The sequence below is a fragment of the Elephas maximus genome, chromosome 13 (genome assembly GCF_024166365.1).
Source record: "Elephas maximus indicus isolate mEleMax1 chromosome 13, mEleMax1 primary haplotype, whole genome shotgun sequence".
In the NCBI taxonomy this organism is placed as follows: domain Eukaryota; kingdom Metazoa; phylum Chordata; class Mammalia; order Proboscidea; family Elephantidae; genus Elephas; species Elephas maximus.
In genome coordinates, this window is record NC_064831.1 from 75,411,932 (window position 1) to 75,549,091 (window position 137,160).

At 47.6% G+C, this 137,160-nt stretch overlaps 5 protein-coding genes and 1 long non-coding RNA gene across 13 annotated transcripts; 1 reads left to right on the forward strand and 5 right to left on the reverse strand.

Annotated features, from left to right (window-relative positions):
* Positions 1-2,548: 2,548 nt before the first annotated feature.
* NGRN (neugrin, neurite outgrowth associated) lies at positions 2,549-6,340 on the reverse strand. Its single transcript, XM_049905899.1, has 3 exons — positions 6,120-6,340; positions 5,626-5,736; positions 2,549-3,657 (listed from the first exon to the last, which is right to left on the reverse strand). The coding sequence occupies exons 1-3, from the start codon at positions 6,281-6,283 to the stop codon at positions 3,033-3,035; spliced, it is 900 nt and encodes a 299-aa protein (XP_049761856.1). The 5' UTR covers positions 6,284-6,340; the 3' UTR covers positions 2,549-3,032.
* Positions 6,341-6,508: 168 nt separating this feature from the next.
* Positions 6,509-17,980, reverse strand: TTLL13 (tubulin tyrosine ligase like 13). Its single transcript, XM_049905890.1, has 14 exons — positions 17,721-17,980; positions 17,323-17,363; positions 16,476-16,594; positions 14,116-14,246; positions 13,698-13,854; positions 13,156-13,299; positions 12,705-12,790; positions 11,803-12,034; positions 11,139-11,323; positions 9,536-9,721; positions 9,054-9,234; positions 8,552-8,731; positions 7,637-7,955; positions 6,509-7,274 (listed from the first exon to the last, which is right to left on the reverse strand). The coding sequence occupies exons 1-14, from the start codon at positions 17,978-17,980 to the stop codon at positions 7,018-7,020; spliced, it is 2,478 nt and encodes an 825-aa protein (XP_049761847.1). The 3' UTR covers positions 6,509-7,017.
* GDPGP1 (GDP-D-glucose phosphorylase 1) lies at positions 9,641-33,172 on the reverse strand. 7 transcript variants are annotated; one of them, XM_049905892.1, is made up of 4 exons: positions 32,811-33,172; positions 25,095-25,440; positions 23,369-24,546; positions 9,641-9,721 (listed from the first exon to the last, which is right to left on the reverse strand). In XM_049905892.1, the coding sequence occupies exons 2-3, from the start codon at positions 25,299-25,301 to the stop codon at positions 23,380-23,382; spliced, it is 1,374 nt and encodes a 457-aa protein (XP_049761849.1). In that variant the 5' UTR covers positions 25,302-25,440; positions 32,811-33,172; the 3' UTR covers positions 9,641-9,721; positions 23,369-23,379. The 7 variants fall into 7 exon arrangements, with proteins under 7 accessions (XP_049761849.1, XP_049761850.1, XP_049761851.1 ...); XM_049905893.1 differs by lacking the exon at positions 9,641-9,721 and adding an exon at positions 13,237-13,299; XM_049905894.1 differs by lacking the exon at positions 9,641-9,721 and adding an exon at positions 19,943-23,156.
* Positions 33,173-33,364: 192 nt separating this feature from the next.
* On the forward strand, positions 33,365-39,051 carry CIB1 (calcium and integrin binding 1). The gene is made up of 7 exons (XM_049852563.1): positions 33,365-33,522; positions 33,652-33,686; positions 35,151-35,259; positions 37,951-38,101; positions 38,239-38,357; positions 38,437-38,525; positions 38,797-39,051. Exons 1-7 carry the CDS (start codon positions 33,472-33,474, stop codon positions 38,816-38,818), a joined length of 576 nt encoding a protein of 191 aa, XP_049708520.1. The 5' UTR covers positions 33,365-33,471; the 3' UTR covers positions 38,819-39,051.
* Positions 39,052-40,452: 1,401 nt separating this feature from the next.
* SEMA4B (semaphorin 4B) lies at positions 40,453-79,396 on the reverse strand. Of its 2 annotated transcripts, XM_049905798.1 has the most exons (15): positions 79,223-79,396; positions 66,507-66,784; positions 51,680-51,843; positions 51,446-51,508; positions 49,885-49,983; positions 49,078-49,189; positions 48,687-48,800; positions 48,386-48,537; positions 47,133-47,314; positions 46,799-46,949; positions 45,317-45,527; positions 45,101-45,216; positions 44,658-44,824; positions 42,455-42,540; positions 40,453-42,200 (listed from the first exon to the last, which is right to left on the reverse strand). In XM_049905798.1, the coding sequence occupies exons 2-15, from the start codon at positions 66,646-66,648 to the stop codon at positions 41,458-41,460; spliced, it is 2,502 nt and encodes an 833-aa protein (XP_049761755.1). In that variant the 5' UTR covers positions 66,649-66,784; positions 79,223-79,396; the 3' UTR covers positions 40,453-41,457. The 2 variants fall into 2 exon arrangements, with proteins under 2 accessions (XP_049761755.1, XP_049761754.1); XM_049905797.1 differs by lacking the exon at positions 79,223-79,396 and having other exon boundaries at positions 66,507-73,244.
* A 44,603-nt stretch (positions 79,397-123,999) lies between these two features.
* On the reverse strand, positions 124,000-135,048 carry LOC126087980 (uncharacterized). The gene is made up of 3 exons (XR_007519915.1): positions 134,839-135,048; positions 126,488-126,627; positions 124,000-124,533 (listed from the first exon to the last, which is right to left on the reverse strand). It is a non-coding gene; the product is annotated as an uncharacterized LOC126087980 (long non-coding RNA).
* Between the last annotated feature and the right edge of the window lie 2,112 nt (positions 135,049-137,160).

Below are 137,160 nucleotides of genomic sequence, written 5' to 3' on the forward strand. Positions count from 1 at the left end.
AGACACACCGACATGATAAAGCAGGAACAGGTCAGCCTGGAGGGCACTTAGGTGCCTACCTCCTTGGCTGAGGTCTGGATGGGCAGGTTTGTAAGGTGAAAGGCAGGATTTTCTGCTATCAGATGGGCTGCTTGGAATGAAGTTCTCCAACCATTTCTTCATTCAACCAATACAGAGATGTTAGGACCTGAGACTACAGCATGGCATTGAACAGACAGGTCTCCTGCCCTCATGGGTCTACTACGGAGGCAAGGTAGGTGATGATAAACAATGCAGTAATAATGTAATTTCAGACACTTGAATTAAACAGGGTGTGGTAATGATGAAAACATGAAGGGAGCACCTTGAATGGGTGATCAGGAAGGTCTAAGAAAGTGACATCTGATCTGAGACCTGCTGGACAAGGAGCCAGCCATGTCAAAATCTGGGGACAGAGCCAGTAAGTACAGAAGCCTTAGACTGGCACATTGGAAAAAAGGTACAAGCTTAATAATAATAAAAAAAAAAGGGCGTAGTGAATGAAATTTCTAAGAACGGCTTCTAATTTCCCTAACCCACTGGTGAAAGGTCCTGGTCAGATGACTTGCAGGAATTAGAAATGCAAACCTAAGATAGGTAAACAGCATCTTTCACCTCTTAAACAAAAAGTCCTAATGGAAAATGACCATAAATATAAAATAGAAAAATCATAAAACAAAGCTTTGAATATAAACTACACGATACAGAGACAAGGCAGTGAGAGCAATGTCTTATTGCCCTGCTGCCATTATCACCAGCATCTAGATTCTAGAATTTTGGTTAGCATGCCATCAGGCCTTGTCATTCATACTGAATGAAAAAATGCTCAAGTTAACAGTAACTAATTGTAATTGCTATTAATGACATAATAGCAAGAAGGTTCTATTAATGGGGGCAATGACAAGGTTGAACTGTCGTGTTTTCATTATTTTTGTTGTTAGCTACCATTGAGAAAACAAAAACCCTCACAACTGGACCAATGAGCAACATCATGATAAACAGAGAAAAGACTGAAGTTGTCAAGGATTTCATTTTACTTGGATCCACAATCAGCCATGGAAGCAGCAGTCAAGAAATCAAAAGACGCATCACATTGGGCAAATCTGCAAAGGGCCTCTTTAAAGTGTTGAAGAGCAAAGATGTCACCTTGGAGACTAAGGTGTGCCTGACCCAAGCCATGGTATTTTCAATTGCATCATATGCATGTGAAACCTGGACAATGAACGAAGAAGGAAGACCAAAGAATTGACGCCCTTGAATTGTGGTGTTGGCGAAGAATATTGAACATACCATAGACTGCCAAAAAGAGCGAAAAAATCTTAGAAGTACAACCAGAGCGCTCCTTAGAAGCAAGAATGGCAAGACTGCATGTTACGTACTTTGGACATGTTGTCAAGAGGGATCAGTCCCTGGAGAAGGACATCACGCTTGGCAGAGTACCAGGTCAGCGGAAAAGAGGAAGACCCTCAACAAGGTGGGTTGACACAGTGGCTGCAGCAATGAGCTCACGCATAACGATTATAAGGATGGCTCAGGACCAGGCAGTGTTTCGTTCTGTTGGGCATAGTGTCCGTGAGCCGGAATCACCTCCACAGCACCTAACAACCATCAAGTCGCTTCCGACTCACAGGGACCCCACGTACAACAGAATGAAACACTGCCTGGTCCTGAGCCATCCTTATAATCATGCTTGAGCTTGCTGCTGCAGCCACTGTGTCAATCCATCTCCTTGAGGGCCTTCCTCTTTGACCATCTCCCTTACCAAGCATGTCCTTTTCCAGGGACTGATCCTTCCTGGTAACATGTCCAAAGTACATGAGATGAAGTCTCACCATCCTCACTTCTAACCTCTTGCATATATTTAAATTCTGAGTATCTAATTCTTGCTGGTAAATTGTTAAAATGAGACATGGTTGAAAACTGTCATTGGATTATGTTGCTTGCGTATGTCCTATTTATAACCAGATTTTCTGGTTATGATAAAGTATCTCTAAAAAATCAGTAGATTAACAAAAATTATGTCAGGGAGTCTTAGATTCCAGGAATCTTAGAAGCCTTAGATCAGACTTGGTTCAAGTCCCAGCCCTGCTAGAGTTCCATTAACAGCCTTGTGGCCTTGGGCATATCCAAAAATCTTTGAGCCTTTTAACTGTAAAAGAGGCTTATTATCTGTTCTTGCCTACATTGCAGCATCCTTGTAAAAATCTGGTGAAAACTGTAAAATTAGACAAAAGTTAAGTCTTAGAAAGTGGCTGAAGATTATGCAGCAAGCCCTAAAGCCTGTCTTCCTTGCATTTTTTGACAACCCCCTGCTCCCCGACCCCATTCAGAGCCCCAACGACTAGAAGAAAAATACCCAGTTTTTAGTTGGCAAAATTCATCACTGAGCAGGGTGATCTGCACAGAGCACTTTGTTGGGAATTCCTCTGGTTACTCTGTCAACCAATGTTTAATGACAAGGAACCCTACCCTTCCCTCACTCTCCAGATTCACAGGTAAACCCTTCCACCCCAGAGAGGACCAAACAGACTGCTGTATTTTACTTTATTTTGCACGTAAGGAAAACAACTAATTGATTAAGCAGTTCCAGAACTACTAGTATTCATTAATCAAGAAGGAAATGAGGTCAGAAAGCAAATTTTTCATTTCCTCCCAAAAACATACTGCAAGTATCACAGAAACTCACAACACATGCAACATGGGCTGCTTTTCAATATACAGAGAGTCCGAGCAAGAAGGGTGCAGTTGCGTGGTGATGATCCGCAGGGGTCAGACCTGAAGCACTGCTCCAGGAAGCCTGAATCTATCCAGCCCAACTCACCCTGGCCCTTTACATGCTGGCCCTGAAGTTCACTGTCCTTTGTCAGATTCAAATCCAAGCAGCTCCTCCTGCTTATATTCCAGGCCCATCACTTCCTCCTACTCTAAGGTGGCTAACCCATAAGCCGAAATCCAGGCAGCTCCCAATACATTTCCCCAGCTGTTTCACACATCTCCACAAGATAGGCCCCAACTCAAATTCTATATAGGAAGTTCCCATTGCTATCGAAGAACTCCCGCCCCCTCTGCACTACTTTGCTGCTGAAGTTCAAGTTCTGGTCACTTGGCTCCCCTGTCTTCAACTCCTCCAGCTTCTCATCATTTGGCAATCCATAACTGACAGTTCCTTCAGTGCCCTCACGATCACTGGTGTAGTACTTCTGCAAGTCCCTCTGACGACCCAGGGCTGCAGTGACGGGCACAATGCTCTCCTTTATTCCTTCCAGGCTCTGGATTCCTTCATTCCTTCCTTTCTGTCTCCTTGGTGTATTTGTACTACGAGTGTTCGACTCTATCACTTTCAAAGCCGTGCTGCGACGCTGGCCTTTGGATAAGGCTTCACCCCCTGGCATCGGCAAACAGCCTGGTACAGGGTGGCCAGCAGAGAGTGGCTTTGTGGTATTCCCAGAGGCCTGAGTCTGCCGGAACGAGTGGGCAAGCCCAGCTTTCTTAAGAACTTTTTCATCCTGCTTCAGTTTCTGCTCCAATGTGGGTTCAAATTTGCTTTTTAAAACCCTTCGGATCACATCGGTGCTGACATCAAAGCCTTCAGCCAATCTGGGAACTGACCAGGACTCTGCAAATTCCTTATGTAAATACCTATGAGAAAAGGAACAGGTTGTCAAGTTGTGAAAAACTCTCCTATCAGAATAGCTAACTAATTATACTAGTGATAAATAGCTGTAACGATGGGGGCTTGTAAAAACTGCCATCGCAGTTCCCATCTTGTACAAGCTAAATGGCTGTGTTCCATTTCTGTGTGCCAGCCACTCTCTGCCAGGTCATTTTATTTCGCATTAACTGAATTCTTTCTACTGGTCCCTCATCAAATCCTGAGGATGCTGATATGACTGTCCTTTCCTTCAAAGAGCATATAACTTGGTAGTGGAGACAGATACATATTAAGATACGATGACACTAGGTAAATGTTACAGCAGAGGATGCTGTGAGAACACTCAGAAGGGAGACCCAGAGATAGGCAATCATAGCACTTGCAGCCTGGCCCGGGATCTGCTTCATCAAGTCCAAGCTACAGCTGGTCTGGAAGGATGAAAAGGAGGAACAAGCTTGCAGAAGGGAGGAGAGAAAGAGAAGAGTACTGATGGTAGAGGGACCAGAATGTGAAATGCAAAGGAGCACATCGCCTTTTTTCAGAGTAGCTCACCTTAACTGATGGGAACGGTAGGAGTCTGGAGTTTATCCCAAGCTATAGGGAGCCAAGGAACGACATCAGGCAGTTTTATTGTAGTAAGAAAAGAAAAAAAAAAAAAGAGGCAGTCCGGGAACCAGCAGGGAACAAGAGATGGAGGGAGGGCCTCAAGTTAACAAATGTGAGTCTCTGAGAAACTACATGGGGATAGGATTTAAAACACACAAGAGCACTGGTTCTAGACAAGTGAAGGGCTACCACTTCCCCTGAGATTTGAGTATATAAACTGGTTAAGTTTGAGAACAGGAGGTGAGGAAGAAGACCAGGAAGCTGAAAGGATTATTATCTAATGGGTTGTTTTTCTTTGAAGTAAAGGAACATTTATTGACCACAAAAGGGGGAAAGGATGACAGGTATGAAGTTGGAAGGTCTGAAAAAGCTGTAGTTGAAAACAGGAGAGGGAGGTGACTCAGGGCCTAAGAGAGTTGTTACAGGCTCACAAAGTCTTGGTCAGCTCTACATACCAAAACTCGAAACCCAAACCCACTGCTGTTGAGTCGATTCCAATTCATAGTGACCCTATAGCACACAGTAAAACTGCCACACAGGGTTTCCAAGGAGCAGCTGGTGGATTCGAACTACCAATCTTTTGGTTAGCAGCCAAGCTCTTAACCACTGTAGCTCATAATCCCCTTTATTCTAAGTCTCAATTCCACAATTACTCTGATGAGAACGCAAAATAGCATATAATCTATGGAGGGCTATTCAGCCAAATTTTATCAAAGTCTATTTGCCCTCTGATCCAGAAGCCCTACTTCTGAGAATGTACACAACCAACAAACCTGGCTGATATGCAGAATGATGTATGTCGAAGTTATTTACTGGAACACTGTGACAACAAGAGTGGAAATGAATCAAATACCCATCATAAAACACTAGTTCAACAAACTATGGTTACTATGCATCTATAAAAAAGTATGAGCTCTCTCTTCTGAAATGGAAAGATCTATAGGATATATTAAGAAAAAAAAGCCAGGTGTAGAAAGCTTTTCTAAGTTACAGATCCTCTCTCCAGAAAAATACACATGTCCATGGAAGCCCCATGCATGGATCTTTGATTAAGAACGTTATGATCTATTTAGGAGTTAAATGTTGAAATGTCTGGAATTTACTACTTAAAAACTGAAGGAAAAAATATATATATAAATTTCAGCAAAAAATGAGCCAAATGTGTCAAGATGTTAAAAACTGTTAAATCTACATGACACATTCGTGGAGGTTCGTTATATTATTCTATTTTTTCTTAGAAATTTTTCATGATAGTAAGTAAAAGAAAATATAAAGACAAAACCCTTCCAGGTCCCGGTATGCTACACTTTCCATCACAGCAGATCCTAACAGGACACCATGAGTCTTACCGGATTTGCTCCATGGCTTCCCGCGTCAGGGTCCTGGGCGGGGCACCTGGCGCCTCCATTTGCCTTCGAATTTTCTGGAATCGGATTGCTTTTTTTTGTCGTTTCAGGGCGCTGAGGGAGAGAACCAATAGCAGAGGCCATGCGTGGAAGCAACATAGGGGGTTGGAGAGCCTCAGGCTAAATCACGAAGCGGCCAGCCCTTTTCTCTTTGTAAGCAAGGGTGACCGAATCCTGTCTGCCGGCTTAGACCTGCTCTGTATAAAGCCCCAGAAATCTAACACCTAGAACAATAGCAGCCCCGGAAGCATGCCGAACTCTAAACGGGTGATGAAATACGTCACTAGTAAAGGAAAACGTGGTTCCAAAGTAGCTGACCACCTGCCGCTGCGCCCCAAACAACGAGTGAGAAGAAACAAGGGCCGCTGCGGATGCGGCGGCAGGGCGCCCGGGGCTAGGCCCTGCTTCAGGCTGAGGGCCCGGGAAGGAGCCGGTACCTCTCCACCTCCTGCAGCTCCCGCTCCTCCGGCTCCCAGTCGGAATCAGGGTCCGGCTCGCGGCCGACAGGGCTCGGGCCCGTCACCCCCCGGGTCGCCAACCCACAGCGAGCAACGACGGCGCGGACACGCCCGCCCAGAAAGACGCTCAGAGCAACCGCCATGACGACGAAATCAGCTTCTGCTCCGCGAAACGCAGCAGCACCGGAAGCGAGAGGCGGGACCGGAAGTGGGAGGAGCGGGCGTGGCGCGCGGCTTCCCCGCCTCTTCACGAGGAAGGCGGAGGTATCTGGGCTCGAACCGTTCAATGGCCCACCCCTCCCGCTGGAGAACTGTGGAGTGGGCTTCCCTGAAACAGGAGGGCCGGAATGAAGTACTGGATGCGCCTGGAAAACGGCATAGAACTTTAATAAAAAGACGGGTTCAATTGCCAAGAGCCGCCCCTGCCCAGGCCGGCCTGTGTGCCTCCGCCACAGGAGCGGGCAGGGGCATCCCCCCGGCTGTCCCCTCCTGACGGCGACAGCCTCTTGCTTTGGGCACCTGGTTCCTCTGGAAGAGAGGCTTCTTGTGGGCTGGGATGACCTCCAGCCCCAGGCCGCACCCAGGGTTCGGCCCATCACCTAGCGATAAACCCGGGCTAAGGCTTGAAGGGCTGAGATGAGTACATGGCCGGCCCTGGCTCCTCTTCATCTTTTAGTCTTTACCGATCCCAAAATAATCTTAGCGTGTAGAAGGAGTCTTGGCATCTTTGTGTTTTGCCGTATGCAAACAGGGTTCCTGGCCAGGGCTTCTCAAACTGGAGTTTGGCAGTCTTTCATGTAGCAAAGGTCCTTTGCCCCTTTGGAAATCTGAGTGGGTTCTCCAGGAGACGTTGAGTCCTGGGCTTGCTTCCTGCTTTTTACCTGTGGTGGCTGATGTTGAGGAGTGCACTGGAACGCTGAAGCAGCGGTGCAGAGGCAGGGCAGAGGGTGAGCTCTCGGGCCTTGACTGCTCTGTGCTCAGAGTCCCCCATGGAGGGCATGGTGCAGCCAGTCCATGAGTCACTTGTCACTCTTTCCGGGTGCAGAAGATAGCCCTGCTTTGGGGTTAAAGAGGGTGGCACTGATCCTGCCAGGGCGCGGTTTATGGCTTCTAGCCTTCTGCTGGCTTGTCCTTCTGCAGTGGAAACATGAGTCCCCCTGAGTTGGTACTCACAGAAGAGGTTTGCCTCACCTCTTCCCCAACTGTGGCCCAACACAGAGGAATGGCATGTCATGCTTCCCTCCAGCTTCTTTACCACTCTGTATTGCAATTGGTGGGGTTACTTGTCCATTTCCCTGTTACATTGGTTGAGTACTGGGATTGTATTTCTGCCATTTCTATTACCAGAGTCTAGTAGGAAGTAAATCAATGGGTCTGCTACCTTCCCCATTCCCATACTCCTGGAAGTGCTATATTTTGGGACCATCCCAGCTGCGATATTAGCTAGTGGGGATTTATACAAGTGAAAGTGACTAAAGCTAATTTTGTATACTTACGGCTAGTGAGCCCGACTCTGGCGCTGGGAAAATAGCGCCTCCCAAATTTCTTCATTGACAGTGAACAGGGCCCTTTCGCTGCTGGATCTCCTATCCAGTTGAAGTTCCTGGGCTGTAGATGGCACTGGGAATGATGTGGAATTGCAGCATTCATGCTTGGCAGTGGCCCTAAGATCCTGGGGATCAATTCCTGGGGCCGAACTGGACGCAGGAAATGAGGAAGGCCCTGCTCTGTGGCAGCCCCGCTCAAGAGCACCAATGGGACCAGGCTCACAGATTGCAATTCTTGACTGCCCAGCCTGTCCTGATGAAATCTAGGCTAGAGGAGAAGAGCAGCCCCTTACCACATTTCTTGTGAGGTTGGACGGAGGTTGTAAGAAATAGGGAACTAAAAAAAAAATTTCTTCTAGGCAGTAGCCACTATTTAACCAGTTACTCCTTTGGGGCTCTACAAGAACAGAGAACCCAGACGGATTTGCTACTATCCCAGGGAATAGTGAATGCAGCAGCTGTTTTGTTGGCCCAAGATTGTTTACTTATCTCCCATTGGAACCAGGGCACTGGCAGTGCTAGGGAGAGAATTACACAGAAGCCACTGAGGAGGGTGGTGGCCTTGTTATTTGTCAGTCATGAGTTTTGGGTTATTGTGAGACACGAATATACAGAGCAAATCTCTTGTAAGTGAGAAGGTTGGGAGCTGCACTTTGCTGTAAGTCATCACCAAAAACAAGGGAGCTTGGGAGCAGATGCAAAAAGAACCAACAGACCCCTCTCCCAAGGCCCAGCATACACTGCTTTCCCAAGTTCCACTGCCAGATACTATCACATTAGCTTCCTGTGATGTGACCACCACCATGTGCCAGTACCACTGCCCTTGTTCCCTTGTTCTGTGGGAAGCTGCGTAGGGACCCTCACCCGATACTCATGAAGTTTTTTCTGGCCCCGATGGCTGGGATGCAGCATGCGGTTGAGCTGCTCCACAATACCCAGGTTTCGAATGAGATTCTCCCTTTGTAGCAGGGCCTTCATCCGCTCTAGCTCCTCCTCTTCCACAATTTCCTGAGGCTGCATGGTGTCCAGGTGTACTGGTACCTGCTACAAGGAACATGAGAGATAAATGCAGGATCTCCAAGGATGAGTCCCAAGTTATCAGCAAGGATGGCTACAGGCCCCTTGCCCACTCTACCTCTGCCCCTTCCTTGACCTTAATGTATGGTTCTCACATCACTCATCCTCTGCTATTCTTGACCCTTTGCTATCCATTCTCTCACCTCCTGTTCCAAAAAGTCATATTCATTTTATTGATTGGGAACTCATCTCTCTCTTGTGCAAGGGGAGGAGGGGACAGCAGATTCCCTTCTCTAGTAGTGCCAACCCATTTTCCTGCAAAAAGCAAGAGCCACAAAATCCCCGACACCTCTTTCTCCTGGATCCGGTTCCTGTAAACCAAGTGAGTAGAAAGGCCTCGGGGCCCTGCCCTGGATCGGCTCTTCTCTCCTGCTGATTCCCCCTGGTTCTGGTCCTTGTTTTCCTTTCTCTTTTTATTACTTGAGGTCTCCTGCTGTTCCTGCTTGAGGCGGATCTCTTCCAGTTGCTGCCTGGCAAGACACAGAAACTTCAGATGCTGGAGCATTGTGTTGGGGAGAAGGGAGTGAGGAAAAACAGGGATGGGGAAAGGGTAGGAAATTATGATGTTTTGGGGACTGATGGAAGAGGAATAAGGGGAAGATGGGAAACCTACTAAACTGAAAAAGTCATTAGGCGTCTGATAGGATGTATAGTTCCACTCCTTTCTTCAAGTGTCTGGTTCTGGCTCCACCCTGCTGTGGATTTGCCCCCACCCAAGTGTACAGAGAAGAGAATGCAGGGATTACAGGCCTATGTCCTTCGGCAGAGTACCTGGCACACTCCTCTCTGGCCTTGGAAGCAGCAGTCTCCTGGAAGAGGGAGCCATTGTGCTTGAAGAAGGGTGCATACTTCTCCGTGTCAGGCCCAGGGTAGATCCGCCGGTATCCCCCCAGGTGGGAATCCTCATATCGTTCCTGGTCCAGCATTGCTGCATGGGAGGACTGAATTTGTTCTCGCCTGTGGAAACCAAGCTGAGGGTGAGTCAGGAAAGGACTGTGAGAATGTTCAATAAGGAAAGACACACTGGCTAAGGCTTTGAAAACCTCCTGATAGCTTCATGGCCTTCTGGGCCCCTGGTTGCCCATGTTTTGAAAGCTGCCAAGCCTATCTTTGGTCAGCCTCACCTGTATACAGTCATGAAAATAGATTTGACTTCCAAAAATCTGCTTTTCATCTTAAATACAGAGGAGTCCACTCATAAACTAGCACTCTAAGTTATCATCATCGTTTAGGTTTCTGGTTACAGGAATAATACATGTTCATTGCAGAATATTTAGAGGAGCATAAAAAAAGAAAAAAAACTCCCATAACATTACTATGCTATTAGCTCATTGGTTATGAGTATGGCCTCTAGGGCAGAATCTCCCAAGTTTGAATCCTGGTCTTGCCACTCACTAGCTCATTCTTTTTTCCCCTCATCTTTTTCATAATGAAAATGTAATCACATAAAACATTTTTAAATGACTACCTAGTATTTTAGTGTATGATTGTACTTTTATTTAGCCCAGTTATCAACCCTTTTTCCCCATTGAAAAACATGATTCATGACACCGACATGCGCAGCCCAATGTCGTGGAAATACCCAGGATGTTTATTGCTACACTTCACCCCCATTCATTCCACAAACATTTGAGCTGACTGTGCCAGGCCTGAAGGATATCATGGCGAATCAGATACACTCTCTCCCTGCATATTGGCATGCAAGTCGGGGGGAGAATGATGTTGTCATAGGAATAACCCTAAATCTACTCCAGTTCATTTTTGTATATCATTAACAAATTACGAGTTTAGTATTGGTAACAAACGACCATATTTGAAACCTATTTCACAATTAAAACAATGGGTGATCAGCACTGATGTAAACAGTCCCCCATTTTTTAACAACTAAAGTGTTTCCTTTGTTTCATTATTATGAGCTTTCTTAGAAACCAGTTTGTAGAAGACATTTGTTATTATAAAAACAAAAACAAGCTAATCAAACTAAAGTTCCTTATGTGCTAATATGAAAATAGTTCTAAAATATATTGCTAAGCAGAGTGCTGAGGAGTATGGTTTATGCTATTGTCTGGTAGACAAAGGGAGAAAATAATTTTTTTACAAATATGTGTATGTGTCCACTAAATGTTTCTGAAAATACATACATGACCCTAGGAACGATGATTGGCTCCAGGGAGGAAAACTGTAGCTGGAGGAAAGGGGTGGGAGAGAGACTATTCACTGTATCTTTTGAATTCTGAACCATGTGAATGTATAATCTGTGCAAAAAAAAAAAAAAAATAGCTAGTCAGCCCCAGGCCTTGTCTTCCATCTGGACCAGGACTTCTTTCAGGAGTGAAAGAAGACAAGGTTACACAACTAAACACATTTCAGACACCTGGCTTCTCGTGGCTGTTGGTGGTACTGGAAAAGCCGCGCCTTGACTCGCCGCTTGTCCTCCTCTAGCACCTTCCTTTTGTCACAGCCCCGGAGGTTGACAAGGATCATGGCATCACAGAGAAGTGCATCCTTCACTTCTCGATCAAGACGTGAGTCGGTGGTGAAGCTTGGAGAGTGGTTTACCTGCCAGGAGGAGTCGTTACCCACCCCCTTCCTAGACCACCTGAGCAGGTGGTGGTCTCTCGCAAGCCTAACTGGAGGGTCTAGGAGAGACATCCCCTTCCAGTGCCCTCAGCCAAGGAGACCGGATGCTCTGGTTTCCAAGGCCATAGGACTCTGCCATAGAGATCCCACCAGTTCACAGGCTGATCAGAGAAAATTAGACAGCCTGACTCTACAGATACAACATCCTTAAAGGCAAGGCTTACATTGGGAACACGTGGGATCAAAAACTGGATCCCTTGGTGTAGGCCAAAGACTCCCAAGATTTGACTCAGCAAGTCAAAAGTGTAGAGGTCTTATGCCTTCTGCTAGTAAACCACCAAGTGTTCCCACCCACCCCAGGGCTACTATTCTACCACCTGAGTGCATGCCTATCCCAGGTGTCCTGTTCAGGGAGGCCTCTGAACCTGGTTTTACAAAGCCTAGGAGATAATCCTCACCTCCAGCAGCCAGGGCTTCAGCTTGTGGTCCAGCAAGATGTCAAAACCAAGGATCTCAAAGCAGGCACATGTACCTCCACTCAGATATTGGGGAAAACAGGTTCGGTAGTTGTGGCGAAGAACAGAATGGGCTGAGATGATGGTTTTGATGATGATGTCTTCAATGTCCCCCCACAGCTCTCGGGGGTCGTAGCTATGCTCTCGCAGCCAGACATTCAGTGTTGACAGCTTCCTGTGAGGCCCAGTACTCAGAGGAAGGCCAGTTTCTATGCCAGCGAAGCCTGGCTAAAGCAGGGGGCTCCCTAATACTACCCTGAATCCCATGCCTAGGACCTTGTGCTTTAAACGGCTGTAGCATAGGGGTTAAGAGCTCATCTGCTAACCAAAAGGCCGGCAGTTCGAATCCACCAGCCACTCCTTGGAAACCCTATCAGAGCAGTTCTACTCTGTCTTATAGGGTTGCTATGAGTTGGAATCTACTCAACGGCAACAGGTAACAGCTTGGAGGAGTCTCTGGGTGGCACACATGGTTAAGTGCTCAACTAGTAGCGGAAAGGTTAGCAGTTTGAACCTACCCATAGACAACTTGGAAGACAGGCCTGGCCATCTGCTTCCAAAAGGCCACAGCCTTGAAAACCCTATGGAGCAGTTCTACTCTGCACACATGGGGTTGCCATGAGTTGGAATTGACTGGATGGGAACAACAACAAAGCAGCTTGGAGCAGGCCTTAGTTATCAGGATGAGATTTGAGGGATGAACTTGGAGGACAGGCACAGGACAAGGGTCTGTAAAGGCTGAGTTTTCCCAGGCAATCAGCCTCCCAAGAGACAGTTCAGTTTCATGGGCTGTTGAGACTGTGGGCTCAGGGGCACAGGAAGCAATAGGAAACAGTAGGGAGTACCTCTTACTGCCCACAGCATCATCCCGGACAAAATTCTCATTGTGTTTGTTGATAGCATAGTTGGTCAGGTGCATGCAAACATCATCCTGTGAAGAGAGTGGCCCTATGCTCTCAGACTGCTATGCCTCTCCAGCCCTTTGGGCCTTTTTATTGCCCATCCCTCACCAGGATTGCTTCTCTCCTGTCCCTCTAGGCTCTGAAATAACTTTCAAATGTCACCCAAGGACTATCCTCTAAGCTCTTGGGGAAGAAGATGTCCTGGGCTCCTCCAGGTGATGACGTTTCTTCAGTCACCACCCACTAAATGCTCTTTCCAGCCAGGTGCTGAAACTCTCTCATTGGCGTCATTCCTTGTTCATGGGTGACAATGACAAGCCTCTTTTGGTTTCTCCATAGAACCTTAGCACTCATGGCCGTGGTTGAGGAGAGGGTGCCACCCTGGCCCCCTTACCAGGTTGTTAATGTTGGGCTCCACATAGGGCATGGTGGCAAAGCGGGCCAGGCCTTCCTCATACATGAAGATCCGAAGAGGGTCACAGGACGTGATCAGGACGTAGATTCGCATGTCAAACTTGAAACCATCAATAAGGAGCGGCTGAGAGTGCACAAACCCACAAGGAAGAACAACAACACATTTTGAAGTGCTTACTATGTACCACAGACTGTTTCAAATGCTACAAATACATAATAACTCATTCCATTTCCACATTAACCATAATGACATAGTTACTATTATTATTCCCGTTTAACAAATGAGGAAACTGAGGCATAGAAAGAATAAGAAACTTGCGCAGGGTCACATATCTAGGAAGTAAAAAGCAAGGGTTCAAACCCAGGGAGGCTGGCTCTGAACCATGGCTCCATTCTGCCTCCAGGATACCGGGGATAACAGAAAGGGTAGGGGCCTAAAACCAGCTCCCCACTGGCTTTGGGAGAGGCGAGGCACCCCGGTGCTGAGGGTGGGGGACCTGGTGGTCCTGAGGCACCCTTCACCTTGGAGATGTATTGCTGACAGATCATATGCTCTCCTGGCTTGATCTCCCGGGGATTTCGGGTGATGAAGATGCCGCGTCCCTGACAGCCACTGTCCGGCTTGCAGATATAAGTGCGGGTTTTCCGCTGACGACCATAAGACTGGAAGTCCCCATAGCTATGTGCAGAAAGGTGCTGGTCAAAAGGTTTCTGTGCACCATGGCTATCCCTGGCCCCCACGGGGCTCTTCCTGCTATCCCGTGCTCTTCGCGGAGCACACGGTCTCAGACCCACTCTTCTTTGACCAGCTGAAGCTCTCTCATTCCACTTCCATCCCTCCGAGATATTCCTAGGTCTCAAGGCCAGAGTCTGGATGGAACTCAAAGGGCGAGCCCTTTCCTCCCCCAGTATCTCAGCCTGTGAAGCCAGCCTCACTCACTCTGCGGGGAGGCACCAGGTGCGGGGGAAGATGTTGTACTCAGTAGGATAGAGCTTCTGCATGCGGTTGAGGTTCCGAGCCAGCAGATCTTTGCGGCAGATTTCTGTCATGCCAGGGAAGTGGTTGATTTTCTGGAACAGAGCCAGTGGTTATACTACCCCCAGAGTAAATGACAGTTCCTGGGAGCTGGGCATCCCAAAAAGCAGTAAGGAGGATTGAGGCTAAGGTAGAAATTACAGGGAGGTAAGCACTCTACCTGTCACCAAGGGTGAAAACGGAAGATTCCCTAAGGCAGGTGAGAAGCACCTCCTTGACCTCTGCCTGACATACACACCCACACAGGTTAGGAAATGAAGGGCAGTGAGAAAGGGTGTACGCTAGCTGCGACTTTGGGCCTTCTTGCCACTTTATAACATCCCTCAGACCAGCAGAGAGTCCCTGGGTGATACAGATAGTTAAGCACTCGACTACTAGCCGAAAGGTTGCTGATTCAAACCCACCCAGAGCTGCCTCAGAAGACAGGCCTGGCAATGAGCTTCTAAAAGGTCAGCCTTGAAAACCCTATGGAGCAGTTCTACTCTGCACACATGGGGTCACCACGAGTTGGAATTCATTCCATGGCAACTAACAACAACAGACCACCAGAGACTAGTCCTATAAAGACAATCAGTGCATGATAGCACGAAGCAAAATATACAAAGAACATTTCCCAAAAGAGAAAAGGAAACTCAGAACTAGCCCTAGGGAATGTACTGCTGGGCTACCCACAGGGCATGGCTTTCTGCGGTAGTCTGGAAATCCCTGGCTATTTGGTGCTGTCCAGTGTTTGGAGGCAGCATCATGTGATGGGTAGGCACTCCCTCACTGGCTTTCCCACTCACTAGCTGTGTGAACTTAGTACTTCTCAGACTCGGTGTCCTCCTTTGTAACAAGGGCTATCTGCTCCTCAGGGTTATTTTTGAGCATTTGATGAGGTAAGAATGTAAAAGCATTTAACATAGCGTCTGACTTACAGTAACCAGTTGCTGACACACCCCATGTGTGTCAGAGTAGATATGTGCTCCATAGGGTTTTCAATGGCCAGGCCTTTCTTCTGAGGTACCTCAGGGTAGGCTCGAGCCTCCAATCTTTTGCACAGCCTAGCATGTTAACTGTTTGCACCACCCAAGCACTCTGATATACAATAACCTAAAACCCAGATCCACTGCCATCGAGTTGATTCCGACTCATAGCGACCCTATAGGGTTTCCCTGGCTGTAAATCTGTATGGAAGCAGACTGCCACATCTTTCTCCTGCTGGTGGTTTCGAACCGCCAACCTCTCAGCAGTCAATTGCTTTAACCACTGTGCTGCCAGGGGTCCCTGATGTATAATAAACTCTCAATAAATGTTAACTATTGTTATCCTCATCTACACCTGCTCCCTGCATGCCCCTTTGAAGCTTCCTGAAAGCTTCTAGCACCTGTTCTTTCCTGGGCTCCTCTCCCAAGACTGGTTGTGGAACAGATTATAGTCTTCTCAACTCCCTTCCTGGCTCCCCCCACCCCGAATAAACCTGTGGGCCCTTTTCAATGATTTTATTGCTAATCACCACAAAGACCCAATTAGAGGATAATAAAAAAATACCATGAAGAGGTTATAGCCTTATGGGCCCTGGTCCATATTTCCTGACTTTCTTGCTGCCAAGCAGGACCCCACACTGTCTCTTAGTGGATGTGGGGTGCTAGGCTAAGCTCCTTAGGAGCAGGGCTTTGACCTGATTCCTTCTGGTTGGAACCCCTGCTAAGAATCTGGATTTCTAACAAGTTTCCAGGAAATGCTAATGCTACTGGTTAGGGAACAATTCTGAGACCCACTAGTACAGCAGTGGTTCTCAAACTTTATTATACATAAGAATCACCTGGGGATCGGGTTAAAAAGTAGATTCTGAATCAGTATATCTGGGGGGTGGAAAGGCAAATTCTCAGCAGGGGTTCCAACTGGAACGAACAAGTTCAAAGCCCTGCTTAGGAGGCTAGGTCATTCAGCTGGCTGTGCTGATAGCCCTGAAGCTGTTTCCCAGTCTTTGCCCTAAAATGGGCTCAACTGCCCTGAAGGAGGCCCGTTGGGCACAGATGTCTCCAGGCAGAGAGCAAATAATGAGGTAGGGTATGCCCACCAGACCCTTTCTTCAGATAATAGAAGCTCCAGAGACCTAAGAGGAGACTATTTCCACTGGAGCAGAATGTCCTGGGTGTGGCCTTTCCTGCCCTGCACAGAGATACAGCTACAAAGAGTGGCAGACTTGGGTGCCTGGGTGGGAGGAGTGATAGTCAGCCTGAGGCCTTAGCCTTTAGGATCTTGGACCAGCAGGTTGGTACCTGAAACCTCTTCATGTCCATGACTCGTTCCAGTGAGACAGAGCAGTCTGTCCAGTACACAGTCCACTCCTCATCCTCGCCTACCTCCTTCAGGCCACACATTTGGGCTGCCCGACGCACTGTAGAGATGGAGAGGTCAGTAATGCCAACCTGGGCACCAGCAACAAGCCCTGGAACTAGCTCGGTCGGGACAGACCTGACAGGAGGGGGCAGGTTGAAGAGGGAGGTAGTTCTTACCTCAGCTCTGGAGTTTAGTGACCATGTGACAATTCCAAGTTCATGAGGCTGTCAGGGCCCTTCCAAAAATCTGTGGCAGAGAAAACTAGAGCCTGGCTCTATGCTCCTGTCAGCCTCGGTTTTCTCCCTATCTCTCAGTCAAGACTATTTTCTGGCCTGCAGAACTGCCTCTGGGAGGGCTCACACTGGCACCTCATGCTCCAAAATGCCAGTGGGATAGGAGGGGACGAAGAAGATGGCAGACCTAGCTGGTGATTTAAAAAAAAAAAAAAATTGCTGAGACCCCTCAAAGCTTCCTCAATAAAACTCTTTTAATCTGGTCTTGTCTCGTCTCCGGTAAATCTGGGAAGGGTTGGGCAGTGGTGACTTGCAGCCATTTTTTTTCTTGTTAGCTCACTACCACTGAGATTAACTGGAACAGTGATCTCTCAGCTGCTAGTAGCTGAGCCAGGGGGCACCCAGGAAGTTCAGCACAGACTATGGGCCAGACCTTGTTCGCCTGACAAGATCCAGGGGCTGGGAGCATGATTAGGGGATCACCCCCTGAGTAAGAGCGCACAATGAGGTGGGTGACAAGCTCAGTGGTGTGGGTGATGGGCTGGCCGCTTACCACTCTCATACTTGCAGTTGGTCAGGTTGATGGCTAGGGGTCTGGAATAGAGGAATAACAGAAATCAGGCAGATTGGGAGGCTCCAAACCCTGGGCTGCCAGGCACCCAGATGAAGAGACACTCAATAAATACACAACACAATTGTGCTGAATTTTCTCTAGAAGTCACTTGAAGACCAGTTTATACACGCCGAAAAAAAAATTTCCAAACTAAGCCAACCCAAATGTATTTGAATTTTGTTTCTGCTATACCAAAATGTTAGTGATGTTCCCATATTCCCTGTTCTCTTTCACAGGCTAAAGAGAGGACCTTAGATCCCAGCCCCCTCACCTGCGAGGGGAGGCCAGGAGGTGACTCTCTAGAACCCAGCGGGTAGGGGGGTCCAGGGAATGGTTACCTGCGTTTCCGTTTTCTCTTTCTTCTCCCAACTTCTAGGTCCTCTGGGTCAGGTGGGACTATGGTTTTCTTTGGAATTTTCTTGGCTATAATGGATAAGGGAGCCGCGTTCCCAAATACATTATAGTCAGCCTTTGAGAGTGCCTCATTAGAAGGGTTAGAAGGGATGGTGTCTTCCCCCTTAACACATTCCTCCTCAGATTCCTCTTCCTCAACATACTCTTCCTCCGATTCACTGGATTTACAGGTGCTCGACTCCATCCTCTTAGATTCTGTGGGAGGGTGGGTGGGAGTGAATTAATAGCAGAGCTCCCCTCCAGGCCCTGGGAAGGCCTGCAGGAATCCTCCCAAAGGACCTTCATGGTGTTACAAGGGAATGTTGCTGCCCCTTCAAAACAATCCCACTACTGAATAGATGTTTCCAAGTAGGTAGATGAGGCCGTGGGATACCTATCTCAGATATAGATTCCTTGATCACAAGCCCCAATCCTTCAGGTTCACTCCATACAACACACTGGGTACATGCAGGGCAGAGTTGGCAGGGATAATGACTTTTTTTTGGTTGCTAAACAGTGAGAGGGATGGCTGGGAGCGCTGAGGGGGAGGGGGATTTTGCTTTTAAAATAGAGCTGAAGACCAAAGTTCTCCTAAGCCGACCCTTTCCCTATCACAGGACTCAGTTTCTCCACGTGTACACATAAGGGCCGGGCAACCAATGGCTACGACCCCTTGGGCTCTGTCTGCGGAGGGGGAGCCCATGGCGGACACTGCCCACCAAAGATTTCAAGGAGAGCGGAGGGGCTGCTGGGTCCGCCCCTAGGGGCCCAAGGCCGGGTTCAGCTGATGGTTCATGTCCGCTCTTCGCCCGGCTCCCGCTCCTTCCCGGGCGTCGCTGAGCGTCCGGGACCGCCTCCTCGTTCCACAGGACAGGCTGCCCCAGTCGATCGCGAGAGGGAGCCCGCTCCCCCGCGGGGCTCGCTCCTAACTCCGAGATCCCGGCGGCGGCGGCGGCGCCTCCAAGAGCAAGCCGGCAGCCGCCGCCGCCGTCGCCATGGACACGAAGGCGGCCCCCATTGGAGAATCGTTCTGGGGGCGGGGCCTCCCCATGAACCACACCCACTTCGGCACCGCCCGTGGCCATCTTCGGCAAGAGAAGCAAGCGTTTGCCTTCTGGGACTGGTGGTGGAGCTCCTTCGAGCTCGCGACCCAATTACCCCTGCGGCTGACATGATGCGTCGTGGGACTTGTTGACGCCAAATCCAACCTCTCCACCCTCCTTCCTTGAGCCCGTGGGCTAGTCTGGTATTTGGCCACGTCTGTGTTCGGGACAAATACCTGCCTGCCTTTCTTCAATTTTTCAATAACCAAGCCTTGAGCAGCCTCTGCACTAGGGAGAGACAGCTGTGATTAGCACACATGGCCACTCGTTTCTACCCTGCGGGGGTGCTCATCCTGGCTAAGACAGATCACTTAACTAAGCAATAACAAAACAGCTTTATCAGAGTGCTCCTCCACTGCCACCTAGTCTTCCTGACATCCATCCACTTACCTGACTGCTGCTCCCCACCTTCACCATACTCACCCCAACTTGTCACTTTAAGATTATCCTGTGTGGACACTTCACTAAAGAAGACATTCAGGTACATAACAGATACCTGAGGAAATGCTCACAATCATTAGCCGTTAGAGAAATGCAAATCAAAACTACAATGAGGTTCCCTCTCCAACAAGGCTAGCATTAATCCAAAAAACACAAAATAATAGATGTCAGAGAGGTTGTGGCAAGACTGGGACACTTATACACTGCTGGTGGGAATGTGAAATGGTACAACCACTTTGGAAATCGGTTTGGCACTTCCTTAAAAAGCTAGAAATAGAACTACCATAGGATCCAGCAAACCCACTCCTTGGAATATATCCTAGAGAAATAAGAGCCTTTACATGAACAGATATATGCATGCCCATGTTCACTGCAGCACTGTTTACAATAAAAAGATGGAAGCAACCAACATGCCCATCAATGAATGGATAAATTATGGTATATTCACACAATGGAATATTATGCATTGATAAAGAACAATGATAAATCCATGAAACACTTCATAACATGGAGGAATCTGGAAGGCATTATGCTGAATGAAATTAGTCAGCTGCAAAAGGACAAATATTGTATAAGACTACAGTTATAAGAACTAGAGAAACAGTTTAAACAGAGAAGAGAATATTCTTTGATGGTTATGAGGAGGGGAGGGAGGGAGGGAGGAAGAGGGGTTTTCACTAATCACATAGTAGATAAGAGCTATTTTAGGTGAAGGGGAAGACAGCACACAATACAGGCGAGGTCAGCACAACTGGACTAAACCAAAAGTAAAGGAGTTTCCTGAATAAACTGAAAGCTTCGAAGGCCAGCGTAGCAAGGGTGGGGATTTGGGGACCATGGTTTCAGGGGCATCTAAGTCAACTGGCATAATAAAATCTATTAAGAAAACATTCTGCATCCCACTTTGGAGAGTGGTGTCTGGGGTCTTAAACATTAGCAAGCGGCCATCTAAGATGCATCAATTGATCTCAACCCACCTGGAGCAAAGGAGAAAGAAGAACACCAAAGACACAAGGTAATTACAAGCCCAAGAGGCAGAAAGGGCAACATAAAGCAGAGACTACATCAGCCTGAGACCAGAAGAACTAGATAGTGCCCGGCTACAGCCGATGACTGTCCTGACAGGGAACACAACAAAGAACCCCTGAGGGAGCAGGAGAGCAGTGGGATGCAGACCCCAAATTCTCATAAAAAGACCAAACTTAATGGTCTGAGACTAGAATGACCCTGGAGGTCATGGTTCCCAGACATTCTAAGACAGGAAGTATTCCTCAAGCTAACTCTTCAAACAGGGATTGGACTTGACTATGCGATAGACAATGATACTGGTGAAGAATGAGCTTCTTGGATCAAGTAGACACATGAGACTATGTTGGCATCTCCTGTCTGAAAGGGAGAGGAGAGGGTAGAGGGGGTCAGAAGCTGGCTGAATGGACACGAAAAGAGAGAGTGGAGGGAAGGAGTGTGCTGTCTCATTAGGGGGAGAGCAATTAGGAGTATATAGTAAGGTGTTTATAAATTTTTGTATGAGAGTCTGATTTGATTTGTAAATTTTCACTTAAAGCACACACACACACAAAATATCCTGCGTGGCTAAATCCAGAGGACACTTTAAAAATATCCCTCCTTTAAAAAAAAATGGACATTTCTAATTCATAGCTTTCATAATCTTTATTTAGTGTATGATCTCTCAATTACTGCTTCCTTGAAATGCCTTTGACTTTTACAAGTCATGTTTCTCATTCTTTCAACAAATATTTAGTGTTCCAGGAACTGGACCACCATTATTTCTTGCCCAAATTGCCACCTTTCGGAGACTCTATTCTTCCCTTCTTGATCCACCCATCCATCTTCCCCTTTGCAGCTTGGGTTTTCTTCCTAAAATGTAAACCTGTTACTCTCTACTTCAAAACTCTTCAAGTTTTCCCGTTAGATTAAGCCCTAAAACCCCATGGATATGAGGCCCTCCATCAAGAGGCTAACCCTCCACAGGCAAAGGAGTAGAGTAGTCCTCGTCTGGATCAGCACTTCCCACCCTGCCTGAAGCCCTGCTTCTTTAACTAGAACTTGGAATACAAAGGGTTCCCTAGGTGTTCTATATTTAAGCTCTGAAAAAGCTTCAGTCCAAACCCCCTTCTTCAAGATTCACAAGTCATATAAATGGCTGAGAAGTACCTACCTTAAAGAAAACCCACTTGACTTTTTTCCTTTTTTTATGGAAAAACTTATTTGGGCCAAGGAAGGATTTCCTCTGAACGCCAGCCCTAGGGAGAAACTGGGAAATGGGCTCATCACCTTGAACACAAAATCCACTTTGCTGCAGTGATCATCTGTACTGTCTTCAGAGAGCAAGCAGGTAAAATAAAGTGATTTTTTGGAGTATGTATATGCAAAGGCTTGCAGAAAGTGACAGTAAACTAAAGTTATTGCAACTTCCCCAAAATTTGAGTGACCAAAAAATTCTGATAGACTGTTGAACTGTTTTTCTTATTAAATGAGTTATGGGTATGTATTCTGCCTTATCCCTGCCCAGAATTCTGCCTTTGTAACATCTTTTGGGATATAAAACCTCTAAATTTTTACATAAATGCTTCATACAGGGCCAGGGGCCCCCTTGTTGGGAAAGAAAGGAGCCAAAACCTCTACTGGGAGGCTAGGCTGGCCAGGGGGAAGCCCTTTCAGCTGACAGCTAGTACCTACCTCTGTGAGCCTCTTCTGATCTCCCACCTTGTCAGCAGAGATTCTTGTTCCCCAAGGTGTTTGGGGCAGCAGTGGTGGCAGTAAAGATCATCTCTGTTGAGATCCGGACCCACAGTTTCTTTTGGTTTTGTTATGTAACAACAATCAAGGGAAATCCAAGGAGAATGGGATTTTTACACACAAATCTGCTACCATAGGTCCCCAGGTAGCGTAAATGGTTTGCGCTCAGCTACTAACTGAAAGTTTGGCGGTTCGAACCCACCCAGTGGTGCTGTGGAAGAAAGACTATAGCCAAGAAAACCCAATGGAGCTCAGTTCTACTCTGTTAACTCATGGGGTCGCCATGAGTCAGAATTGACTCAACAGCAAAAGGTTTAGTTTCTTGTTTTAGTCTCTTACAATACCACCTACTGACATCTCCTCTGGAACCAATATGAAAAGCTCTGGAATAATAGGACAGAACAAAGCAATGAGATGAAAATTTCCCAGACTGACTCAGATGGAAGTGGAGGAGCAAGGACTTAGCTGTAGATTTTATGAAGGGCCTACATTGTGAGGAGCTTGCGAGGTACCTGGGAAAGACCCCAGAGGGACTGGCTGAGGCTCACCACCCATGAACTGTTAAGGACAGCACCACCCACCATGGGAGCCACTGACTGGAAGGGCAGTCACAAGTACAAACTGTCCCAGCTCAGCTCCTGTAGCCTAACTACCTATGCCCCCATCCCAGCTCCATCCCTCATGAGCTGTCTGACCTTGGGTAAGTTACTAAATATCTGTTAGCCTCCATCTTTTCATTTGTTAAACGGGGCATTAGGAAGGCCAGTAAAGTTGTTGCCTTGTTTTCAGTGTTGGGGCTAGGCAGGTGAAGGATGTGATATAAATCAGGCATGTGGGAATGGAGCAGGGCAGACTGTAAGGAAGGGACAAAGAAGTAAGAGCGGTGGGTAATGAGAGAACAAGCAGAGAAGTGAGAACAGAGCAAGGGGGCACGCATGCTGGAGGCACATAAACTATCACTTGCCAAAGACCTGATGTTAAAGGACGAGAAAAGTCCACTCATCACCATATTCTTCTTTAAAATCAGGAATGTGTAACTTTCATACACACACTCCCTTAACAATCGGTTTGACATCTCTGTAGTAAAAGGAGAAAGGAGAGAAGCAGCAGATACAACCACGAGGGCTCATTCGTTAGATTTATTCCAAGGCTTCTCTCTTTTAAAGACCACTTATCAGTCTTTATGCCTTCCTTTCGGCTGAGACAGGTGAGAAGGCAGTCATGACAATGCCCAATGGCCATATGGACAGGCCTCTGGAAAAGGACTAAGATCAGTAGAAAATAAATACCTTGGTAAGGATTACTGCTCCTCCTGGGCCACCAGGGCCACAAGTGCTGCCCGGACCTCTTCTGCCTGGGCAGGAGGCAGCAGACAGTCCTGGATAAGGGTCAGCGCAGCTGCCTCTGTCAGGCTGGTGAAGTCCTGGGAGGTTTTGACAGGGAGATGCCCGGCCAGCTCACAGAGGGCAACATTGAAAGCCTCGCCTTCCTTTATTCCAAAGCTGGACTTCCGGGCCCAGAGAATGACGCGGACCCCTGTGAGGGCTGAGGAAGGTGATGTCTTTCCAGGCGGGGCCCCCCGGGTCACAAACAAGTTATGTGCAATCTCGTGGTCAGTCAGGTAGTCAGTGGCCCGACATACCCTGCTTACCAAGGCTTCCAAGTCAGGTCCTGGGCTGCTAGTGTAAAAGAGGAAGCCAGGAGCTGGGAGGGCCTGGAGCAGATACAGATGGCCCCCTGGGTCTAGAGGCTTGCTCGGCGCCCCCTCCACGGGCAGTCTGTGGGCCAGGTAATAGCCATGCAAGTGTAGGTGGTTCACTGAGGCCAAGCCACCCAGGCTGTTGAAGCCAACACGGAAGCCTGGGTGTAGGCTCAGCAGCACAGCCTCAACCCCGGCCCGCAGTGCACCTGGCAGCAGGCGCTGGGGGAGCCCCAGGGCAGGCTTGGGCACCAGCAGCACGTGGCCCCACTCTAGAGGGCTGACATTGATCATCACGAGGATGTCCTCTTGCTGGAGAGCACTGGGCAAATCAGGTTCTCGGTGCAAACGAAAGAGGATTTCTCCTGGTCGAACCTTGTTGAAGTTAAACTGTTCCGGGTCAAATGCCTGCCTCACGCTCTTGATGCTCTGGGGGCGCCTTCTCTGCACCCCTCGCTCCACATTCAGCTGAGCCACAAAACCCACAGCACCAGGGAGGGTTTGGGTCTGCAATTCCCCCAGGTGGTAACGAAATAGGCCCAGCTCCATCCGCTGCCTCCAGGCAGAACAGACTGCAGAGTCGAAGCGAGACAGCGGCAGAACCCCTGGAACGGCAGATGTATTCCTGGGCCACTGAATCCCTCCCGCCAGGAGTTCCTCCTGCCCATAGACAAAGTCAGGAATGCCTTGTCCTGCCCAGTCCTCCTTGTTTGGAGGCAGCAAATACAAAGCTTCATTTGAGTCGTGTGGAATAGCCATGGAACTGACCTGAAACAATCAAAGAGGTGAAAAATGCATGATGCCTTCTCATCTCCAAATAATTTTTACAGAAATCATATATGCCTTTGGTAACATCCATATGGGGCAGTTCTACTTTCTCCTACAGGATCACCATGAGTTGGAATTGATGGCAATGGGTTTTGGTTTTTGGTAAACTATTTAGAAAATAGAGAAATCACTAATAATTCTATGACTCGCAAATAAGCATATATTTTTGCTGGCTTAAAATTATCAACTTTTTTTTGCTTTGTAAAAGTTACAGATACAGATACAACCCTTATTCCAACACCCAGGGGGAAAACGTCACAATTTACATTTTGGCATCTACAGCTTCATTTTTACGTACAATGGATCTTGATTTTTTAACCAATCTTCAGTTGTTACACACAGAGGTTGTTATCAATTTCATACTATTACACACAACATTGCAAAGAACATCCACGTACATTCACCTTTGCACACTTTTTCCTTTAAAATAAATTCCCAGTAGAGCACTGGGTCAGAGCAGACCCATGGCTAAGGCTTTGGATACACACTCTGTCAAAGTGCCCAGCAGAGAACTGTGCCAGTGTATGAGTGCCCAGGGCATCAAAGCTGACCGCTCCTTTGTGGGAAGAGCTTTTCCACTGCTCTGTAGTGATTCCACGTGGCTGTGCATAGAACCATTTGAGTGAGGACAGCCCAATTCCTGTGTAATTGCCTAGGGCCAGTCCTTCAAGGGGGAAGTTGGTGCCTGTCTTCATCTCTCATTGGCCTTCTGGAGCCCTGTGGATGCAGAGATGTCAGGGAGAGAGGCCCAGGTGGAGCTTCAGAAGGAGGCATTACCTTGTTGGAGTTGCTTCAGTTCAAGTTTGGGTTCTCACAGCTTTCCTGGTCCAAAAGCTTCACAATAACAAAACAGAAAGGCAACATAAAAAGCATATGAAATGACCTACCAAAAGTGAAGCATAATTTTGAAAATAAAATGTGAAGTCTTATTCTATTAAAAGTGAGCCTCAAAATGGATTTAAGAAATCCAGCCATTTGCTATATATCTGTGCTATATCTGAGACAGCATTTGGTTACTCACTCTCTCATTCACTCATTCAGAGTCAAACGCCCACCTCATGCCTCCTCCAATGTTCTGGGGGGTGCCTCTTCTATACACCTTGCTTCACATTCAGTTGAGCCACAAAATCCAAGTGTTTGTGAAGTGCCTACAATGTATGAGGCACTGAGGGCAGTAACATGTACCATGGACAAGGTCCCTGTCATCATGGACCTTACATTTTTGTGGTGGAATCAGACAATAAGCAAGAATAAACAAGTTAACGTCCCAGGGTGATAAGCACTTTGTGGAACATAAACAAGTGATACAACAGAATGTAACTAGGTGGTAGGGATCAGGGTCCCTGTTAAATAAGAGGGCAGGACAGGGTTCTCTGAGATGACAGCTGAGACATGAAGGATGAGAAGAAGTCATCAAGGAAGAAGGAAAGCAAATTCTGGGCAGAGGGAACTGCAAGTCCAAGGCCCTGAGTCAGGCAGGAGCCTGGCCTGTTAAAGGACCAGAGAGGAGGCCAATGTCAATGGAGCATGGCAGACAAAGGGGAGAGGGTCCAGGATGAGGCTGTAGAAGGTGGGGGACATATGCGGCATGGTCAGAAGCTTGGAGTTTATTCTAAATATAATAAGAAATTACCGGCAGGTTCTAAGCAGGAGAATGATCTTTTATGTTATAAACGTTTTCTGTTATGTGGAAAATGAATTGTTGGGGAGCAGGAGGGGATGCAGAGAGAGACTATTGAAGAGGCCATTCCAGTGGCCAGGAAAGAGATGTGGGAGCATTGGACTGCAGTGATGGCAATGGAGAGGAACAGGGGATTTAAGTCAAGTTTTGGAGGCTGAACCAACAAGATCTGCTGATGTGTTAGCTATAGAAACTGAAGAGAATTAGGGGTGACTTGGCTTCAGACACTAGGTTGATTGTTGAGGTGTTTACAGAGATGGGGAAACTAGGGAGACGGATGGGATTAGGTTGGCTAGAGGAGGAGGGAAATCAAGAACTCAATTTTGATTATTCAGTTTGAGATGTTCCCTGGGCATACAAGAAGAGAGGTTGTATAAGCAGCTGGATAGTCAAGCCTGGAGCTCAGGGTAGGGTCCAGACTAGTGAGTGGATCATAAATAATCAAGTATAATCAAGTATCTCCCCTACGTGTCTGTCAGTTGGTTGTACTGTGGGGGCTTGTGTGTTGCTGGGATGCTGGAAGCTATGCCACAGGTATTCAGATATCAGCAGGGTCACCCATGGAGGACAGGTTTCAGCTGAGTTTCCAGACTAAGACAGACTAGGAAGAAGGACCCGGCAGTCTACTTCTGAAAAGCATTAGCCAGTGAAAACCTTATGAATACCAGCAGAACACTGTCTGATATACTGCTGGAAGATGAGCCCCCCAAGTTGGAAGGCACTCAAAAGATGACTGGGGAAGAGCTGCCTCCTCAAAGTAGAGTCGACCTTAAGGACGTGGATGGAGTAAAGCTTTCGGGACCTTCATTCGCTGATGTGGCACGACTCAAAATGAGAAGAAACAGCTGCAAACATCCATTAGTAATCGGAACCTTGAATGTATGAAGTGTGAATCTAGGAAAATGGGAAACTGTCAAAAATGAAATGGAACGCATAAACATCGATATCCTAGGCATTAGTGAGCTGGAATGGATGGATACTGGCCATTTTGAATTGGACAATCATATAGTCTACTATGCTGGGAATGACAACTTGAAGAGGAATGGTGTTGCGTTCATCGTCAAAAAGAATGTTTCAAGATCTATCCTGAAGTGCAACGCTATCAGTGACAGAATAATATCCATATGCCTACAAAGAAGACCAGTTAATACAACTATTATTCAAATTTATGCACCAACCACTAGGGCCAAAGATGAAGAAACTGAAGATTTTTACCAGCTGCTGCACTCTGAGATTGATCGAACATGCAATCAAGAGTCATTGATAATTACTGGTGATTGGAATGTGAAAGTTGGAAACAAAGAACAAGGATCAGTAGTTGGAAAATATGGCCTTGGTGATAAAAAAACAATGCTGGAGACCGAATGATAGAATTTTGCAAGACCAATGACTTCTTCATTGCACATACCTTCTTTCACCAACATAAATGGCGACTATACACATGGACCTTGTGAGATGGAACACACAGAAATCAAACTGACTACATCTGTGGAAAGGAACAATGGAAAAGCTCAATATCATCAGTCAGAACAAGGCCAGGGGCCGACAGTGGAACAGACCATCAACTGCTCCTTTGCAAGTTCAAGCTGAAACTGAAGAAAATCAGAGCAAGTCCATGAGAGCCAAAATATGACCTTGAGTACTTCCCACCTGAATTTAAAGACCATCTGAAGAACAGATTTGATGCATTGAACACTAGTGACCAAAGACCAGACGAATTGTGGAATGACATCAAGGACATCATCCATGAAGAAATCAAGAGGTCATTGAAAAGACAGGAAAGAAAGAAAAGACCAAGATGGATGTCAGAGGAGACTCTGAAACTTGCTCTCGAACGTCAAGCAGCTAAAGCAAAAGGAAGAATTGATGAAGTAAAATAACTGAACAGAAGATTTCAAAGGGCATCTCGAGAAAACAAAGTAAAGTATTATAATGACATGTGCAAAGAGCTGGAGATGGAAAACCAAAGGGGAAGAACACGCTCAGTGTTTCTCAAGCTGAAAGAACTGAAGAAAAAAATTCAAGCCTTGAGTTGCAATAGTGAAGGATTCTATGGGGAAAATATTAAGTGACGCAGGAAGCATCAAAAGAAGATGGAAGGAATACACACAGTCATTACACCGAAAAGAATTAGTCAATGTTCAACCATTTCAAGAGGTGGCATATGGTCAGGAACCGATGGTACTGAGGGAAGAAGTCCAAGCCGCTCTGAAGGCACTGGCGAAAAACAAGGGTCCAGGAACTGATGGAATATCAACTGAGATGTTTCAACAAACAGATGCAGTGCTGGGGGTGCTCACTCGTCTATGCCAAGAAATATGGAAGACAGCTTCCTGGCCAATTGACTGGAAGAGATCCATAATTATGCCTATTCCCAAGAAAGGTGATCCAACCGAATGTGGAAATTATCGAACAATATCATTAATGTCACACGCAAGCAAAATTTTGCTGAAGATCATTCAAAAACAGCTGCAGCAGGGAACTGCCAGAAATTCAGGCCAGTTTCAGAAGAGGATACGGAACCAGGGATATCACTGATGATGTCAGATGGATCCTGGCTGAAAGCAGAGAATACCAGAAGGATGTTTATCTGTGTTTTACTGACTATGCAAAGGCATTCTACTGTGTGGAACATAACAAACTATGGATAACACTGCGAAGAATAGGAATTCCAGAACACTTAATTGTGCTCATAGAGGAGCCTTTACATAGATCAAGAGGCAGTTGTTCAGACAGAACAAGGGGATACTGATTGGTTTAAAGTCAAGAAAGGTGTGTGTCAGGGTTGTATTCTTTCACCATACCTATTCAATCTGTATGCTGAGCAAATAATCTGAGAAGCTGGACTATATGAAGAAGAATGGGGCATCAGGATTGGAGGAAGACTCATTAACAACCTGCGTTATGCAGATGACACAACCTTGCTTGCTGAAAGTGAAGAGGACTTGAGGCACTTACTAATGAAGATCAAAGACCACAGCCTTCAGTATGGATTACACCTCAACATAAAGAAAACAAAAATCCTCACAACTGGACCAATGAGCAACATCATGATAAACAGAGAAAAGACTGAAGTTGTCAAGGATTTCATTTTACTTGGATCCACAATCAACAGCCCTGGAAGCAGCAGTTGAGAAATCACAAGATGCATTGCATTGGGTAAATCTGCTGCAAAGGACCTCTTCAAAGTGTTGAAGAGCAAAGATGTCACCTTGAAGACTAAGGTGTGCCTGACCCAAGCCATGATATTTTCAATTGCATCATATGCATGTGAAAGCTGGACAACGAATAAGGAAGACCGAAGAAGAATTGACGCCTTTGAATTGTGGTGCTGGAGAAGAATATTGAATATACCATGGGGTGCCAAAAGAACGAACAAATCTGTCTTGGAAGAAGTACAGCCAGAATGCTCCTTAGAAGCAAGGATGGCAAGACTGCGTCTTACATACTTTGGACATGTTGTCAGGAGGGATCAGTCCCTGGAGAAGGACATCATGCTTGGCAGAGTACAGGGTCAGCGGAAAAGAGGAAGACCCTCAACGAGGTGGACTGACACAGTGGCTGCAACAATGAGCTCAAGCATGACAACGATTGTAAGGATGGCTCAGGACCAGGCAGTGTTTCGTTCTGTTGTGCATGGGGTCGCTATGAGTCAGAACCAACTCGTCGGCACCTAACAACAAGAACAATCAAGTATCTAATTTTTTGACTTCTCTGTTCAGTTCTGACACCAGCTGCCTATGCAGCACTTCTTCCTCTGATCCTGACCACCTAAAGTTGTGTCAGAGCTCACAAGTTAAAGGACACAGTCCTCCAGATGGACAAGTAGTCCTAAGACTTTAGCTGCCAGCTGCAAGCTTGAGAGTCCATACAACACCCTCATTTCTGACCCCTTGGCCGCAGTTTGAGGTTTTTCCACTACCCCTTCAGGATGCCAGCCTCAAGCTTGGACGGGGGCTGGTCTCCCCTCACTTTTGACCTGCTAGTTACAAGTCTGGGGTTCCCTCTACCCACTCAGGATACCTGCTATAAGCTCAGAGGGCCCCAACCCCTCTCATTTCTGACCTGCTGGCCCTCACTACTCTCTCAGGTTCGTAATTCATTGGAATGACTCACAGAACTCAAGGAAAGGGCTCTACTTAATGATTACATCTTTATTGTAGTAAGAAAGGACACAAAGGAAGAGATGCACATGGCCATGGGGCAAGGTTTGGGAGGGTTTCCAGCTAACAACATTCACTAGCTTTGTGAACTTTTCAAAAAATCCCTTGCTGTAAAGTCAATTCCAACTCACAGTGACCCTACAGGTCAGAGTAGAACTGTCCCATAGGGTTTCCAGAAGCAGACTACCACATCTTTCTTCTGTGAAGTGGCCGTGGGTTCGAACATGAAAATCATGCCAAACGGCACAAAATGTTCTTGTTGGCTGGTCAGTATATTCCCTCCTTCGTAAAAAAAAAAAAAAAAAATCTACCAGAAAGCACAATTATAATCAGAAGGATGTTCAGTGAAAAAGGTTTCAGAGCCAAGTGAGGTGACCAGAAAATCTAGATCTCACTGGTCACCATGATATAAAGTCAATTCCAACATCTTCACTATGAACAAATATAGACTCACCACAAGGTCAGCTACTGGCTGGCCAGTGCTCCCTCTGTCTAGTGTAGGCAGTGACAGCTTCTTGTTTTTTGCCTCCACTTTTTACTAACCAAGGCACCCTGGTGGTACAAGTGGTTAAGGGCTTGGCTGCTAATCAAAAGGTCAGCAGTTCAAATCCACTAGCTGCTCCTTAGAAACCCTATGGGGCAGTTCTACTCTGTCCTAGAGAATTGCTGAGTCGGAACTGAATCGACAGCAACGGGTTTGGTTTTTTTGGTTAACTAACTGAAGACCAAACCTTTTCTACAGGAAGAGCTGTTGTTAGAGACAAATGATCAGGTTATAGCTTCCTAGGACTAGGCCAGTCACTTGGCCTTGGTGTTCCCACAGCTTCCCGGCCTCCCATTTCTTGGAGTGGACTATTTCTACAATGGTGGAACTCGTTATATGTAGATACTGTGAGTCTTACTAGAGTCACTCTCAGATGACTGCCTGATTATCGAGTACTGGGAACACTTCAGACACTCAGCAAACATTTACTAAACAACTGCCACAAATCAGGTCCTGGGGATAATGGTTCTCCATAGCTGTTCAATCTTACAGTCTAGTGCAGGAAACAGATATTAAACCAATTATCATCCAATATAAAATTTGCATGCTGTCAAGGAGATGGACTGGGTACTCTGTGGGTGTAAAATAGATTTCTTATCTAGTTTAGGGTGTCAGGAAAGGCTTCCCTGAGGATAAGATGTTTGAACTGAAGGATGACTACAAGTGGCTAAGAGTTACTGAGCAATGGAAAGGGCTTGAGGAGAAGACTTTGTAGGTAAAGGAGAACACAGCGTGCAAAGACCCTGAGACTGGGTGGATCACAGCTAGGAAAAAGAACTGAGAGCCCAAAGTGGCTGAAACACAAGAGAGCCACAGGAAAAGGGCAGAAAGAGAGTTGGAAGTCAGGTAACAGAGGGTCAGGACTTGGGTTTTTTAAACCATTTAATGGTTTTAAGGAGCCGTGGTGTGGGTGGCACTGTGGTTAGGAGCTAAGGGGAGCTACAGCTGCTAACCAAAAGGCTGGCACTTCGAATCCACTAGCTGCTCTTTGGAAACCCTATGGGGCAGTTCTGCTCTGTCCTATAGAGTCACTATAGGTCAGAACTGACTTCACAGCAAAGGTTTTTTTTTGTTTTTTTTTTTTAATGGTTTTAAACTGAGTCTGATATGCTCAGGTTTAGAGTTTACAAAGATCAGCAAGGAGAATGAAGTGGAAGAATCAATAATTAATACCACCTGCGCCACGCACCTGGGAATCATCTTTGTAATAGTGCAATTTCCTTCATTCATTCATTCATTCATCCAATAAATACTTACTGAACCCTACTAAAATGTACCAAGATGTACCAAGAATTGTTCTAGGGCCCATAAAATAAACAACAACGTCAGAGAGGAACATGTTCCTTAGAACAATCAACTATACAAGATCAAAAGGACAACATTTGCCAAAAAGCAAAGATAAGAAGACAAGAAAGTATAGAAAAAGCGGAAGGAAGGAGCCGGGGAACCCACAACGGAAATGGGGAGAGTGCTGACACATTGTGGAGAACGCAACCACTGTCATGGAACACTTCATGTACAAACTATCGAATGGGAAATTGATTTGCTCTGCAAATTTTCACCTAAAGCACTATATATTTTTTAAAACTGTCCTAGGGGCTGAGAGGGGGCAACAACAAACAGGTCAGCCTCGGACCCTACGGACAGGGTGCACGCGGTCTAGGGGTGTGGGTGGGGTGGGGTGAGAGGAGAGCGTCTCAGCTGGAATGACGACAGCAGTAGAGAGCAACGGAGCGAGCCTTGGATTGCAGCGACCACTTTCTAATTGCCCGAACGTGGACCTCTGTATTTCCACATTTGTAAAACCAGAACCTACCTTGCAGGGTTCCTAAGAATCAAAGAAAACTACGCAAAGTGCTTGGCATTCAGTGGGCCCTCAGCGGCAGCAAGGTTGTGGATACTCCTGGAGGAGGTGGCATGGGGGCTGCAAAACATGGGGCGAATGCCGAGAGATCAAGTCCGGAAAAGCCTTCGCTGGGCAGGTGCGTAGCCGCCCGGTTTCGGCCACTCAGCGAGTCTCGAGATTTCCCAGGTACCCTGGCTCCAGGACTTCCCAGATGTCCCTTACTCGACCCCGCCCAGGACCGCCGCTGCCACCACCAGCAGTAGGTGAGGAAGGCGCACCGCGCGACTTCGCCCTCAGCGGCCACAGTACCCATAGCTAGGGCGCAACTCTCTTCACGCATGCGCATCCTGCGCTCACGCGCGCAGCACCGCCCGGCCCGCCCACCCTGGAGGCGGGGCCGTGTGGCCTGGGCTCCGCCCCGGAGCGTCCGGCCCCGCCCCGGGCCCCGCCTCCAGCTCGCTTAAGGACCGCCCGGAGCCGGGAGCTCGCCGGCTAAACCCCTCTGGGAGGACTCGGGCGCTTTAAGGAGCGGTTGCTGCGGGGACGGGGCGGTGACGCGACCAGAGGGCGGAAGTGAGAAAGTTGTCGGAGTCCGGAGCCGAGTTGGCGGAGCAGTGCGCGCGACGCGGCGATGGGGGGCTCGGGCAGTCGCCTGTCTAAGGAGCTGCTGGCCGAGTACCAGGTGCACGGGACGCCGGTCCCCTGGGAGCTCGCGCGTGGCCTTGTCCCGGGAGCGGGGCTCAGAGCGGGCGGCAGGGCGAGTGAGGCCTCGGGGCGGCCGGCTGACCCATTCTCTGGCTTTGCCTTCCAGGACTTGACGTTCCTGACCAAGCAGGAGATCCTCCTGTAAGTGCTCCCTGGAACCCCCGCCTCCGACTTCGGGGCCCTCTAGGGACAGTTTCGGGTGGTGCTGTTTTACGGATACGCTAGGCCCCCCGAGGGAGGGGCAGGGGCTTGCCTGAGTTAGGCAGCGGAGCCGGAACTGGACTCCGAGCCCCGGCCCAGAATGCGCCCTCCTTCCGGGACATTCCACTGGGGCCCCCCGCTTTGCACCGCGAAGCCGCCTCACAGTCCCCAGGAAAAGTTGGGCGTTCTTTGACCCTGCTTCTACACAGGACTCCCGAACTTCCTGCCCCAGGCCGGCAGGGGCTGCTGTAGCTCTTGGCTGACTGTCCTCTGGCAAAACCAGAGATGCCTGACTCCTTCCCCCAGCTTTACGTGAATAATATAGTAACCGTTAACGCTTACCATGCGCCAGGAACTGTGCTAAATGGTTGCCTACATATCCTATTTCCATGCTCACGAGAGAGGAACCGGGACAATGAAACAGGTTCAGAGAGATTTGGTGACTTGCTTAAGACTACACTCACAGTTAAAGGATTTGACCACAGGCTGGAACCCCGTTTTCTAGCCTTGTGACAGCTTCAGCGTGGGCTAGGGCACTTGAGTGAGGAGATTCCTGGACTTCCCTTGACAAAGATAATCCCAGTGAGAAGCAGGTGAGTGGTGAGGAACAGATGGTTCAGGGAAGCTGATAAAGAGAGGGAGGCTTTGAGGAACCAGAGATCCTTGGGGCGAGAATGAGATTTCGATTCTGTTCATATTCCCCTGTTCTTCAGGGCTAACATCTGGCTCTTTCCCCCAACTTCATCCCTCTGAGATCTCCAGAACCATTGCCCGTCACAGTGCCTGGCTCACAGCAGGCCCTCCATAAATACTCGTCGTGAGAATGGATTTCCAGCCTGTACATCTTGTGATATATCTCCTTTCTGCTTATGTCACGTGATGACTTTCCTAAGTCTTATGTGCAGAGCCCTGGTGGTGCAGTGGTTAAACTCTCGACCGCTAACCAAAAGGTCCAAAGTTCGAACTTACCGACGCCTCCCGGAGAAAGATGTGGCAGTCTGCTTCCGTAAAGATTTACAGCCTTGGAAACCCTATGGGACTATTCTACTCTGTCCTACAGGGTTGCTATAAGTTGGAATCCATTTGAGGGCAGTGGGATTTTTTTAATTCCTTGCATTGCTACCCATTATACGCCAGGTGAGCCTCTGTGGCTCTGCCACATACATACAAAAAAACAAAACAAAAACAAAAAAATCTTTATGGAAGCAGATTGCCGTATCTTTCTCCTGCAGAGTGGCTAGTAGGTTCGAAACCGCTCCCCGCCCCCCCGGCCCCATCTTTCAGTTACTAGCCAAACACTTTAACCACTGTACCACCGGGGCTCCTACACGAGGAATGGGAACATAATATACCCAGGAAGGCTGTAATTGGTTGAGTGAGACAACAAGTTCCCCTTTTTGGCAGAGCCCACAAGCGGTTTTGTGAGCTGCTTCCTCAGGGTCATCGGAGCATGGAGGAGTCACTGCAGGCACGAGTGTCCTTCCAGCAGATCCTAAGCCTTCCAGAGCTCAAGGTACCAGTCCCCTACGCCCTGCACACACATTCCCTCTGCTAGACTCCCTCTCATCTACCACTGCCTTTCAGATCATGAGGTTACTGGTCCGTTCTCTGTTTAGCCTAATTTCCTGGGGTGAAGGGCTTTACCAGATCACCCAGTGGAATTATCTAGAAAAGGGTTTCTCACACGAGGTTCTAGGACATATTCTCAGAGGTTCAAAGAATTTTTGTCCTTTAAGAGTAATCAAGTTCTCTTATTAAAGTTTGAGAGTCCCTGTTCCCGAGAGTGATTGCCATTCTGTAGGACTGCTGTGACAATTACTGTGCAAAGGGCCTGGCCCAGTGCCTCTAACAGCCTCTAACAGAGTAGGTGTTTAATTAAATGTTTGTGTTTTAAAATAACCAGCTGTTGCAGACTGAATTTTATCTCCCAAAAATGTGTTGTGAATCCTAACCTCTATGCCTGTGGTTATAATCCCATTTGGGAATGGATTGTCTTTATGTTAATGAGACAGGATAAGTATAGGGTGTGTTTTAAGCCAGTCTCTTTTGAGATATAAAAGAGATTAAATAAGCAAGCAACAGTAGCAGAGATGAGGGAAGAGAGATGTCAAGCCCCATGAAGCTTGCCCAAGAGCAGAAGCTCAAAGCAAACACATGGACCTTCCTCTAGAGCCAACAGATAAAGACTTCCCCTAGAGGTGGTACCCTAAATTTGGACTTCTAGCTTCCTAAATTGTGAGAAAATAAATGTTTGTTAAAGCCATTCACTTGGGATATTTCTGTTACAGCAGCACTAGATAACTAAGACAGAATTTGGTACCGAGAAGTGGGAGTGCTGCTGTAACAAATACCTACAATATGGAAATGGTTTGGGAATTGGGTAATGGGTGGAGGCTGGAAGAGTTTTAAGGCACCTAATAGTAGTAAAAGCTTAGATTGCCTTGAAGAGACTGTTGGTAGAATTATAGATGACAAAGGCAATTCTGGGGAGAGCTCCGAAAGAAAGTGAAGAGAGCTATAGGGAAAGTATCATCTTAGGGAATGTATATGGCACCAGCAACAGAATGTTGCTAGAAATGTGGGTGTTAAATGTGCTTCTGGTGAGGCTTTGAAAGAAAAAGATGAATATGTGACTGGACGACGGAGGAAAGGCTATGTGTTTTATGCAGTGGCAAAGAACTTGTGAAAATTATGTTCATATGTTTGGTGGAAGGTAGAACTTATAAGTGATAAACTTAGATATCTGGCTGAGGAGATTTCTAACCAAGATCTTAAATGGGCCTCATGGTTTCTCCTTGCCCTTTATAGTAAAATGCAAGAGGAAAGAGGACTTAAAAATGATAACAAAACTTAAAAGATTTAGGAAGTTCTTTTGTACAAACTAAGGACATATGTCCTAGAATTTTCACCAAGGATGTGGCTACACAATCTTCTGTTAAAGAGATTAAGCCCATGACTGATGGATCTCACCAGCTACCACAGCAGAAGACCCATCAGCTTAGACTGAATGGGACAGAGAGCAAAAGAGAAGAATGCTGTCTGCCTCTTGGGATTCTACAGGCAGGAAACAGGCCAAAGGAGCTACATCTGTTGTCCTCCAAGAAAAGGACCATCCCTGGAGCAGTTCAGAGATCAGCAGGACTGTTGGAAAGAGCATGAGAAACACAGCCTTCTCAGTTTCAAAGGGTGGGGGCCACGGTCTCATAGATCTCAAAGGGCGGTGCCACAGCTTCCTAGGATTCAAAGAATCAGATCTTCACCAACTTGGTTCCAGAGTATGGGGCTGTTGTTAAGGTGTGCCAGGGGACACAGGGCCACTGCCCAAAGCTGAGGGGGTGGGGCTGCCATGGCCAAGAGACAGAAGAACAGGGACTGCAGGGACCAAGTGGGTGGGGCTGCCACTCTGATGGGCTAGGAGGATGGGACAGCCCAAAGCCAAGGTAGCAGAGTTGCTGTCCCGGTGGCCTGGAAGGTAGAGCTGAAGGCCAGGGCTGAGGAGCCTCCACCCAGAATCTAGAGGGTGTGGCCAAACCAAGAACCTAGAGGGCAGGGCCATTGCCTAAGTGGTCTCAGAGAAGGGAGGATTATTTTCAAGCCTCGAGAGCTAATGTACATTGTTCTGCTGGATTTAGACTTGCTTAAACAAACAAACAAAAAAACCCATTGCCACTGAGTTAATTCTCATTGCAACCCTATAGGATAGAGTAGAGCTGCCCCCATAGGGTTTCCAAGGCTGTAATTCTTTGTGGAAGCAGACTGCCAGATCTTTCTCCCTTGGAGTAGCTGGTGGGTTCAAACTGCTGGCCATTTCATCAGTAGCTGAGCGCTTTAACCACTGTGCCACTAGAGCTCCTCAACCACTTGTGGTATTTCTGCTATAGCAGCACTAGATGACTAAGACACCAGCCCATCTTGTTCTCTTTGCTTAGGATGCTTTCCTCTTCTCTCTCTGCACTCACTGAAGTTGTATATGACCAGTCTTTGGGTTAAACACTGATTCCCAGGCAGTCCTTTCCTTTCCCCAGCTGGGTCAGCTGGCCCTCCTGTGTTCCCACAGCTTTCCATGTGCTGGTCATCCTCCCTTTAAACCTGAGCCATGTGGGGCGGAGCCTATGGCCTGCTCCCCAGGTTCCCAGTAGGGTGTGATGAGCTGCCCTGGGCTGCATCCTGGGCTGCAGTGTTCATGGGAGGCTTTCCTGCCTAGGCCAACCCCTTCAAAGAGCGGATCTGTGGGGTCTTCTCCACGTCCCCAACCAGAGACAGCCTGAGTTTTGAGGACTTCCTGGATCTCCTCAGTGTGTTCAGTGACACAGCAACCCCAGACATCAAGTCCCACTATGCCTTCCGCATCTTTGGTAAGGACCAGAGCCTGGTGAATGCTTCCCCTGCCCACTTGGTCTTTGTGGGGGTATGGCTTAGAAAATAGGGGACATTTGAGGAGGCTTGGAGCTCATCCTGCCCCCGTTTCTGGCTTCCTATGTCTGCTCTCCAGACTTTGATGACGATGGAACCTTGAACAGAGAGGACCTGTGCCAGCTTGTGAACTGCCTCACAGGAGAGGGCGAGGACACACGGCTCAGTGCCTCAGAGATGAAGCAGCTCATTGACAACGTGAGCACTGCTTCAGGTCAGGCTGGGAGCGGGAGAGAGGGTCAGGGCTTTGGCCTGAAGCTCTCCCTTTCCCAAATAGATCCTGGAAGAGTCCGATATTGATAGGGATGGGACCATCAATCTCTCTGAGTTCCAGCATGTCATTTCCCGTTCACCGGACTTTGTCAGGTACGATGGTGATCCCCTGCATTCTGGTTACCTATAGGTCCCATCTGCTGCACCTGGGTCTGGGACATTATTATGGGAGGTGGTTCCTGGGGAAAGAGAAAGCTCCCTGTTGCCTGAATGTCTCAGGGTAGCTTTTCTCCCAAGGGGGACTGACAGACATGGGACACAGCCCATTTCAAATAAGGATCTTAGGGGAGAGGTGGCTAAGTGTGGTTTTAGTCCCTACCCCCCTTTTCCAGCAGAAAACCCAACCTACTTTTCTCTTGTTCAGCTCCTTTAAGATTGTCCTGTGACAGGAGCTACAGCCTGTGGTCCCAGTACCCTGTCCAAGAACCTTTCCGCTGCTGAACTGTGGCTAAGACTATACCTGGCGTTGTCAGGGCCGGCCAAGCTGGCCTAGCCCGGAGCTGGCACTGTGCAGTCTCGCCCCTGGGTAGGGGAGGGCCCACTGTGTCAAGGCCTCTCCCCTTCTACTACTGTCATTGCTCTGTTTTACCAATCAGTAATAAAGATTTAGATGGTTTGATCCTGTGTGTGACACTAGAAACACTGGGATGAGGGAACACTGGATTTCTGGAGCCTTCAGTCATACTGGGAGTAAGTAGGGTCTAAAGAAGGGGCCTGGGTGGCACAAACTGTTAAGCATTCAACTACTAACTGTAAGGTCGGTGTTTTGAGTCTACCCAGAGGTACCTCAGAATAAAGGCCTAGTGATCTACTTCCAAAAAAAATCAGCCATTGAAAACACTACGGAGAGAAGAGAAAGAAGGAAACCAAAGGCTCAAAGAAGAAACAGTCTACAGGACTAACAGTTTACACAAACCACTGCCTCATCTACCCGGAGACCAGAAGAACCACATGAAGCCCGGCTACCACTACCAACCGTTCTGACTAGGGACACAATAGATGGTCCTGGGTAGAATGGGAGAAAAACGTAGCACTCAAATTCTTTAAAAAAGGCCAGATTTACAGGACCATTTGAGACTAGAGAAACCCCCGAGACTATTGCCCTGAGATACCCTTTAAACTTGGAACTGAAACTATTCCTGGAGGTCCCCTTTCAGCTCAATAAACAGATTGGCTCATGAAAAAAACGGTATCACTTGTGAGTACTGTGCCAATTTAAAAAGAAAAAAATCATCTATGTGACACCAAATGGTCAACAGTTATCCTAAAACAAAGATGAGAAGGTTGGGGGGAAGGGGTGCAGGGAAACTAGATGAACGGAAACAGAACAACCAGAATGGAAATGAGACTGTGGACACTGTGAAAAACGTAACCAATGTCACAGAACGATACGTATAGAAATTGTTAAAAGGAGAACCTAATTTGCTGTGTAAACGTTCATCAAAAACACAATATTAAAAAGGCAAACAAAGCTCATGAAGTACACTTCTACTCTGACACTAGGGGTGTGCCAATACTACAGCAATTGTTTTTTTTTTTAAGAGGCCAGCAAAACGTCAAACCGCCCCCACCCCAGCACAGGGGTGTGACTGTAAAGGGGTAGCATGAGGGATAGAACTCTCCTGTATCCTCACTGTGGAGGTAGCTACATGAATGTCTCCATGCGTTAAGGTTCACAGACCTGTACTCCAAAAGAAAAAAGTCAATTTAAAATATTTTTTAAAAAGTAAAAAAGTTTAAGAGTTTACCAAAAGAAAACCCACCCCTGCTGAGCTGAACTGGGGGTGAAGATTAAAGGAACTAAGGTAAACCAAATGAGTCCCCCGGGCCCCAGCCTTGCCAAGGCCACCTGACCCCATCCCACCAGAGGTTAAACTCCCCACCTTAAGAACCAGGCTCCACTGGGAGATATAGTTGGCTCAGCTTAAGCTGGCTCTGACTCAAAGTGCCTGGAGAGAGGAGGCTTGGAACCTCCCAGAACTCAGAGAACTAGACTAACCTCAAAAAGCAATACTCCTTTATAAGGAACGGCCACAATTTCCATCATTCAGATTTTATTAAAAAAAAAAAAAAAGGTAAAGTGCATCTTATTAAAAAAAATATAAAACCCACGTAAATTCAGGGCCTCTGTGTTAGGCAGTGTCAATATCCCTTAGAGTGGTGGCAGTGCCCAGGTGAGTGGGGTGAATTAGAGACTGAGGGGATCTGAAGATCGGGCTAGGGTGGATGTGGGGAAAAGGACACATGGGGTCCCTCAGGCTGGGATGGAGGAAGGCAGGCAACAGTATCTCCTTGAACTCTGAGGGAAATGGGAACATGGTATCATAAATCCGCTCCTGGACCCACACTGCCCTCTCAAGTGGCCACAGCCTGATGCAGGCCGGAAGGGTCCAGGAGATGGGTCGGAGCCCAGGGCCTGGGGTGGTGCTAGCCTAGCACTGTGGTCCCTGAGGTGGAGCGGTGACAGCAACAACAACTATACCCCTGGCTGGCTGGAATGGCCAGGAGCTCGAGAGGCCCGAGTCGGCCCCTGGCTCTCAGTGAGGAGGGGACAGCCTGTTGCAGCAGGATAAGGTGGGAGGCGGAAGAGGCAAGTCGGTGAGGGACTTCCCACTCTGTCTCCAACAACCATTGTGGACAAGTCCCTAATACCCTTGGGAGGCATGAGAGGCTGGGAAGCCTGTGAACTGGAGTGGTGGCAGGAGTGGCACTCTGTGTGTCTCTCACCCCTCTCACTCTTGTTTCACATTTTCAATTGTTTTTTTAAACAGAGGGCTCAGTTTGCCTGAGGAGCACAGTTCTGCCCACCTGGGCAGGCCCCCATCTTTAGCCAGGACCTTCGGTGCCTTGGCTGTCTGGGCTGTAGGTGGCCCCGCTATTGGCTGAAGAACAGCAAGGCAGCTGGCTCCATCGTTCCCAAGGTCTGGGCACCGTGGCTGTGGCTGACAAGGAGCAGAGATCAAGCCAGCACCCTCTGGGCACTCCAGGCCCTTGAAGCCAGGTGGCCTCCTCTGGAAGTTTGTTCTCACACCACGGAGTCCCGGATGTCAGAGCCCAGGCGTACTCGGGGCCGGGGGCACATGGGCGATACCTCCACAAAGCTGTCCTGGATGCTGAGTGGCCTCTTCTCTGACTCGGTGAAGACCCGGGGCCCGGAGGAGATATCCGACAGGGCCTGGTAGCCTCGGTAGTCAAGTGGAGTGCTAGGGGGGCCAACGCCGTTGAGTGGCCGGGTCTCAGGCAGCCGCCCCACAGGGCGGGTCTTGGGGTGCACGCTGGCACACTCACCCTGCTTCAGGAAGACTTTCATGCCATCCCGGTGCCGGTAGAGGAAGAACAGAGTTAGAAGAACCACGGCAAGCACAAACAGCACACACATCACCAGGAACTCGTTCCAGTAGGACTTGTCGGCACCCCAGCTGGTCTTGCCACTGGCTGGTGCGCTCACACGCGATGTGTTGATAATGACAGGCACGCTGTCACCCTGGTCTGCTCCATCTGCCACCTTGCCCTCCACCACCTCTGGGCAGTAGCTGGCCACCAGCTGCTGGAAGCCATTCTCCAGGGACCAGCACTGGAACAACCCCAGCCCCTGCTGGCTGCCCACCAGCAGCAGGTCCCCAGTGGGCAGCACACGGCAGGAGGCCGAGGCATTGACAGGGGCCTCGTTGTGCAGCCAGAGCCGGGTGGCCAGGTTGGAGAGCAGCGGGCAGGCCAAGGTGTTCACCGTGTTGGGCTGGAACTGGACTTGCTCACACGGCTTCTTGCCTATAGGCAGAAGCAGCACAGGGTGAAGATGGGTGGTATTCCAGTACCATAAGTCTACCCACCTCCCTCTGAGCTGGGCTCCTGGTGCTAGGCACAGATAGCCCAGGGGACTCCAGGCAATGTCTGAGTCTCATTGCTCTGGGCCGTACTTGTAGGCCAGAGGGATGTGCAAGTGAGGAAAGACATTTACACCCGTTAGTGTAATTAGACTTGGCCCCCACCTGTCTCCTCCACCCTTTGATGGGGCACCTTACCTGTTGACATAATAGTCCGGGATCTGGGCCAGGACGTGTTGCACAGGTCCTTGGCATTGGCCCCCTCAATGTCCTGGATCCACAACCTGAGGAGCACAGGGAGTCTAAGCTAGGCCAGGGAACCCCTGTGAGTCCCCATTCCCTCAGCCCTCAGTGCAGGCACAGGCACGTACGCAGCCCTATACACAGGCTGGGCAAGGAGCCCAGGACTCGGGGACCACTAGGTCCACAGCAGAGGGGAAAAGGTAGGAGGCTTCCCTGGGCACCGCCCCCACACCCTGCAGGGGATGAATCAGCATCTCCTTTGTCTACAAATTTATTGCAAACAAAAGTTACTACAACATGTTCCTTAATTACAAGAGTAGTATGTGCCCTGAGGAAAAGTCTGGAAGACACCTGGGTCTATATGTATCCATCTCTCTTTTTTAGCAATGCAGAGGCATTGATTTGTTTTAAATAAATAAATAAGAAACGTAATTCTTGCCACATGTTGAAAACTCAGCCAAGCACAATGGACAAAAACACTACAAAAATCACACATAACCCTACCACCCAGAGATCACAACAGTTAACACTTTTGATGTGTCTCTCCAGGTACACACATATACTTATGTGTGGTTTTACGACATACAAGACTGGCACCAGATATATCCGTATATGAAACCAGGAACACTACAAATGGGACAGGTCCCATCCGTTACAGAGTAAATTGTGTCCCCCCAAAAGATATGTTGAAGCCCTAACCCCCGTACCTGTGAATGTGGCTGTCTGAGTTAACCTAGTGCTACTGTAATACAAATATCATAGGTAGGGGGCTTTAAAGAACAGAACTTGTATTTTCTCACAGTCCTAGAGGCTAAAAGTCCCTCCCAATCAGGATCTCAATCATGTCAATTTCTTCCTTGTCAGTAGCCCAGGGCATTTCTTGGTTCCCTGGCTTGTAGACAATCCTCACAGATCCTCATATGGTGTCTGTCCTCCTCTGAGTGTCTGTGTCTGTTCTGGGCTTTTTATAACTCAGAAGTGATCGGGCTTAGGATCCACCCTATACTGGTACAGCCTCATCAACGTAACAAAAGAAAACCCGTTTTGAAACCAGCTATGCCTACAGGTACGTGGGCCAGGAATTCAACACGTAGGTTTTGGGAACACAATTCAATTCCCAACAGTGACCTTGCTTGGAGATAGGGTCTTTGATGGTATTATTTAACATGAGGCCACTCTGGAGTTGAGTGAATCCTAATCCAATCTGAGTGGTGTCCTTATAAAACAAAAAAGACAGAGGAAGGACATCATGTGAAGATGCATCTACTAGTCAAGGAACACCAGGGCTACCAGACACTAGGATGAACAAGAAAGGATCCTCCCCTAGAGCCTTCGGAGGGAGCACGGTCCAGCCGCCATGTTGGTTAGGATTCCTAGCCTCCAAAACTGTGAGACAATAAATTCCTGTTCTTAGAAGCCACTCAGTTTGTGGTATTTTGTTACAGCAGTCTTAGAAAACGAATACTCCATTTTTACTTAAAATCCACATATTTTTATGTATTTTACTCAGATGTAGAAAAATTTGGGAGAATAGATAGCAAAATATCACCGTGATTCTCTCTAGGTGATGGTGTTAGAGGTAATTTTCATTTTGTTTAAGGTTACCTCTATTTTTTAAGTTTTCTACGTGAACGTTTTATAATCCAAATATGTTATTCTGAGAACAATTTCTAATGGGATCAGTGATGGGCTGTTGTATATCCCTTATTTTTTGTTACTTAAACGTGTTCATATATTAATCCACAGTCTTCAGCAAGGCGCTGCATGGCTGGGACATTTCATATTTTACCTGATCATGTCCTCACCTTACAGTTGGTGGTGCAGTGGTTAAGAGCTACGCCTGCTAACCAAAAGGCAGGCAATTTGAATCCACCAGCCGCTCTGTGGAAACTCTGTGGGGCAGTTCTACCCTGTCCTATAGGGTTGCTATGAGCCTGAGTTGAGTCAATGGCAACAGGTTTGGCTTTTTTCAAGGTAAACATAAGATTTATCACCTGAACTACAACAATTTTGAGAGTAATTTGGGGAGCTAAAGATTATGCTGAGACAATGGATGTAAATGAGGCCATGTACTGAACCTATAGAAGACCTAGGTAATGTGCTCTGAGGCCAGTGCGCAGGGATGGACGGTGGGAAGGGGGCCTCTGGGAGCTCTCACCTGGAGGCCAGCTCAGGCTGTTGGAGGCTGATGTGCCTGCAGCTGGAGCCACTCCAAGCGCAGTAGGGGTCCCGGGCGAGGAGGCAGTCCCCGCAGCTCTGGTACAGGCTGCAGTTGGCCACAGGCACCTGGACTACGCCCGAGTATGAGGCAGCATACAGCAGCCCCTGCACAGCAGACGCAAGGGGATAAGAGGCAGCCATGGAGAGCCAGGGTGCCACCCACAGCCACAACTGGCTCAGGTGCCCACCAGAGCCACTGGTCACAGGGCCCCTCCAATGCTCCTGGGCAGCCCTGCTTTCTGAGTCCATGCTCTTACTGAGACAGAAAAACATGTGGCGCCCATGTTTTTCTGTCTGTTGGGGCAAGGGAGGAAGAGCTGGGTGGGGGCTGCTTGGCAATAATGGAGGCGCACTCCCCAGACTCTGCCTTTACCAGCTCACCCTGTTGGTGTCCAGCAGCAGGTTCTGCACGGGCTGTCCTGGGGGGAAGAGCTGGAGCTCCTCGATGATGTGCACCCTGGAGGCCACATTCACGGCCTTGTGCAGCCGGCCATCACCTGCAGCACAGACAGAACTCAGGCCCTGGGTGGAGCCATGGCCCAGGACCCACTAGCCGTGCCCCTGTTGCCCTGAGCCTGCCCTGCCGCAGGCACTCACCGGTGCCCAGGAAAAGGACATCATAGGTGTGGTGCAGGCCAACAACGCGGTGTACAGCCACACGCTGGTAGCGGGCCCGGGGCTGCAGCAGGAGCATGTGGCTGCGGACCTGCCCATCCATCAGGAAGTGGTCCTTGAGGAAGTTCAGCACCCGGTCTGGGAGCTGCAGGGACGAGTTGATCCTCCTTTCCCGGGCACTGTTGGTGATGCACTAAAGGGGAAGGTAGAGGTGTGAGGCGAGCAGTGCTTGGAGGAGGCCAGCAGATCCTACCGGGACCCCTGGCCGGGCCTTCCCAGCAGACAGCAAGGGCATTTGCCTGACCCTCGGGAGCCATGGCACATCAATTCATTTTCTAGAGAACTGACTTGCTGACCTGGAGGCCCAAGGCCCAAGTTCAGGGTGTGAGAAAACCAAGAGTGGCAGGGTTTCCTTGCTGTGCCTCCTCCCTATCCACCCCTCACCCACACATACACAGACCGCAAAACCCATAATCATACTTTCAGTTCCTTTAGCATCTTCCCACTGGTGCTCCCAAGAAGCCCTGGGCGACCAGTTTCCTACCAGTGCAGCAGACACTGTCCTGCCCACATCCCCATGAGGCTGTGTGCAGGTAGCTCCTCCGCCTGCCTGGGGCTTCCTGATTCTCTCTGTGAGAGCTCTGAGACTTAACACCCCAGACTGATCCTCAACCAAGGAGTCATGACAGTTGATAAAATACCCTAACGGGACAATTCTGAATGTCCCTCGGGGCCCTAGCAGGCCTGAGCGCCAGCTGCCCATAGCGGTAACCAACTGCTCATTGATATACCCTTTCTTGGCTTTCCTTCCTCTCTCTCATGTTCGTTCCTGTTCCCTTGCACTACACTTCCTGAAATCACCCCTCAGATAAAGTGCTTGCAATCATAATATATCCTTGTCTCAAGGTCTGCTTTTGGGGGAACCCCTTAGGTTGGAAGGGAGGAAGAGAACTTTTTCCCCACAACCGGGTTAATAATTAGACACAACCCTCCCTCAAGGTCTCACAGTTGAATGGGGAAAAGGAACAAGTGAACGGATAATTCAACAGTGTCCAGCAAGCACCCCAGCGGGGACCCATCTGCCCAGCCCTGTACTGCAACATTCATGGTCACATCTGACCCAGTGAGACAAGCAGACCTGGACTTATGTTCCCATTTTAAAGATAAGGAAACAGATTCAGAGAAACCAGTGATCTGTCTGAGTCTAGGCAGACCTGGGAAACCCTAGTGGTGTAGTGGTTAAGAGCTACAGCTGCTAACCAAAAGGTTGGCCGCTCAAATCCACTAGGCACTCCTTGGAAACCCTATGGGACAGTTCTACTCTGTCCTACAGGGTCACTATGAGTTGGGGTCAACTTGACGGCAACAGGTTTTTTTTTTTTTCAGGCAGCCCTGGTCCCAGCCTGCTGCGGCGATCCAAGTCTCCCTAGGACCCCACCCTGGGTGCAGGGGGTAAGTACCCACCGCTCCAGGCCGGGGCGTGGGTACTGAGTGAGTCACAGTGTACCACTGCTGTGTCTCCCGGTTCACCTCCTTGTAGAGGCCGTTGAAGGCCTTCTGCACGTCCTTCATGGTGAAGACGCAGATGGCAGAGCCCTCTGTGGTCCCCCTGTGCCTGTGGAAAAAAAGGCAGGATTAACCTGGGATCCCTGGGGTCTCAGATGAGGCAGCTGGACCCCCAACCCCAGCCACCCTTTTCTCACCCCCAGCTAGGCAGCTGGACCCAACGACAGCTCCTGGGCCCCCAGCCCTAGTCACCCTTTTCCCCCCACCTCCAACTGGGTCCTGAGGGCCCTACCACTGGGACGTGAAGACCCCATAGAAGAGGGTATCGAGCCAGTCCTGGGGGCTGGGGCTCAGTGTAAAGACATCCTGCAGCACGTTGAACGGGAAGCCGTCATCGGGCCGGGAGCACAGTAGCTGGGCCTTCAAGAAGGACGTCCAGCGCTGCTGCAGGACCCGCTCACCACCCTCGTCACCCTGGGAGAAGAAGAAAAAGGCTGGGCTTAGGCAAAATGTGTGTGTGGGGGGCCGGAGGTATGGTGTCCCCTCCCCAGAGGAAGCTGAGACAGACAGCAGGAATGATGGCAAACTAAAGCAGGAATGAGTCCCATTTAAAATCAAGAAATCTTGAAGGCAGCATAAATGCGCTATCACCAGGAGGCTGGTTAAATAAATGAGAGTGCATTCCCTACCGTGGAATACTAGGAAAAAAGGGCGTAGGGAAGTCTGTTACAGATAGGGAGAGCTGTCCTCAGTTTACTGCTGTGCAAAAATGGCAGCTAAAGAACCCTAATAAAAGTATAGTAACTCATGTCTGTAAATAACATAAATACATGCACAGTCACATATATGCAAAAAAACAGATTAGCAAGGAATATTCTACAGCGTTAACGGTGGTCACCTTGTGGGGGTAGGATTATAACACTAATGGTTGACATTCAGATAATGCCTACTACTTTTCTATTTTTCTAAGAGCTTTACATGGATTAACTAATTTAATCCATATGACAACTCTGAGAGGTGGTGGTATACAGAGGGTGAGTGACTTGCTCAAGATCACATGACCAGCAGGGGTTAAACCCAGGTAGTCTGGCTCCAGGGTCTGTGCTGGTAATCACGATACTAACCAGTTTACCAGGTGCCTTTGACTCGATTCCAACTCATGGCGACCCGACGTGTGTCAGGGCAGAACTGTGCTCCATTGGGTTTTAGTGGCTGATTTTCAGAAGTAGATTGCCACACCTTTCTTCCAAGGTGCCTCTAGGTGGATTCAAACCTCCAACCTTTCACTTAGTGGCTAAGCACATTAACCACCCAGGGACCCCTATCACGATGCTTCACTGCCTCTTTCTAAGTGATTTTTGTGCATGCTCTTCTGTCTTGTCACAATTTTGAAAGATGAAAAACAATAATAAGAGATGTTTTAAATTAATAGAAAAAAGCCATTAGCCAAGCTGTTCCTCCCTAGAGGACAGAGAGGCCACACATCTGAGGCCCCCTGCAGGCTCCCAGGTCTTAGGCAGCCACTCTGACGGTCCACCCTCTCACCTTGCAGATGCGGGCAATGCGGGACACGATGGTGTTCTCAAAGAACTCAAACTCCTGGCCTGTTTCACTGAAGAAGAAGTAGATCTTATCGTCGTCCCCCTGCAAGCTGCCCAGGCTCTCGGGAATGTAGGCTGAGGCCACAAAGGCTGGGTCTGTGGGGCCGATTGGGAGTGTGGAGTCAGCAGGCATGGCTCTGTCTTGGGCCCTGCCAGGGGGACAGTGCCCCTCCCTCAGGACTCCCATGCTGGCCTAAGCCCACGAGCCAGGCACTGCACACTGGGTGGTGGTGGGCGGACTTCACCTTGTAGCCAGTTGAGGGAGCTCTCGGTCTTGGTGGGCCGGAGGCTCTGGCTCCGGCAGATGGCTGGGTCATTCCCCTGGAAGCTGCTGACCGTTCCAGTGTAGAGCTCACCATCTGCCAAAAGAATGTTCCCATGGGAACAGCCCCCTCGGCATGGCCCCTACTCCCCCGCTCAGGACCTAGAGTGACCCCAGAGCTGCTCATCTTGCCCAGGGTGGGCAGGAGGGGAACAGGAACTGGGAAAAGCCAATCCAGGGACCTGGGGCAGCCCTGCCGTCAGTCCTGACTTTGGTTTGGTGTGGCATGGATCCACCAACTCAGCCCTCTTGCCTGCCCACCCACCTGCCTCCACATGGAGCCTCAATGAGCCCACCCTGCCCACAACACTTACCGACCACCAGGGCTGTAGACTTGAAATTTGGGTCAAAGGGACAACGACCTTTGCCATCTTCCAAGAGGACATTCCCTGCCTTGTCCTGTACCAGAGTAAAGTTCTCCATGTTCTGCAGGGGAGCAGACAGACAGTGAGGGGTAGGCTTGTACAGGCAAGTGGGGAGGTGTGCCAGAGAAGGCAGCCCTGTGGGCAGGTGAGATGGGAAGGACAGGCGCATGTGCCGGTGGCTAAGCCCCTCAGCCCAGCACCAGGGCGCACCCCCAGCACCACCTACAGGGACCCTATGTGGTGGGCAAAATTAGCCCTACTGCCAGGGAGGAGACAAGGCTCAGAAAGGTGATGTGAGCCAGGGGGAGCAGAGACGTAACTCAGACTCAGTACGTCTGACTCCAAAGCTGGTGCTCTAATCCACTGCCTCAAATGTCACTCTCCGCAGGGGTGTGCGTAGGATAGAAAAAATGTGTGTGTGTGTGTGTGAGGAGGGGGTGTACAAGGTGAGACAGGGAATCCAGTGATAGCAGGGTAGAGACGCTAGAGGAAGTCAGAGGCATTGAGTCGTGGATCTGACAGGATCTCTGTGCCTGGTCATCACATGCCCCCTTTGTCCCTGTGACTGACCCCAGCTGGCGGGGCTGGGGGTCAGGGTGACAGGGCCTCAGGGCTCTCAGAGCCCAGTGCTGCCTACAAGCCTCCCTTTGGGCCCTTCACCAGGGGTTGAAGCTAGAAAACAGCTCCCTGGGGCAGAAGGAGGGCAGTTCCCAGGCTAGCCACAGGCTCACCCCAGGGTTGAGGAGAGGCACTTACAATATAGGTGCACACGGGGCTGAAGGCCGCTGTGCCGCAGGTGAACAGGTGGCTGCTGTTGAGTGGCAGGAGGATCTTGATGTAGTTTTGACAATCGCGCTGGGGGAACACGGAAAGGCTATCAGGGTCCAGGCCCAAATATGCCACCAGGGGGCACCACCGAGCCCTCCCAGCTAGACTCAAGGCCAGTCTTGCGGCTGGTGATTGCCTCACTGCTCCAAGGACCTGGGGGTGGGGCACTCAAGTCTGGGAACAAATGAGAATCCAGGAGCTTCTGGGCTGGCAGGGTAGACAGAGGACCACAGAACTCAGCTAGTTCTATGGTTTGCAGTGGTTCTCTGGGATATCACGGGCACAGAACCCCACCCTTTTAGACTGTCTTGGCCCGGTCCACCCGAGAGCCCTCTTCAGAACCTCAGTGACCACTGGTCCTTCTCACCCACCTTGGGTAAGGAAGCCTCAGCCCTGAACCCTAACCCCAGACTCCAGCAGCATCTCCAGCTACGCCTGACTTCATCCGGAGAGCTCTCCACTCTAATGACAACTCCGCCTTTTCTTTCAGCTGCTGAGGCTGTCGGCCTTGTCTCTTTTCTCTCACCTCCCACATTAATTCCATTAGGAAATCCTGGTGGTTCCATCTTTAAAATATATTCAGAGTCTGACCATTTCTCACGCCCTTTATTGGCACTACCCTGGTCCACACCATCATCATGGCCCCTCAACGGTCTCTCTGCCTCAGCCCCACAGAGCCTATTCTGTGTCACAGTGACCAGGGACAGGTCAGGCCATACCATGCCTCTGCTCAGCCTCCCATTTACCTTATCCTGGCTCCTTCTTCAGGTGCCCCATGGCCAACTCCCTCTGCTCCTCCTAATCTTTGCTCAAATGTCACTTTTGTTTTATGAAGTGTAACCTCATCCTTCAAATTGACTGATTTTTGTCTGTTCTTTTCCCCCTTCCCTCCAGTGCCTAAAAGTGCTGGGCACAGAGTAAGTGCTTAATAAACACTACTGAATAAAGTCAGGAGCAGTCAGGGCTCAAATCTCTGTCTTGACCCCAAGTCTAGTATAGTTTTAGCAGCCACCTGCTGTAGTCAGGACGAGGAGTCTTCCGGAAATGGTGGAGAATCCGGGCTAACTCAGACCTCCCCAGTGGTTTGGCTAAAACCAAACCAGATCACGTCAGACCTGCTACATCAGGTACCATATGCAGAAGGACGTAACTCCCAAACACTGCCCGTGCAGGCAGCTGATGTTTATTTAGCACTTATTACGTGCAGGTACTCAGTGAATCCTCCGAGTAAGTTCAGTGAGACAGGTATTATTATCCCCATTTTACAGGTAGGGACACTAAGGCTCAGAGAGGTGAATCTACTTGACCAAGGTCACAGAGGTAATAATTATAGGGCTGGAATTCAAACCTGGTCCTGGCCATTTTGGAAGCCTATGCCCTTTTCCACCACACCTGACTGTATCTGCTCCCACCTCCTGCCTTCATCCTGGGCCCAGGTCCACTGTTCCACCCCTCCCCCAGCCAGAATTACTGCCAGGCGCTGGCTCACCTGTGGGTCCTTGCCCTTGAAGCTGCACTGCTGTTTCCTCTCCGCATCTGCGCGCCATAGCAGCTGGGAGATGAGAAAGGGAAAGGTGAGTGTACATGGGGGACTGGAGGGTTCACTGAGCTGCTCTGCTCTCCTCCTGTCAGCATCATCCTCGAACCCAGGTCAAGCTTCCTGCCCATCTTCCCTTCTGCCGTCCTCTGCCCAGCCTAGGCAGCCCTGGGCATCATGACTCACCTCCTGGTACTCCCCGCCTGGCAGGAAGCTGTTGCTGCTGTTAAGTGCAAAGAGGGTCTCTTGGGCACCCACGTAGAGAGTCTTGCCATCCCTGCTCAGCAGAAGGGCTGTATAGTTGGAGATGTTGTCGGCTTCAAATCTGAGGAACGGCCGCTCTTCGGAGCCTGGAGAGAGGAAGATGGACATTACCCTGGGGGGAATGCCTCCCATGAGAAGCCTCTTAGACCAACCTCTAGAATGGACCAGTTGTCTGAAGTAGGTCAGCAAGTGGTGGGTGGCAAGCAGCTGGGGGCAGGGGAACAGGTTTAAAGGGGGAGCAGCATTCCTGGTCTCTCAATCATTATGTAAGAAACAAATGCACAAAGATGTAAGTGAAAAAACATTCATTACAACACCATTCATATTAATGAAAAATTGGGAACAACCTAAGTGTCCAACCATAGAAGACTGGGTGAAAAGAAATGATACTCCGTTCAATGGAATACTAAGCAGCTGGTAAAAACGTTGAAGGCATGGCCAAAATATGAAGCAAACCAAAACATAATGTTATAGTTTTTGAGCATGTGATAGCAGGTAAGGAAGGAAAATACATTTAACATCCTCCTTTGAGTGGCATTAGAACCAAAGAGAAGAAAAGGTAAGCGTAGCCCACTCTCTGGTCCTGCCGTAGACACGATTTACATGGGCGGGGTAATGTAAACACTGGTCACTGGTCTTCAACTTTGAGCTCCACCCCACAGTCATTCATGGAAGACCTATGGTTATTAGACTGTAAATGTTATCAACTTTGACCTTGGAAACTTTAAAGTACAACCGACAGACATCATGATGTTGAGGCGGAGGGAGGGAAAGTGGAGGCTCCAATGTTCTCATCTAAGAGCAAAAAGGGTCACAAGACACTGTCTATAGTTCATGAAACATGAAATAGAGATTTAAGTATATATTTTAAATTATAAAGACAACTCATAAAAGAAGTAAACAGTGGCAGATTACGTTGGGAGGGGTCGGGGAAGGGTGATGTAAGTGATGAGAAGCCTTATTTTTCTCAGTAGCAAGCCAATAAGTCATGTCTAAAGGTGATAAGAGGAGCACTGATGGTGCAGTGGTTAAGTGCTTAGCTGCTAACCAAAAGGGTGGCAGTTAGAACCCAACAGTGACTCCTTGGGAGAAAAGACCTGGCTATTTGCACCCGTAAAGATTACAGCCTAGGAAACTCTATGGGACAGTTCTGTTCTGTCATATGGGGCCACCATGAGTTGGAATGGACTCAATGGCATGCCACAACAACAGAACTGATAAGTCAATTAAGAGTGACTTAATAAATTAAGAAATTATATACACATTTCATTGAAATATATGGAGGAAGCCACTGTCGAACAAGCAGCCCAAATGATTAAAAGCTGTTTGTTTTAGCCAGGCGTGGGGCCGGGGGAAGACTGGGGCAGTTGCTGCTTTTCACAATAAGCCCTTCTATACTTTAAAAAACAAACAAACCTCAAACTATGTTATATAACCTTAACATAAATTTTAAATATCTTTTACTGTTGTAGCATACCTAATATCAAAGACAGATATTCATTATCTACCAGTAAGTAAAAATAAGGTTATAAAATAATATGAAGAGTCAGATTCTGTTTTTTGTGGAGAAAAAGATAAAGGTAGAAAAAAATATCCAGAAGGCTGTATCACAAAAAGTTGAAAAGTGGTTTTCCCTGGTGAGATTACAGGTAATTAATTTTTGTTTTTCCTTTTCACTTTTTCTATAATAGCATGTCACGCTTGTATAATGTGAAAGAAATAAGTCAGAGAGAAAGAAAGAAGGACGAAGAAGAAGTAAACAAACATACCCACCTATCCACTACAGCATTGTTTATGCTTTGGGTAACTAATGGGGTTGGAGAAAAATTATTTTAAAAATTCTAGCCACTCTGACTGGGATCACAATAGACGATCCCAGACAAAACAGGAGAAAATACAGAACGAAAAATCAAATTGATAAAAAAAAAAAAAAAGACCAGACTTACTGGTCTGATAGAGACTGGAGGAACCCACAAGACTATGGACCCTAGGACACCCCTCTGACTTGGAACTACAGACATTCCCGGAAACCACCTTCCACCCAAGCAATAGACAGGCCTATAAAATAAACAATAACACCCGAGAAGAATGTGCTCCGTAGAACAATTATAGGAGACCAAAAGGGCAACACGAGAAGGCATGAAGGGGTAGGAAAATCAGAGGAGAGGAAATGGGGGAGCCCAGGGCGGAAATGGTGAGAGTGCTGACACAGTGTGGGGATTGCAATCAATGTCACCGAACACTTGTGTACAATTTATTGAATGGGAAACTAATTTGCTCTGTAAACTTTGACCTAAAACACAATAAAAATATTTTGAAAAATTCTATGCAGCTGATGAGGAAAAAACCAACCAAACAAAAAGCAGCCACCCTGACGCACCCTCAGACGTTTCCTAACTGACCCGTGGATTACAATCACGCCAGCAAATACAGTCTCAAGAAGCTGGGAAAGCAAAAAAAGCAACATGCCAACCAAGCAGTTGAGAAGCAACATCATGTGTGTTTACATGTGGAGTGTTTTTACATACCCCCAGCCTAGTTCCACAAAGGATGAGAAAACACATAGAAAAGTAGTAAATGTAGACACTAAAATCAACAGCAGAAAAAACAATTTGAAGAAAACACCTAAACCAGAAAGGAGGGGCAGATTCATACAAGCAGGCCATAAGGTCCTCCCTCACACAGACACATTTAGCTCTGAGCCTCCCAGTGGGCAAAGAGAAAAGGGAAATGAAGTTACTTGTCCCCACCGGCCAGGAGGAGGGACACATAGCAGACTTTCTGGGGAAAGCTAAGCTTTTATCCTGGCTGCTAATGCCTGTGGGGCTTCTTAGCAAAGCTGCTGAGAAATGGCATGGATAGCATCCCTCTAGCAAACAGGATGACAGGGTTATCGAGGCCATTCTTCTTAATGTCTCCAGGTAAGGGACAGTGGTGACACACAGGGACCAGTGCAGAAGTTTATTGGGGATGTTTCTGGCTCTGGAGCTGGAAGTCTTGTCACACTCTAGAACCAGAGCTGGAACCAGGGCTGCCCTGAAAACTCATGGGGTTAAGTACTGCCTAAGATCAAGAGCCCTAACTGCCACTGAAACCATATAGGGCAGCTGTGATCAGAAACGTTAAGAGCTCTCTTTTTAACTCCTAAATCCAGGCTCACACTAGGCTGTGGGTTTTCTCCCTCAGATTCCTGACTCCTCAACTGCTTCTTCTTGTACCGGGAGGGCCCCCACTTCTCCTGGACCAGAAAATTTCCCTACACGCAGGGGCCCAATTGGGCCCTGCTCCTGGTAGGAACTACCACCCTTGGGAGCCCCCCCACCCCCGTGGCCACCACAGGTGCACTCCTCTTGGAAGGGGCCACTGTGCCAGGTGCTGTGCTAAACATTTTGCAGACATGGACTACTCTGTATCCCCACAACAACCCTATGAAGTAGGTACTGATATCCCTAGTTTACAGAATGGGAAATAGAGGCTCAGAGAGATTAAGCAATTTACACAAAGCCCAAGGGCAAAAAGGAGCTAGGTGGGAGGCTGCCCAGTCTCCCTCCTGAACTCATACTCTGTAAACTGCAGAATGCCGTAAAATCCCCCAGAAGATGTGAAAATGCAGACCCCGGGCCTGCCTCGAGGGGTTCTGACACCCCACAGGTCCGGGGTGGGGCCTGAGAATGTTCGTGCACTTCTACAAGCTCCCCGGTGATTCTGAAGTCAGAGGTCCAGGGAACACGTTTTGAGAAGCACCTTGTCATAGGCCCTTCTGTAGGGCAGTTTCGACGTCATCTCGACAAGCCGCAGTTTCATCGCACGTAAATTAATAACAAAAAATAACTCACAGGAGTCTTGTGAGGTGTAGGTGAGGCCTGGGCAAATAGCGAGGTCCCTTCTTATCTTTTGTATCCCTCCTACTTCCCACAAAGTTCTCAGAAAGCAAGGGCTGGCTTGAATTTGCCAATGCTTATCTGCCTGCAGAGAAGGGGGCATTTCCACCCAGGCAGGTTCTGTAAGTCTAGGCAGAAGGCCACATCTGTCAGAGCAGAAATGCCAAACGTCAGAGATAAGCCTGAAGTTTCAAGTGGCAGCTTAGCCCCACCTAGGCCTGGGAGAGGGGGTGGCAACTTGCCATGCGTCCTGTAGACAGAGCACAGCCAGGCTGGAGCGGTGGCCCAGGCACTAGCTGCAGTCCCTGGTTCAGCTCAGCCCCCTATATACACAAACTGCTCAAAAACCAAAGCGCACCCTCCCCCGGTGTTGGGAGTACCATAAATGAAATGGCAAAGGGGCAGAAAGTGTAACGTGACTCAGAAGTGGGTGAGCGGATCCTTAAACCAGGCATCCATCCTAGGGGTTCCCCTCCTCCACGCTTCCCCTCATCATTCCACCTTGAGCCTCTGATACACAAAGCCACCATGTCCTAGCAGCCTTGGCCCCACAATTCCCTCACCCCTGTGCACTTCACTGGGGCTTGTCAGTACAGTTGACATTCCAAATAGAAGGTTCAAAAAGACAGAAGTCAAGAGCACAGGCTGCAGCCAGAGACCTGGGTTCAAATCCTACCTGCCACTTACTAGTTGTGTGCCACCAGCTCAAGTTACCTGACTTCTTTCAGCCTCATTTTCCTTATCTATATAATGGGGATAATAACAGCACCTCACTTCACCTTGTTAGAAAGAGAAATAAGATTATGTATGTAAATAATAATATACACAATAACCTGTATTTACCAAGAGCTTCACTCAAAATAACTTTGCGCACGTTACCCCAGCATTGCATGGTGTCTGGCACACAGCCAACAAGTGGATCATAAACAAAACCCAAAAGCCCTGCAGGAAAATCCAGCCTGGCTAGGGCTGCCAGAGAGGACAGGCTGCTTGGAGGAGCTGGGCCTCCCTTGCCCTGGTGGTTAAAGAACTCAGCCTAGGTGGTTCTAACCTAGCCCCCAACCTGGTCACATGAGGGTCCTGCTCAGAAACAAGGATGAGTGTGTTACAGGCACGTACTGTCACCCAGGTGCCTGGGGTCACCTCCAGGGTGACTGCATGGATGTTGGGCCGGACCCTGCCTGAGCTTGCACGCGTTATGTGTGTGTGTGCGCGCCCGCGTGCGCGCATCTGTCTGCATGCACACCATGCCGCAGGGCTTGTCCATGCTTGTGTTCACTCCTGGGTGTTACTGTGCAGAGGTGGCTGGGAGGGGTATTTCTGCATTCGCTCCCTGTGAGTGCTGGCACACCTCGGGGCTGGTCTTAGCTTTATGCTGCCAAACAGAGTGTCTCCCAGTCTCCTGGGCTGCCTGTGCTGCTCACAGATCCTCCACGTCCCCCTTCCCACAGGTTAGTCCAGGAGGGAGAAGGCAGTCCAGCCTGAGGCTGCGGCCGGTTTCCCCAGTCGGGATGAAACCCCTCTGTCCACCTGGGCTGGGGGCTTCTCCAGGGCCAGCACTCCCCACTGGGCAGTCAGCCCTCCAGGAAGGCAGGGTACAGCTGGCCTGGGCTGTTCTGCACAGGCCTCCGGGGAGACGGTATGTTGGGTCAGGCATGTCAGAGCTCCCTGCGAGGCCCCACGCCCTGACCCCCAGGGCCTGGCTCCCAACAGGAAGTGACGCTGGAACCACTCAGCCCCCAGCCTCACCTAGTCTCTTCCCGACCCTGACTCAGCCGGAAGCCTGGAGCTCTCTGGGGTGAGACGGGAATAGGGCTCAGCACCGTTCCCACCCCGGACTGTCCCCACCTGGGGCCAGCTAGCGAGCTGTGGCAGGGCCATGACTCAGAGCCCCACCCTACCTTTCTCTCCACTCTGTGGCTCCCGGCAACAGCGCAAGACGCTGACCTGGCTCTAATATCTCACCCTCACAGGCCCCAGCAGGATTAGGCCAGAAAACACCAGTGAGCCTCTGGAGTTAGAGCAGGGAAGATGCCCCCAGTGGGGGAGGGTGGCCTGCTGGCCCTCCTGGCCCTCAGCTTGAACCACAAAGTCCTCAGAGAGGGGTCTGGGCTTGGGATAAGTCCCTTGGGAGCCTCTGTTGGAGCACGTCTTCCCAAGGGACATCAAGCCAAGTCACCAGCACCTTGGACCCACTCCACCAGCAGGAGCACCGCCCCCACGGCAGGAGTGCTGACTCCGCAGCAGTCGGCAGCCTACTGGGGCAGGGCCGGTCTCATCCTTTCCCCCACTGCCAAGTCGCTGGGGCAGGGCAGCCTGATGGGCAGGAAGTGGCGAGCAGCCACCCCAAACTGTATGAATGCGGAGCAGCAGGCCAAACTCTGCGTCACTGGGCTAGTGCCAAGGGCACTGTCCCCGACCAGGGAAGGGCTGGCCCGGGGGAAGGGGGGACAGTCTGCCAAAAGCCCTCCCTACAGATTGAGGTTAAGAAAGGCAGAGGAAGCCAGTCCAGAAGCATCCAAGCTCCTGAGGTGGGCACACTCAGGAAAGTCACCTCTGACTGTTCTGATGGCCTTGAGTAGGCAAGAGCCCCTTCCAGAATGCCCAGGTGGCCCCCAGCCCCTCTCAGACCCCCCCCCCCCAGTATCCCCAGCCAGGACCTGGGGAATGGGCCACCGTCTTAGGAGTCAGACCTCCACCTGCCCCAAGCCCCCCAGTACCATGGTCAGCTCCTTTGTCCCTCTGCTCAAGGGCTGCCTGGCCCCTAACAACCCCTCTGTCCTGAGGCCACCTTCCTCCCCTCAGCAGATGTCTCCCTTTTTCATGCATGTGTTCAAACCCTACTCCCCCATCTCCTCAGAGACTGACTCCTGTGTCATCAACCTCTGCCTCTCAGAAAGTACTGTTTTCCTTCAATGAGACTCCTCCCTCTTCCCCTTCTTAGCCACACTCCTGAAGACAACAGCCACCCCGTGCCATCTCCATTCCTCACTTCCCACTCACTCAGGCCTCAACCAGCCTCACACTTGCACAGCCTGCTCCTGCCAAGGTCTCAGGGATCACCTAACTGCCAAATCCCCAGGCGCTGAGGGGTATAGTCTGTTGCAGCACGTGACTCTGTCCATCTTGCTGCCTTGCTGGGGTCCCCTCTAGGTGTCTGTGCCACAACAGTCTCAAGGATCACTTCCTGTCTCCCTCACACTCCTTCTGGGCCTCTATCCCTCAAAGTGCTATTTGAGTAATGACTGAGGTAAAGTAACTCACTCACGGTCACCCAGGCAGGAAGAGTGTGGAGACGGGACTTGAACCTGGGCTACCCAGTTCCAGAGTCTGGGTTATTAACCACCATTCTGTTTCCTGAATGTTCTTGTCACCTGGGGCTAGCCCTTGGCCCTCTTGCTCACATATCCATGCCCATCACTGCAATGACCCGAATGCTAGAGACCCCAAATCTCTTCTTCCAAGCGCAGACCTTCCTCAACACATCAGGCCCTACCACACAGGAGACCTCCCCACCCATGGACCCTCCCAACACCTCATGTCCAACACAACTCCCACCACCGCCCCTTTCCAGACCTGCTCCTCCCTAAAATCCTGGGTGTCACACTTTCCTCCTCCCTCTCTCAACTGCAGACATCCAATCCATAAGCAAATCCTGCCAAGTTTCCCTCTTCAATATTTTCCAAACCAATTCCCCTCACTCTTCCTGCTACCATGGTCCTGAACCAGGCCACCATCCTGTTTCACCTGGGTCATGGCAGCAGCCTCCCAATCAGCCCCCTACCTACAGCCCAGTGCTACACTCTAGCCAAGGGGTCTCTGAGAACTGTTAATCTCTGTATAAAACCCTCCATGCTGCCCCACTGTTCAAGCTCCTCACTCACCATCCTTTGTCACATTCACCCTCCCCAATTCCAACTGAGTGACACCAAAATACAACTCGAGGTCCTATTTCTCAGCTCTGGGTCTTTGTTCAAGCAGTCCCCTCTGCCCAGAGTGTCTTTCCTTTTGACTAACTCCTCCTTATCTTTGAGACTCGGCCCAGTTCTATCTCCTCCAGAAAGACTTCCTGAATCCCCAGCAGGGCAAAGGCCCTTCTTTGTGCTCCCATCATCCCTCTCACAGTGCACTGACCACACCGTTCGATGACGATGGCCCTTCTGTGCCATTCCTCCACCGAGCTGAGAGTGCCTTGAGGATCAGCCCTATGTCTTATTCATATTTGTGTCCTATATATGTATCGCCTGGTCAGGGGAGTTCCAAGGAGTTGTTCAATAAATATTTGTTGATTGGATGAGTGAATGACAGATTCTGAGTCCCAATTTAGGGTGCTTCCAGTCTGGGAAGGGGCAGATTCAAAGGGGGAAGGCTGGGGGTCTGGGAACCTTCATGCTCACAAGAGTGTGCCCAGGAAACAATGCCCCCACCTTGCCCCTTCCCTAAAGTATTGAATGCTCAGTCCTGGAATCCCAAGACAGACATGTGACAGCTGAAGGACAGTGCTGCAGGAAGACAGGTGACAAGTCAGAGAGACCAGAAAGGATACTGGACAGGGAGTCCCAGACCTATGTGTGAATCCTGACTATTACTGACCAGCTGTGTCACCCTGGACAAGTACCCTACCCTCTTGCGGGGGTGCTGGGTGGGGCAAACCAACATAGCGTGTGGTAGTGCCAAGGGTGGTACAGAGGTTAGCGGTCATCAACAACCAGGACTGTGCCCTAACTGTGTCTGCCTCCCATTGCCTCTCTTCTTCCCACCCTCGCTTGGGACCATTTTCACATGCAAGATGGGCAACATGCTTTCCCTGGGTAAATACCCAGCACCCTGGTCACCTCAGTCCAGACTCACAAACTCACTCCCACAGGGAAGGGAGGGCAAGGGCTGGCGGGAGGCGGGGAGCAACTACCCAGAAACAGGAGCCCCCTGTGAAGAGGTGGCTGCTGCTTAGCTCCAGTCACTTCTTGCTGCTTGGAATAGTGCCCAGCCTCTGTGCCAGGTCTTCAGAAAAGCCAGAAACCTGGATTTTTATATTTCCTGAATTTTAAATATCAGCAACTAAAAATTTTCTAAAACACTTGGAGGCCAAATAAAATATATCCTGAGGCTGGATCTGGCCAACTGCCCCCAGTTTGCAAACCTCTGAGACAGTGCATCGGATCCCCGGCCAAGCCCACTGGGTCTGCCCTACTGCCAACCATGGCTGTGCCATCAAGGGGCCTGGCTGTATCTCTTGCCCTGTCCAGGGAGTGATCTCAACAGATGCCTTCACCAAATTGAAATATATAACCTTTTCATTATTGGAGGGCAGAGCAGGGTCATTTGGCTTCTTTCGTACATTTCACAGGTAAAGCAGGAGGGAGCTGCTCTACTGGAAAGAACATGGCTCTCAGGTCAGAGAACTGTGGCCCAAATCTTGGTCTCGAACCTTTCCAGCTCCATGGCCCTCAGAATATGAGCCTCGGTTTCCTCGTCAGTATAAAACAGAACAATATTACCTTCATATTCGAGACCAGTGCCCGGCAAACAGTGGGTAATGGATGGTTTTCTTCCCTCTTCCTGTTAGTGTCCCTCCCAAGAAGATGAGCAAGGGTAGGCCAAAAAAGAGGAAGTGAGTTGAAGAATTTGGTCTCTCTTCAGGAATTATGGTAAGATGACAGGTTTTTATCTACTATTCCCACTGAAACCCCCTTGCTGCAGACCCCCCAACTCACTAACATCCACTAGGCTATCAGATGGGCTTTGAGTTGGGTCCACAAGTGTAGAACACAGAAATCCCATGGAGAACAAGAAGGATCACAGACTTGAGGGGGTAGAGCTGTATCACTTGAACAAAACACTACATCTCTCTGAACCTCAGCTATCTTATCTGTAAAATGGGGACAATTCTACCTAACACATAGGCGGCAGACAAGACAACTGAAAGCCTGGTGCTCACAGCAGCTCTATAGCTGTTAGTTCCCCTCACCTTCTCTCTTCATCGGGGCACTGAACGCTGGAACACAAACATGAGGATACCAGCTGTGTCACCTACGGACAAGAGGGCTGGCTCCTGTCCTGTGGGGGAGATGGTCATACAGGGCTGGTGGCTAAGAGTGCCCAGGAAGAACCCACAGGACTAGGGGCAGAAGAAAGGTTTGGGCCTTGGGAATGGTAAGGGACGAGGTGAGGCCATCCCAAGATGGCTACCTCTGTGTAAGCTACTTAGACACAGGGGAGCACTCCTAGGACAGGCAGGTCAGACTGCAGACATGGCATAGTGGGGCTAGCTGGGGAAATGCAACATGTCAAGGGAGTAGGCTCCTGAGGAAGCCAATCTGCCAGACAGCCCTGAACCTCAGGAGGCCCATGCTTTGTGGCTCCTCCTACCATGGAGAGGGGCCCCATCTGAGGCCTCTCCAGCCCTGCACCAGTCTCTCCAATCATCCTGAGCACCCCTGGCAGGGGAGAAGGTACACAGCCCTAAAAAGGAGATGCAGGGAGGAGTGATGGACAACATGAGCAGGCCAGCCTTTTCTCCAGGCCCCATGCCATCCTCTCTGTTTCCCTCATCTGGAGGACAAACATGCAGGTGTATCCAGAGGTGTTCCAAATAGGCGGGTTTTGCAAGCTTAGAGCTTTCCTGGGCTGGCACACAGGCATTTCAACACCCAGCTGAATGTGGGTAATGAGGAGCAGAATCAGCGAGAGGCGAGGGACAGCTGTGGTACAGTCCAGCCCTAGTCAGAGAAGGTTCTTGGGGCAAAAGAGGACTTTGAAAGGACTGAACCACGAACACTTGAAAAATGAGCTAAATTAAGCAGGACCCCTAGGAATGACCCTGAACCAGCCTTTGCGGGGCTTATTTGGTCTCCTGCCCAGGGCAGGGGGTAGGGTTCGCACCACACCATTCACATTAGAATATAACCTCCAGTGCCTCCTAGAGGTGCCTCCTGGAGTTGTGCACAGTGCTGCCCCTGGCCTGGCAGGGACTGGGCCTGGTGGTCTTGGAATGGGACCACTAGCGCAAGGTCTGCACACAGCCAGAACTCAGCCTGTTGATGCTCAATTGATGCAATCACCTCCCAGAGCAAGACTGGCAGGGAATTTCCACTACAGCAGAGCAGGCACCACTACCTTTTACTGGGGACACAGGACGCGCCAGGCTTGGTGCCAAACAGTTTACATTCATTATTTCATGTAATCCGCTCAGAACCCTGTGAGGTGGGTGGTGTTATTATTCCTATCTTGCCAACATGAAAACAGGCTGGGAGTAGACAGGGCATCTGCCCCGGGTTGCGCAGTTAGTGAGTGTGGCAAGGCTGGCCTGCAAAACAGGGCTATCAGCACCCACTGTCTGCATTCTCTCCACTCTGCTCAGAAGGCCATGAAGATGCCAGCCCATAGGACAGAGCTGAAGATAAAGGTCCAGGTGGAGCACAGACCACGTCAAGGAGGGAGGCCAAGAACCAGCCAGGAAGAGACTCACAAGTGGCCTCCATCTGGGGCTTCTCAGAGTCACTGTGACCCAGAAGGCCTGCCTGGGGGTCAGAGGACAAGCAGCTGGCTCCTGCCAATGCCCCGTTCTCTCTGTTCACTGGGGTTGTGTTGGCTGCAGTTTGCAGGCCTATGGACTTATTTCCAATCCGTGTCCAGAGCTTTCCAGCCAGGCGCTTTGGGGCAGGCGGAATTTAATAACTTCCTTTAACTGCCCAAATAAGGGGACCCAAGGAAACTTTTGTGAGCCAAGGGAAAAGGTTTGTTTCCTTTCCACATGGTCTGGCTGGGAGGCACTGGGCCTGCAGGCTCACACACCCGGGGTCATTGTTTCTACTCAGCATCAGTGCTGCTCCTGGGTACTGCCGACTTCAGTCCTGAACTCCAGACTGCACGGTTTCCAATGCAACAGAACCACAATTCCAAACACTTCTCTGAAGCATTCCTTTCAGAAACAAGTGACTTCCTGGGTAAGGCCTTTCTTATCCAGATGACCCTGGAGCCCCAGCGACTGTCCCCCAGTCCTCCTCCCCACTCTGGCCACTGGGTAAGACCACATTAGGGGTACCCCGCCTGCTGGCCCTCAGAATTCACTTCTGGTCAAACAGAAATGAAGGTTCCGTGCAAGGACTCCAGATACAGAGCAAATTGGACTCCACCTCAAGGGATTCTGTTTTAAACCACAGATGTAGCTCACTGTCCCCAGGCATCGGGCTCTTGGGGAGTTTGGAGGGGGAACTCAGCAGTGGTGGCAAGTGGCAGGAAAGAGAAGTGTGGTCTCCAGTTCCATGCCTCTACCCTTGTTCTGTGAGGGAGGGGCCCTGGGTTCCCGTGCCCAGTGTCGCCTGGTCACTATGGGCCTGATCAGGATGGGCATACTGCCAGGAACATCTAACAAGCCCCCAGGGACAAGGCAGGAAACTACCTCAGGCCACGCTTGGAGGGCAATTCCCTCTGCGGCTCCCAGCCAGCCAGAAGGACCTGCATGAGCGTGGGAGGGGGAGATGGCATGAGGGACCAGGAGGAAGCCCAGGGAGGCAAGCACCCCAGGGTATGGGGCAGCTCAGTAAAGTGTCGATGCATGCTCATGAGCCAGGTGTAAGGTGATGTTAGTCAACTCCAGGGTCTTGGTGGAATTGGGAAAAGGGTCCCCTCTGGGCAGATGAGTCCTAAGAACATGGTGGAAGGGGCCTTTTTCTCTAGGATGCACAGCTTGGTGAGCAGTTAGCCTAACTGGGCACCTTTGTGCAGTGCATAATGTGTCACCATCTGCCTGACAGGTGAAGCCAGGTGACCTATGCAGGGTATGCTGATGTGTGCACAGATACCTCTACTGCAGCCCGGGAATGGGTCTCGAATTTGTGGAGTGGACCAGGATTGGCAATTGTGTGGGCACCAATCAAGTGTTCTAGCTGTTTGCAGGGAGCAGGTCCTCTCCATTCCCCCTCACAGCTCCCCCGCTCTGCCTTCTAGCCATCCCACGGTGCCCCTCCAATTCCAGAATTGGACACAAGACCCACTGTATGTGACACAGCCTGTGAGTAGCCTGGCTCCTCCAGGGCCATAAGTGGAGTCCATCAGAGCATCTGTCCCCACCCAGCCTCCCCTTCTCCCAAAGCCCAGAGTGTCTGTGAGCAAAGGGAGTCACAGCCACAAAAGAAGAAGTATCAAGGCAGCAGGCGCGGGCTTGGGTACACCCATGGTTTGTCTTCACTTCATGGGCTGGAGCACCAAGGGGCTGTGATCAAACTAACACTCCAGCCCCACCCCCAAGCCAGGCAGAAACACCCAGCTCTATACAGGGTGTGCAGGAGTGAAGGGTTAAGCAGAAGGCGGGGCATAGCACATACAATAATACACAGTTAACACTTGTTGAGTAGTTTCTATGTACCAAGTGCCATTCTAAGGACTTTTAAAATATGAGCTCACTTAATTCTCACAACCTCGAGGTAGGTACTATTATTATTCCTATTTTATAGAGGAGAAATCAAAACCAAGAGAGATTAAGTAATTTGCTCAAGGTCACAGTTACTAATTGGCAGAGACAGGATTTGAACCTAGGCCATCCTCTCACTACCATCTTGCAATGTTTCCGATAGGGTTGCTCAGGGCCACTAGTGCCCTGCCTTAATTTAAGTGCTGATTCTGCTGCTCTTTCCTTTTGTAAATAGGATGTTTTTAAAGGTGGGGATATGGTAAGGGGAAGGAAGTCTGGTAGTTTCAGCCTGTAACCTCTAATTTAAACATTCTTTACTCTAATTCATAGTATGGCAACCAACAAGTTACAGGGCTTGGAAAAACAAACAACTTACGTTGGGCCCCTACACAACTTATGCCTACGCAATTCACCTAAATTAAAAAAAAAGCTAAACCCAGTGCCATCCAGTCGATTCCGACTCACAGTGACCCTATAGGACAGAGTAGAACTGCCCCACCGTTTCCAAGGAGCACCTGGCGGATTATAACTGCCGACCCTTTGGTTAGCAGCCATAGCACTTAACCACTACACCACCAGGGTTTCCCACAATTCACCTAGTTTCATTAAATCCGAAGACAGCCTTGCAAGGTTCCTATGATTGTGCCAGTTTTGCACATGAGAAAACTGGGGCACTGAGAAAAGACACTTGTCCAGAAGTAGAGATGGACTTCGAATCCAGGCCCCTGTGATTCCAAAGCCTAAGGGGATTCAAAGCAGTTGGAGGAAGAATCAGATGAAAGCAGAGATAAGAAGACTGGAGCTGAGGGCTGGAAAGGAAGGGGGGGGGGGCACAGAACACCAGGCAAGGGCCACGACCAAAGTGGTTAGCACTCTCCCTCGTTCCGAGGGGTCGCTCTCAGGACCCGGGAGTCTCAGTGCACAGAGCTGCTCCCACCTCCAGTCTGGAGTTGGACACGGGCTGTCCGTGGGCTAGAGGTGGAGGAGCGGGCACAAATATCCTGCGCCAGCCCTGCCGCTGCTCCCGGGCCCTGCTGCGACTTGCCGGGAATACCAGAACCCCAGTGTTTATGGGACAGCAGACACGGCCCCCTTCAAGCCACGCCGCCTTCGAGGACGGCACCGCGGCTGGCTCTGGTCTGCATCAAAGACAAGCAGATGGGCAGGCGGACCCGCGGGTGGCCAGCACCGAGCGACCCCGCCACCGCCCCGCCACCGCCGCAAGGGCGTCCTCCCTGGGGCGACAGAGCGAGCGAGAGACCCCCTTCCCTCCCTAGAAAGAAAAGGGAAGAAGGAGGCCTGCCGCCCCACAGCTCCCTTCCCGCAGCGCTCTGCAAAGGGGAGGGGTCCTAATGGACCCCAGCCCGCTCTCCTTTGTCACAGCAACCTCCGCCTCCCCTCCCCCCCACCTCTGCCAGCGCCCCCCGCAGGGTCGTCCCGTCCCTCGGTCACTCACCCAGCGGCAGGCTGATCCTGGGGGTGAGCGCCCGTGTCGGAGGCGCAGGTAGCAGCGGCAGTAGCAGAGCCAGCAGGCACAACAGCGGCGGCCGGCGCGGCAGCACGCCCAGCGGGGCGGGCGGCGGGCTCCCCTGGCCCATCGCGGCGCGCCGAACTCGGGCAGCGGCGAGCGCGGGCGTCCTCCGTGCTCCAGGTCAGGTTGCTCAACTGGACTCGCAGGCGGCTGCCCCGCCCCGAAGCCCGGCCCCCTTGCCCCGCGGGCCCCCGCCTCCGGACCTGGGGGTGTGAGGATGGAAAACGAGGTCACGTGGGCTGCAGCGGCCGCAGGTCCCCTCGGCCCCGGGCACCCAGCTTCGCTAGCCGAGCGCAGGACCTGCCCGCCTGCCCAGCTCCACTGCAGCTCCCCGTGAGCACGGTGCGGAGGGAGGGGCCGGAGCAGGAAGTGGGGCGGTTAGTCCTGCCTCTCCAAGCCCCGCTCCTTGCCCAACAGCCCCTTCCCTTTTTCCGGGCGCTGGAACCACGAGGGGCGCCAGCTTGGTGCACCCAGCTCGGTGTGTGCCTCCCCAGTATGCAGTGCCGTCGAGTCGATTCCGACTTAGAGGGGGCCAAACCTGGGGATCAGTAGCCACCGAAGCTGCCGGAGCTGCTGCCCGAGCGCGGGGAGAAAGGAGGGAGCAGACCCTAGCTCCCGCCCCTCTCTGCTGCCTCCTCTTAGACCCTCCCACCGTCGCCCCAGCCAGGGCTCCTTCCCGAGCCCTGGGACTCTCTGTTGCCGTGTTGGTCTCTCCACTGAGCGCCTCGTGAAGGTCGGGTCTTATTCTCCTTTTTATGTCCTCCCATGATCCTGGCACCCACTTGTCTGAGACTAAATGAACTCGGCCCAGCTCGTGGTGACCCCAGGGCTAGCTGCTTCTGAGTATAATTTCTGCACGGGTCAGTCCACCTCAGGACTTGGCTGGACATCCACTAAGGGCTGAGCACTTAGTCTAGGTACCCTGTGGGGACGTCTGCCCTTAGAATTCTCCTCGCGATACCGACCACCGGTGGGGTGGGCAAAATTCCCCTAGGTGAGATATTGTCGTTAGGTGCCATCATGTTGGTTCCGACTCATAGTGACCCTGTGTACCACAGAAGGATACACTGCCCCGTCCTGTGCCAGGCTCACAGTCCTTCTGCTTGAGCCCACTGTTGCAACCCCTGTGTCAATCCATCTCATTGAGGGTCTTCTATTCTTCACTGACCCTCTACTTTACCAAGCATGATGTCCTTGTACAGGGACTGATCCCTCCTGATAACATGTCCAAAGTATGTGAGACATAGGCTTGCCATCCTTGCTTCTAAGGAGCATTCTGGTTATACCTCTAAGACAGATTTGTTCATTCTTTTGGCAGTCCATGGGATATTCAATATTCTTTGCCAACACCACAATTCAAAGCATCAATTCTTCGTGGTATAACAGGATTGGTTTAATATACTGCTAAGGAGGCAAGACTCTGTCTCCAGGTGGCCGGGCAGGGGAAAAGACTCCCCACAGCTGGAGTGGAATCCCAGAGGATTCCACTTAGACAGGGTGAGGTTCACCCACCCCCAATCCTCCTGGCTCCTAATGTTCCCACAGTGGAGCTTAGCTCTGCTGAGACCAGGAGTTTCAAAGTGCTGACTGAACCTTTTAGTGGGCTCTGAAATCAATTTAGTGCTCCAGAGTTCCTCAGTCCCTCAGAATTGTGCTCCATCTACAGCCTTGCCCATCTCATTTAGTGGTAATTCCATCCTTATATTGCTCAGGCTAAAAAACTGACTCCTCTCCTTCTCTTACCCCTCATATTCAATCGACTACAAAATCTATAATCTGATCATTTACCACCTGCCCAGGTCTCAATCACCATCCTTTTCCTCCTGGTTACTTCCAGGGTCTCCTAACTGGTCTCCCTGCTTCCACTCCTGCTCCCCTAGCGATCTATGGTCAACACAGCAGTCAGTCAGTCTTTTAAAACAAAAGTCAGGTTGGGGCACTCCTCTCCTCAAAATCCTCTAACGGTTCATTCTGAGTAAGAGCCAAAGACCTTCTAGTAATCTACCTAAATCCGTTGCCATCGAGTCAATTCCGACTCCTAGTGACCCAACAGGACAGAGTAAAATTGCCCCATAGGGTTTCTAAGGCTGTAATCTTCATGGAAGCATAACTGCCACAGCTATCGCCCATGGAGCATCTGATGGGCACAAACCACCAATCTTCTGTAAGCAGTTGAGTACTTAACCACTGTGCCACCAGGACTCTTTACAGTGGTCTACAAGGCTCTGTATCAACCTCCGTCCCCATTTCAACCTCCATAACTCTTCCTTTCACTCGCGCCACTCCAAGCACACTTGCAATAGCTTGAATACAACAAGTACTTCTGTTGTTTTAGGATTTTTGCACTGCCTATTTCTTCTGCCTGGACCACTCTTCCACCAGATATCCACATGACTGAATCTCTCACTTCCTTCAAATCTTTGCTCAAATATCACCTTGAAGAGTCTGAATTTCCCCCTCCTTACCTTGACATATTTTTTTCAAAAACACTCATCATCACCTTCTAACATATTATATGATTTTTCTATTTATTGAGGTTTCTCTTTATTGTCCGCCTTCTTCCCCGCCCAAAAATGTTGACTCTGGAGGACAGGGATTTTTGCTTGATTGGTTTGTTAGCTAACATATCCCAAGCCCCTAAAATGATGCCTGGCATATGGTAGGCCCTCAATAAGTATTGGCTGAAGGAAGACTAAGAATTACAGAACACTGCAGGCTCGTGTCAACTAACAAGAGCTCAGTTTCCTTTGTATCAATTTTGGTCAGGTAAAGAGTTCCCCGAAACCTGCACTTAACTTTTTCAACCTAAGCACAGGTTATTTATCTCTTTAAAATCTACGGGTTTGGCAGAGGACCCCTGAGGGAGCAGGAGAGCAGTGGGATGCAGACCCCAAGTTCTCATAAGACCAGACTTAATGGTCTCACTGAGACTAGGGGGACCCCGGTGGTCATGGCCCCCAGACCTTCTGTTGGCCCAGGACAAGAACCATTCCCAAAGCCAACTCTTCAGACGTGGATTGGACTGGACAATGGGTTGGAGAGGGATGCTGGTGAGGAGTGAGCTTCTTGGATCAGGCGGACACTTGAGACTATGTTGGCATCTCCTGCCTGGAGGGGAGATGAGAGGGTGGAGGGGGTTAGAAGCTGGCAAAATGGACAGGAAAAGAGAGAGTGGAAGGAGAGAGTGGGCTGTCTCATTAGGGGGAGAGTAATTGGGAGTGTGTAGCAAGGTGTATATGGGTTTTTGTGTGAGAGACTGACTTGATTTGTAAACTTTCACTTAAAGCACAATAAAAACTATTAAAAAAAAAATCTACTGGTTTGGGCCCAGGTTTCTTCCCACTGAGGTCATTTTGAATATTGATCCTACTATCATACATATGGCTCTTCTTCACAGTTCTGAGCTATCTGTGAATTTGATAAGCATTCTTTATGCCTTTATTCAAGTAATGATTAAAAATACTGGGTAAGCAGACCTAGCACCCAGATCTTGGTTTCTAACTATGTACTACTCTCCAGTAAAAGGAACCAGGACTCATTACGGAATGGCAGAGTAAGTACAAGGTGAGCCCAAGACATTTATCAGAACAGAAAACAAGGAAGTGATCAAAGATTAATGGGGTCATGTCAAAAGGACATAGGAGCCAGCTTAATGGCCAAACTTGGGACAATTTGAGCACCAAAAAGAATAATGAAATAATGGATTATAATGCATCAAATTAAAAACAATCCATTAGTTCATACTGAAACTCAAAGAGAAAGAAAAGGGGCGAGGAAGAAGCTTTTCTTTACAGAAATATGCTGGTTAATAAATGAGAGAATTAGAAAATCACCATATTGCAACCCCAACCCACTGCTCTGGAGTCAATTTCGACTCATGGCGACCCCATAGGGTTTCCAAGGTTGTAAATCTTTAAGGAGCTGCTGATAGTTTCAAACCGCCAACCTTTCGGTTAGCAGTCAAGCACTTTAACAATTCTGTGCCACCAGGACTCCTTTTTCGCAACCTACAATGCAATAAATAGATTCAAGCAAGGATCACCAATGGAAGCTAAAACTATTAGGTAGAAGATTGTTGAAACTAGGTATTAAAAAGGGCTCAAAGTCTCACTCTACAGATGACTTACTAATTAAAGATGGGACAGAGCTGGTGGCCACCATCTTAACCAAGTAATCAAAAGTAGCATCACCAATAATAGGACAACCTGACATCATTTATCACCTGATGTGATGCAATAAAAATTACACAACACCATCGCCCTTGAGGCACTCTTGTCAAAAGCGTTTAATTCAGATCTAATAATGAAGACACAATCAGAAATCCAGAATGAGGAGCACTCAACAAGACAACTAGCCTGGACTCTTCAAAAAAGTCAATGTGTCGAAAAACAAAAAAGACAGGGGGACTGTTCTAGATTAGGAGACTAAAAAGACATAATAATCAAATGCAACATATGAACTTTGACTGAATCGTGCCTCCCCTCCCCCCGCCAAAAAAGCTATGGAACAATTGAGAAAGTTTTAACATAGACTGATATTAGAAGATATTACGGTATTATTGTTAATTTTCTTAGGTGTGATAATAATGGTATTGTTGTAGGAGAATGTTCTTGTCATTAGGAGATGCCGGCTGAAGATTTGAGGAGTGAAGTGTCACGATGTGGGCAACTTAACTTTAAAATAGCTGAGTAAAAACAAATACGTATATGTGTGTGTTTTAGCAAGAGGGGGTATGAGCACAATTGTAGCAAAATTTGAATAACTGGTCAATACAGGTGAAGAGTTAGGGGTAGTACTGTACTATTCTTTCAGTTCTTCATTTGGGAAAAGAATGAGTGGGTAAGACAGGACCAAAAACAGCCTAATGGCATGTCACTAGAGACCCCCATCAGGGCTAAAGCCAATCAATGTCCCTTATACAAGGAAAAAGAAAAAAAAAAAACTACCAAAAAAAGGCAAAACAAACAAACCCATTACCATCAAGTCGATTCTGACTCATAGCGACCCATAGGACAGAACAGAACTGTCCCATAAATTTTCCAAGGAGCACCTAGTGGATCTGAACTGCTGAGTAATTAGCTATGTGTGCTCCTGCTATTCGGCTCACAATTCTCCATTAAAAAAAGGAAAAAAAAAACAAACCCTGTTTCTGTCAAGTGGATTCCAACTCATAGAGACCCTAGAGGATGGAGAAGAACTGCCCCATAGAGCTTCCAAGGAACAGCTGGTAGATTTGAACTGCCGAGCTTTTGGTTAGCAGTCATAGCACTTTGCTATGCTACCAGGGTTTCCGTATTATCCATAGTTTTACGAAAAATTTTGTAATAAATCTTGTTGAAATCAAGATCTGAGCTACAGCATTTCCTTCTTTTAGCTTCTACTTACTGCTCTCACCTAGAACAGTGCCTGATGTGTGGCAGGTAATTAGTATTTGTTCAGTGCATGGATTGCCCCATCATGTAGCTCCTAAAAAAGCAGCGAGGGAGGTTGGTTTGGACTAATGTCTTGGGAACACCTGGGCTGCCTCAGACTGCTATGCACATCCCTGAGGAAGGAAGGCAGGGGTTGAGGCACCCTCACTTGGTTAATTATATCCTCCTCACTGCTGCTCAAATGCTTCAAGTACGTGTTATGACAAATGGGCAGCAAGCCCTTTGAGAGCAGTAACAGCCTTTCCATTTTCCAAACCCCTACCACCTAGCTTGGTGCTCTAGTAGGGACTCCACCACAGGGCTGACAAAATGAGGGACCCAACTGTTAGCCTGGAGAAGGGCACTCCAATCCATGCCCAGCATGGGAGCCTTGGCCCTGTGGGTCCCACTGTCTTCCTTTAGTGTGCTAATTTGTTCTCCCCAGACTGGGGTGGGGGGACCGGAGGAGGGCTGACCGAGAAAAATCTCATTTGAGCTAACTTCCTGTGGGCCAAATGGTGGTTCCCAAGCCAACGGGATCTCTGGCTTCCCTTTGCAACTCTTGGACCTAGGCAAGTCTTCCTCAGCCAGAATGCTGGTGCTTATAAAAGGCTCAGGGGTAGCTTGGAGAGTACAAAAATGTCCCCAGCCAACAGGAAAGATGAAGTCATCATACAGTCTGGCCTCTTTCTCCATCCACACTCTTGGTCCTTGCCCTTCTTCCCAACATCACCCTCCTCCCTTCCCTGAGATTCTCTCTCTCTCTCACATTGTTGTTTGGTGCCATCAAGTTGATTTTTCCCGCTCATCGTGACCCCGTGTGACAGAGTAGAACTGCCCTATAGAGTTTTCTTGGCTGTAATCTTTATGGAAGCAGATCACCAGGTCTTTTTCCCGTGGAGCCATTGGGTGGGTCCACACTGCCAACTTTTCGGTTAAAAGCCAAGTGCTTAACCATCATGTACCAAAGCTCCTTCCCTCTCACATCCACACACACATACACGTTATAAGAATGACAACAACAAAAGAATGAGAGGTAAAAAGTGCACAGGAATATACTACAAAGAGGCCAAAATAAAACCACTCTATCAGAATGGAAGTCAGACTAGAGGGTCATGCCTCACAGGCAAATAAGGAAACTCTCAGGGTGGATGGGAATAGAAAATTCTATACCCTGATCTGGTTGTTGATTATCCAGAAATGTTAAAATTTATTGAGCTGTACATATCAGATTTATGCATTTCATTGTATGTAAATTTATACCTTACACCTGTTATCATGAAAAAAAAAAAAATGAAACAAAAAGAGGCCAAAAGAAAGAAAAAAAAAAAGAACCACACCTGTAGGATCAGCTGGAAAAAAACAAAGGCAAAAATGAGAGGAATGATAGAAGAGGGAGAGAATGAACAGAAAGATGAAAGGTGACAAGAGAAAAGAAAGCTAAAAATAGAGAGCAAATGGACATGTGGGCCCTGCTGCCTCCCCCTACCCTGCTCACCACAAAGGAAAGGGAGGGAACATGGGCACAGGGCAAGTGCAGTAGTAGAGTCACTGACCCCGGCCACATTCAGTCTCTCAAGCTGTCAATACTCATTCATCATCCATAGGTACAGCCTCTGCCTAGGTGCCAGCAGGCTATGTCCTCGTCGGAAATGGATGGCCTCTGCCTGGTGGCCCCCAGCTAGGCCTGCCCGCTCTAATTCTCACTTAGGCGGACCTGGTTCTCTGGCTCCCACAATTCCATCCTCGGAGTTGTTGCTTTGTTTGCTGGCTGTGGGGCAGGGGCCTCCTGCCCAACCCCTCCCACCTAAGCCCAGTGGAGCTTGAACCCAAAGGTCCCACCCACCCCCTCCTGGGGCAGGACTCCAGTTCCTCCCCATCCCTGGGTCTGACTGGCAGGCTGCCCAGGAAGGCCTTGTAGACACGCACTGGCTGCAGCCCAGCACCCCAGGCCTTGGCACCCTGCCACCATCCCCTCATATCCCCTAGCCCTCCTCTCAGGCTTATGCCAACCTGTAGCTACAGCTCCCCACCCTACCCTGGCTGGGCAAGCTGCTGGGGTGTCTCTTCCTCACGGGTTGGCCAGCAGCTCAGCTGCAGCATCAATACATTTTGACGAGGGAGCGACACCAGCTGGCACACCCAGTGTATGCCAGTGGCTACCAGGTCCTGGGGGCTGGGTGCTTCCTGGGGGCAGTGCCCTCTGCAGCAGAGGCCATTTACCCAGGGTCAGTGCTGACAGTGCCTGAAATCCTCACAGGCACTTTTAACCTTGCCCTAGCAATACACATAAATAACCTCATCTGTTTCCCACACCATATTCCCCTCCCCTGGTCCCTCATTTCTCTTACTCCTCTAAATGGTAGAGTCCACTGGTTGAGCACACAGGTTTTTCTGTTAGAAGAATTTCAGCATCATCAATTCTTCTGTGAACCTTCAGCAAACCACATAACCTTTCTGAACCTCAGCTTTCTCATCTGTGGAATGGGCATACTAACAGTACTTCATGGAGCTGTTAGGAAGAATGAAATAGTGCCCATAACGCACTGGCAGCTCCTGGCATGTAGTGAATGCTCAATGAGTAAGGCCATGCTTTTTACACTATTACCGGTTCACCTCCCCGATCTGAAAGCTGCCCCACAGTCTCAACTTTCAACTTTGATGCCCACCCCGAGTAGGACCCCCTTCCAGGCTCTCTCCTCAGGTTCAGCTGCCTCCTACAAACCTGGTGCTGAGGCTGCAACTCTCACAGGGAAAAGGAACCAGCCTGCCCAGCCCAGGCCCTGGGTGCTCCTACTGTGGCGAGGAGCCCGCCACCCATCCCAGCACCACCCCCGCTGGGGCCTGTTGGGGCCTGAGCTGGCCACTCCCTGGGAGGGGATGCCCCCGCCCCACAGAGCTGTGGTGCAACCAGCAGGGCTTGACCTGTCCCTGCCCCAACACGGTAGAACATGAAGTTGCCATTGTCACTCCCCTGCTCCCCACAAGTTCAGGAGGGGCTGTCTGCTTGTGTCTGCAGACCCACTCACCTTGGGGGCACAGAGAGCCTGGGTAACTGGCCTGGTAATGCTTGGCACCTGTCACTCAGAAGTGACAGCAATGACTCCTCAGTGACTCTTTCCTGCTCTGAAACCAATGCAGCCACTCGTGGTAGGAGGCAGGTGCTCTAGGCTGGGTCAGGGTGAGGTGCAAGAAGAGTAAGGGTCTAGGAGAGACACCCTCAGCTTCCAGTTTGGCTTCTCACAACTGAGCCACCTCCATGCCCAAGATGTCAGGAATCTACCTTCCCATTTGCCACCCAGTTCTTCTCCCTTAAGTCTCACTCTAAGGAGCCCTGGTAGCACAGTGGTAAAACCACTCAACTGCTAACCAAAAGGTCAGAGGTTCAAACCCATCAGCTGCTCCACAGAAGAAACGTGACAGTCTGCTTCAGTAATGACTACAGCCTTGGAAACCCTATGGAACAGTTCCACTCTGTCCTACGGAGCTACTGAGAGTCAGAATCAACTCCACAACGAGTTTGGTTTTAAGTCCCACTCTAGCCCCAGGCCCCCATTAGTTGCTCCATGAAGGAAAAGGTCTGGGGCAGGACTCTCCCCCTGCTCTAGGGCAAAGAACCTTCCTTTACAGAGGCCCAAGGCTCTCCCCTGGGCTTCTCCCCTGGGGGGGGGGCTCTCTGAACCCCTAAGTTTCCCAATTACCTCAGGTAACCTGATAGCTGCCACTCTTTCTCCCAGATGGAACATTGTTCTTGGTTCTAGGGCTGTCCCCAGAGAGTGGGCTGAGAAAGGTATACCCATTAGAGTGGCAGGAGACGGTGCAGGTGGGTTGTCATTGATTTCCTGCAGCCTCAACTACTGCACTCTCACCCTGCTTTGCCAGAGTGGGGGTAGGAATATACCACACATGGTGGTATGACACTTGCCACCCTAAAGCAATGGTACCAGGAGAAAACACTCACAGAATGCCAGTGTGAGGGTGGCATCAAAGCTCCATGCCTGACAGGGGTCTCTCACACCAGCCACCCAGGGATCCCCTGGCAGCACCATCTATACACTGTGAGAGAAGGTTGGGCTGGAGCACGGCATTCCAGGAGCTCTGGAGTCCACCAGCTCTGAGTGTGCCCAACTTGGCTTTAGCAGTGGAGGGGGCTCTAAGGAGTCTGGACTTGGGTCCCGACCCAACCAGCCACACAAGCTTATCTCCAGCTTTCTCCCCTTCCAGTCTCCACAGGGACCCCATAAACCTTTTAAAAGGGAAAAGACCCACCGGGGACTATCCTTGATCCTCCCAGTCTCTTCTATGAATACTGCCTTAGTTCTTTCACTACAACCTGTGGGCAGCGGAGCAGAGCAAGAAGTCCCTTAACCCCAAGGAAGGATTTCAGGGAACCATGAACCCCAAGAATGATATGCTGTTTCTGGAGACAGGGATCACAGCTTTTGTCTGATTCCAAAAAGATCCCTGACCCTCCAAAAAGTGAAGAACTGTTTCTTTAAAGTTAGTCTGTGGACACAGGGAACTTTGAAAATCAGCCTTTATCAGGTAAAAACAAATTACATCTCATTTTGGAGTAGCTACATAACCTTGAGGAAACCCTGGTAGCATAGCGGTTAAGAGCTATGGCTGCTAACCTGGCTGCTAACCAAAAGGTCGGCAGTTTGAATTCACCAGGTGCTCCCTAGAAACCCTATGGGGCAGTTCTACTCTGTCCTGTACGGTCATTACAAGTCGGAATCAACTTGACAGCAGTGGGTTAGGTTGGTTTTTTTGTTGTTGTTATATAACCTTGACATGAACCATTGGGCAAACTCTTTGCACCTAAATCAAAGTTGACATTTATATGGCCAACATTTATTGAGTACTTACTCTAAGTGAGGTACTATGCTGAGCTTTTCACATTCAAGCATTTATTTAATTTTCACAACACAGTAAGATAGGAGTTACCATATTCTCACTTCACAGATGAGAAATCAAGGCATAGAGGGGGACGGGGAATTGCTAAGGCTACACAGGTATAAGTCAGGCTATGACTAGAACCAGAACTGCTGACCGAAGATCCCAGGGAGATACCCTACCTATGGTCAGAATTCCAACCAGTGTCTTAAGTTATAGCCATCCTCTTTTTTGATGCTGCAAGCTGCTTCCTTGCCTGCCTGCCTGACTTATCTCCTTCCACAAACACTTCTTGTGCCCTTGCAGCCTACTAAGAATTGTGGAAGCTGAAGGAAACTGACATGGTCCTGCCTTCACAAAGTTTACACTTCATCAGGATCCCCTGAATGCTTCCTTCCAGGGAGTACCCCACCTCAACCACATTTCTTTAGATACCTTCACTCACTCATTCCTTTGTCTTCAGCAAAGGTAGTAGCCAGGGCCAACCTGGCGGAGCTCCAGAAGTGCTCCCAGGCTACCGCAGGCTGGAATCATGCTGTTTTCAACTGATTTCCGGAGTGGCCCCTCTGGACTCCCTCTGTACTCTGCTCAGGTTTCCATTAAGACACTCATTATGCTGTAGTCACATACTCATTTGCATGCAGCTTCCCTCTCTTCTACAAGTTCCCTGAGTGTAGAAACCAGGCCTGCTAAAGTGAACTCAGGTTTGTAATCTCCAGCCCCTTCCCCCCACCACACAGAGGTGGAAATAGCAGGTATCAGGTAAATGTTTACTAAATGAATGAAAGAGTTTTCTGCTCTAGCTGTCACAAATCATTTCCAAATGATTCACTTGAATGTTCCTTCCTGGATCTTTTTTCCCAACTGTACCCCCCTTCCTCTTATCCTTTTCAAAGCAAAAGGCACCTCACTGATGGGGGAAGGGCTAGAACCCCATATCCCTGCTTCAGGACAAGAGTTCCCTTGCTCACACAGCTCCCCTCTCAGCAGCTTTGTCGCCTTCAGAAAAGATGGTATTTTGGGGAGCTGCTGAATGTTTGGCTCCTAGGCATTTTTTTAGGGTAATCCTGTCAAAAACTGCATTAAAAGAAGACCCCCAAGCCACAGGACCTTCGCATCTGGAAGAGAGGTTCTTTCAGCTCTCCCCAAGGGCTCCAGCTTCCACTCCCCATCTTTAGATCACCTGTCACCAACAGCCTGAGTCCCAGTGACTCTGGGAGGTATATCCCAGAGTCCCTGAGCTTCAGAAAGAATAGTAATCAAAAGGAACAGCCATGGCCTGGAGGTCAGGAGACTGGGTTCAAATCCTGACCTTCCCACTAACTTACTGTGTCATCTTGGAAAGTAATTTAACCTCTCTCTCCTTTCCGGGAGGAGACTCTGTGGTGCAGTGGTTTAAATGCTTGGCTGCTAACCAAAAGGTCAGTAGTTCAAATCCACCAGTCCGCTCCAGTCTGCTTCCGTAAAGATTACATCCTTGGAAACCCTATGGGGCAGTTCTACTCTCCTATATGGTGCCTATGAGTCGGAATGGACTCGATGGCAACAGATTTGATTTGGGTCATTTCCTCATCTATGAAAACAAGGTGGTGGGGGCAAGTGATTTCTACATTTCTTCCAGTTCTAAAGCACTTAGGGGGGAAAGTTTTTTTTTTTTTTAATTGTACACGTCCCAGTCTTTATCGACCAGTCCAAGGAATCCTGTGATTCTCACGTCAAATGACACACTCACATTAAACCCAGAAAAAAAAAACCAGTGCCTCATATTAAAAACAGGTGAGGAAATGTGAGCAGAGGTTAACAACCTTCTCAAGGTGACCCAGAGCTCCTGAATTTCCTTGCCAGATCAGAATGGCTCCGCAGAGGCCCCACAGCAATCTCCTCCCACCACACAACAAGGAGCAGCCTCATTCCCAGGGCCCCCAACTTCCTATCCTCCTAGACCCTACACCCACATTGTCACTCAGAGAAGAAAGAAGCCGTGACAAAGGACCACACTCAAACATCATACCCACGACCACTCTGAGAAGGGGCCCCGGCCTCTCCCAAATTCCAAATGACTTCCTTCCTGGGCCAAGGTTCCTGCCTCTCTGTTCCAGGTTTGGGCGTACGAAGAGTAAAAGGATTCGGCTCAGTGGCCCCCTGTTGCCATGGGAACGTGGGTCCGGCCTCCTGCGCTGCCATGGCAACAGGCTCCCCCAGTGGCGGGCGCCGGTGCCCATCCGAGCGTGCAGGTGGCGCTCTCTCCGGAGAGGGCCAGGCGGGAGGTGGGCGCTTCGGCTTCCTCGGCCTCCTCCCGGGGCCGCGGCTCCCGCCGCCCCGCCCCACGCCTACCTGAAGTGAGTCACGGCTGGCGCGCGGCCACCGCCACGACGAGGCCACCTCTGCGCTGCGGCGCGGCTCCTATTCCCGGAGTATCCTGCGAGGCCGGCCCGGCCCCCTCCCTGGAGACCCAGAGTGTCCCTGCGAACACCCTCGGCCTGGCGCCGCGTCCCCGGAAATGCGGAGCTGCGGCCAAGCCCCGCCCCGCCCCGCCCCGCCCCGCCCCGCCCCGCCGTGTTTATGGGAATTGTCCGGAGCGCCCTCCCGCCTCGCCGCTGCCAGGCTGTTCTCTCCTCTGCTCTCCCCTCCTCCCCCTGGGCGCTTACGGCCACCCTGGACTGGGTGACGCCCCACCCGCTCAGTGTCGGGATCTGCTCCGCTCCACGACTCTGCGGCCCAACTAGGCCGCGGCGTCCGTCGGGGCTGCGCCCTCCCTGACCTTGAGAGGTTCGACCCCGTCTGACCTGGGCAGCGTAGGGGGCGATCGCACTAGCCGGAGTCCAGCCGGCCCCGGCTGGAATCCTAGATCTTCTACCACCTGACTCTGTAACTAGGGCGAGTTCCTTAACCTCTCTGAGCCTCGAGTTCTTCATCTCCAAAGTGGACATCAGAACAGTACGCATGTCACAGGGTTGTGATGAGAAATGCAATAATGTAGGCACACACCTGGCACATGGTCAGTTCTCTATAATATAATGATTGTACTGTGTATAGTAGGAGGCCAGAGGCTAGAGAGAGAGCGGAGCACAGAGCCACCCTCCACGAAACCACCCACGTCTCCACCCGGGGTAAATGCTGCTCACCCATCCTTTAAACTACAATGGGTGGCTCTGTGAGGAGTGAACAGAAATCGAAAGAGCTGAGGGAAGGAAGAGATATAGTTATAAATATGTCGTATTTATCAAGTGACCTTGGTCTGTCCCTCCATCCCTTGCGTCCTGGCTCTCCTATCTTCCAGGAGAGGAACAGCAGCTCTCAGGGCGGCTCCTGAAACAACCACTTGTGATTGGTGTGTAAATAGTTGAGCTGGCCAAGGCTGCCGGTCAAGGAGCTGAAGAAACAAGAGACCAGGTGCCCAGCGTCATCACCAGTTGCCTTAGGCCTCATTGCTCACTCCTTACTCTGCCTCCTTTGTAGCTTGAACTGGGCAAGAACCGGACTCCTCTGGACGGTGCTCCCCACCAAAAAAAAAAAGTTCTTTTGTTATCTGCCTGCAAAAGTAGCGCATTTATTACAGAAAAGTTGGAAAACAGAAAAAAATAATAATAATACCCATAATTTCACTCTACTCAGAGACCTCCAGTGTTAATAATTTTTAAAAATCTTTTAGAATTGAGATATAATTTACATGTAGTAAAGTGTGCAAGGAGTCCCTGGGTGATGTGGTTCAAACCCACCCAGAGAAGCCTAGAAGACAGATTTGGCAATCTTTCCTGGCCATCTGCTTCCAGAAGGTCAGAGCCTTGAAAACCCTATGGAGTACACTTCCACTCTGCACACGTGGGGTCACCATGAGTCAGAATTGACTGCGCACCACCAACGACAAAGTGCACAGATTTTTAGTCTGCCAGTGTTATATTTTGCTGAATATCCTGTCTCTTTTCTATGCTTAGCTGTACATTTATGTATTTCACAAAAAGTAGGATCATTCAGTACGTACTCTTTTGTAGCTTTTTCCTATCACATTTTCTGTCACATTTAGAAGTCTTGCATACCTTCGTTTTTAATGTATTTTCTCATATGAATGTAACACACATTTTTAACCAAATCTCTGCTATTGAACGTTTATGTTGTTTCCAATAGTCCATTATCACAAGTAATAGTGAGATGAGCATCCTTGTCCATAAACCTTTATATCCTTCCTCAGTTATTTCCTTTTGTTCCTTGTATTGCGCTTCCAGTTTTTGAGTCCTGCCATATCAGCAAATGAAGGTCCCGAAAGCTTTACTCCAACCACGTCATTAAGGTCTACTCTACTTTGAGGAGGCAGCTCTTCCCCAGTCATCTTTTGAGTGCCTTCCAACTTGGGGGGCTCATCTTCCAGCACTATATCAGACAATGTTCCGCTGCTATTCATAAAGTTTTCACTGGCTAATGCTTTTCAGAAGTAGACTGCCGGGTTCTTCTTCCCAGTCTGTCTTAGTCTGGTAGCTCAGCTGAAACCTGTCCTCCATGGGTGACCCTGCTGGTATCTGAATACCAGTGGCATAACTTCCAGCATCACAGCAACACACAAGCCCCCACACTACGACAAACTGACAGACATGTGGGGCACTGGCGAAAAACAAGGCTCCAGGAATTGATGGAATATCAGCTGAGGTGTTTCAACAAACTGATGCAGAGCTGGAGGTGCTCACTCGTCTATGCCAAGAAATATGGAAGACAGCTTCCTGGCCAACTGCCTGGAAGAGATCCATATTTATGCCTATTCCCACAAAAGGTGATCCAACCGAATGTGGAAATTATAGAACAATGTCATTAATATCACACGCAAGCAAAATTTTGCTGAAGGTCATTCAAAAACGGCTGCAGCAGTATATCGACAGGGAGCTGCCAGAAATTCAGGCCAGTTTCAGAAGAGGATGTGGAATCAGGGATATCATTGCTGATGTCAGATGGATCCTGGCTGAAAGCAGAGAATACCAGAAGGATGTTTACCTGTGTTTTATTGACTATGCAAAGACGTTCAACTGTGTGGAACATAACAAACTATGGATAACATTGCGAAGAATGCGAATTCCAGAACACTTAATTGTGCTCATGAGGAACCTTTACATAGATCAAGAGGCAGTTGTTCAGACAGAACAAGGGGATACTGATTGGTTTAAAGTCAAGAAAGGTGTGTGTCAGGGTTGTATTCTTTCACCATACCTATTCAATCTGTATGCTGAACAAATAATCCGAGAAGCTGGACTGTATGAAGAAGAATGGGGCATCAAGATTGGAGGAGAGTCATTAACAACCTGCGTTATGCAGATGACACAACCTTGCTTGCTGAAAGTGAAGAGGACTGAGGCATTTACTAATGAAGATCAAAGACCACAGCCTTCAGTATGGATTACACCTCAACATAAAGAAAACAAAAATCCTCACAACTGGACCAATGAGCAACATCATGAGAAACAGAGAAAAGATTGAAGTAGTCAAGGATTTCATTTTACTTGGATCCACAATCAACAGCCATGGAAGTAGCAGTCAAGAAATCAAAAGACGCATTGCATTGGGTAGATCTGCTGCAAAGGACCTCTTTAAAGTGTTGAAGAGCAAAGATGTCACCTTGAAGACTAAGGTGCGGCTGATCCAAGCCTTGGTATTTTCAATCGCATCATATGCATGTGAAAGCTGGACAAAGAATAAGGAAAACTGAAGAAGAATTGATGCCTTTGAATTGTGGTGTTGGCGAAGAATATTATACCATGGACTGTCAGAAGAAAAAACAAATCTGTCCTGGAAGAAGTACAACCAGAATGCTCCTTAGAAGCAAGGATGGCGGACTGCATCTTACATACTTTGGACATGTTGTCAGGAGGGATCGGTCCCTGGAGAAGGACATCATGTTTGGCAAAGTAAAGGGTCAGCGGAAAAGAGGAAGACCCTCAACGAGGTAGATTGACACCGACACCGTGGCTGCAACAGTGGGTTCAAGCATAACAACGTTTGTAAGGATATCGCAGGACCGGGCAGTGTTTTGTTCTGTTGTGCATAGGGTCACTATGAGTCGGAGCCGACTCGACTGCACCTAACAACAACAACATTCTTCTTCCCTCCTCCCAGGGTACTCAACTGTGCAAATGGCTTTAAAAACCCTTCAATCCTTTTATTAACTGTGCTTTCCAAACGATGTGGAAGGGGGAGCACTGAAGGCAGACACAACTAAGTTAGGGGTCTTAGCTAAGGCCACCCAGCCCTGCAGGAGGAGGGGGCACGGAGTGAGGAGGCAATGCTCAAAGTCAACACTTCCAAGTTCCCGCCACACAAGAGCACTTTGTGTCCTGCGGAGCAGGGACTGCTCTGAGGAGCAGCTGGAAGCTAGTCCTCCCCCAAGGGACCTTAGAGCTCCAAAGGGCTGGCAACCGTGAGGAGCCCAGAGCCCTCAGGAGAATGCCATCCACAACCTCCCCTCCCCTTCTCACTCCCCATCCTTCTTCTCCCTCCTCCCTTTCTCTCCTTTCTCCCTCCTCCTTCTCCTCTTCCAACCTGCTTCTAGCTTTCTACTGAAAAAAAGGAAAAATCTTTAATGTCATTGAAAAAAGGCCATATCTTTAAATAGGAAACTTAGGAGGCAGTTAGTTTATGTCAATGGGCGAGGAACAATTCAGAAAAGGAGAGTGAGAATGGTTGCACAATTTGAAGAATATGATCAATGTTGCTAAATACTACATGTAGAAATTGTTGAATTGGTACCTGTTCTGCTGTGTATATTCTCAACAACAAAAAGTAAAATAAATTTTTTTGAAAAGGCCATATCTTGAATTTGTTGATTTACCCCCCCACCAACACACACCCTTTCCTTTTTAGGGGGCCTCAGGTGCAGAGAGGTTTGAGTTAATCACCTTTTCAGTTCGCAGCACATTATCCTCATTGGTCTGCAGAGGGTCCCTTGATTAATGTAGCTGTTATTTCCTTTTGTCCCCCTCCTCCTCTCATCCCCTCCCCCTACTCCAGGGTGTTTAATATACATGCTTTTGTTAGTATGCATTCTTGTAAAATGTGTATTGCAGAATTTGTATATGTGTATTTATTGACTTTTTTATTTTGAAATAATTAGACTACCTTAGTTATCTAGTACTGCTGTAACAGAAATACCACAAGTGGATGGCTTTAACAAAGAGAAATTTATTCTCTCACAATCTAGTAGGTTACAAGTCCAAATTCAGGGTGTCAGCTCCAGGGGAAGTCTTTCTCTGTGTGCTCTGGAGGAAGATTCTTTGTCATCAGTCTTTCCCTGGCTGAGGAGCTCCTCAGGTGCAGGGACCCCATGTCCAAAGGACAAGCTCTGCTCCTGGTGCTGCTTTTTTGGTGATATGAGGTCCCCAACTCTGCTTGCTTCCCTTTCCTTTTCTCTCTTGAGAGATAAAAGGTGGTACAAGGCCACACACCAGGGAAACTCCCTTTACCTTGGATCAGGTAGGTGACCTGAGTAAGGGCAGTGTTACAATCCCACCCTAATCCTCTCAACATAAAATTACAATCACAAAATGGAGGACAACCACACATGGCCTAACCAGGTTGATACATTTTTTTTAATGAGGAAGACTCATTAACAACCTGTGTTATGCAGATGACACAACCTTGCTGGTTGAAAGCGAAGAGGACTTGAAGTATTTACTAATGAAGACCAGAAACCACAGCCTTAGGTATGGATTGCAGCTCAACATAAAGAAAACAAAAATCCTCACAACTGGACCAGTAAGCAACACTGTGATAAATGGAGAAAAGATTGAAGTTGTCAAGGATTTCATTTTACTTGGATCCACAATCAACACCCATGGAAGCAGCAGTCAAGAAATCAAAAGACCCATTGCATTGGGTAAATCTGCTGCAAAGGACCTCTTTAAAGTGTTGAAAAGCAAAGATGTCACCTTGAAGACTAAGATGCGCCTGACCCAAGCCATGGTATTTTCAATAACATCATATGCATATGAAAGCTGGACAACGACTAAAGAAGACTGAAGAATTGATACCTTTGAATTGTGGTGTTGGTGAAGAATACTGAATATACTATGAACTGCCAAAAGAACGAACAAATCTGTCCTGGAAGAGGTACAATCAGAAAGGTCCTTAGAAGTAAGGATGGCAAGACTGTGTCTTACATACTTTGGACATGTTGTCAGGAGGGATCAGTCCCTGGAGAAGGACATCATGCTTGGCAAAGTACGGAGTCAGTGGAAAAGAGGAAGACCCTCGATAAGGTGGACTGACACAGTGGCTGCAACAATGAGGTCAAGCATAACAATGATTGTAAGGATGGTGCAGGAGTGGGCAGTGTTTTGTCCTGTTGTGCATAGGGTTGCTATGAGTGGGAGCCGATTCAATGGCACCTAACTAACAATTCAATCCATGGCATAGACTCACAGGAAGTTGCAAAAGTAGTACATAGTATCTGTGGGCCCTTCACCCAGCTTTCCCCAATGATAATATTATACAACTGCAGTACTTTATCAAAATCAAGAAATTAACATTGGCACAATACTGTTAAATAGGCTACTAAACCAAAACCAAACCAATTGCCCTTAAGTTGATTCGTAGTCACAGAGAGCCCACGTGTTTTCAGAGTAGGTCTGCGCTCCATAGGGTTTTCAATGGCTCTGATCTTTCGGAAGTCCACTGCCAGGTCGTTCTTCTGAGGTGCTCCTGGGTGGATTTGAACCGTCAACCTTGTCTGGTGGGAACTGCAGAGTGTTGGCTTTTAATGAGCACTTGACCATTTGTGCCACCCAGGGACTCCAAAATAGGCTACAGACCTTACTCAGTTTTCACCAGTTTTTACATGCACTGGCGTCTGTGTGTGTGTGTGTGCGCGTGTGTGTAGTTCCATACAAGTTGATCCCATTAATTGATTCTTGAAACTACCATCACAGTCAAGATACAGAAGTGTTCCATCCATCACCACAAAGGAATTCCCTTGTGCTGCCCCTTTATAGTCACACTCCTTGCCACTCCTGTCCCTGTCCCCTGGCAACCACTAATTTCTTCTCCCTCTCTATACTTTAGTCATTTCAACGTTATATAAATGGAACCATGCAGTATAACCTTTTGACAATGATTTTTTTCACTCAGCGTAACATCCTTGAGATACATCCAGATTGTTGCGTGTGTCAACAGTTCTTTCCTTTTTATTGATGAGTAGTAGTCCATGGCATGATGTAGCAGAATTTATTCACCCATTGGATATTTGAGTTGCTTTCATTTTGGGCTTTTACAGATAAAGTTGCTGTGAACATTTGTGTACAAGTTTTTGTGTGTACATAAGTTGTCACTTCTTTGGGTTATATGCACCAAGAGTGTGATTGCTGGGTCTTAGGATAAGTACATGTTTTATTTTAGAAGAGACTGCCACGCTATTTTTCCAGAGTGGCTGTACCAATATTACATTCCCCCCAGCAAAGTGTGAGAGATTGTTTCTCTACATCCTCGTCAGCATTTGGTGTTACTGATACTTTCTATTTCAGTCGTTCCATTAGGGGTTTAGTGATATCTCATTTTGGTTTTAATTTGCATTTCCCTGATGGCTAATGATGCTGAAAACCTTTTCATGTGCTTATTTGCCATCCATATCCCTCTTTAGTGAAATGTTCATTTGTGTCTTTGGCCCATTTTCTAGCTGTATTGTTTGGTTTTTATTTTTAATTTACACAATGCATTCTGTTTCTTAGCTCTCCCAATCTAACAGATAGTTATAACAAATTCTTGGTTTTTATTAACTTTATCAGGGTATGATTTACATACAATAATATTAACATATTTGAAGTGCACATTTTGATGAGTTTCAACAAATGTATATACCTGTAAACACAACCCTAATCAAGATATAAAACATTTCCATCACCCCCAAAAAGTTTCCCTTGTATACTTTGCAGTCAATCTATGTGCCTCCAACCACCGATCTGATTTCTACTACTATAGATTAATTTTGCCTGTTCTGGAATTTCATGTAAATAGACTCTTTTGTGTCTGGCTTATATACGCTTTTGTGTCTGGCTTCTTTCACTGAGCATAATGTTTTGGCAGTTGTGTGTATCAATAGTTCGTTCCTTTTTATTGTTATAGTAGTATTCGTTGTATGAGTATCAATTTGTTTCACCTATTGAGGGAGATTTGGATTGTTTCCAGTTTGGGGAATTTGGGGTTACTATGTTTTAATTTGCATATTCACATCTCTTCATATGTTTCTTAGCATTTAAATTTTCCCTTCTATAAATTACCTATTTCTATTCTTTGTCTGTTTTTTCCCATTTGGATCCAATCTTTCTTATTGTTTTATAGGAATTCCTGGTATATTCCTAATCCAGATATTAGCCCCTTGTTCACTTTGTTGTTGTTAGGTGCTGTCCAGTTGGTTCCAACTCATAGCGACCCTATATACAACAGAAAGAAACACTGCTTGGTCCTGCGCCATCCTCACAATCGTTGCTATGCTTGAGCTCGTTGTTGCAGCCACTGTGTCAATCCATCTCGTTGAGGGTCTTCCTCTTTTTCCCTGACCCTCTATGTTACCAAGTGTCTTAGTCATCTAGTGCTGCTTTAACAGAAATACCACAAGTGGGTGACTCTAACAAAGAGAAGTTCATTCTCTCACAGGCCAGTAGGCTAGAAGTCCAAATTCAGAGCACCGGCTCGAGGGGAAGGCTTTTTCTCTCTGTTGGCTCTGGAGGAAGGTCCTTGTCATCAGCCTTTCTTTGGTCTGGGAACATCTCAGTGCAAGAACCTTAGGCCCAAAGGACACACTCTGCTCCTGGCACCACTTTTTTGGTGGTATGAGGTCCCCAACTCTCTGTTTCCTTCCCTTTCCTTTTTATCTCTTGAGAGATAAAAGGTAGTGCAGGCCACATCCCTGGGAAACTCCCTTTTCCTTGGATCAGGGATGTGACCTTGGTAAGGGTGGTGTTACAATCCCACCCTAATCTTCTTTAACATAAAATTACAATCACAAAATGCAGGACAATTACACAGTATTGGGAATCATGGCCTAACCAAGTTAATACACACATTCTTTTTTTTTTTTTTTCCATGACACCAAGCATGATGTCCTTCTCCAGGGACTGGTCCCTCCTGATAACATGTCCAAAGTACGTGAGACAAAGTCTTGCCACCCTTGCTTCTAAGGAGCATTCTGACTGTAGTTCTTCCAACACAGATTTGTTAGTTTTTCTGGCAGTTCAGGGAATATTCAATATTGTTTGCCACTATAATTCAAAGGCATCAGTTCTTTGGTTGACTTTCTATATGGGGAATATATTCTCCTAACCTTGTCACTTCTCTGTTAACTTTGTCAATGTATCCATCCTTGGACAGAAATCTTCAGTTCTGATTAACAAAACCGATCAATTATTTTTTGCCATGTGGTTTGTGCTTTTGAACTTTCATTTAAGAAGTCCATCCCTGCTCTGAGTTCACAAAGATATTCTTCAACATTTTATATTATTAACTTATAGTTTTCTGGACACATACACCAAACCCAGTGCCGTCATATAGGTCTTTGATCCATATGGAGTCTACCTTTTCATGTGATGATAAACAAGGTAGGCATTCAGTTTTTAAATTTTTCCATAAAGTTAACATTTTTTTCCAATACTTCAACATCTTTTCCAATACTTGAGCCTGTATCAGAATCACCAGGAAGGCTTGTTAAAGCACAGATCGCCAGCCCCAGAGTTTCTGATTCAATCAGTCTGAATGGGTGCCAGGAATCTGCATTTCTAATAAATTCCCAGGTGAGGCCATTGCCGCTGGTTAGGAGACCACACTTGGAGGAGGACTGCCTGGGTGGACCACATGCTAAAAACCTTTAAGCTCATTGATTTTTTTTTCTCTACCCCACCCCACTGGCATCCCTGTAATCTCCTGTACTTCCTTGCTTCTCCCTTATCCTACACACTTCCCCTTCCTTCCCTGGACCTGGGACTCTGTCCATACATTGTTTATGATCACATCCCCAGTGCCTCTCAGGAATCGTTGCTCTTCCGTCATCTGTAAAAACCCTGAGTTTGTCCACCTACTTCCTGGCCACTCCCCTGTACTCACTGGGACTTTGGCTTGGGGCTCCCAGTCCTCTCCACCTAAAGCCCTGTCATTGTCCTGGATGACTTCAGCATCCATGTGGAAGACACGTCCCGCATCTATCTGGCTCCTCAGATCTTCAATGACTGCCTCCACCCCACCTCAGCCACACACACCCACTTCACCACCAGTAAGGACTCTATCAGGAGTCCCTGGGTGGCACAAACAGTTAAGCCCTGACTACTAACTAAAAGGTTAGCGGTTCAAACTCACCCAGAGATGCCTCTGAAGAAAGAGCTGATGACCTCCTTCTGAAAAATCAGCCATTGAAAACCCTATGGAGCAGCTTTCCTCTGCACACACGGAGTCACCATGAGTCAGAATCAACTCTATGGCAACTAGTTTGGTTTTTGTTTTTATAAAGGCTCCATCGCCAAGATTCCTAATTCAGGCATCCCTCTCCCCTGGCCACCATCTTCTCTCCTCTCACCCTTCTCCTTCTACACTATCCCTCCGGCCCTTCTTGGACCTCACCAATATCTCCAGGTCATTGACCACTACGCCTTCTCCCAATCCACTAGCCTTTTCCTTTCTTCATTCTCTCCTTACCCAGTTTAGATTCCATAATTCATTTCAACAACTTTCTTGCCTCAATTCCTGAACTCCCTTGCCTCTGCATGTCCAATGCCTGGCAAAAGCTCTGGATGAGCTCTGTGACCCACCTTCTCGTACCTGATCCTGAGCAGTGGGGCGGAGGCTGACTCGGCCATGGTTCTGCTGCAAATCCAGGTCACCTGCCTCAGACGGACCCTCAACACTGCCTGGCTGTCCTACTCATTTCTCTGGTCACCTCTCTCTATCACTGTCTGTAACAACTCCCTTAAACCTTGCTCTTCCCCAAGCTCCAAAGGGGCCCTCCCTTCAACTTCACATACAAAATAGATGAGATCTTCTTTATACTTTTCCTACCTGTATCGAGAGAGACCCAGGCTACTTTCATGGAAAAGGTGGTAGTCTCGGTAGACATAGTGCCAAAACCAAAATGCAGTTATTTTACATGTTTGACCAAAAAAACAGTCGCCATAAGTCGATTGTGACTCATGGTACCCCCATGTGTGTCAGAGTAGAAGTGTGCTCCGTAAGATTTTCAGTGGCTGTATTTTCGGGATCTAATAAGGCACCTCTGGGTGGACCCTAACCACCAATGTTTTGGTTAGCAGCTGAGCTTTTTAACTGCACCACCCCTCCAAAAAAACCGAACCCATTGCCATGGAGTGGATTCCGACTCATAGCACCACCCAGGGACTCCATTTTAAATGTTTGGACACAACAAATCAGTGCTTGGGCCTTCCTGAATATGACCCCTACACCAGATGGCACTCCCTGGCCTGCAATAACCCCCACCTACTTGCAAAAGTTCACCTTTCCCCTGCTACCCTCCTTTCCACCAAAGTAGCCTCTCTCCACCCCCACTGCACATTGGAAGCTCACAGATCCTTTAAATCAGGATCTCTGGGGATAGGGCCAAAGTGATTCCAGTATGCCCTGAGGCTGAGACGCCTGCACTCTGGAAACCGCCCTTCCTCCTGTCCATTCCTCCACCCCTGCTCTGTCTCCCGCTCCCTCCCTCTCCACTTGTTTATTCCTAAAAGCTTTTAAACTTGCCCAAGTCTCTCTCATTCCAGAAAAAAAAAGTGCACACACAAACATCTCTTGACTTCACATCCCGCTCCAAGTTCCTTCCCACCATGAGGGCTCTTGCCTGGAATTTGTCCTCCAGTTTTAAGGCTCTTAGCACAGCTTCTCAAACTTTACGGTGTGTACGGATCACCTGAGGGATCTTGTTAAAATGCAGATTTAGGTGCAATAGGGCTGGGGTGGTGAAACTATATAATACTTTATTTATCTATGTAACTATAAACCAAAAAATCCAAACCTGTTGCCATCGAGTCCATTCTGACTCATAGCAACCCTAATAGGACAGAGTAGAACTGCCCCATAAGGTTCCCAAGGCTGTAACCCTGGTGGTGTGGTGGTTAAGTGCTATAGCTGCTAACCAACAGGTCGGCAGTTCGAATCCACCAGGCGCTCCTTGGAAACTCTGTGGGGCAATCCTACTCTGTGCTATAGGGTCACTATGAGTCAGGATCACTCGACAGCAGTGGGGTTGATTTTCCTTTTTTTTTTTTTAATCTTCACAGAAGCAGAAGCATTTTTCTTCTATGGAGTGGCTGGTGGGTTCCAACCGCTGACCTTTTAGTTGGCAGCTGAGCACATAACCACTGCTCCACCAGGGCTCTTTATCTAACTATATCTAGACGCAAAAGAATGTTAATTTTCCATTCAAATTTTAAATAGAAAAGATAAGAACAATATGTATATAAAATCATATGTATCCTAGAATCTCACTGTGGAAAAAGGCATATAAATATATACTTTATATACACTTCGAGAATATGAGAAAGGATAGACACAAGAATATTAGCTATTATTATGCCTGGGAAAGGAGCCCTGGTGGTACAGTGGTTAAGCACTTGGGTGTTAACCAAAAGATCGGCAGTTGGAAATCACCAGCGGCTCTTAGAAAGTAAGACGTGCTGGTCCACTTCCCTAGAGATTTACAGCCTTAAAAACCCTGTGGGGTTGCTATGAATCGGAATCGACTCCATGGCAGTGGGTTTTTTTTGTTGTTGTTTTGTTTTATTAACTCTGGGGGATTGGAATATGAAGTTTTTGTGTGTTTACCAGAATTTAAGAACTTTTTTTTTTAGACAAAGAATATGATTGAGTTATAAAAGAAAAAAAAAAAAAAAACATTGCTGTCCAGTTGATTGAGACTCATAGCGACCCTATAAGACAGAGTAGGACTGCCCCATAGGGCTTCCTAAGGAGCAGCTGGTGGATTTGAACCTTTTGGTTGGCAGCCAAACACTTAACCACTGCACCACGAGGGTTTCATAAAAGACAAAGGTTACTTAAATGTGTCTTCTGCTACTTTTTATTACCTCTCAATGCTCAAGATCATCTGCTTATAGAAGACATAAGACTTCTTTTTTTTTTTTTTAGTTGCCATCAAGTTGGTTTTGGAAGCAGATCGCCAGGCCTTTCTTCCAAGGCACTTCTGGATGGATTCGAACCATCAACCTTTAGGTTAGTAGTTGTGCACTTAACTGTTTGCTACACCCAAGGGCTCCTGTGGGCATGAGACTAGGAGTCAGGAAACTGTGGTTCGTGCTGCGTGAGCCTGTGGATTCTAACAAGCTTCATGTGATGCAGATGTTGCATTCAGTCTTCAGGTTGCCAAGGTTTAGATCCCAGCTCAAACATTTCCTTAGGAAAGCCTCTTCTGACCTTCCAGATTTAACCCCCATTGGACCCTCTCGGGGAGACATTGGTGGTTCCATGGCAGAGTTTTCACCTTCCATTTTTTTATGTGGAAGACCTAGGCTCCGTTCCCTGCCTGTGCACCTCATGTGCATCCCGCATCCGTCTGTCGGCAGAAGCTTTTGTGTTGCTATGATGCTGCACAGGTTTCAGAGGAGCTTCCAGACAGTAATGAACTAAGAAGAAAGGCCTGGAGATCTACTTCTGAAAATCAGCCAACGAAAATGTTATGGTTCCAATCTGCAAGTGATTATGAGGCTGGCCCAGGAGGTAGCGCTTTGTTCTGTTGTGCATGGGGGTGCCATGAGTCGGGGGCCAAATGGACAGCAGCTAACAACAACAGCCTGGCATTCACTCTCAGCACTGTTCATCCCTCCTTCATGGCATCAACCTTCTTGTGATTCTTTGATCATGGTCAGCTTCGCCATAAAATGAGCCCTCCATGAGGGTCTGGAAATGTCTGGTTTTGCTAAGCATTTGTGTCGCCAATACCTAGCACAAGCCTGACACATCCCATTGCTGTTGAGTCGATTCCAACCCATAGTGACCCTATAGGACAGAGTAGAACTGCTCCATAAGGTTTCCAAGGCTGTAATCTTTATGAAAGTCGACTGCCACATCTTTTTCCCCAGAGTAGCTGGTGGATTTGAACTACTGACATTTTGACGAGCAGCCAAGCGCTTTAACTACTGCACCACCAGGGTTGACACATAAACCAAAAAACCCATTGCCATCAAGTTGATTCCAACTCCTAGTGACCCTATAGGACAGAGTAGAACTGCTCTTTAGGGTTTCCAAGACTAATCTTTAAGGAAGCAGACTGCCACGTCTTTCTCCTAGGGAGCAGCTTATGGATTCAATGGACTGACCTTTAGATTAGCAGCTGAGCGCTTTAACCACCAGGGCTCCTGACTGACACATACCCAAAACCCATTGCCATAGAGTGGATTCCAACTCATAGCAACCCTATAGAACAAAGTAGAACTGCCCCATAGGATTTCCAAGGAGTGGCTGGTGAATTCGAACTGCTGACCTTTTGGTTAGCAGCCATAGCGCCGAACCACTGTGGTACCAGGGTTCCTGCTGACACATAGTAAACTAAAAACCAAACCTATTGAGTTACTTCCAACTCATGGCGGCGACCCCGTGTGTACAAAGTAGAACTGATCTCCATAGGGTTTTCTTAGCTCTAACGTAGGGATTTTCTGTCAAAAAAAAAAAAACCCTTGCTGCAAAGTGGATTCCAACACATAGGGACCCTGTAGGATAGAGTAGAGCTGCCCCACAGGGTTTCCAAGGCTGTAATATTTACGAAAGCAGACTGCCACATCTTTCTCCCGTGAAGTGTGGGTTCGAACAGGGTTTGAAGCACTGACCTTGCAGTTAGCAGATAAGCACTTAACCACTGAGCCTCCAGTGCTCGTTAGGGACCTTCTCTAGGTACCCTATAAACCTTTGTTAGATGAATGAAGGAGTAAATTATTCTGTCAAAGGGGAGCCCTGGTGACACAGTGGTTAAGAACTCGGCTGCTAACCAAAAGTTTGGCAGTTTGACTCTACCAGCCGCTCCTTGGAAACCCTATGCAGCAGTTTCACTCAGTCCTATGAGTCGGAATTGTCTAAAAAGTGTTTGGCTTTTTGCCTTTACCATAGTAGCAGTCCCTGCCTTGCAGGCCTACCCAGTCTTCCAGTAAGGCCTCTAGTCAGAGTTGGGAGCTGCCCCCTTTGTTCTCCTTTCAGCCCCTCCCTTCCCTCTGGGCCCTAGACAGGCTGCCCAGGGCCTCCAGCCCTAGAGACTGAGGGTCTGGGATCTGAGAAAACTACCCAGGAGGTCTTTGCACTAAAGGCCTCTTCCCTGCCCCCAGGCATGATATACTTTTACAGCCAACCGGCAGGTTAAAACAAGCCAAACAAATCTTTCTAGTTCCCTGGAAACTGACCCGCTCTTTGTGAAGCAGACTGTGGACAGGGTTAAACCATTTACTGAAAGGGAGGAACCTCCCTCAGGCCATCTCTAACAACACTTGAGACGCTCAGCAAAAGGTCAGAAGTTTCCAGAATCTCAACAGACAGCCTGTGTCTGTTTAAAGGGAAAGACAACTAGTTCCCGGCATCCAGCCAGCCCTCGTGGGCAGTCCTTGCCTGGTTCTCCAGGCAACTGGCCAGAAAACACCCCCCACCCTCACCCTCCTGACAGCTGTGAAGCCCGTGGAGTTCTCGGAACCCCAGCCTGGTATTCCAGCAGCCCAGGGAAAGGCTGGCATCTGACAAACAGGGCACACTCCCCCAAATGCTTGACGCATGAGGATGAGCCAGGAATGGACACACGAAGCTAGGGCACTTCCTGTGGACATGGGATATTTTCAGCTGGAAGGGACTCTATTCCAATCCTGTCATTTTAGAGACAAGGCTCAGAGAAATGGGGGGCTGTGGTGAAACGTAGGCCCAGATTTTGGACCCAGAGACAGGACTGCTGCCTTTGAAACCTAGCTCTGGCCCCCCTGAGCTGTGGAATCTTGGTCAGGTCCTTTCTGAACTTTTGTGTCTACCTGTTAAACCAAAAAAACCAAACCAAACCCAGTGCCGTCGAGTCTATTCCAACTCATAGCAACCCTATAGGACAGAGTAGGACTGCCCCATAGAGTTTCTACGCTGACCCTTTGGTTAGCAGCTGTAGCACTTAACCGCTACGCCAGCAGGGTTTCCGCCTGTTAAAAGTAGGTACAAATACCTCCCACCCCAGCTGGCTTGCCCAAGGTCATGCAGAGCACAAAGCAAGGTTTCCTGACTCCTAGCTTCATGCCAGCACCCTCTACCACCAGATGACTTTGAACACTGATAGATAATAAAAAGTACACATTTAAACAAACTTTGTCTTTTACGGAGCCCTGATGGTGCAGTGGTTAAGAGCTCAGCTGCTAACCAAAAGGTCAGCAGTTCGAATCCACCAGCTGCTCCTTAGAAACCACATGGAGCAGTTCTACCCAGTCCTATACGGTTGCTATGAGTTGAAACCGACTCAATGGCAATGGATTTGGTGTTTTTGGCTTTTGTCTTCTATAATTCAATTAATCATGATGTTCTTTGTAAAATATATATATTCACACACATATATATATAATTGTTCTCTAGAAATGTTGTGACAATTGTTATTTCTTAAAACAACATACAATGAAACCTGTGAGAGCCAGAACTTGATGGGACTGCTTTGATTTTCCGAGTCTCACAAGTTTTTCACCTTTGACAGGGTGCAGTTTTAACACTTTTCTCTCACTTTCTATTGGTGGGAAGGAGGAGTGTCTGCACCTGCTGAATGGGTGCTGTTACACTTGACTCACCACTGTCAAACCTCACCAGGCAGCTTTGTCTGGCTATTAACACTTCCCTTTCTTCCTCCCCAACATTACAGACAAAACAAACTGGGCCAGAAATCGCCCTAGAAGACTCTCATAGAAGGAGTGGGGTATTTTTTTTTTTCATTTATTTGTTTGTACACCCCACCATCAGCCCTCTAAATAGCTACCCTGAAGCCCTCTTCATTTCCTAGTGAGACGTTACCACTTATGTAAGCTACTGTTTATTGAGTAGTTAACATAAACTATCTCGTTTAATTCTCACATCCATCGAGAAGTAGGTACTAGTATGATCCACATTGTATAGAGAAAAACTGAATCTTAAGGCGATCAAGCAACTTGTGTAAGGGGAAGAGGCTGGTAAATAACCTATTTGGGATTCAATTCCAGACCTAATTCCAAAGCCTGTGTTATATTAAAAAATTATTGTGAAACTATTACGAATATCAATGTATACAAAAAGGTCTGGAAGGATCCCCACTAAATTGTTAACGGCCCTCTGGGGTGCACGGTGGTTTCAGTGCGGTGGTTGACACTACGAAGGCTCACCAATATTTGCAGCTTTGTTCTCTTTTTGTGCACGTGGGAGGTTTGTACGTCAGTGGCTTCAATAGGGTTGGTGTCTCCCAGTGCAGCAGCTCATGGTGTCACTCCTGCCCCCCACAGGGGGGTGAGGCCAGCCAGAGAACCCCCTACCCGTGGGCAGAGCAGTCAGCCTTCCTCCCACAGGGCAGAGTGCTATGCTGCATGGCCCTGGCCCTCCTGGCCCCGGTTCCCCCGACACACAGCTCCTTCCCCTCTCCCACTGGCCAAAACAGAGACCCTTCTCTCTCCCCAGTGGTGGGCACTGTGGCCTGGCTGCCACACCCTGACTGGCAGTGACAGGGGGCAGTGACGAGTTACTACACTGAGTGATGGGTGACACTAGCCCACTGCCGACCCTGGGGTTATTTTCGTGTCACCCCCTCTGACAGTGTCAGGGGGTGCACTCTGCACCCGGCCTCCAGTGAGACACTTGTACTTCCACACTCTATTGAAGGTAGGTGTAGCCATGTGACTTGCTTTGGCCAATGAAATGTGAGAAGTGACAGGTGTCCCTCTGGGGGAAGCATTTGTAAGCCAGTGTGTGGTTCTTATGCCTTCTCCTGCAGTGGTAAACCCCAAATCCCCACGTTTTGATGCAGGCATCATTAGATGGTAGCGCTTCTGTTACCCTGAGTGAGTATGATGAGCTGAGCCCCGGAGGAACCATGTTAGAAATGAAACAGAGCAAGAAATAAATCCTTGTTTCAAGCCATTGAGATTTTTAAGAATGCTTGTCACCACAGCATAACCTAGCTTGTTCTGACGGGTGGAGATGGTGATGGGGGAGCTTTATGTCTTATTCTGAAATTTTCTGTATTTTTAACCTTTTTACAATGAGACTATATCCATTTGTTAATTTAAGAAATAAAGTAATAGGACACATTCACACAAATGACAGCATAATACATACCAAACCAAACTAGTTTCCTTTGAGACAATTTCAATTCTTGGTGACCTCACGTGTGTCAGAGTAGAACTGTGCTCCATAGGGTTTTCAACGCCTGATTTTTCAGAAGTACAGGCAGTCCCCATATTACGAACGAGTTCTGTTCCTGAGTCTGTCTTTAAGATGAATTTGTACTTAAGTCGGAAGAGTTAAGTATGGTTCCTACTTAACATCAGTTAGTCAAATGTTTGCCTTAGCATATGGCACATAGTGTACCTTTCTGTGCACAAAAAAAAAATTAAAGAAATACTTCCGGATACACTAAAACACCTTTAACATAATAATAGAGTAATAATAATAATAATACTGTTTTGATGTGTGTTGCGAAGTAGCACCCATCTGTTATTATGATTCCATTGCAGGTACCTTCTCCACAGTTGAAAAGATACCTACAGGGCAAACGTTACCCAAAATACTCGGAAGATTCTGTTCTGTAAAATCTTTGAGATCAATTAGCTACTTTATTGTAGACTCTGAATTACAAAATCTATGTTGTACCACGGGGTGCACTTCTGCTGGGTTTTGAACCCTCCTCAGCAGAGGCAGGGAGGGTTGGGGTTTAGGGGCATGTGTAGGATGGTGCTGGGGCCAGACAGATCATTCCCCTATCACCTCCTCATTAGGCCTGTCAACCCATTGCCAATTATGAGGCCCCTGCCTCTGGGTGCAAGGAGAAAGTACCCCTCAGGATGTGCTAAGAGCAAGTCTGAGGCCCAAGAGTTGGGAAGGGGACACTTAGGGAAGCCCAAGTCAGAAGTTCTCCATGGACTCCCAGAAACCACATGGACACATAACCTGTTACCCGATTGCCGTCGAGTCTATTCCGACTCAGTGACCCTATAGGAAAGAGTAGAACTGTCTCATACGGTTTCCATGGAGTGCCTGGTGGATTTTAACCGTGAACCTCTTGGTTAGCAGCTGTAGCTTGTAACCACTACACCACTGCCACCAGGGTTTCCTATGGACATATAGAAGTCAAGAATCTGAGACTGCCCCCATCCCTTCCAGCCACCGAAAGGCCAAGAACTGCTGCAATAGTGAAATCCCACAAGTGTAAGGTAGGAGAAACAGAAGCTCACAGAGGTGCTGGGATGGCCCCAGGCTGCAAAGCACAGAGGGCCCAGCAGGATGCGGTGGGGTGGAGCTGGGTAAGGGGGTGCCATGGAGACGTGGCTGTGTGCCCAACTGGCACACTGACCTGTTGGACTCTGAGAATACATACAGCACAATACCCAGGTACTGGCTGCCAGCTGCCACCACCTGCAGGCCAGCCACATGGAGTGGAGCAGTGGTGCTTAGGGCATGCGGACCGTGGGTCTGTCCCTTCCCGAGCTCCAAGGAAAGCAGGTGCATGTGGCCTCTCTGCTCGCTGCTGTGGGCCCTGGTTGTGTGCACCAAGTAGCAGGAGCCCGCCCACCATCGCCAGCAGTGGCCCAAGAACCCACTGCAACACCTGCGCCCAAGAAGGAGAAGTGCAGCCATCGTGGGAGCCTGGAGGCCTGAACACTGAGTCAATTTTTTCCTGATAGGCTCTACGGTGCCATGCAGTGGATTGCTTTTATATGGTCTTTCCATGCCATGGTCTTGTAACCCCCACCAAATGATTGGGTAGAGCTATGCAAATAAGGTGCTTGTGGCCCATCAGTGGGATTGGACAGCTTGCTAACAGTACAAATAAAGTGCATGGGATCCTTGTGGGGGTGGGGCCAGGCAAATAAGGTGTATGGGATCCTAATGAGGGGATTGGTTAGTTTTGCCCTCCCACTAGGATTAAAATGAGCCATCCTAGAGGCAGAAAGAGGGGACCTCATGACCACCAAGAAAGAAGAGCTAAAAGTGGCAAGCGTGCACCCTTTGGACCCGGGGTCCTGTGCTGTGAACCTCCTAGACTCAGGAGTCAGAGAGAGAGCAGTAACACCAGAGACAGTGACAGACAATGAGACGCAGCGGCAGATATACGGTGGCAGCAGAACCAGGATACTGAAGGAGATAGTGTGAGAAAACTGAGTGGCTTTGGGCAACAGGCTTCTTGGCAGAGTGGGATGCTTCTAGGCACTTATCAGCCCAGGGAGTGAGAGAGCTGAGCACCTTCGGGCAGGAGCTTACTGGCCTTCATGGCACTTATCTGCAGAGCTAAAAGAGCTTTGTAATGCTAGCTGAGACAGGTCAGGACCCAGCCCAAGAGGTCCAAAGGGCCAAGGGCCAGAAAGAGGCATGCCTAAGGCACAGCTGAGAAGAGAATGTCCTAACTGAAGAACTGTATCCTGAGAGTTCCTGAACCTGAATTGTAACCTGTTAGTTCCCTAATAGACCCCATAACCGTAAGTATCGTCTGTGTGGCCATTGCAGCCAATTATTGAACCCAGCAGAGAAGCAGAGAGTGTTGTGGAAGGAGTAGCTGGTGTCAGAACTGGAAAATGTTTGGAGTGAGGAGGGATGTCTGACCTCTGCCGCACAGGAGTCAGCCTTGGGCTGTTGATGCTGACAAGGATTCTTGTCTTGTAACATTAGATGAGGTGGTCAGATGCCCCCAACAGGTCATTTTTACAGCAGGGGTTGGCTTGTAACTATGGTTGTATGTAAGCTGGACATTCATAACCTGGGGACTGCCTGTAGATGGCCAGGCCTTTCTACCGAGGCACCTCTGGATGGACTTGAACCTCCAACCTTTTGGTTAGCAGCTGAGCACATTAACCGTTTGTACCACCCAGGGACTCCGAGATATGTACATTACTACGGAACTTCCCTCTTACTCTTCAAATGGACAATTTTCCATGTTACTTTATACAGATCTGCTTCATTTTTTTGAATAGTCGCGTAGTATTCTATTCTCTGGATATGCCATAATGTATTACGGCAGACTACTGATAATAGTCCTGCAGGTTGTTTTACAGGAAGCCCCTCAATGAGATGGATTGACACAGTGGCTGCAACAATGGGCTCAAGCATAACAACGATTGTGAGGATGACACAGGACCAGGCAGTGTTTCGTTCTGTTGTACATAGGGTCGCCATGAGTCGGAACCGACTCGACGGCACCTAACAACGTGAGTCAGAATCAACTCGACAGCAACAGGTTTTAGGTTGTTTCCGATTATTTACAAAGTGCATGTTTTAAGCTACAGATAGGCTGTTGAAGCGTTTGTGGGAAAGAACATTGGTATTTATTTTTCCCTTTTTTGGTTCATATCCGGCAGTTTATAGCCCAGTCTTAACACTCATGAGGGCTGTGCACACCTCCCCACAGACGGATGAATGAATAAGCCAAGCATGCCTACACCCTTCCCAGGATACACGGATGAGGAGTCTTGTGAGAGTCTTTGTGTACATGCATGAAGGCTGGAGCGGGCTGGAAGAGCAGGGCAGGGAAGCACGTACACATGACTCCAGGCTGGATGGCCCCTGACTCATGGGTTCAGTCAGATAAGGCTCAACAGGCCGGAAACTCCAGAGCTCTGTATTAGCTCTGACTCACCAACAATCATCCTTAGATGAGTCCTTTCACTTCTTGGTTTTTCTCCCAGCACTGCCACACAATCCTGGGGAAGGGCTTGTGACATCAATCATGAGGATCCTGAGAAAGATTATAGTTCTTGCAAGAGGGTGCCAAGAAGATTATAATTTTCGGCCTCATTCATTGGAGGATGTCTAGTGAGTCCTCCATTACATTGATATTTTGAGTGCCCTCCAAGAAGAGGGTTCTTTAGTGGCCAACACAAATTCTACCTGGTTAACATCCCTGGAGCAATTTGGCTGAAAACATTGGTCACACACATGTATAAGGACATCTTACCACTCCCTTGAGAGGGGAGGGATGGTGGTTCAGTGGCAGAATTCTTGCATTCTATGCGGGAGACCTGGGTTCAATTCCTTGCCCTCTGTCAGTGGAGGCTTGTGTGTTGCTATGATGCTGGACAGGTTTCAGAGGGATTTCCAGACTAAGAAGAAAGGACTGGTGATTTACCTCTGAAAACCCCATGGATCACAACAGTCTAAGCTGCAGGACCCGGCAGCATTTTGTTCTGTTGTGCATGGGGTCACCACGAGTTGGGGGCTAACTCAACAGCAGCTAATAACGACAATCACTCTCTAATTTCTATTCAATAGCTTTTTTCAACTTCTTTTCAAAATAAAAAATGGCTTTGCTATTTTTTTTCTGATTATAAAGGAAATGCTTGTTCATTGTAAAAAAAAAAAAAAAAATCTCAGACAATACCAAAAAAGTATAAAGAGAGTGAAAATCATCCCCAAGGCCATCCCAGAGATGCTGCTATAGGCATGTTGGAGCATATCCTTCCAGACTTTCTCTATATCTGTCTACACACTCACATAGGCCATATTTACAAAGATCCCAGTAAGTAAAGGTTTATGCCCTCATTTGGAGGAACTGCCCTTATTTCATCACATAGGTACAACCAGTAGCTTCTCTCTCCTGCTGAAAGATCTAGCAGAAGGTTTTAATAAACCCTTAATGAGCTTATTAAAGGGATCTAAAGATGGTGTTATGATTTTAACAATTTACACCATGAAGAACTCCATCTTCCACGCAGTTGGAAGTGAATTCAAATCCAGATGAGAGTGGTGGGAGGAACATCCTGGTTGGAGTCAAACCAGCTGGGTTCTAGGTCTGCTTTTGCTACCTTCCTGTGTGGGCAAGTCCCTTCATCTTTCTGAGCCTCACCTGCAGTTGAATACATGTGAAAACTGAGTGTGAAGTACTGTGCAATTGAAAGGCACAGCTGCACCCTGGCCCATGGCAGAGGAATAGGGAAGTGTTGTAGGGGGAAAAGCATCACAAAGTTTAGTAAGGCAAGAAGAAAGTTTTATTCGGCATATACTCAAAAAGGCAAAAGTGGGAAGCAGACAAGCATGGTGCCAGAGCTGATGTCTACCTGAATCCAGGGAAATATTACGGAGTAAGCAAGAATGGGAAAACGGACAAGCATGCTGCCACAGCCATGTCTCCCCGAGTTCAAGAAAGATTACAGTCATCAGTATATACTAACATGACAAATGGGCAAAACCACTGAAAGTTTCACCTTTTCACAGATTGGCTAGAGAACTGTGACGTTACATTTTGAATTGTCTTTCTTAACACTCATTGGTACAGGTTTCAGTAACAGACCATCAGGAGGGTCTTCATTGGTCCAACAAATTTCTATAAGCTAAAAGCTAATAGAAAATGATAAGAGTGGAAAGTCTTTTGTGTTCTGGCTTGTGTGAAAAGCTCCCTGAAAGATATTTTCCAAGATTATTCTATTGTCTTTATACCTCAGGGCCCAGTTGATGTGTCCTTATGAGTTCTTGTGAGCCCAGCTCCAGTTGAGTCACATTCTCTATGCTCAAGGACAGGGAATAATAACTCCAATATGATTTCGTAAATCAGAAGAAACTGGTACTTCCAGGTCCTCAGAAGAAGGAAGAATTTTAGAATTTCCCTGAATGAGACTTAAATATATATATCATAACCAAACCCAAACCCATTGCCTTCGAGTCAATTCTGACTCACAGCGACCCTATAGGACAAAGTAGAACTGCCCCATAGGATTTCCAAGGAGCACCTGGTAGATTTGAACTGCTGACCTTTTGGTTGGCAGCCGTAGCACTTAACCACTCTGCCACCAGAGTTTCCACATATATCATAGAGCCTTGGAAAAATTTAGAGGGAAAAAGAACCTGAACGATCAGAGCGCCACCCTGTTACTTCCCTCACAAAACCAGTTGCCGTTGAGTCTACTTTCACTCACGGGACCCCCGTGTGTGTTAGAGCAGAACTGTGCTCCACAGGGTTTTCAATGGCTGTTTTTGGAAGTAGATCTCTTGGCCTTTCTCCTGAGGTGCCTCTAGGTGAATTCAAACCACCAACTTTTTGTTAGCAGCTAAGCCCTTAATTGTTTACACCACCCAGGGACTCCCCCTCCCCCAACCCCCCATCCCACCCTGCCCTTTTTAATAAATTTTAGTGCCTTGACTTCAAATCACAGCAGGATTTGAAATGTTAATTGGTTGGTGGTGACCAAAGCAGTACTTCTGGATATCTGCAAGTCTATAAAATGCCCTAATGGGAAGATGGGTCTGATATGTGGATCTTCTCTTTTAAGACATTCCCCTGTCTGCCTTGGGGTCCTGGAAAGTACTAACACTTGAGCTCAAGTCCTAGTTCTTCGCCTTATGAGGCCTATGACCTTAGGCAAGCTTTCTTTCTTTCTTTCTTTTTTATTTTGTGCTTGTTGTTGAGAATATACATAGCAAAATGTACAATTGTTTTTGCATGTACAATTCAGTGACATTGATTAAATTCTTTGAATTGTGGATCCATTCTCATTCTCCTTTTCTGAGTTGTTCCTCCTCTATTAACATAAACTCGCTACTCCCTAAGGTTCCTATCTAATCTTTCAAGTTGCTGTTGTCAGTTTGATTCCCTATAGATAGTTCTTCAAAGAGCATAATCCATAATGCTCAAGGCAGACATAGTTAAGCTTGATTTTAAGATGACTTCAGGGGATAATTCTGGCTGAAGGTTTAAAGCTTATCTCAGGGCAGTAGTTTCAGAGGTTCGCCCAGCTTCCAAGGCTGCAAGAAGTCTGGAGTCCTTGAGAATTTGAAATTCTGTTCTACATTTTCCCCTTTTTGATTAGGATCCTTCTATAGAATGTTTTGTTTTTATTGTGCTTTAAGTGAGAGTTTCAAAACAAGTCAGTCTCTCATACAAAAATTTATATACACCTTGCTATGTACTCCTAGTTGTTCTCCCCCTAATGAGACAACACACTCCTTCTCTCTACCCTGTATTCCCCGTGTCCGTTCAGCCATTGTCTGTCCCCCTTTGCCTTCTCGTTTCCTCTCCAGACAGGAGATGCCCACATAGTCTCATGTGTCTACTTGAGCCAAGAAGCTAACTTCTCACCAGTATCATTTTCTATCTTATAGTCCAGTTCAATCCCTCTCCGAGGAGTTGGCTTTGGGAATGGTTCCAGTCTTGGGCTAATAGAAGGTCTGGGTTCTATAAAACCTTTGATCAAAAGGTTCACTAATGGTAGCTAGGCACCATCCAGTATCATGGCAAAGGACACAGTTGTTCACGGAGACAATCACACATTTCCTCCTCTTACTTCTAACTCTCCTTTCTCCTCTGTTCCTCCAGGTGAATAGAGACCATTTGTTGTGCCTTGGATGGCTGCTTGTTAGGCAAGCTTTTTAAATCTCTGGGTACCTCAGTTTTGTCATCTATAAAACAAGGCTTATGATCCTGCCCGAGGAACCCTGGTGGCAGAGTGGTTAAAGGGCTCGGCTGCTAACCGAAAAGAGCAGCGGTTTGAACCTACCAGTCGCTCCATGGGAGAGAGATGTGGCAGTCTACCCTGTGGGGCAGGTCTACTCTGTCCTTACAGGGTCACTATGAGTCGGAAAATACTCGATGGCAATAGGTTTAGTTTTCTTTTGGTTGATTGTGCCCCACCTGTCTCACAGGGTTATTGTGAGGCACAAACAAGGTGCCACATATAAAAGTGTCACCGCAGCTCCAGTCCTTGTCCCAGTGCACAAGCATGAGGCTCTTGTTCAAAGGTGGGTCTTCGTAGGGTCGGAGACATATTGAGAGGCCCTGAGGCCTGCTCTGCCAGGCACAGTTCTTGGAGCTGGGAAGAAAGACAGATGAGGTCCTGTCTTACAGAGCTTAGATTCTGGCAGGCAATAAAAGGGTAAACAAATAAAAAATCATTTCAGATAGAGGTAAGTGCTCTGAATGAAATGAAACATATTAGCAGAGCAGGATGAGGCAGGGGCTAGTTAAGGCGTGACTGCAGAAGGCTTCTCTGAGGAGGCCGTGCCTGAGCAGGAAGACATGAAGGACAAGGAACAATGAATGACATGCGAAGAACTGGAGTGCCAGGTGTTCCAGGACACAGGGACAGCAAGTGCAAAGGCCCCGAGGCAGGAACCAATGCCTGTTCAAGGAACTTAAAGAAAGAAAGACGGTGGCTTGGAGCTGTGGCAGGAGAGGGAGGGCAGGGAGGCGGGCCAGGGCTTGTGGCGGTTTGTAAGGAGGAGAGACGTGATCTACTTTGAGTTTACAAAAATCACCCTTCACTGAGTTCAAAGTTTCATCTCCTGCCCTGCTCGGTCATGTTGGGGGGCCCAAGAATTTTTAGACCTTGCAAGGGCTTTATCCAGGAACCAGTCCAACCCCCTGGACCTACAGACTAGGAAAACGGAGGCTCAGAGAGAGAGGTGGCTTGCCCAGAGTCACCCACCACTCCATGCTAGGGTTGACATTTAAGCCCAGATCTCCCATCCGGGACTCTGAGCCGCAGCCTCTACCCCCCATAACCACCTCCTCCCCAGGGAAGTGTAGGAGGGAGCTCACTGAGGCCACAGACTGGAAGCTGGGCCCCTAACGGTCCCTCCCAGTGGCCAGGGCTTCCTGCTTCAGCCAGAGCCCCTAGGACTGGGCTCCAGAAAGGAAGTATGCTGCCCAGACTGGACCTCGAACTGTATCACTAGGCCCAGTCCTCAGCCCTCAGGTGGCGGGGGCAGGGAAGACGGATCAGCTTCATGAGCCCAGTCAGCCAAGAGCAACCTCATCGACCAGGAAACAGGCCTTCAGCCAGACAAAGACTCAACTGGGCACCTGGAACCTTTGTTCCCTTTATTCTTACTGCAAACGTTCCCAGGCACCTGCAGCTGGGCCTCACAAGCACCTGGGCCAGAAAGGGGCTCCCACGGGATCTGGTTCTCTTGCAACAGGGAGTGGCCCAACTCATGACCCTAAGGGAGGTCTCATAGTATAATAATGAAAACAACAACAATAGCATTCACTTACTGAGCTCTTACTACAGGCCAGGTATCAATTCATTTAACCCTCACAACAAACCCAGGAAGTATGTACAGTTACCGTCCTCATTTTACGGATTAGGAAACTGAGGCACAGAGAGATTAACATAACCTGTCCTAGGTCACACGGTAGAAAACAAACAAAAAACCCCATTGCTGTCATGGCGACCCCATATGTTACAAAGTAGAACTGTCCCATAGGATTTTCTTGGCTGTAATGGAGAATCAGATGACCAGGATTTTCTTCCATGGTGCTACTGGACAGGTTTGAACAGCCAGCCTTTAGGCTGGTAGTGTTGAGTAGGAAAATTAACAACAGACATCTTACTTTGATTTTAAGTTTTTCCTTATCCAGGAAACCAAATATTAACCATAGAAAGCCCGACCCACACTGCAAAAGTCTGCCAGAAACTGCTCTATAGCAATGTAAATTTGTCTTATCCTACTAGAAAAGGATAGTTGTCGAACCATCACCTCCTAATTTAAATCTCAAAAAGCTTCCTGGCTGCAAGCAGGTGGTGGGCCAAATTCTAAGTGGCCAGGCCTGAAGTAATCTAACAGCAGATTTTAGTAAAGGGGGAAGCCAGGATTCAGTCAATCATATTAAGATTAGCCAGTGGTTGGTCTTCTGTATCTCTTCCTCCTCTCCTCCTTACAAGCCTTAGTGTGCCTCGCTGCTTCGAACCATTTGCTTTTTCTGGAATCACAATGGCCTCCCTATGTGCATATAGAATGTCTGCTCAGAATAAACCTTATGGTCACATTTTGGTAAGTTTTAATTACTTTTCAACAGTTGTCAAGTGCAAACCATTTGCGCCACGCAGGGACCCCACATAGCGGAAACCCGCTGTCGTTAAGTCAATTCCAACTCCTAACAACCCTATAGGACAGAGTAGAACTGCCCCGTAGAGTTTCCAAAGAGCACCTGGTGGATTCGAACTGAGCCATAGCACTTAAACACTACACTGCCGGGGTTTCCCAAGTAGTAGAAGGAAGTGAAAACAGTATGGGCTTTGGAATCAACAATCCCAGTCCTTCCTGCCTCTGTGGCCTTGGGCAAGGCATTTAAATTTCACCGAGCCTGTAATCTGACTGCTGTGCAGAAGGGCTGCTGGTTGGACGTATTAAAAGCCTCTGGCACAGGGATCCGAATCCACACACGTTTTGCTGTCCTCCCCACTTCCCACAGCCCTGTGGCCTTGGGCATGTTACTAATCTCTGAGCCTCAGTTTCCTCATCAAGTAAATACAATAATATTACTTAACAGAGCTGTGAAAACCTGAAGCTCTTTGGAAAGGAGTTCCTCTTTTTTTTTAATGACCACACTCCAGAGAACATCCAAGGAAGATGCCACTGTACAGAAATGCCCTCTTTGCTTTCTACCAAAATAAACAAAGAAGCACAAATAGATCAGTCTTAAAGCCATTCCCCATCTGAGACAAAAAGTCAGTATTACTCACAGTGCGGAGCTTGGAAGGTTTTCTCAGGAAGGATAACCAGAAGAGACGTCTCAAGTCAGCAGGGCTACAGTGTTCTCTCTGCTTCCACACCCAGAGACAAGAAAAATGGCCCCACCCACAGCAACAACAACAAGATGGACAGTCATAAACCTGGAAATAAAGTCAGTTGCTATCAACTCCAACTCATGGTGACCCCATGTGTGTCAGAGTAGAACTGTGTTCCTTTTCGATGGCTGGTTTTTTAAAAGTAGATCACCATGCCATTCTTCCAATGTTCCCCTGGGTGGACTTGAACCTCCAACCTTTTGGTTAGCAGCCAAGCATGTTAACCATTGGCACCACTCAGGAGCCCCACAAGCTCATGTAAAGTCTAGAGAAGATCCACCCAGGATTTCAGCTCAAAAAAGCCCCTTTTCAATAAAAGAGCCAACATTTATCAAGTTCTTGTTATCAGCAAAGGTACTGTGTACACACATGATCCCTATCCCCCAAAACATGGAAATAAATGCCACCACTGTTACAGGTAGAAGTCGGGCGGCAGCCCCACTCACAGCTCTTCCCTAATGGCCATGTCTGTCTCTCATCTGCCTTTTGGGAATCAGTTCTTCCTTCTCCAGTCCAACTCTGTGATTTGAGTAGAGGCTGCCAATCATCCTACACTGTTGTCCCTGGCCACAGTGGCTGCTGGTACAAGAGGAGGGCATATGACTCCCCAAAAGTCAGGCCTATTAGAGCTTAGGCAGTGGTGGTTCAGAGGTAGAATTCTCACCTTCCATGCGGGAGACCCAAGTTCAATTCTCACCAACACGCCTCAACCACGTGTATCACCTGTCTGTTAGTGGAGGCTTGCAGGTTGCTACGATGCTGAACAGGTTTCAGAAGAGCTTCCAGGCTAAGATAGACAGGAAGAAAGTCCTGGCTGTCTGCTTCTGAAAATCAGCCAATGAAAACTCTGTGGATCACAATGGTCTGACCCCATCATGTACAGGGTCACTATGAGTTGGCTGACTGGACAGCAGCTAACAACAATAACGTCAGACCTCTTACCAAGCCAGACCAAACCCAGTGCCTTCGAGTCGATTTCGACTCATAGCGACCCTACAGGACAGAGTAGAACTGCCCCATAGAGTTTCCAAGGAGCGCCTGGTGGATTCAAACTGCCGACTCTTTGGTTAGCAGCCGTAGCACTTAACCACTACGCCACCAGGGTTTCCAGGACTGTAAAATTGAAGCTGGAGAGGAAAATCCTATTCTTCTTGGATTGTGAACTGGAAGGATCTAAACCCGGACCAGCAGATAGTCATCTGAGAGGAGAATCCTGTTTGCAGTAGAAGGGGATGAAGACATTAAAGAAAGAAGCCAATACGAGTGGGAGAGTGTCCTGACAGCATTATAATCCCATGTTCTTGATGTCCTTAAGGCAAGCTCAACCCTTCCTGCTCTTCCTGTGGTGTGGTTAAATGAGCCAATGAATTCCTTTCTGGCCCTTGCAACTCAAAAGCCTGCCTAACCTAACCACCAAGCATTGTGTACTAATAAACGTAACAGCTCAGTAGAAGAGATGTCATAGGCAGGACCTGATGCTTTGCCAAGTGAAAGTTTTAGACCAGCTGGGCTGTGAAGTCAGACACAGATGACATCACTTCATTCGTTCAGTCAACAAATCTTTATTAAGCCCCCGATATGTGCCAGGCACAGTATCAGGCAACTAAGGATAAAACAATGAAGGAGAAAGTCATGATGGCCCCTTTCTTCACTTAGGAGTAATCAGGGGGCACTTCCTAGAGGTGGTGAGGTTTGAGGAGGTCACTGAAGGGCAGGTAAAATCAGGCCAGGCAGAGAGGGGTGGGGAAAGCTTTCCACAAAAGGAAGAGCTTGAATTGAATATGGAGGCACAAGACTGGCATCCATGAAGGCACAGGCAAAGCCTTGTATCTCCAGTACCTACCATAATGCCTGGCTACAGTTGTTACTAGGTGTCCTTAAGTCGGCTCCGACTCATACTAAAAAAAAAAACCAAACCCAGTGCCGTCGAGTCAACTTATAGTGACCTTATAACAGACTGAATGTTGCTCAGTCCCGCGTCCTTCTCACAATTATTGTTATGTTTGAGCCCACTGTTGCAGCCACTGTGTCTGTCATTTCATTGAGGGTCTCCCTCATTTTCTCTGACCTTCCATTTCACCAAGGAACCCTGGTGGCGCAATAGCTAAAACGCTTGGCTGCTAAGTGAAAAGTTGGTTTGAACTCACCCAGACGCTCTGTGGGAGAAAGAGCTGGTGATCTCCTGGAAAACTCTATGGGGCAGTTATACTTTGTCGCATGGGGTCATTATGAGTTGGAATTAACTTCATGGCACCCAATAACAACAACTATTTAACCAAACAATTCCAACCAAAACCAAGCAATTGGTCCCTCCTGATGACATGTCCAAAGTAGGCAAGATGAATCTCACCGTCCTGGCTTCTAAGGAGCATTCTGGCTGTCCTATGGGTACAGTAGGCACTCAATAAATGTTTATGGCATGTATGACTAGTGAACGAATGAAGAAAAGTGCAAGTCATCTTGGGAGTGAGCATGTCATTCAGCTGGGCTGCAGAGGAGCTATTTTTAGGGAAGTCAAGAGGAGAAGGAAGGGAGATTGGTCCTTGACCGCAGTGGACCTCACTGACAAGTGTGGACTTTGTCTGGGCCAGGCCACACAGTTCCAATCCTGGCAGGGCTGGGAGGAACTGGCTGGGCAAAGTGGATCCCACAGGTCCCTGTGGCTCCATCTCAGTTGTGGTTGCCACGCCTACACTCTCTCAGTCTCCCAGCCAGGCTCCACCCAGCACCCTAACCAGCACAACAGCCACTCGAGGTCATGCCCCAGACGCCACCCGCCCTCCTGGCTCCTGGGTGAAGCTGCCAGCACAGCACTCCTGCCCAGCGTGTAATTTCAACATGACCTCCTCCTCAGCCTGACTGCCCATGGCCTTTTGAACTCTGGACGTATACCTCTTAAGGCAGCTGCTAGAATAGAAGAGGTCTGGAGTCTACCATAACCCCTGGACCTGGGCGACAGGAATGAGGTTGAAGTCTCCTCTACCAGCTGAAGTCTCCATAGAGTCATCACCCAGGGCCAGGGAGACCATGCCCCCTTGCGGCCAGGGGCTTCCTAGCACCTTGGCCTTCCTGGAGACTAAGAATTTGCACCTTTCCTTTTTTTTTCAAGAAAATGTATTTCTGAAAAGCTGAGAACACAAATGAATCATTAAGCTATACAAAGGAGATTGCTATGTCAAGGAATCTCATGGTAAAGACTTTTGGACACTAATTAGATAGTAGACAAGAACTATTTTAGGTGAAGGGAAGGACAACCCACATTATAGGAGAGGTCAGCACAACTGGACTAAACCAAAAGCAATTTCCTGAATACAGTTGAGCACTTCGAAGCCCAGAGTAGCAGGCGCAGGGGCCTGGAGACCATGGTTTCTGGGGACATCCAGGTAAATTGGCATAACAAAATGTATTAAGAAAACATTCTGCATCCCACTTTGGTGAGTGGTGTCTGGGGTCTTAAACGTCAGCAAGTGGCCATCTAAGATGCATTAGTTGGCCTCAACCCACCTAGAACAAAGGAGAATGAATAACACCAAAGACACAAGGTAATTATTAGCCCAAGAGACAGAAAGGGCCACATAAATCAGAGACTACATCAGCCTGAGACCAGAAGAACTAGATGGTGCCCGGCTACAACTGATGACAGCCCTGATAGAGAACACAACAGAGAACTCCTGAGGGAGCAGGAGAGAAGTAGGACGCAGGCCTCAAATTCTCATAAAAAAACCAGACTTAGTGGTCTGACTGAGACTAGAAGGACTTTGCAGGTCATGGTCCCCAGACCTTCTGTTAGCCCAAGACTGGAACCATTCCCAAAGCCAACTCTTCAGACAGGGATTGGACATCAGATAGAAAATGATGAGTGAGGAGTGAGCTTCTCGGCTCAAGGAGACACATGAGACTATGTGGGCAGCTCCTGTCTGGAGGGGAGATGAGACGGCAGAGGGGATCAGGAGCTGGTTGAATGGATGTGGGGAATACAGTGCAGAGAGGAAGAATGTGCTGTCTTATTAGGGGGAGCGCAACTAGAAGTAAGTAGCAAGGTGTGTATAAATATTTGTATGAGAGACTGACTTGATTTGTAAACTTTCACTTAACCCACCAAAAACCAAACCCTTGCCGTAGAGTCAATTCCGACTCACAGCCACCCTATAGGACAGAGTAGAACTGCCCCATGGAGTTTCCAAAGAGCACCTGATGGATTTGAACTGCTGACCTTTATGGTTAGCAGCCACAGCTCTTACCCGCTACGCCACCAGGGTTTCCAAACTTTCACTTAAAGCACAATAGAAATTCTACCTTGAGCCCCAGACAAAAAAAAAAAAAGACTTTTGGAAAATGTCTTTTTTGATTTTCTGAAGTCAAAGCAGTCCTTTTCTAACTCTAATTTCTTTTAACATTTATCTGCTAGGTCAGTAGGGTATGTAGTCTGAGAGAATTGTAGTTGTTTGCCAGCTCTGTGGAGAGCCTTTCTAGTTAAATATGTTCCTTGAGGATAAGGACCATGCCTTCCACTTCTTTTCTAACTCTAACAAACAGCCCTGTCAGGGCAAACAGATACCAAAAAACCAAACCAAACCTGTTGCCAGACAGCCAGTTCTGACTCATGGCAACCCCATGTGTTCCAAAGGAGAACTAAGCTCCATAGGGTTTTCTTTCTTTTTTTTTTTGTAATTGTGCTTTAAGGGAAAGTTTACAGCTCAGGTTAGTTTCTCATACAAAAATTTATACACACATTGTTATGTGACCTTAGTTGCTATCCCTATAATATGTCAACACACTCCTCCTTCCCACCCCGGTTGGTTTCCCGTGTCCATTCAACCAGCTCCTGTCCATTTCTGCCTTCTCATCTTGCCTCCAGGCCGGAGCTGCCCATTTAGTCTCTTGTATCTACTTGAACTAAAAAGCACACTCTTTATGAGCATTGTTTTACGTCGTATATTCCAGTCTAATCTTTGTCTGAAGAGGTGGCTTCAGGAATCATTTTAGTTCTGGATTAACAGAGAGTCCGGGGGGCACCATGTCTTCTGAGGTTGCTCCAGTCTCAGTCAGACCATTAAATCTGGTCTTTTTACTGGAATTTGAGTTCTGCATCCCACTTTTTTCCTGCTCTGTCAGGAACCCTCTGTTGTGTTCTCCATAGGGTTTTCTTGGTTGCAATCTTTATGGACGCTAATTGCCAGGCCTTTCTTCCATGGTGTTGCTGGGTGGGTTCAAACCGCCAACCTTTCGGTTAATAGTCAAGCACAAACTGTTTGCACCACCTATGGTTAAACGGACTGAAAAGCTAAAGAACGCCCCTCTACATTTCCTCAGCTTTGAAAACTTGGCTTTTCACCTCCTTGGAGTTTGTTTACAGTGAGGGCAAACCTCTGAGTGTTAACTCATCAACAAGCCGTTTTGCCTATGTTATGTAATGCCCTGTATAGGGTGCCAGCTGTGGTTGTTAGTGGTGGTTTATGGAGGAAGAGGGAGGTGATTCAAACACTAGAAGACAGATCCTGATCTCGGGGCCTTCTAGCCACCTTAGACACAACATACACACATGACATAATCTTTAGACAATGACAAAACAACAGAACGTAAACTAAACATACACATGCTGAGAGCAGTAATCTGAGTGGGAGGGATGCCAATGGCAGAAACGTACCTTCCTGGAAATCCAGCTTGAGAGGGGTCTGGAAAAATGCCAGGCCCACAGACTGAGGCCTTCTGAGGGCTGGAGAGATATCTAGGAGGAGGCCAGCATCTACGCATCTTCATAGATGCAACCATTTATGCCCCTAGGCACCGTGGCCCACCCAGCACCTCCTCTTACTCTTCTGCCCTTGCCAAAGACCCCATACTCCTCCCCTCCTTCTTGCTACTACCATTTGGCTGCCACACAGTCTCAGACATGAAACACCACCAAGAATACCTGGCTCACTTGTAAAACTCCTCCTGTCCCTAGTAGACCTAAAGGCTTCTTGGGGGCATCAGAGTATCCCTTACCCCTCACGGAGATCCTGCTGGCTAGGCTCTTATTCTATCTCCATCTTAGAAGAGACCTAACCAAGTCCTTTGGATACCAGAGCCATGTGGACTTCCAACCCCAGAAGACAGGTATGCTCACTCTTACTGCAGAGAACACGTGGGCAGTGTTGGTGCAGGCCCTACACATGGACAGGGCTGTGGTACATTGTAGGTGACAGCTGTCCAGTCTGTGTTTGGCGTGGATGATTGCCCTGGTCATTGGGTTCAGTACAGAGGGCGTGGATTACGAAAGCAGTACATGAAGCAGTATAACTTGAGGGCAAGAGCCAACCGTTTTTAACCACATTGCGGACCAGGAAAGTCATAAGTAAAGAATGTTGGGTGCAGGGGTTGGAGGATACCACTGAGCCTGTTCAGTAAACCAAAAACCAAACCCATTGCTGTCAAGTTGATTGCGACTGATAGCGGCCCTAGAGGACAGAGTAGAACTGCCCCATAGGGCTTCCAAGGAGTGCCTGGTGGACTCAAACTGCCAACCTTTTGGTCAGCAGCTGTAGCTCTTAACCACTATGCTACCAGGTTTTCCGTGCCTGTTCAATATTCACTATTAATTTTTCAAAACACAAACAGAATGCCAATTTATTAATTAATAATGGGATAGGCAATTGCCACCCAGTTTGGAAACACACAGGAACTAGACAGTGGCTCAGTGAATAAGAAATTCAACTAAAGACAATCAAATGGATCAAATAGCTAAGGACATCAACTAAAGAAAGCCTGAACCAGTCATATTTCCACCCCAAACTCCAACTCATTCCAATGCATTTGGATTAAACCAGGACTTTTTTTTTTTAACTTTAGATGAAGATTTATAGTACAAACTAGTTTCTTATCAAACAATACACACATTGTTGTATGACATTGTTTAAAAACCCCACGACATGTCAGCACTCTCCCTTCTCAACCTTGGGTTCCCTATTACCAGCTTTCCTGTTCCCTCCTACTTTCCAGTCCCCCGCTTCCCCCACCCCGGGGCTGGTGGGCCCCTTTAGTCTTGTTTTGTTCCATAGGGCTGTTCAATCTTTTGGTGAAGGGTAAACCTCAGGAGTGGCCTCATTACTGAGCTGAAAGAGTGTCCGGGGTCCATACTCTCAGGGTTTCTCCAGTATCTGTCAGACCAACAAGTCTGGAAACCAGGACTTTTAACTACTCAAGATGCAGCCCCCTCCATGACCAAAAGGATTAAATATACCCAAAGGCATCTATCCACTTATTACTTTAGAAATGGCTCATGGCCCATTCCCTGGGAGGGATTCTGCTCTCAGCAATGATCTCAGCTTTTGACCTGTACCTGTTTGGAATTGGCTGGTTGCTGGATGACCCACTTAGACTTGGTGATCTGGTTTCTGGACAGAATAACTTTGCTCCTGGACACAGGGTGGGGGGCAGGGGCATCACTGGGATACTTTTGATTCTAGGTAACAGAAAAACAAAAAACAGTTGCCTTTAAGTCGACGGTGGCTCCTGGAGACCCCATATATGTCAGAGTAGACCTGAACTCCATAGGGTTTTCAATGGCTGATTTTTTGGAAGTAAATCACCAGGTCTTTCTTCCAACATGCTCTGGGTGGACTTGAACCACCAACCTTTCGGTTAGCAGCCAAGCGCATTAACCATTTACACCACCTACCCTATTCAAAATGCCTTAATCAGTGAGGATGCTTATTGTGTCATTTAATATGAAGTCCTGTGGGAGAGTGGGACTTTCTCCCATGTGTCCACATGTACAGTTGATATGGCATCTCAATGAGAACACAAAGATCCCAATTCATTTGTTCATTCTTTGCCCTCCCTAGGGGGTTGTGCCATTTTGCCTTTCATGTATGAGAGTACTTATTTCCCCACAGCTTTACCAACAGAAAGAATTGGCAAACATTTGGATTTTTCCCAATCAGACAGGTGAAAAGTGGTATCACAGTGTTATTTCAATGTCAGTTTTTCCTTTTCTGTAAATTTTATCTTCATATATTTTGTCTACTTTTATTTGAGCTGTAGGTCTTTGGTGCAGGTTCTTTCTTTCCTTCTGTGCTGGCCTTCTCAGTGCCTGTGTCATCCTCAGGCTAAAACCAAGATGGTAGCAGCAGCAATTTCAGACATTGAGATGTCCAGAATTAGAAGGAATGTCTCTTTCTATGTATAGCTAACCTGGCCCCCTGTTCCCAATCCCTTTCTCCTTTTCCCATCTCGTGTATAGGCAAGAGGAGTTAAAAAAAACTCACTTTCCAAGCCTCCTTTGCAGCTAGGCATGGCCATGTGATATGATCCTGACCAATGGGATATAGGTGAAAGACTACTGAGGGTTTCTGGGAAAGCTTTTGTTAGAAAAAAGGACAAATGTCACTGGCATAGCCCCTTTCTTCCTGCCTTGAAGTTGGAATGGCTGGAGTTGCAGCCTTCTTGAGACAATGAAAGAAAACTCATAGACTCCCAGAGATGTTGATCCTAATATTATTTGAGCCGTTGAACCAGTGCCAGGTACCACCTACCTCCAGACTTTTGTATTATGAGATCATTATCTTCATTCTTAAACCACTGTTAGTCAGGGTCGTCCTAGTAGTGGAAGTGGTAGTGGTGAGGGTTCTGTTACTTGCTGATAAAAACATTCCTAACTGATAGACTGTGGCTTTCTTTTAGAGGCTAGAAAACTTTTCCCAGAAGTAACCTTTGCCCCATCCCTGGACTCCTCCTCAGCTTTTTGGTTAGATTGGGTCGCATGCTCTTTCCGGAACCAATCACTCTTAAGGGGAATAGGCTTATCCTTAGGCCAATCACGGTGAGTCCAAGTCAACTTTCCCTGAGGTACATGTATGCAAGGAAGACAGATGGAAACTGGAAAAAAAAAAATCATAGTGCTTTTAGGAAGGAAGAAGTGAGGAATGGCTGCTGGGTGGCCAGCAGTGTCTACTGCAGTGAGTGAGTGGCCTCAGCCCTGGTTTTGGCCCGGGGGAGTTACCCCTGCCTCAACTGCGTGTAACAGTTACCCACCCAATCACGCTGCTTTGGGGCATTGCTGGGCTCTACCTGTGTGCAGAGGTTTGCAACATATTCTACGTGTGAGGCAACATGGTCATTTCAACCATTAACTGACAGGCTATCTATACCTCTCTCTATAAGGTAAAGGAAACAGTTGAATTTCCTTACAACTCACACACACACAAACACACATATACAATTTCCTCTAACAAATGAATGTTGTTGTTATCGTTGGATGCTGTCGAGTCAATTTTGACTCATAGTGACCTCATGTGTGACAGAGTAGAACTGCCTCATAGGGTTTTGTGGGCTATAATCTTTCTGGGAGCAGATTGCCAGGCCTTTCTTCTGTGGAATAGATGGTTGGGTTCAAACCACCAATGTTTCAGTTAGCAGCCGAGTGCTAGGCTACCCTATTTATGAACTCTGTGAGGACAGGGTATATCTTTCTTGCTTTCTACTTGTAGTGAGTTGAATTGTGTCACCCAAAAAGATATGTCCAAGTCTTAGCCCCTCGTACCTATGAATGTGACCTTATTTGGAAATAGGGTCTTTGTGGAGGTAACTATGTTGAGGATCTTGAGATGAAATTATTCTGGATCTGAAATCCCTAAATCTAATGACCTGTTGTCCTTATAAGGGAAAGGAGGAAGAGATCAGAGACACAGGGACACAGGAAGAAGGCCATGTGACAGCAGAGGCATGGGTTGGAGTGATGCAGCTACAAGCCGAGGAATGCCAGCAATTGCTAGAAGCTAGGAGAGAGTCATAGGACAAATTCTCCCTCAGGATCTCCAGAAAAAAAACAAAAAACAAACCCTGCCAACACTTCAGTTTCAGTTGTCTGGCCTCCAGAACTGTGAGAAAATAAATTTCTGCTGTTTTAACCAGCAGATTTGTGGTAATTTCTTGTGGCAGCCCTAGAAAACTAATACAATGCTGCATCCCTAGTCCCTAACAATTGCTTAAAATGTTGAATAGGAGAGAGCCTTTCTATACAGACCTAGGGAGCTCCATTCCCTTTGACATTAACCCACAGATTCTTGGGCTCTGATAATTCAAACTGCTACCATCGGACCTAATAGTACTAGCATTTACTCCATATTTTTCCATCTTTATTCAAGGATATACCAAGACACAACAAACAAATCTGTCCTGGAAGAAGTACAGCCAAAATGCTCTCCTTAGAAGTAAGGATGGAAGGCTTGGTTTCATGAACTTTGGACATTGTCTTGGTTATCTAGTGCTGCTATAACAGAAATACCACAAGGGAATGGCTTTAACAAAGAGAAATTTATTTCTTCACAGTAAAGTAGGCTAAAAGTCCAAATTCAGGGTGTTAGCTCCAGGGGAAGGTTTTCTCTCTCCGTTGGCCTTCTCATCAATCTCCCCTGGACTAGGAGCTTTTCTGTGCAGGGACCCTGGATCCAAAGGATGTGCTCTGCTCCTGGCACTGCTTTCTTGGTGGTGTGAGGTCCCCCACTCTCTGCTTACTTCCCTTTCCTTTTATCTCTCGTAAGATAAAAGGTGGTGCAGGCTACACCCCAGGGAAACTCCCTTTACATTGAATCGGGGATATGACCTTAGTAAGGTGTTAAAATTCCACCCTAATCCTCTTTAACATAAAATTGGAATCACAAAATGGAGGACAGACAACCAGAGAATCATGGCCCAGCCAAACTGATACACATATTTTTGGGGGGACATAATTCAATCCATGGCAGACTTGTTATCAGGAGGAACCAGTTCCTGGAGAAGGACATCATGCTTGATAAAGTAGAGAGTCAGTGAAAAAGAGGAAGACCCTAAATGAGATAGACTGACACAGTGACTGCAACAATGGACCAAACAGCAACGATCGTGAGGATGGCACAGGACCGGGCAGTGTTTTGTTCTGTTGTGCATAGGGGCACTATGAGTCGGAACAGACTTGACAGCACCTAACGACAACATACCAAGGATATACCAAGGTATGAGAATATACCAAGAAGTCTGTTAGGTGACTTTCTGAACCCAGGGTCTCTGTGCCTGTTATTACACCTTCTGATCCTAGAAACCCTGTCTTAGAGGGAGCTGAGGTTGGTCAGGACCTGTGCCTGATTCACCCACTTGGGCTCCCAGAAATCATTGCTTCCTTTTTGTGTGTGTGTGGTGGGGGCGGGGGGCAGAGTGGTTCTCAAATCACTGCTTTAATTTTGCTCAGCCCTCTGGCCTGAGGTTTAATTTCCATCTTCTTCCCTTTCAAAAATGAAAATGGCCTTTTGACCCTCTCCAACCTCCCAGCTCAATTCTTATCTTCCTTGTAATTTTTCAAAGGCCCTTGGCAGTGGCTCAGAGTCCCATTTCTCTGTAGCCTGGGATATAATTAGTCCAGGCCAAAGCCTTTTTTTTAAAGCCCTTAAGCTTATTTCCAGGAGTCAGGCGCTTGTTCACAAACTCTTCAACCCATCTTGAACTAGCTAGGAGCTAGTTCCTCCCTGCAATGCTCACACACCACTCTCTCCCAGTCTGCCCCACCTTCCACCAGGCATTCTTTCCCCTGCATTCCTCCCTCGGCTCCTCCCAGCAGGTCTCTTCTTTCTTTCATCTTTTGCTCTGAACAGAACGAAAAGTTCCTTTTAATTGTCCTCCCTGGTAGGGTTATACATGGTTGTTTATTTCCCCCATTGATTTGTTTTCACCATTCCTCTGTCAGTTTGTGATACCGTGGTGGCTCACGTGTTACTGTGATGCTGGAAGCTATGCCACTGGTATTTCAAATACCAGCAGGGTCACCCACAGTGGACAGGTTTCAATGAAGCTTCCAGACTAAGACAGACTAGGAAGAAGGACCTGATGATCTACTTGTAAAAAAATTGGTCAGTGAAAACCTTATGAATAGCAGCAGAACATTGTCTGGTATAAAGCCCCTCAGGTTGGAAGGCACTCAAAACACAACTGAGTAAGAGCTGCCTTGTCAAAGTGAAGTCGACCTTAATGACGTGAATGGAGCCAAGCTTTCAGGACCTTCATTTGCTGATGTGGCACAACTCAAAATGAGAAAAAACAGTTGCAAACATCTATTAATAATCAGAACGATGGAATGTACGAAGTATGAATCTAGGAAAATGGGAAGTTGTCAAAAATGGAATAGAATGCTTGGAGATAGATATCCTAGGCATTAGTGAGCTGAAATGGACTGGTATTGGCCATTTTGAATTGGACAATCATGGTCTACTCTGCTGGGAATGACAAATTGAAGAGGAATGGCGTTGCATTTATTGTCAAAAAGAACATTTCAAGATTTATCCTGAAGTACAACGCTGTCAGTGATAGAATAATATCCATAAGCCTATAAGGAAAACTAGTTAATATGACTATTATTCAAATTTGTGCACCAACCACTAATGCCAAAGATGAAGAAATTGAAGTTTGTTCCAACTTCTGTAGTCTGAAATTGATTAAAGATGCAATTAAGATGCATTGATAATTACTGGTGATTGGAAAGCAAAAGTTGGAAACAAAGAAGAAGGATCAGTCATTGAAGGATATGGCTTTGGTGATAGAAATGATGCTGGAGATTGCACAACAGAATTTTGCAAGACCAATGACCTATTCATTGGAAATACCTTTTTTCAACAACATAAACTGTGACTGTACATGTGGAACTTACCAAATGGAATACACAAAATCAAATCGACTACATCTGTGGAAATAGACAGTGCAGAAGCTCAATATCATCAGTCAGAACAAGGCCAAGGGCTGACTTAGGAACAGACTATCAATTGCTCTTATGCAAGTTCAAGATGAAGCTGAAGAAAATTAAAAGAAAGCACAACCTTGAAAATATTCCATCTGAATTTAGAAATTACCTCTAAAATAGATTTGATGAATTGAACACTATTGACCAAAGACCAGAGAAGTTGTGGAATGACATCATACAAGAAGAAAGAAAAAGGTCATTAAAAAGACAGGAAAGAAAGAAAAGGCCAAAATGGAAGTCAGAAGAGACTTGGAAACTTGCTCTTGCATGTAGAGTAGCTAAAATGAATGGAAGAAATGATGAAGTAAAAGAGCTGAACAGAAGATTTCAAAGGGTGGCTCCAGAAGACAAAGTAAAGAATCATAATGTAATGTGCAAAGACCTGGAATTAGGAAACCAAAAAGAAAGAACGCGCTCAGCATTTCTCAAGCTGAAAGAACTGAAGAAAAAATTCAGGACTCAAGATGCAATATCGGAGAATTCTGTAGGCAAAATATTGAATGATACTGGAAGCATCAAAAGAAGATGGAAGGAAAAGACAGTCACTGTACCAAAAAGAATTAGTGAACATGCAACCATTTTAGGAAGTAGCTTATGATCAAGAACTGATGGTACTGAAGGAAGAAGTCCAAGCTGCACTGAAGGTATTGGCTTAAAAGAAGGCACCAGAAATTGAGATGTTCCAACAAACCAGAGGTGGATTATCCGATACGCAAAGTAAGCATGATGTTTACCTTGCTTACCAGACCATTTTTGATGTGATGAAACCCATGGGAAATTGTGTACTACAGATTAGTAAGTAAGCACAAGTAAGCTCGTGCTTACCTTGCTTACAGGGTCATCCGCCCCTGTCAGGGACTGTAAATTTGATAAGAGACTTTGATTCTGTAGGAAGGTGCTGTGGGGTTGGGAGAGAGACAGATGCCAGCCAGATCTAGAAGGAGAATCTTTGATGTGGTGAAAAAATGTGGAATTGTTCACTATGGATGGTCCAGAAAGCTAGGTAAGCATCATGCTTACCTTGCCTATGGATAATCTGCCCCTGCAAAAAATGGATGCAGTGCTGGAAGCACTTACTCATCTAGGCCAAGAAATTTGGAAGAAAGCCAACTGTTCAACTGACAGGAAGAGATTCATATTTGTGCCCATTGCAAAGAAAGGCAAATCAACAGAATGTGGGCATTATTAAACAATAACATTAACATCGCACACAAGTAAAATTTTGCTGAAGATCATATAAAAATGGTTGCAGAGGTACATCGACAGAGACTTGCCAGAAATTCAAGCCAGATTCAGAAGAAGACAAAGAACAAGGGATGCACTGCTGATGTCAGATGGATCTTGGCTGAAAGCAGAGAAAACCAGAAAGCTGTTGACCTGTGTTTTATTGACTATGCAAAGGCATTCAACTGTGTGGATCATAACAAATTATGGACAACATTACAAAGTATGAGAATTCTAGAACACTTAACTGTGCTCATGCAGAACCTGTACATAGACCAAGAGGTTGTCGTTTGAACAGAAGGGAATACTGTGTGGTTTAAGATCAGGAAAGGTGTGTATCCTTTCACCATACTTATTCAATCTGTATGCTGAGCAAATAATCCAAGAAGCTGGATATATGAAGATGAATGCTCCATCAGGATTGGAAGAAGACTCATTAACAACCTGCGATGTGTAGAAGTCACAACCTTGCTTGCTGAAAGCAAACAGGACTTGAAGCACGTACAGAAGAATATCAAAGACTACAGCCTTCAGTATGGATTATACCTCAACATAAAGAAAATGAAAATCCTCTCAACTGGACCAATAAGCAATATCATATAAACGGAAAAAAGATTGAAGGATTTCATTTTCTTGGATCACAATTAATGCCCATGGAAGCAGCAGTCAAGAAATCAAAGGATGCTTTACCTTGGGCAAATCTGCTGCAAAAGACGTCTTTACAGTGTTAAAAAACAAAGATGTCACTTTGAGGACTAAGATGTACCTGACCCAACCCATGGCATTCTCAATTGCCTTATATGTATGCAAAAGCTGGACAATGATAAGGAAGACTGAAGAAGAATTGATGCATTTGAATTATGGTGTTGGTGAAGAATATTAAATATTTCATGGACTTCCAGAAAAGCAAACAAATCTGACCTGAAGAAGTACAGCTAGAATGCCTCTTAGAGTGAGGATGGCGAGTCTTTGTCTCAAGTACTTTCAACACATTATCAGGAAGGACCAGTTCCTGGAGAAGGACATATGCTTGGTAAAGTAGAGGGTCAGTGAAAAAGAGGAAGACCCCCAACGAGATAGGTTGACACAGTGGCTACAACCATGGGCTCAAACGTAGCAATGATTGTGAGGATGGCGCAGGACCAGGCAGTGCTTTGTTCTGTTGTGCATATGGTCACTATGAGTTGGAACAGACTCAACAACACCTAACAACAACATTTCCCCCATTACAAATATTAATATAAGCTCATTAAAGAAAATATAGAAAATCCAGCTAAGTAGGATGAAGTAAGGAAAAACGACTTATTGCTTGATTACCTAAACTCACGCAGTTAACCTTTCATTTTCTTATGGAGGCTGTCTTGGATTGAACTGTGTCCCCCAAAAATATGTGTCAACTTGGTTAGGTCATGATTCCCAGTATTGTGTAGTTGTCCTCCATTTTGTGATTTTTCTGTATGTTATAAATCATAATCTCTGCTTGTGGTTAAAGAGGATTAGGATGGAATGTAATACCCTTGGTCAGATCACATCCCTGATCCAATGTAAAAGGAGGTTCTCTGGGGTGTGGCCTGTACCGACTTTTATCTTACAAGAGAAAAGGAAAGGGAAGCAAGAAGAGACTTGGAGACCTTATACCACTAAGAAAGCAGTGCAGGAGCAGAGCTCATCCTTTGGATCTGGCGTTCCTGTGTGGAGAAGCTCCTAGTTCAGGGGAAGACTGATGACAAGGATCTTCCTCCAGAGCTGACAAGAGAATGCCTTCCCCTGGAGCTGACCCCTGAATTTGGACTTCTAGCCTACTAGACTGTGAGAAAACAAATTTCTCTTTGTTAAAGCCATCCACTTTTGCTATTTCTGTTATAGCAGCACTAGATGACTAAGACAGAGGCTATTTTAACAGGTTTGCTTTTCTCTATATGCCTTATTTTTTAAATTTTATTTTAAAACTGCACTTTCATTATTAATATTTTTGTATACCTTTCAACAGAACAATTCCACTTCTACAAAATAATTGTGAATGTGCACAAAGATTTAATCCACCAGAAGCCCCACCACAAGGGGAGTCAGTTTTAACCAGCACCAGCAGGAACATGTCCAAGTGCAGCGACAAACAGCTTGTACAAGCACTGAAAAGTTTGAAAGGACACACCCATCATACTTACAACAGTGTCCTTTGGGGAGGAGAGAGTAGAATTGAAGATAGAGGGGTATACTTTCACTTTTTACTTTATACACTCAAACACACACCGACAAACTTAAAGGAAACCCCCCCCCAAAAAACACACACACACACAAGAAAACTAATGCTTTTTGCAAACATTTTTAGTTTTTTCATTTCTGAAGTTTCCAAATTTTCTAGGGAGAGCATATGTTGCTTTTGCAATCACAAAATGGAATTTAAAAACGAGGCAGAGGGCAAGCGATGACCTAAGGATACAAGGAGCCCTTGGCATTCTAGGTTTTAGTTCTGAAGGTTTTGCTGGTCACAGGAAACTCAGAGGTTCTTGCAGGCGTTTGTTTTTTTTTTTTGGTGGCTGAAATCTGAGCTCAGTCTGAGGTTGAGGTGCAAGGGTAGAGCGGCAGAGCTCAGAGTATCTCTGCTACAAACTGCCACCCACCTCTACTTAAAAAGACTGCTTGTTGTGGAGTAGACCCCACGTGTGTCAGAGCAGAACTGTGCTCCACAGGGTTTTCAGTGGCTGATTTTTCAGAAGTAGATCACCAGGCCTTTGTTTCCAGGTGCTTCTGGGTGGACTCCAACCTCCAGCCCTTCGGTTAACAGCCATTTGCACCACTCAGGAACTCCACCCTCCATCTGCACGTACACTAAGGCTCATCAGGCTCTACAACCAGGTCTCTGATGAAGGGCCCCAAATGGAGCTTGCTGCTAATGTGCTCACGTAGTGGAGGTGGAGAAGAGAATGGAAGGAGTCAGGGAAGTAGTGGTCCTCCACCAGAGAAGTTTTCTAAAGAACAGACAGCAGAACATTCCATTTGGTGGTCACTCAGTCCCACTGTACACCCCAGCAAGGGGCCCATCTGCAGAAAATAGCACCTCTGGCAATTAGTTTTAAATTGCTGAATGATCCCTCCCAGGTAGCGATGGAAACTGCAAGGGCTGATAGAAACTGCTCATTAGCTCAAATGGCGCCCAGGGCATGCGCCCTGCCTGCCTCACCTTAGTTACGCTGCTGCAGCTTCAGGCATGGTTCTGACCCCTATGTGGGTCCCAGATCCCTTGGAAAGCAAATGAAAATAAGAAACCTCCCCCAGAAAGATTTTGCAAAAAGATTTAAGTTCAAGGGAGTTGTGTCCTCCCCCCGCTCCCCAAAACATTCCTGCACCCTAATCAAGGAGCCCTGGTGGTGCAGTGGTTAAGTGCTTGGCTACTACCCAAAAGATTGGTGGTTCAAATCCACCAGACTCTCTGCGAGAGAAAGATGTGGCTGTCTGCTTCCCTAAAAATTACAGCCTTGGAAACCCTATGGGGCAGTTCTACTCTGTCCTTTAAGGTCACTGTGAGGTGGAGTCGACTTGAAGGCACAGAACAATGACAGCAATTTAAAACCTTGGCTCTAGTGAATAAGACAAAAAAAGCAGTTTATGGAATTGTTTCAGTTGGGGCTCTTGCCAGTGCAAAAACTTCCCATGGAATAAGAAATAAAGCCAGAAGGCAAGGTGAAAGGGCAGCCAGGTGTAAACTTGGAAGAAGCCAGGGACCTGCACAAACATTTCCACGAAGCCGGGGTGTAGAGGCTCCAGCTGGCTGCTGAACACCACCTTCCTGAGAGCAGAAACTACACAGCAGGCCTGAAGAAACATCTTTTTTGCATAATGTGTGTGCCAATCAGACAGGGAGCCCTGGCAGACCCTGTGACCCCAGAAATGTTTCCTTTTAAATTCAAGCTCACCAGAGAAAAGAAAGATCAGTGGAACTCTGTTCACAATGCAGATGAAACCGTCCTATAGGACACGAAAGTGGAATTGTGAAAGTGTACAAGCAAGCACCAGGGTTTTTAGGCAGCCAATTTCAGGGACTCTTCTAGGTGGTGGTGACACCTCAGGCTTGGGGAGCACGTGGGGCTCACTCTTCTGTTCTTTGAATACTAGACTACTAAGTAAAAAAAAAAACTAAGTAGTGGAGAATAAAAACTTCTTCCTGTACATTGGATTATGGGAGAAAAAAAATCTACAAGAATGTTCATTGCAGGGCTATTTATATTAGTGAAAAATCACACCCGAATAGGAGACTGCTAAGTGGATTATGGTGTGTTGTTTGATATGCTATAAGGCAATTGTATTTGTTCCCCAGGACATAGTAACAAAATACTACAAACTAGCTGGCTTAAAGACAACAGGAATTTGTTCTCACAGTTTTGGAGGCTAGAGGTCTGAAATCAAGGCGTTGGCAGAGCCATGCTCTCTCTCAAGGCTCTAGGGGAGGGTCTTCCCTTGCCTCTTGTAGCTTCTGATGACTCCAGGTGATCCTTGGCTTGTGGCAGCATCATTCCAACCTCTGGCTCTGTCTTCACATGGCTATCTTCCTTCTTTGTCTGTCTTCACATGGTGTTCTCCTCTCTATGTGTCTTTTCTCCTCTTTACATAAGGGTACCCACTCATACTGACTCACAGCCCAACTTACTCCAGCATGACCTTAGATTAACTTATCTGATTACACCTGCCAAGATGTTATTTTCAAGTAAGGTCACATTCACAGGTCTCGTGGGTTAGGACTTGAACATATCTTTGGGGGGGACACAATTCAACCCGTAACAGGCAGCCATCTAAAGTGAGGGTATAGAAAATGATGGTGCAAACACTGTGTGGAAAACCCTGTGCCCCCTACCTTCGTCCTTCTTCCCTCCCACAATCTCATGCTGTGGAGTCATTTTTCTCTTTGAACTTTTTGAAGTCACTTACCTTAAGTCTGGGATACAGGTGGCCATGCCCAGCCTCTTCTTCCCTGGCACGGATACAAGATATACAATGACTTGCTTGCTGTCTCCCAAATTTTCACTCCACACAGGTTCGAATCCTTTAACCTCTTATTCTTGTTTCTCCTGTGTTAAAACAGAGATAATAATCACAAATAAAAAACCAGTTACTGTGGAATCGATTCCAACTCATGGTGACCCCATGTGTGCAGGGTAGGACTGCTCCACAGGGTTTTCAAGGCTGTGACCTTTTAGGTCACCAGGACTTTCTTCCGAGGCACCTCTGGGTGGGCTCAAACCACCAACTTTGTGGTTAGTAGTCAAGCACTTAACTGCTTGAACCATTCAGGGACTCATAACAGCAAGTAGCCTTTTTAGCTTTTTTTTGGCAGGTAGCCTTTTTTTAAGTCCTGAACCCATTACAGCCGTACCCTTTCTGAGTGACCTTGGGCAAGGTGCTTCAGTCCTCTGTGTTTCAACTTTCTCATTTATAAAGTGGAGGTAACAAAAGCACGTTTGTGAGGATCAAATGCATTAGTGTGTCTGGAATGGTTAGGACGAGGCTGCAGTAGGGTAGTCACAAGCCACGTGTAGCTCTTGAACACTTGAAATGGGGTCCTCCAAACACATTGGATTTGAAGACTTACTAGCAAAAAAAAAAAAAAAAAGGACGATATCTTACTAATCATTTCTTATATCAATTGTATGTTGAAAATGATAGTATTTTGGATCTGCTGGCTTAAACAGAATATATTATTACCATTAATATTGCTTTTTAAAAAGCTTTTTAAATGTGGCTACTAGAAAATTTAAAACCACAGAGGTGGCTCATATTACGCTGTTATTGGATGACAATGGCTTAGAGCAATGCCAGGCATGTCGTGTAATAAGTCTGAGTAACTGTCAGTCTGTCAGCTATCAGTGCCTGGCACATGGTAATTTTTATTCTGAAGACTTCTTCTGTTTTCCAATTTGGTCTCCGCTTTGGAGAGCTATACCTGGAAGGCATTGTCTGTTTCCCCACCTGGATTGTCATGTTCACCCACGTCTTATCTTCCCTATCCCAAGACTGCCCCAAGGATGCCCCCACAGTCCTGGGGTTTCTATGAAGATATCCAGTCATCCATCCTTCTCTATCTCTGCTGTGTTCCACGCTGAGTCCCTCTCACCCCACCTTGGTGATCACTCTCAGAGTTTCTCCTCAGGCCCTGCCTTTCTGAGGTTTGATCTGCAATGCTCAGGGAAACGGGACGTTGCCAGAAGGAGCCGAGGGCAGATGGCCAAGAGACTGCCCAAGGCAGCCTTTACCCAGACAAATTCACCCCGGCCTGTCTACCCTCAGCCTGGCAGCTGGTGGACAGGAGGTCCATGTCTCAGCTGTGGACCTGGAGTAATCAAGTTCTCAGGAGACCAATACATAAACCAGATGGCAAACTTTCAAGGCAGTTAGCAGGGTGAGGACAGTTTTTGTTTAGGCAAATATCTGGATCAGCCTCTTTGGTTGAGGAAGGGGAGGTGCCAAGGACATGGTCTGAAGGGAGATGGTAAACCCGTGAGAAGCTCATCAGCTTCACCGAGAATGCTAACAGGGACTCGGGGGTCAGGGACCCGCATAAGAGAGGAGGAGGAGATAGGAGAGAAGACCAGAGAAATGAAGGGGGCAGAGCAAAATGACAGGGACCAGAGCTCAGGGAGGTGTGTGTCCATGAGCAATCCCCAGTGGCAGGGGAACTTTTTTTTTTTCTTTTATTCTTTTTTGTAAATTAAAAAAATTTTTTTACTGTCACATAAACCAGAGACTGCATCAGCCTGAGACCAGAAGAGCTAGATGGTGCCTGGCTACAACCGCTGACTGCCCTGACAGGCAGCACAAGGGAGAGCCCCTGAGGGAGCAGGAGAGCAGTGGGATGCAGACCCCAAATTCTCTTAAAGAGACCAGACTTAATAGTCTGACTGAGACTAGAAGGACCCCAGTGGTCATGGTCCCCAGACCTTCTGTTAGCCCAAGACAGGAAACATTCCCAAAGCAAACTCTCCAGACAGGGACTGGACTGGACTATGGGATAGAAAATGATGCTGGTGAAGAGTGAGCTTCTTGGATCAAGTAGACACATGAGACTAAGTTGGGATCTCCTGTCTGGAGGGAAGATGAGAGGGCAGAGGGGGTCAGAAGCTGGCCAAATGGACGTGAAAATAGAGAGTGGAGAGAAGGAGTGTGCTGTCTCATTAGTGGGAGAGGACCCAGGATTATATAGCAAGGTGTATGTAAATTTTTGTATGAGAGACTGACTTGATTTGTAAACTTGCACTTAAAGCACAATAAAAATTTTTTGTGTTTTTTTAAACAAAAATTTATATACACCTTGCTATATAATCCTAGGTCCTCTCCCACTAATGAGACAGCACACTCCTTCTCTCCACCCTCTATCTTCGTGTCCATTTGGCCAACTTCTGACCCCCTCTGCCCTCCCATCTCCCATCCAGACAGGAGCTGCCCACATAGTCTCATGTGTCTACTTGATCCAAGAAGCTCACTCCTCACCAGTATCATTTTCTGATAGTCCAGTCCAATCCCTGACTGAAGAGTTGGCTTTGGGAGTGGTTACAGTCTTGGGCTAACAGAAGGTCTGGGGACCATGACCTCTGGGGTCCCTGTAGTCTCAGTTAGACCATTAAGTCTGGTCTTAATACAAGAATTTGAGGTCTGCATCCCACTGCTCTCCTGGGGGAGGTGAAGTGGCACCAACTGCTCATCCCAGGGTCTGCTCCTTGCCCACCCTGGGTAGACAGTGCCACCTTCTGGCTCTTTGTCAACCTGGTGTCTCCTCCCCCTCAAAGACTTTATTTTCTCCTGACCAAGCATAAAAAAATAGGTAGATTTAATGAACTTTCCATTTACCTTTACCTGGTTACACTCCTATCTTCCTGGGGTCCCAACCAGGTTACCTGTATGAGAGTCTGTGTGGTCCCAACCTTTTTATGAACAATCTTTTCGTCTCCTCCCACTGACAGTTTACCACAACTGTCACTATTGTAACTCTCCAAAGACATCTCTATTTGCCTTAATTTTCGGTTGGGGTGGGGCCTGACCCATTGCTACCATTACTGGTGTAAAGATATCTGAGGCCACAACCACTACCCTGGTCATTCCCATTGCTTTTCTTTTACTGGGAATCCTGGGGCACCTCCCCCTCTATGGTTCTCCCTCTTAAACAGGCTTGCTGAGATCCCTGTAACCAGTTTCTCAGGTTTATCAAGGTGTTTTTCTCCCTCCCATTCTACTACAGTTTAACTCTCTCTCCCTCTCTCAAGTTAACTGGACTGTGGACAAACACTTTCCTGCCTGGTCCTGGAGAATCTGCCCTGACCTGAAACCCAAATCCCCTCCATGGGCAGTCAGCACTGGGAATCGCAACCCTTCCCATTCTCAAGGCCCGTAGAAAGCTAACTTGGCTGACTTGGGCTATCACGTTAATTGGTTTCTTGCCTTAGACTCCAGAGTGCTGTAAAGATGGTGGACACACATTCTACCCAAGACAATGGAAAGTTACAGCCCGTTGACTGTGCTGGCTCCTACCCACACCCCTGTGTGCCACTCTACAGGAAGCTACCACCTGTCCCCACCCTGCTTGCATCTTCCCTGCCTTCTTATGTTGTTTGTTGTTAGCTGCCCTCTAGTTGAGTTGGCCCCTGACTTGTGGTGACCCCATGCACAAGAGAACCAAACACCACCCAGTCTTCTGTCACCCCCATGATTGATTGCAGTTGGGACCATTGGTTTTCAATGGCTGATTTTTGGAAATAGATTGCCAGGCCTTTCTTCCTAGTCCATCATAGTCTGGAAGCTCCAGTGAAATCTGTTCAGCATCATAGTCTCCGCTGACAGATGGGTGGTAGCTGTGCATGAGGTACATCGGCCAGGAAGCTAACTTGGGTTTCTTGCACGGAAGGCAAGAATTCTACCACTGAACTACCGATGCTCCATCTTCCCTGGCTTGGAGATTTTCTTTACCACTCCTAGTTTCCTTTCCAGAAAATTCCTCTCCATAGAGACCTATTCACTAGCTGGCTCCAGCAATACAGTTCCTCCTTTCTCTTCCCCTATGCCACATGCTTCCTGCTGGAGGATGGAGTGCCTGAGAGGTTCCCAAGGAGATCTGTCTTTAGGAGGCCAAGCATTCCATAGCCTGAGAGTGAACAAGCCATCTGGCCAGTGCTGCCCTGGTCAGACCCCAGCAGTGTGCTCAGAGGGCTCACTTCCCTTTCCACTTCAAATGTGGCCATCAAGATATTCTGGAAACAAGGCTGGTCACTCCTGGGGTTCTTGGGGGTTGCTAAGAGCACCTCAGCATTATCTCTCTGCCATGGGTTTTAACTTGGACCTCTGAAGTTTTCTGGAGCTATGAACTCCACCAATGTAGATATGGATTAGCCCCTTAATTCTAAAAGTTCTTTGTGGGGTAAATGTGAGTAAAGAAGGGAGGCTTATCAGAGGGAGCCTGTATGGGAAATAGCAGAAATGAGAAATGTTGGAAACCCTCTTATGTCACTGGGACTCTGTCTTCCTACCAGACCTAGAAGGACCAGGTCCTGGTAATACAACCTCCACCCTCCACTTGGGACCCTTTTTTTTGAATTGCATACAATCCATTCTCTGTGCATAGCCATAATTCACTTTTCACACTTAGCTTATATCTCAGCCTCACTTAAAAGCCTTCAATGGCTTCCCTTGGATCCCGAAATAAGGCCATCCATGCCACAGTCTTCAAGGCCCTATGTACTCTAGCTCCTGCCCATTCCTCCGATCTTATTGCCTATCCCTCTCCCCTGTCTCACCACACTCTAGGCACATTGTTCTTCTCTGGGTTCTGGGATCCCTTGCCTGCTTCTGTGGGAGGTATGGAATCACCTTGCAGAAAGCAATTTGGCCTTTGTTCTCAGTTCTTTTGAGTCAGACCAACACCTGAGGCTAATGAATGTGGGCTGACCAGACCAAGAGGGATGACCTGGGGGCCCAGTGCTGCCTAAGCTTCATGATGCATGATGTAATCTATCATGGCCACATGGGGAGGCAGATAAGAGCTCTGAGCACTGAGGCTCAGATGAACTTACTGGCTGGTGACCATGCACAAGAGAGGGTAGCGTGTCCCTCTTTGAGATATGGAAGATTTGTACTGCGACCCATCCCAAACCTCACCCTATGCACCTCTTCATTTGTATCCTTTTTGGTTGTGGTAAAACTGTAGCCATAATTGTGGTGTACTCTCAGTGAATTCTGTGAGTTGTTCTGGTGAATTAATGAACCCACAGCAGCTCTGAGAGCCACGAGAGGCTGTCACCTGCTGTTTGGCAGTCTGAAAGAAGGAGTCCTTCTAATGTGTGGGCTCTGATCTAGCTTTGGGTGGCTAGGGCTGAAAGATGGTGTCTGTCTAACTTGTGAGCTGTGACCCAGCTCTGGGTGGGTAGGGCTGAGAGAATGTGCTGCCTGAATAGCTGGTGACGAGGATGGAGAAGTGAGAAGGTGAGAACTGGATCCATTTCCACACTTTTAGGAATTGGAGACGTGCTGATCCTTACCATGAATTTATCAAGGAAGGTGGGGCTTGCCTACCATGCCACTTGTTTAGTGTATTCTGCCTCAGGGTCTTTGCACTTGCTGTTCCTTCTGCTCAGAACGCTTGTCCCACAGATCTCCCCATGGCTGGCTCCTTCTTGCCATTTGATTCTCAGTTCAAAGGTCAGGTTCTAAGGCCTTCCCTGATCTCCCAGTCTAGACCGCCTCCCCTTTCCTTTGTGTTCTATTTTATTATCCTATTTTCTTTTATTTTCTGTGCACATCTCTTTCTGAAGCTAAAACTCTAGGGCCCCTCACTTGCATAGGCCTCTTCCAAGGATCAGCACCTAATTTCATGTTCTTTTCTTAAAAAGGATTCTCCAACCCAGTTATGTAAGCTTTAGGCCCCACAGAATTTAAATCCATTTGTATCTAGAGCAAAAGACCCGGCTGCCTTTGGTACGTCCTGTGCCCGCTTCTGGCTAGAAGACAAACAGCATTCCGCCTGCCAGGCCATTTTGACAGGCCCTTGGCCTCCCCATCTCTGCAGATCTGGGTGCCAAGAGGCAGCTTTGGCCTGGAACCTTGGTAACTGTCCTGTTCATTGTGCCCTGGACTTGGGACAGGGTTGCAGGATGGGGGGCAGTGGTGTCCAAACTCTAAGAGCTGTTCTTTGTGCTTCTTCCTTCTGCATAACCCCTACCTCGACTCCCCCAAATAAACACAAACATTCTCAGTCAGCAGCCATACCACTCTTAAGGGACAGAGACTGAAAAACTCCAAGACTCCTAGAATCATTCATCTCTTCCCTTTCTAGGCTCTTCTGCAAAGCTAATCCTAATGTCTATCACCCATCCCACTTCTTATCAGTCTGGGCAAATATTCAGCACACTGGTCTGAACTCCTCCACCGCCTTCCCCTTTGCAGACCTGGCCAGTTGATCACAGATCTCTCTTTGGGTGGGGTCTCATACAACCATTACAAATAGATCAGAGAGAAAATCTATTTGTCTCCCAAGGAGATTCTGGTCTAAATTATTGAAGAGGCAAACCTGGTTAAAGGGAAAGAGCCAGTGCTTGCAATGGATTCATTCCCACATCTAGGCTGACTACAAGGAGACTGGTTGCAAGGATGTATTTTCTATTTGATCAAGTAAGGGGAGGTATCAGGAGACCTTTGCATTTCCTGTAGCACCATGGAAAGACAGCTGCCCTAAAAAAAAAAATAGGACTGGAAAATTCCGCTCTGTATTGGGCAAAAGGACTCACTTCCTGATTCTGCACATGGGGTTACTGGGCTCCTTGAAAGTCAAGTGGAAATAACAAAGCACTATTCACAAGTCAGGAAAGAGAAGTTCGGTGACACCTCATGTGATTCTTAAGGGGTGCCATGGTAAGCTGTCCCTAGAACCTGGAGAGAATGTCACCGCCTGGTGGCAAAAGCAGAAAAAAAGGAGACACAATGAGCTTAGAGGCTGCAGACCTAATTGGCACCCATGAAGAAGTCTAAATATATAGCTTTACGGACAATCCCACCTACAGGGTTGTCCCACTACAAATGTATTATCTCCTTCTTTACCCAGCACCCTGTTTCTATTGGCAAACTCCTTCTACTGTGCTCCAAAATTGGTTGTTACAAACCTCCACTGCTCTCCTCAGTCCCCCAAACTATTCGTCCCCTTCACTCGCTGCCTCCTACTTATTGGGAGTAGGCCACCAAGCAGGAGCCATCGTAGCTGCCTCCGTGTCCTTCTCACCTCCCCCTAGAAAAGATGTGAGTGTTCTCCCGTCTGGGGTGCCCCCCCTCCTGCAGTCTCAAACACCTCTCGCCATCACAGTCCTCTATCACTGGCATCTTCCACCTCACCTCTGCCACCTCCTTTTCCTTGGCATATAAGTTTGCTAAGGACACCCCCAGCTTAAGATAACTAAAACCCGAACCCCAAAAGCCTTCCTTCCATCTAGTATCTTCCTCCAGCTTTTTCTTTTTGGAAGAGAAGGGGACACTGGCTCACTTGACTTCGTCACTCCCAGGCTTTTCTCCGCCCACTGCTCTCAGGCTCCTGCTTTCCCTGCTCCAGCCTACCACTCCCATCAAGGTCACTCCTGATGACCTCCTGATTGCTAAATCCAGAGGTACTCCTTCAGTGCTCATTTACCTTTCTACTATGTAGCTTTCTCATTGTGAAGCATCCCCTGGAAACCTCTCTCCTGGGACACCTTGTGCTTTCTGTGGCTGCATCTTCTGAGTTTCCTCTTCCTCAGGGAGCCCTTACTGTTGGTGCCCTCCAGGGTCTTGGCAGTGATCCCCCCCCCTTCCCTTCCTCTCTCCTCACAGCACACTCTCTCCTTGGGCAAATTCTTCAGACCCATGGCTTCCACTACTGTCTCTATGCTGAGAATATCTTGTAGTCAGCAACATGTTTAAGAACGCAAGATAATTGTGTATGAGCTGAGGGTACCATGTGAAGGAAGACAGTGAAGGGAGAAAAAAAAATTATGGGTGAAGTGCTTGGTTTCCACAGACAGACCTGGGGTTGAATTCTAGGTCCTTTCCACACGACTGTGGGCAAGTTAGAGCACCTCCGAAGTCCTGGGTTCTCATCTACAGAATTGGGATAAAAATAGTACCTACTTCATTGAGTTGTTATGAGGATTAAGTGGGATAATTCTGGAGAAACACCCAATGCATGCAGGCAGCATTAGCATTATTATTATTTCTGCTATTATTAGCAGAGGTAGAAAAGCAGTAGGGAGAAATGGGGTTAAACTGAGAAAGAGTACCTTGGATCCAGATTTTGAAACACCTGAGGGAAATGGACTTGTGAGTAGATTTGTCAAAGGCGTTTCTAATCCAAGATTGCAGCTGTCACAGGGCTGAGAGTCAGAGCAGGCACTCCCTTCCCAAGGCTGCTGCCCTCTTTCCGGCCATCTAGACGACCTTGGGAGCACCTGACCGAGTGTATTCAGCAAATGACTGGCCAGGGTGCCCTGAGTGCATGTCCCAGGGCGTTCCCAAGATAGTCTGTCTTGAAGTGGAGGAGGTGCTAGTGGATGAGAATGTTAAACAACTTGGAGCTCGGGAAGGAAAAGGTCACCTTCTGGGATTGCGTGCTGGGGGAAGGGACATGGTTACCAGGGAAACGAGCATTGGTCCTTAAGAAGTACCTTGAACCTGCCCTTAGCCTTTGCCCAGTTGTTGGGTCCTGAACTAAAAAAGGCATATTGTTTGTTCATGATTAAGGCTTCAAAACAGAACCCATGGACTAGTTCAGTGGCAGTCAGAGCCAGTTTGTAAATGCTCATGAAAGTCAGTTGTTAAATTTTTAGGAATTTTGCAAGCTGGTTGTTAAATACAGCCATTATTAAAAATTAAGTTATGTAAACTTACAATTAAATAAATTATATTAGACAAATCATGTTAAAATTGACTTTGTTGTTGTTGTTGTTAGGTACCATTGAGTCGATTTCTACTCATAGTGACCCTATAGGACAAAGTAGAACTGCCCTGTAGGGTTTCCAAGGATCAGCTAGTAGATTTGAACTGCTGACCTTTGGTTAGTAGCCAAGCTCTTAAATATTGTGCCACCAGGGCTCCAAATTTTGACTCAGATAAATAAAATCTATATAAATGACACTATATTAAATAAATTATATGGTGCTTTCAATCGCTTCTAATGCATGCAAAAGCTGGAAAATGAATAAGAAAGACTGAAGAAAAATTGTTGTCTTTGAATTATGGTGTTGACGAAAGAATATTAAATATACCATGGACTGCTAAAAGAATGAACAAATCTGTCTTGGAAGAAGTATAGCCAGAATGCTCCTTAGAAGCAAGGATGGTGAGACTCTGTCTCCCATATTTTGGACATGTTACCAGGAGGGACCAATCCTTGGAGAAGGATATTATGCTTGGTAAAACAGAGGGTCAGTGAAAAAAAGGAAGACCCTCAATGAGATGGATTGACACAGTGGTTGTGACAATGGGCTCAAGCATAACAACAATTGTGAGGACTGCACAGAACTGGTAGTGTTTTGTTCTGTTGTTTTTACATAGGGTCGCTATGAGTCGAAATCAACTCAATGGCACTGTCTTAGTTATCTAGTGCTGCTATAACAGAAATACCACAAGTGGATGGCTTAAACAAAGAGAAGCTTATATTCTCACAGTAAGTAGGCTAAAAGTCCAAATTCAGGGTGTCAGCTCCAGGGGAAGACTTTTTCTCTCTGTTGGCCTTTTCATCAATCTTCCACCAGACTAGGAGCCTCTCAGCGCAGGGACCCCAGATCCAAAGGACACGCTCTGCTCCCAGCACTACTTTCTTGGTGGTATGAGGTCCCCCAGTCTTTCTGCTCACTTCTCTCTTTATGTCTCAAAAGATTGCCTCAAGACACAATCCAGTCTTGTAGGTTGAGTCCTGCCTCACTAACAGAACTGCCTCCTATCCTCCCTCGTTAAACATCATAGAGGCAGGAAAATCATACAATACTGGGAATCATGGCCCAGCCCAAGTGAAGCATTTTTGGGGGGACATAATTCAATCCATAAAAGGCACCTAACAGCAATTATAATTATATCATAATAAACTATATTATAATTTATATAAAGAAAAAAATGCCGTCGACTTAATTCTGACTCATAGCAAACCTATCAGACAGAGTAGAACTGCCTCATAAGGTTTTCAAGGCTGTAAATCTTTACGGAGGCAAGCCACCACATCTTTCTCTCAAGAAGTGGCTGGTGGGTTTGAATCGGCTACCTTTCAGTTAGCAGCTGAGCCCTTAACCACTGTGCCACCAGGGCTCCTATAATTTATATAAATAAATTATATTGCATGTAAAATTATATTAACAGACTCAAACTCAACACTTTCTAATTATTTTACTGCATTTTACTAGTATCTATGTTCCTGAGGGTATTTATGTCTGTTGGATCTTTATGGTAGAAAATACTGTGTAGTGGAAATACTATACAACTCCCTTCAGTGATATCATGTTACTAGCTTGGAATTGGCCATGCTGGAAGTATTTATACCATGCAAAGCAGCAAACACTACAAATCAAGCCCTCCCCCCTACAGAGCTCATTGTTAAATGTTTACCAACA

Coding starts and splice junctions, on each gene's coding strand:
- SEMA4B (XM_049905798.1), bottom strand. CDS start 66,648: ATGGGCCAGGGGAGCCCGCCGCCCGCCCCGCTGGGCGTGCTGCCGCGC. Junction 51,844..66,506: donor CAGGATCAGCCTGCCGCTGG/GTGAGTGACCGA, acceptor TCCTCTCTCCAG/GCTCCGAAGAGCGGCCGTTC. Junction 46,950..47,132: donor GGGGTCTTCACGTCCCAGTG/GTAGGGCCCTCA, acceptor TTTTTTCCACAG/GCACAGGGGGACCACAGAGG.
- NGRN (XM_049905899.1), bottom strand. CDS start 6,283: ATGGCGGTTGCTCTGAGCGTCTTTCTGGGCGGGCGTGTCCGCGCCGTC. Junction 5,737..6,119: donor GAGCTGCAGGAGGTGGAGAG/GTACCGGCTCCT, acceptor TCTCTCCCTCAG/CGCCCTGAAACGACAAAAAA. Junction 3,658..5,625: donor GAAGCCATGGAGCAAATCCG/GTAAGACTCATG, acceptor CTTTTCTCATAG/GTATTTACATAAGGAATTTG.
- TTLL13 (XM_049905890.1), bottom strand. CDS start 17,980: ATGGAGTCGAGCACCTGTAAATCCAGTGAATCGGAGGAAGAGTATGTT. Junction 16,595..17,322: donor CAACTGCAAGTATGAGAGTG/GTAAGCGGCCAG, acceptor CCATCTCTACAG/TGCGTCGGGCAGCCCAAATG. Junction 13,855..14,115: donor ACCTGGTGCCTCCCCGCAGA/GTGAGTGAGGCT, acceptor TTCTGCACATAG/CTATGGGGACTTCCAGTCTT.
- CIB1 (XM_049852563.1), top strand. CDS start 33,472: ATGGGGGGCTCGGGCAGTCGCCTGTCTAAGGAGCTGCTGGCCGAGTAC. Junction 38,358..38,436: donor TGAAGCAGCTCATTGACAAC/GTGAGCACTGCT, acceptor TTTCCCAAATAG/ATCCTGGAAGAGTCCGATAT. Junction 38,526..38,796: donor CGTTCACCGGACTTTGTCAG/GTACGATGGTGA, acceptor TCTCTTGTTCAG/CTCCTTTAAGATTGTCCTGT.
- GDPGP1 (XM_049905892.1), bottom strand. CDS start 25,301: ATGAAGACAGGCACCAACTTCCCCCTTGAAGGACTGGCCCTAGGCAAT. Junction 24,547..25,094: donor CTGCTGGGCACTTTGACAGA/GTGTGTATCCAA, acceptor TGATTGTTTCAG/GTCAGTTCCATGGCTATTCC.